Below are 144,179 nucleotides of genomic sequence, written 5' to 3' on the forward strand. Positions count from 1 at the left end.
ATATTAAAGGGGCTATACCTTAGATTTGAAAATGCTAATAGCAAAGTGATATTCCAATGTCATAATACTTAATGTGACAATTTAAAGACCTCACTTTAGGTTTGAAAGTGATATGCTAATAGCAAGGTGATGTTCCAAGGTCATAATACTTAATATTAATGTGACAATATAAAGACCTCAATTTATGTTCCAAGGTCATAATATTTAACCTTAATGTGAAAATTTAAAGGCCTCACTTTAGGTTTGAAAGTGATGCTAACGGCAAGGTAACTCTCCAACATAATAAGCTTCAAATAATTTCTAGAAAGATCATACCTTAGATTGGCATGCTTATAATAAGCCTATACTCTTAGACCACAAGATCTTGAACTTAAAGGCCACCTACATAGACATTAGATTTAGCTTAGTGGCTAGTTTCAACTACATATTTACAGACAGAAAAGTACTAGTCAAGTAGTCATGTATCGTTAGGTTGATGGAGTCACACTAAAATCACGATTTTAGATGCTTGTTTTGACTTAAAAGATACTTTTTACTCGATGCTTGTTTTCCATAACATACATAGCATGCTTTATATGAGAAGGAAACTCTTTCACTAAAGAAGTCATTCCCAAACTTAGAATTATAGCCCTTTATATGGTAGTGATGTGTTGACGTAGGCTAATAATGGGATGGGATACTTTTTTCCTCTTTAGAAGTTTTTTTCCCTTGAGCGTATGTACACACTCTTATGAGTATGTATAAGTGATCTTATCATATCACTTCACTTGTACTTCACTCATTCTCATCAATCAACTTTGAGTGTTGTGCTTATCTCCATCTCTACTTGCTTGCTACACCTTTGTGTGTGTTACTACCTTGGTATCCACTCTAACAATTGGTATTAGAGCAGGTTCTCTTAGTCCTCACCCCCTTGTCATCTTCTCCTTGAGCTGCTCTTTTGATTGTCTCAAATTGAGCTATCCTCTTAGATGGAGCAGATATATCCTATAGTGTGATGTTAACTATGTTAACATCACACTATAGAAGAAGATATATCCTATAGTGTGATGTTAACTATGTTAACTATGTTAACATTTTTTTGCGCATTTTGGGGCATTTCAAGGTTCATTCATATGCTCTAAGATTTTTCCAAACATCTCGCGGGAGTGTTAGTTTGAACTATCTTTGTTCGATATTAGATTTTTTGCAATGCACTAGCATACATTTAGTATACAAATAAAATCGTTGTGTTATCATCAATATCTTATCTTTGAGCTTATCATTAACAATTTTGACAACATTATCATCATTATCATTGATTTTTGCATTTCTCCTAATAATATTTCTACACTCACTCTATCTATTTTCATGCACTTTGCACGTTTCTTCGTTATATTAGTGATCTACTGACAGAGCTATCTCAATTGTATCAATGGGCATTAATAGTAGTATCTTAGGACATTTGCATTTTGTGTTAAAGATACTTTATTTGGAGATTAAAATGACAAGCAATGATGTATTTCGGATATGACTGTGGCATTTGCCTCCATACCTCCAACAATAGAACATGTTAGGTGGGATGTTAGGGATGCACATGCACATGCATTGGTGATACTTTCCATGAAAGGAGTATTATTTGCTCATGTGAAATTGCCAAGCAGGCTTGGGATATGCTTGCTACGCTTACCAAGTGTGTAACGAGACATGAGTGATCTACTTGCACAAGCAGTTAGAGTCCGAGCATATGAATAAGAGAGACTTAATGGATGAGTTTCTCACAAGGATCAAAGATCATAGAAAGTAGCTTGCATGTATTGAATAAGGCCTATTCAGACAGTTCATTGGTGTCTACTATCCTCACATCTTTACCCAATTCATACCAGGGTTTTGCACCCACACTTCAGCTCATAATTAAGAGTAACAACCCCAATGCCCTTACATGTGAGTTGGTTGCAATGCTCGTGCGGTGCAAGAAGAGCAATCTTGGCAAAACCGAACTAGTATGCTTATTGAAGATCAGGCATTTGATGCCAGTCGAAAAGGTAAAGCCTTCTTTGAGGGCGGCTATGAGTCAAAGGAAGAATCGGCTCAGTATTCTTGGCAAATATGCCAAGAAGGGGGGTGATAAGCTTAAGAAAGGTAAATGTAACTATTTTCGGGAACCAAGTCTTCTGGCAAGAATGCCAAGAAGGGAGGTGACAAGCTTAAGAAGAAAGGTAAATGTCACTATTGTTGTCGGAAGCCCTGCCATTATACCAATGAAGGTAGAAAAAGGTTGGAGAAGGAGAAGAAGAAAGAGTCAACACGGCTGATGTTGCACCGGCACACCAAGTGCTAAAAAGAAGAAGTCAATAAACTATGCACATGATATTGTGCATTCATTGTATACTACAGTCATGACCCTTTTATCCATGATGTATGCTTGTCTCATGACTGTTCTATCCATGATGTATGCATGCCAATTTAACAGATTAGCATGTGTGGTATTTTATAATGGTACTAGCAAGCATATTACTTCTCAATGTGATTTATTTTCCTCCCTTGAGTTTGCTCCTCATGGAGACACAGTCACATATGCAAATAACTTCTTATATCAAGTGAAAGGAGATGGTAAGGTTATGCTCACTACTGCAAATAACTTCTCATATCAAGTGAAAGGAGATGGTAAGGTTGTGCCATGGTGGGACAATCACTCTTTTAGAAATTTTATTTGTTCCAAGCTTTAAAAGGACTTGCTATCAACCTCTGCCATTGCTAGGGTAGGCCCTCGGTTGGCCTAGTGTCAAATATGTTGATGGACAAGTGTAGAGTTTAGACCTGAGTAATGGAGACATCACTATGGTATATCCAATACTCTAAGCAATGAGCTTTATAGATTGGATATGTATAAGAGATTGACACATACTACTTATTTAGTTACCATCACATGTGCTATGAGTGACGTGGAGCTATGGCATTCCCGCTTTGGTTATTTGAATTTCTATAGTTTGTTATGCCTTAAAAGGTAAGAGATGGTGTCAGAGTTATCAAAGCTTAAGGTTCCTGCCAAACATATATATTAGGTATGCATTTTAAGCATGCTACAATGGGTATCATGTTAAGATGTCAAGCTCAATATGAGCTGACACTCACGAGAGGTGCCTGCGTGACCGTTTGACATTTACATCACTGGCAGATTTGGTAGCTAGCACCAACATATCTTTGCTAGAGATTCTACAGCTGGCCTAAACTAATTAGTCCATACCTACCCACTCCACTTTAGCATATTCACATTATGGACCGCCTTGTATATACTCTAGTATGTGTGTTAGTTACTTTATCTCCTTTGTAGACCTCTTTTGTTGAAGAAGAAGAAGAAGAACAATTTTCAGCCTCTCACCTTGTGTGTTTTCTAAGGTTTGTGAGAGTGTGTGTGGCAAGAGCTCAAGCTCCCTTCTCTCCTACATCTTTTCATGGTATCAGATCCTGGTTTATGCTAAGAGCTAAGCGGCAAGAGCAAGAGAAGCACAGGAAGCGGTACAAGAGTAAGAGCTTCATCTACTCTTCCCCCTTTGTGTTAGCTACTACACCCTTGTTGAGAGCTCTTCAAGAGACACTGGAAAACGAACTCCAATTAAGGAGCTTTCTTCGCGGGAGCGAAGCTTAAAGGCAACTATATGTCCTTTTGGACCTTATTTTTTGCCTAAAAACGCGTTTCGGGCACGTCTGGACCTTCATTTTTCAGTTCGCAGGCATTCAAGAGGACAATGTGGGTAAGTTTTGATTCTCTGCAGAATTCTATTCTTGGTACTGCAGGAAGGGTGATTGATCTTGCAGACATTGTGTGTACTACAAAGAGGTTTTACAGTTGTCATTGGGTGTATGTATGCAAATTGAGGTCACTGGTTGTGACAGTTTGGGTGCAGTATAGTACCAGTGCAAAGAATACAACAGTTTGTGCAGGTCAAACAACAGTGCTGTTTTTGGTGAGTTTGTGTTGGAGACAAGATGTCGAATGTTAAAATAACCAGATTGTTGCAGAGACGCTTTACAAGAACAACTTCCATGCTTGGAGGTTTAGATTGATAAATTTTTTGATGGAAAAAGGCTACTGGGACTACATTAAAGGTGAATATGAGGAGGCATCATAGATACCATAGATTAATCCAACTGCTGCAGATGTAAAAGAATATAAGGATTGGAATCAAGGAGCAAGAAAAGTCATGTATTGGCTTTCTATTAGCATATAGGACACCGTGATTGGGCATATACAGGATGCTAAGTCACCCAAGGAGGCATGGGACACCTTGATGAAGTTGTATGAAACTAACACCAAGGCACGAAAGAGTCAGTTGTGACGAATGAGCTTCATACTATGGAGAAGAAAAACATGTCTGTGAATGATTATGCCTTGAAGATCAAGGTATTTAGAATTATGGTCAGCCAGCAACAGTCCCATGAATCACAACAACAACACATAGGTGGAAAAGGCCAGTTTAGAGGCATGGGAAGTCAAAGTGGTTGTGGTAATTGGCAAAGGCAGCATAATGATACACGAGGTTGTTTTTATTGTGGTAAGCCTAGACATGTGCATGCAGATTGCTATAAGAAGCAGAATGACATGTGAAATGGAAAAGTGTAGCAAAATAACTATGCGTCCTCTAGTAGAAATAATGAGAATAATGAGAGATTGTTTGTTATACAACATGTAGTTAATGTTGTGTCTAGAAATGATTTAGGATCATGTAAGGATGATGTATGGTATGTTGATTCAGGTGCTTCGAACCACATGACAAGTCATGGTGAGTGATTCAAGGAAATGAAGAGTCTTGAAAGAATAAGTTTTGTTGAAACAGGAGATAACACTGCTCGCCCATGTTGGAGATGTGCCATTGTATGTAGGATGGTAAGGTGAAGTATCTTGTAGATGTACTTCATGTTCCAAACATTATAAAGAATATAGTTTCTATTGGCCAGATGATTGAGTAGGGTTTGCAGGTGCGATTTAACCCTGATGGTTGTTACGTAGAAGACTTTAAAGATAAGTGTAGGGTTTGCAGGTGCGGTTTAACCCTAATGGTTGTTACGTAGAAGACTTTAAAGATAAGTGTAGGTTAGTTGCAACAAAAGGGAACAGAGTGGGCAGAATGTAAATATGCTTGAAGTGAGTGCTGCAATGTTTGCAAATGGTTCAGGATTTGTTACAGATACATACATTTGGCATAAGAGAATTGGGCATGTAAATGTGCAAAGAATGAAGTCTATGCAGACTAAAGAAATTGTGACAGGGCTGCCTAAGTTTAAGGTTGAAGTATGCACAAAATATGTAAAGCATGTTAATTTGGAAAGCAAACAAAGCATGTATTTCGACATGATAGAAATGTAAGCAGGAATGTACTAGATATTGTGCATTCAGATATATGGGGTCCTACAAAGACTATGTCTATGGGTGACTGCAGGTACTATATAACATTCATTGATGTGACCACACAAGGAAAGTGTGGGTGTATTTCATGAAGGAGAAGAGTGAAGTTTTCAATCATTTTCAAAGCAGATAGGAAAGCATGTGAAGTGCCTAAGGTCAGATGGAGGGGGAGAATACTTCTCCAATGGGTTCTCTCATTTCTTGTGGAAGAATGGCATTCAGAGATAGTTTACATATAGATACACTCTGCAAAGCAAAATGGAGTTGCTGGCAAAAAAACAGGCACATTGCAAAGATAGCACGAGAATTGATGTGGCAGAGAAGAATATGCCACATAGCTATTGGGTTGAGGCTGTGTCTACAACAGTTTATATCATAAACATGACTTCTACAGCCATACATGATCTAACACCAGAGGAGAAGTTTACTCGCAAAACCTGATTTGTCTCACTTGAAAGTTTTTGGATGCATATGTACATGTGCCAGATGAGTTTTGTACTAAGGTGGATCTAAAGGCAGAAAAATGTGTGTTTATTGGATATTCCCTTGCACAAAAAGGGATATAGATGTTATAATCCTGCTTCACGTGAATTGAGGGTAAGTAGGGATGTTGTATTTGATGAGATGAGTAGTTGGTATGCTACTGAAAAAGATGTTGTTGGGGATGATGTAAGTGAAAATGTGGTTGCATAGTTAGCAATCACAGTCATTGAGTGGACCAGGAGAGTCCTCTTGCAACGGTTCTGTTGATAGACCATGGAGTGGTAGCAGGCTGCGTCATAACATCAATCCTGAAAATGTAGTTGGTACATTACATAAAGGCAAAGAGAAAGTGGTTGAGCCCCTTTGGTATACATGATATTTCTACATGGCATTCTCTTGTTGATGGAGAGTCTCGTGGCTCGGAGATGAGCCTTGATGAGGAGCTTGGGATTCGAGCAATGAGGACACCTAGTGTAAAGAAGGATTTGGAAGCCATGAATACAAAGTTACAAAGATCTGGAAGAGTCAAAAACCATGTGTAGAGATTGACTTATGATGGTTATGTGGCACATCACTATGCTTACATGGTAAAAGTTGTACAGGTTGTAGAGCCCACATGTTTTGATGAGGCTATTGGATTTGTGTATTAGGAGAAAGCTATGGATGAGGAGATGGATCCATTGTATGGAAATGAGACTTGGGATTTAGTGCCATTTCTTGAAGGCAAGAAAACTATTGGATATAAGTGGGTGTATAAGGTGAAACATAACAGTGATGGTAGCATAAGCAGGTACAAGGCTAGATTGCTAGCCAAAGGATATGCACAGACACATGGGATTGATTATGAGGAGACGTTTGCCCTAGTTGCAAAGATGGCACCTATGAGAGCTGTGATTGTGGTGGCTACAGCAGCTAAAGGCTGGTTTTTACATCATTAGATGGATGTAAAAAATGCGTTCTTGCAAGAAGAAATGTATATGGATCAACCACCTAGTTTTGAGGATACAGGTCACCCAGAGTATGTATGTAAGGTTCGTAAGGCCTTGTATGGGCTAAAGCAAGCTCCATGAGCATGGCATGACAAGATTACTGAGTATCTTGTCACTATTGGTTTTTATATGGCAAATGCAGATCACTCTCTGTATGTGCGCAAGAGTGATAAGGGTATTGTGATCATCACTCGATCATCACCATCTATGTAGATGATCTTATTGTTGGGGGTGACAACTTGGAAGAGATTGAGGATGTGAAAAGTCTTCTCAAAAGGAAGTTTGACATGAAGGATTTGGGAGATCTGCACTACTTTTTGGTCATTGAGGTCATTCACACACCTAATGGTAATTGGCTATCCAGAGACAGTATGTATTGGACAAGTTGTCCAAGTATGGGATGACCGGTTGTAAGCCAATCTGAGTGCCATTAGAGATCAAAATGGCAAGCTCAGTGGTGCGGATGTAAGTTATGTGTTGGAGGACCCCACTATGTACAGGAAGCCTTTATAGGGAGTTCGATCTATGTCACGATCAGTAAGCCAAATTTGAGTTACATTGTTGGCTTAGAGAGCTAGTTTATGCAGGTTCTGCATAAACCACATCTTGATAGTGTGTGACACACACTATCAAGATGTACAGGACCCCACTATGTACAGGAAGCCTTTATGGGGAGTTCGATCTATGTCACGATCAGTAAGCCAAATTTGAGTTACATTGTTGGCTTAGAGAGCTAGTTTATGCAGGTTCTGCATAAACCACATCTTGATAGTGTGTGACACACACTTCGGTATTCGAGGGGGCCACTGTTGATTATGCATTGTGTTATGTAGTAGGTGTACAATGGGAGCTATATGGGTGCACAGATGTAGATTGGCAGGTAGCATCTCAAATTGGAGATCTACCAGTGGATTTATGTTTTCATTGGGGAGTGCTGTTGTGACATGGAGCAACAAGAAGCAGCCCACACTTGCCTTGTCGAGGTACAGAGACAGAGTACAAAGGAGCTACGATGGCAGCGTGTGAGGTAGGTTGGTTACACAAGCTACTGATTTGGGGTTGCATGTGGAAAGAAAGGTTGTCATATATTGTGATAATCTTAGTAGTATACAGCTAGCCAAGAACCCAATTTTCCATGTGCGGACGAAACACATCGAGGTACCACTTCATCGAAGAGAGTCTTAGCAAGCGACATCGACTTGGCCTATGTCAGCACACAGGATCAGGTCGCTGATATCTTCACGAAGGCCCTGGGAGCTGAGAAGCTCTGTAGATTTCGAGATATGCTTAGAGTTCACGAGCTAGAATTGAGCTTGAGGGGGAGTGTTGAAATGTCAAGCTCAACATGAGCTGACACTCACAAGGTGCTTGCATGACTGTTCGACATTTACATCACTAGCGGGTTTGGTAGCTGGCACCGACATATCTTCGCCAATATTCTACAGCTAGACTACACTGACTAGTCCATACCTACCCATCCATACCTACCCACTCCACTTTAGTGTGCTCACATTATGGACCGCTTGTATATACTCTAGTATGTGTGTTAGTCACTTTATCTCCTTTGACCTCTTTTGTTGAAGAAGAAGAAGAACAATTTTCAGCCTCTCACCTTGTGTGTTCTCTTCTAGGGTTTGTGAGAGTGTGTGTGTGCTTGCCAGAGCTCAAACTCCCTTCTCCCTTGCATCTTTTCATATCATTCTTGAATAATGGATTAAGAAGAAATTATAGCTTATACATAGTGATGTATGATGTGGTCCTATTGGAACACCATATCGACTAGGGGTCATTTCGGAATGATAAATCAAGAAGAAATTATAGTTTATATATCATGATGTATGTAGTCCTATGAGAACACCATATTGATCAGGGGTTACCTCTACTTTTTGTGACTTTTATTGATAACTGCTCTAGGCACACCTAGGTGTTTCCATTAAAAGCAAAGTTAGAGGTTTTTATATGCTTCAGACACTTTGTTTCTATGGCGAAAAATGCATGTAAAATTGGAACCCTTCATATAGATTAAGGGGGGAGTATATGTCCAAGGAATTTCATGTATATATGGCTAAAAGAGGCATAAACATCAATACACAGTACACCTCTCAACAAAATGGTGTGGCTATGAGGAAGAGAAGATCTCTCATGAAATGGCATGTTGCATGGGTAAAGGCCAAGATTTGCCTCATGTTTTTTGGTTGGAGGGTGTTATGTGTGCCACTTATGTGCTAAACTAATAACCCACAAAGGGGCCTTGCAAACAATTACCCCTTGTGAAGCCTGGAATGGCAGGAAGTCCTCTATGGCTCATTTGTGTGTTTTTGGTTGTCCTACTTATACTCTTGTGCCTAAGCAACAACACAATAAGCTGGATGATAAGGTAGGAAAATGTATTTTTTTGTAGGATATAATGCAGAAAAAAAAGGATACATACTTTACCATCTAGCTATAAGGAGGATTTTGGTGAGTAGAGATGTTGTCTTTGTTGAGAACTCAATTTAGCCCATGCTTTTATGCAAAAAAACATCAAAATGTATGCTCACAGGACATCTTTAATACACTCCTATTTTTGTACAATGCTGGGCAACCATATGTGAAGCAAATGAATGTTGAACAAGGTGAAGCAAATGAATGTTGAACAAGGTGCTACAAATCAACCCAACTGGCTAAAAAATTAGCTCGAAGTTTAACCCACAGATCAGTCTATTGATAAGGTAATTATGAATGTCATTAGTGGATGAGGAAAGGGCAACCATACATCATGTCACTTCACTTGTACTTCACTCATTCTCTCCACCCATCACTACTTGCTTACTTACCTTATCAGTCTATTGATAAGGCAATTATGAATGTCGTTAGTGGATGAGGAAAGGGCAACCATACAAACATCATGTCACTTCACTTGTACTTCACTTATTCTCTCCACCCATCACTACTTGCTTACTATGTCTGTGTGTGTGATAGGCAACCAACATTTCCTGAATATGGATGGCAAGAGTTGTTATCAATCATCATTCCAGAGGTGCACTTTTGTTGGGTCAAGTGGTGTGGGACTATTTGTTGGTTTCTCGGTGGAAAGGTGTGCCTCAACTTCAGTGCCCCACCCCATGAGGATTCATGCCCATGTGATGGGCAAAGGAGGAAGGTTCCCCTTTGTAAAAAGCCTGAGTAAACACATCATCTTAGATTCAGAGATGGCAAGCCTATAATAAGATGGGCCATATAAGACTTTAACCAAGAATCGGACATTGACATTGTAAGGGGCCTTGCATGTGTGAGTTCAAATCTCTCTTTTAAAATTAAAACAAAAAAACAAAAAAACAAGGTTAGAAATGTCATTTGCAAGACCTCATCTGGCATGGCATGCTCATTTTGAAGCCATGCTCATTTTAAAGAGGACCTCATTTTTTAAAGACCTCATCTACGAGTCATAATGAGAGTTTTAATTTAATTAAGCGTGCGAGTGCATGCACATGCAGCAAACTTACCTTATCCAAGCCCTGTTTATGTACTGGTAGCCGTCTTTGAGGATATCATTAATCAAAGATCTGAGCTAATTAAGCCGTAATTACTTGAAAGCAGGAGCTCCATTGGGCACTGGAGTGTACCCAAAATGGAGCAGGCGGGCATGGGAAGGCAGGCTGATATTATTGATGGTGGCCACCATTATTTTCATGGTGATGAGGAGATGCAAGATGCTGGAGAGGCTCAAAACAAAGGTGGGTTATTGCATCATGCAATGGGATTAGCCGCTAATGGTAATCATGGTAAGATGATTAATAAAAGGATTAATGCAGCCCACGGGAAAACAACATGGAGCATGGAGGAGACTGACTCCTTGCTGAGAGCAATACAGAGATGCTACCTCACAGACAAGACCTGGTGCAACAGCAGGTGCAAGTGGGCCAGGGTTCTCCAGCACATGAAGGAGGATGGGTTTGCAGACAAGAGTGTCTTCACAGTGCAGAAGAAATACTACAACCTCACCTGGGGCTTCAGAAACCTCAAAGCCTGGAGGCTCAGAAACAAGCTCCCCCTCTTTGAAAGCCTCACCTCCGCGCAGCGCGCCGCCCGCCTCCTCCCTCACGCCTTCAGCCCCCAGCTCTACACCAGAATGGAGGCCTTCTTTGCCTCCACTGGCTTTGATGACTGTGTCCACATGGTCAAGGATCGGCATCATGATCCCATCCAACATGTCAAAAAGAATCATCATCATCATCATGACCCCAGATATCAGGTCAAGTCGCGGGTTCTGCGTGCTGCCAAATCAACAGGTAGGGGAAGACATGTAAAAAGTGGTACCAGGTTTGAGAAGAGTTTGCAAGAAGTCTCATTGCAGGCAGGTAGAGTCTGCCCTGGATCAAATAAGGGCAAAATGATGGCAACAAACCTTATGCATGTGAATGTGCAGGAGAGGAAAACCTGGAAACAGTGTGGTGGCATGAGAGGTTGCTTAATCAAGGAGGGTATGGCCATGGCGAGCCCACAAGCACCTGTGGCTGCATTAGACGAGGAGGAGCTGGAAGATGGTGATGATGGTGGTGAGAGGGGTAAGATAAATGAAGAGAATGTAGAAGGCAAGAGTGATAAGGATGATCAATGCCAAAATTTGGTAGGAGAGAAGTCCAACACAAAGGCAGTTATCGATGGCAATGGTGATGATGATGATGATGATGATGATGATGATGATGCAGGTGGTAGTGAAGATAATGCATTTGAGAGAGGACACAAAAGGCAGCCATGTGATGGCAATTGCAGTGTTAATGCAACTCAGAGAGGGCTCAAAAGGCAAAAATTAAAGCATGTTGAGTATGGTGATGATGATAATACCATGAAAAGAGGGCCTAGAGCTCTTGATAGAGTAAACAAAGGCCTTGCAAGGGCAGATATTGATGAGAAAATTAAGAAGAAAAGTGAGAGAAGAGGATTATTTGCTCATAAGAAATGGGGTAAAGATAGAGGTGAAATGGGCAGCAAGACTTCTGGTAAGATGGACGAAAAGAATCATGTCATCCTACAGCATATCGCCTCGACCGACACGCAATTGTCGGATTTCATCCAAGCTGTGAAGATGAACATACAGACCATCAATGTGTTGTTGAAGAGGATTTAAAGGTAGCATTACTTTTTCCTTATGCTAAAAAAATGCTCCTATACTTATACTTCAAGAAGTCCCATTACCCTTTGGATCAAGAGTACTTTACTTTTTTTGGGGGTGTAAATGTGAGCTCAAGCTCACACCATTACTTCTAATTTATATTTTGGCTCAAAAGGTAATTATACTATGTTGTATTTAAGTTGATGCCCTTCAATTTAGTACAAACTTTTCAAAAGTTAATATAGTACATGGTTTTGCAACAACCTACTTTGTGTCACATAGAACTCAACCGTACATAAAAGTTAATATAGTACATAGTTTTGCAACAACCTACTTTGTGTCACATAGAACTCAACCTTACATAAAAGATTACATGAATGTGTCTCATAGAACACAAGCTTTAAGGCTCCTTAATTTATGTCACATAGGACTCAATCTTAAATAACATGTCAAATGAAATTGTGGCATAGAACACGAACTTTTAAATGCAATCAAAAGGTAATGGTGTTTTCTTTTCTGGTGCTTGCTAGGTTGGGTGGTATGGAAATTTGTTCAAAGGTCAAAAGCCTTGAGGAAATTGAAAGCTCTCCTTATGTCCTTTTCATTTTTTTCTGTCTAAGGATTTTTCTCACCGGTCAATTAGCAATAGCCATGTGTACACAATGTGAGGGCAGAAGGACGAAAGGACCAAATGTATGAGAGATCAAAGCAAATCAACACAACATGAAATGAGTGAGTGTATATATGATGAAATCTAGTACAAGAGCTTAGTGTGAGGCTCTGAACGCGCAGAGAGGGCTCCTATCCCATGATAATGCAGAGGATGGAGATGTCCACAATCCAAGGTAGATGGTAGGCTGCAATATCGAAGAAATGAGCAGACAAGGCTGTGCATCGGCTCAGCCAAACTCAAATGTGTGTTGTTGAAGTGAATAATGTTTGAGTTTCTTTTATATGCTGAAGGACTGTTGGTCGGTCAGGGTAAGCTATCGGTCTTGCAACAAAGACAAATAAAATGCCAAAAATGCCCTTTTGGACTGGATAAAATGGCAGGTAAAAGCATGTTTTCACACACCCCCTCTCAGGCCAAAAGGGGACCATGAGAGAAGATGAAAAAAGGGGTTGAAGAGGATCATGAAGAGGAATGTGGCTTTGGTTTGTCGATGGTGTAGAACCGATCGAGTTTGGGCGCGGTAATGGATCAATGCCACAATGCAAGAGGTTTTCACAGGCATGAATGCCCATTTTTGGGTTTTCATTCACACATGTGCCCCAAACACAAAAAACAAAATGCTATGCACAAGGAAAACAAGATGGAAAAATGCAATGTAGTGGGTTTTCACATGAGTCGTGCCCTCATGGGGTTTTCACTTACTCATGTGCCCGGTACAACAAAGATAAAAAAATTTGAACAGAGAGGAAGATCCGCCTCTCAATATGCGAAGGGTGATGGTGGAGGACCGATGCCGATCTGTTCGCAAAGACGCTCGAGGATGGGCCGGTTGATGGACTTTGTAAGGATGTCTGCATGGTTGTCCGCTCTATAAGAATGTACTGGAGTCTGATGGTACCAAGCTCAACCTGTTCCCTGGTAAAATGAAAATGGAAACCCACATGCTTGGTACGATTACAAAAAATAGGATTGCCAGCAAGGGCAATCGCACTCTAATTGTCAACGAAGATGGTAGAAGCGGTGTCAATGGGAGCACGCATCTCTATAAGAAGTTGACGAAGATACATAGCCTCAGTGGTGGTGTCATAGAGGGCCCGGTATTCGGCCTCAGTGGAAGAGCCTGTAACGGTATCCTGCTTCTTGCTAGACCAAGAGAAAGGGGCAGATCCGATGAGTACACCATGAGAATGCCGGGAATTGAAATCACCAGCCCAGTCGGAGTCCGTGTAATCACGCAGGGTGATCCCACGATTGTAGTGAAGTCCAAACATATAGGTACCTGCTAGATAGCAAACAACCCTCATTGTTGAACTCCAATTTGGCCCCTTAGGAGCATTGAAATACTAACTTAAAATGGATGTGCAATAGGAAATGTAAGGTCGAGAATTTGTGAGCCATATGAGTTTCCCAACCACTTGGCGGTAAGCTCGCTCTTTATGTGGAGGTGAGTCCTCTTTCTTTGATAGTTTGATGGTTGGATCCAATGGGGTAGCCACATGGACAGCACCATCAAGAAAGTAGGAAGTAATGAGTGGAAGACAATACTTTTGTTATGATACAAAAATACCATCAGGATGTTGGACCACCTCCATGCCAAGGAAATATGAGAGAAGACCGAGATCAGCCATCTCAAAAGTTCATCTTAGCTGTTTCATGATATCACCCACTTTGGCTTAATGTGAACTAGAAATGATGAGGAGGTCATCGACATACAGCACTAGGTAGCAAACCATCCCTTGATCTATGTGGATATAGATATTGGGATCACAATGAGATGGTTGAAAACCTTGGTTGCGAAAAAATTTGTCGATGCGATGATACCATGCTGGGGGGCTTGCTTAATTCCATAAAGAGCTTTATGCAAGCGGAAGACTTTGTCCTCATACCCATGGAGCAGGAAACCCGGAGGTTGGTCAACATATACCTCTTCCTCGAGAATGCCATTGAGGAAGACACTATTGACATCCATCTGATAGACTTGCCATGTGTTGTGTGCGGCCAGATTGAGTTAGAGACGGATTGTCGTCATTCGAGCAGTCGGTGTGAAGGTCTCGTTGAAGTCAATGCCTTCTTTTTGGTGAAAACCTTCAACCAGAAGCCGGGTTTTGTACCTGTCCAAGGTACCATCGGCTTTAAATTTGGTGCAAAAAATCCATTTGGTTCCATTGACCTTCTTATGACGTGGGCAATCCACACAGGACCACGTGCCATTACGGTCAATGCTTTTGAGTTCTTGTTCCATAGCTTGTTTCCAGGTTGGCTATTGGATAGCATCTCTCCACATCATGCACCACATAGTTTGTGGAGAAAACAGAGGCAAATGAGGCACAAGGAGTGAGCTTAGTGGACCGACTAGGACTGTCCAAAGGGGTATCATGGGGAAGCATGCCAAAATCACGCATGGTCTGTTGGTACCAACAGGGTAAAGGGTCTTAGGGTGGCTGTTGGGAGGAGGAAGGCTCCTCAAGAGGTGGAGTAATAGTTGACTGATTGGGTTCATGTGGCACAGTCGGAGGTTCTTGTTTGGATGGTGGGCAAAGTAAATCCCCTCTCATCAAAGATAATGTCTTGATGAATGAAGCCTTTGTTCGATCTTGGATCAAAAACTTTGTAAGCCTTTGATTCAGAAGAGTAGCCCACAAAAATGAGCAACTCACTCCTTGGCTCAAGCTTGCCCCTCGTGTCATTTGGAGTGTGAGTGTACGCACGACACCCCAATACACAAAAATAAGAAACCATTGGTTTTTTGTCATAAAATGCCTCAAGTGGGGTCGTGTGATGAGGAACAACGACTGTGGGCAATGGTTCAAAAGGTGCATCACAGTGTTGACCAATTTTGACCAAAGGCATTCAGGCAGCTCAGTTGCAAAAAGCATGGATTGTGCCATATCCATCACAGTTCGGTTCTTACGCTCGACCACTCCATTTTGTGAGGGGGAGTTGGTGGAGGTGAGTTGGCGGGCGTTGAATGGCATGTTCTTGCAAGAACGTAGTAAATTGATGGGAGATAAACTCACCACCATTTTCACTACAAGCAATCCCAATTGAGATGCCCATTTGATTAGTGACTAACCCTCAACTAACCAAACCTACGTGGAAAAGTATTGGGAGGCATTTGATTTATGCTTCAGGAAATACACCCACATGTACCTCGAATAATCATCAACAATTAGCACATGTAGTAGAGAGACCCATTCAAGGAGGGGGTTGGAGATCGCCCACTCAAGTTGAAGTGAATCAACTTGAGGATACCCTGAGCACGATGAGTAGCATAATGTGGGAATGGTGAACAATGCTGCTTACACATTTGACATGGCTAGTAGACATCCTTTGTAAGTTTGAGGCTAGGTATGCCTTCAACCAACTGGTCTTGAGACAACTCATAGAGTGTGTCATGGGACAGGCGACCATAGAGAAAGTGCCATAGTTGTTCAGTGTCCGAAGGAGCTCTGGTCACATACGCACGAGCCCGATAAAACTCAAAACCCTCGAAAGATGTCTTAGATAAAAAAGTAGGCATCCAGTAGTATAAGCCATCCTATTGTGCCTGGCCACGAGAAACAACAAGACCGGTAGTCTCATCAATTACCTCTACAACTCACTTGTTAAAGTAAACTCCACAATCGAGTTGGGTCAGCTAGGATACAGAAAGTAAATTGAGGCCCAATTTAGGAACAAGATAGACACTGTCCAATGTTGCCTAATTGGGGCATGTGTTGGTGTTAAATAAAACGGTGCCAATAGATTTAATGGGCATCAGTGTGTTGTTGCCACATCAAACTTCACCCCCCTTAGCAGGTCGCTGAGGGATGAAAATGTCAGCATTGTGTGCCAAATGGTATGTAGCTCCACTGTCAACTACCCAAGTGATCGGATGGCCATAGGGAAGTGTTGGGTGGGCTTTGATGATAGGCACAGAACGGTTGATACATACCATGGGATAGTGTACGTGACTTTATATGTCATGGCAATCGAAGATTGCATAAATACCATGGGATAGAGTACCAAAATTCATTGGGAGACTCATTGAGATCTCTTATCTAAATACAATGTACTATAAATTGAGTATATACCATGGGATCAAAGATTGCGTATATACCATGGGATAGAGTATGTGACTTTATATAGTGAGAATCGAAGACCTGATGCACATTGTACTTTTATGGCCATTGTGTGTGACTTTATATAGTGAGAATCGAAGACCTGATGCACATTGTACTTTTATGGCCATTGTGTGTGCAAACATAAATTGGTTCAACCCTTATAAGAATATTGGAACAAATTTCACGTGGGAAAAAAACTAAAGTGGGAGAAATGAGCCTACAATATTTTGATAATTTCACTATATAGAGTATGTGACTTTATATAGTGAGAATCGAAGACCTGATGCACATTGTACTTTTATGGCCATTGTGTGTGCAAACATAAATTGGTTCAGCCCTTATAAGAATATTGGAACAAATTTCACGTGGGAAAAAAACTAAAGTGGGAGAAATGAGCCTACAATATTTTGATAATTTCACTATATATGTCCATAGTTTTGTCAAGCATGGTGTTTGTGTGGAACTCATTAACCATCATTAGCTTAACTTAATGCTTGCATAGGCTTCCCCTCATTTTCCAATCATTCCACCTCATTTTCCAACCCCACTCACAACAATCACCTTAACTTGATGCTTGCATAGGTTTCCCCTCATTTCTCAAACCCTCTCATTAACAAGCCCATTCATAGTCAACAATTTTCAATTTGTACTCATTTTGTGTAATACTTTTTTTAATGATGCTTTTAACTTTGCATTTTTGTTTGCATCATCTAGAAACTTAATACGATGGTCCAAAATGGCTTTAGCACATGTGCTAAAAAGTTCATAGCAACATTCAGAATATTAAAATTTCTCTTAAAACTTGCCTCCTTAAGCATGTCTTGGTACCCAAAGTAGGAGTGGCAAGCACAGAAATCAAAATGATACATAAGTAAAGGAAGCTAATATATAGACTAAAACCAAAAGAATGTGCAACAAGCGATATAAGATACCAATTCAAGGAAACTACTTTTCCTAGGGGTACTTCACGAATTCCTTTTGGTCTTGGCATGTTTGCAAAAAGATTCTAACAAATGCAAGGCTTCTTATTCTTTATAATTGGGGATCTTACATAGCTTGCCATGCATGTATGACATTCCCTAGAGTTCTAATCATCTTAGCATAGATGGTAGGATCAAGGACTCTCTTGGTCAAATTTTTGAGCCAACATCTTTGCACATACCAAAGGCATAAAAACAATTGTCACACCAAAGATAGTACAATGCTATTGGCAGTTATAAGAAAAGGCATGAATTGAAGTACATTACATACAAAGCTAACTTACTAAAGGGCTAGAATTATTTATTGAATCTTACTAAACGAAATTTATTGAAAGGATTAAATATTAGATTATGTAGCATCAATCATAAAAACATTGGGTTCCCAAGGCTTCCTAGTGTGATCTTCAATCATATCTTAGTATCACTACTAAAGTAGGAAGATGTGGTGGTGATTCATGCTACCAAAACACCATTGCAAAAAATCATCAAAAACTAGGATTGTGTAAAGATAAAATTGTTAAAAAGTAGAATATGTAAATGCACAATAAATAAGAGTAGAATATGTATGTACATAATAAATAAAGAGTAGAATATGTAAATGCATAAAAAATAAATAGTAGAATATGTATATACACAATAAATAAAGAGTAGAATATGTAAATGCACAATAAATAAAGAGTAGAATATGTATATACATAATAAATAAAGATTAAGGAAAAAAGGGAAGGATGAAAAACATCAAACATTGTACTTCTTTAGTTTTAAAAGTGGATTCCATGGCAAGAAAAACTATTGTTGTGCCATATACATTCATTATGTCTAGTTGCCAGTTAGTCTCGACACTACCCAACATGAAATCTTTTCCATTGGACTCATCAACTAATTGATAAAAGAATTTATGTCCATTGTAGCTGTCCTCATAGACTCTGTGGACCTGGATCCCTCTTCTAAGTCCAATTAACCCTAAAGTCTTTTTACTTCAACATGCACAAAGAATGGCCCTTCAAATGCTCACTTTTGTCCAACAACTAAAGGCATCCATATTCAATATGGTTTCACATCTTATGCACCATTACGACCAATAGGGTAACTTTTAGAACTTGCTTAAGTGTGCAAAGCCATTTATCAAAAGGGGGCATATAAATATTGTTACCTTCCACCCCAACCTAGGCTAGAATAGAAATGAAATTTTTGTTGGAAATTGTTGAGTTGTGCTGAGTTCGGCAATGTGGTTGGAAATTTCCAAGATGAGCTAGAATAGAAATGTAATTGTTGTTGGAAATTTCAAAGCTAAGGTCTAAAGCACCACTTCAATTTTGTCACTCCTTTCCTCTACTTTGCTTCGTTGGTGTGTCACCCATTGTGGTTGATTTGCATCATTAGATGGTCACTCTCCCACTCCCACTCTCACTCTCAAGCACATTAGCATAATATGTCACCCATTATGGTTACTTTGCATCAATATATGGTTACTCTATCACTCTCAAGCAACAACAACCACACCCATTATGGTTACTTTACATCAATAGATGGTTACTCTCTCACTCTCAAGCAACAACAACCACAATAGATGGTCATTCTCACTCTCAAGTAAGAGCCATAATATATAACCTACTCTCTCTCTCTCTCTCTCTCTCTCTCTCTCTCTCTCTCTCTCTCTCTCTCTCTCTCTCTCTCTCTCTCTCTCTCTCTCTCTCTCTCGTAATAGAAGATATATTACCAAAAATTACTTTACAAATGGCCACATGGCTGCCAGGTGATGTACTAGTTTTTCCTCACTAATTAATCCAAACCATAGGTGTAGCTCAGAGTACCCTCATCCAATATACAGTCCTCTTGTTGAAAATACAAGTGAATAGGGTGTGTGCAGGAACAAGCCCTTGGTTAGAGGCTATAAAAGAGGATGTGTAAATGTGAAAGAACCTGTGAAAAGGTGAGAAGAATCTACTGGGAGAGAATAAAGGGTAGCATGAGAAGATTTAGGAAGTGTGGAGATATTCTGGGAAGTGTGGAGATATTCTGGGGATATTCTGGGAAAAGTGAAGAGGTGGAGAGAATCGGGGAAAAGAGGTGGAGTGAATCATGGAGAAATCAATGGGATATGATGCTTTGATGTAAACTCTATAAATTGAGGCATTGCCCTAATGAGAATTTGCTGGTTTTTGAGTATCCATGCCTACATTAATCTATTTGTTAATTACCCACTAATTACGACTTAATTATTTACTAATCACTTTGTTAATGATGTTGATTCTAGTGTTTGATCCACCATAGCTCATCACAATGCCCTAATTTCAGCATGGTATCAGAGCCATGCTAATTTGTGAGCCCATTATCTTGCTAATTATTTTGCTAATTAGGTTTAGTAGAAAATTATAATTTTCCCTCTTTTTTCAACTCACCTCTGTACCCCCAGCCAGTGGAGGAGCTCCCTCTCCTTGCACACATAAAATTAGGCCAAACCCTTCTAGCACATGATAGCTATCTCATAGCTGAGCTGATTTGGTTATTTCTACTTCCACAAATCAAATGTCTCTAATTTCTCCTAGCCCAAGGTGTTTTCAAGCATGCTCTACAAGCTGGTGAAGACAGAATTCAATTTGATTAGGTGTACTAGGAGTATTCACTTGAGGGGATGTGTTGAAAATACAAGTGAATAGGGTGTGTGCGGGAACAAGCCCTTGGTTAGAGGCTGTAAAAGAGGATGAGCAAATGTGAAAGAACCTGTGAAAAGGTGAGAAGAATCTACTGGGAGAGAATAAAGGGTAGCATGAGAAGATTTAGGAAGTGTGGAGATATTCTGGGAAGTGTGGAGATATTCTGGGAGATATTCTTGGAAAAGTGAAGAGGTGGAGAGAATCAGGGAAAAGAGGTGGAGTGAATCATGGAGAAATCAGTGGGATTTGATGCTTTGATGTAAACTCTATAAATTGAGGCATTGCCCTAATCAGAATTTGCTGGTTTTTGAGTATCCATGCCTACATTAATCTATTTGTTAATTACCCACTAATTACATCGTAATTATTTGCTAATCACTTTGTTAATGATGTTGATTCTAGTGTTTGATCCACCATAGCTCATCACAATGCCCTAATTTCAACCTCTCTCTCTCTCTCTCTCTCTCTCTCTCTCTCTCTCTCACACACACACACACACCCTCTCCAATGATTATTTCCAAATGGGGTTTGGTCTTTATTGCCCACTCCACAAAGTGTCTCATGCATATCAATATAAAAACCTCTATTTGGTCCATTTGATGCTACCAAAATTCATTAGAAGACTCATCAAGATCTCTTATCTAAATACAATGTATTGTAAATTGAGTATAAATCATGGGATAGAGTATGTGACTTTATATGTCAAGATATCTTATCTAAATACAATGTACTATAAATTGAGTATAAATCATGGGATAGAGTATGTGATTTATATGTCATGAGAATCATAGATTGTGTATATACCATGGGATAGAGTATGTGACTTTATACGTCATGAGAATCAAAGATTGTGTATTTACCATGGGATAAACTATATAACTTTATACTCAATGAGAATTCCCTTATGTACATTGTACTTTTATGGCCATTGTATGTGCAAACATAAATTGGTTCAGCCCTTATTGGATCAAATTTCATGTGGAATAAAAAAACTATAGTGGGAGAAATGAACTTGTGGTATTATGATAGTTTTCACTATATATGTCCATAGTTTTTAAGTAAGGTGTCTATGTGAAACTCACTAACCATCATCAACTTAACTTGATGCTTCAATAGGCTTCCCCTCATTTTCAAATCATTTTGCCTCATTTCCCAATCCCACTCATAACAAGACTCATTTTGCCTCATTTTCTTTGGAGTACTTGACAAAAACCTTTTAGGCTTGGTATGTTTAGAAAAAGATCTTGACAAATGTAAGGCTTTTTGTTGTTTATTCTGGATCTCTCGCATGGCTTGCCATGCATATATAACATGTCCTAGAGCTCTAAACATTTCATCGTAGATGGTAGGATCAAGGACTCTCCTAATCAAAAAATTTAGCCAACATCTTTACACATACCAAAAGGCTTAAAGACAATTGGCACACCAAAGACTTCCCTAGATAGTACAATGCCACTAGAAGTTGTAAGAAAGATATCTTGAATATATGAAGGTATGAAATGAAGTACATTACATATAAAGATATCTTGACTATCTTTACATCTTTACACGTACCAAAGGCTTAAAGACAATTGGCACACCAAAAACTTCCCTAGATAGTACAATGCCGTTGATAATTGTAAGAAAGATATCTTGAATATATAAAGGCATGAATTGAAGTACATTACATACAAAGATATCTTGAATCTATAAAGGCATTTGTAAGAAAGATATGTTGAATACATTAGGGCATGAATTGAAGTACATTACATACAAAGAGAACTTACTAAAGGGCTTGAATCTTGGATTTAATCTTAGTGAAGGAAATTTATTGAAAGGCTTTAATCTTAGATTAGGCATCAATCATAAAAACATTGGGTTCCCAAGGCTTCCTAAGTGTGATCAACCATGTCTTGGTGGTAAGTATCACTACTAGTGTAGGAAGACATGGTGGTGATTCATGCCACCAGCACACCATTGCAAAAAAAACATCAAAACTAGGATTGTATAAAGATAAAATTGTTAAAAAGTAGAATATGTAAATGCACAATAAATAAAGAGTAAAAATGTAAATGCAAAATAAATAGAGAGTAAAGAAAAAATAAAAGGATAAAAAACATCAAACTTTGTACTTTTTAGTGCTAAAAGAGTCATCCATATGGTAGGAAAAACTATTGTTGCTATATATATATTCGTCATGTCTAGTTGTTAGTTAGTCTCAATACTATCTAATATGAAGTCTTGTCCATTGGGATCATCAACCTATTGATAGAAGAATACAGATGTCCCCATAGAGTCGATGGACATGGATCTCTTTTCGTAGTCCACACAATCCTATAGTCTTTTTATTGGCACATGCACAAAGGACCTTCAAATGCTCACTTTTATCCAGCAAAACTAAAGGCATCCATATCCAATATGGTTTCATATCTTATGCACCATTACAACCAATAACATGTGCTTTAGAACTCGCATAAGTGTGCAAAGCCATTTATCAACAAAGGGGTATACAAAAGTTATTACCTCCTTCCTAACCTAGGCTAGAATATAGAAATGCAATTGGTCAAGCCAAGCTCCAAAGCACCACTTCCGTTTGGTTGCTCCTCTCCTCTACTTTGCTCCATTGGTGTTCCACCCATTCTGGTTGCTTTGCATCAATAGATGGTCATTCTCTCACTCTCACTCTCAAGCAATAGCCACAATATGTCTCCCACTATGGTTGCTTTGCATCAATATATGGTCACTCTCTCACTCTCACTCTAGGAGCAAGAGCCACAATAGATGGTCATTTTCACTCTCAAGCAAGACTCACAATATATAACTTATCTCTCTCTCTCTCTCTCTCTCTCTCTCTCTCTCTCTCTCTCTCTCTCTCTCTCTCTCTCACACACACACACACACACACATACACATACGAGTTAATGCAATAGCAATAGTTTTTACAATTATGCATACCAGTGGTGTCTCATAGGGTGGTGAGAGAGCACTTATATACTTCATAATGCAATAGCAATAGTTTTTACAATTATGCATACCAGTGGTGTCTCATAGGGTGGTGAGAGAGCACTTATATACTTCATAATGTAGCCTCCCAAAACATTCCCTAATGGACTAATGGCCTTATAGTTAATTAGTTTTACTAATTTCTTCAAGGGGGCTAACCAATAATATTTTAATCAATATTTAGTTAACATGCCCCCTTTTATGATGCAGATCACGTCCTCAAGATTGAATTGAAAATGTTGTCCCAAAGAAATTGAGGATTTTCATGTGGAGAATGTAGTGGTGTTTGATTCTTCCATTGTTCCTTTGGAAGAGATGGGATAGGGGTGACATCATGATGAAAAGAAGTTAGTGGAGTACTAGTGATAAAATGTCTAGTTAGTCTACACAATGAGTAGGCTTCAAGATTAATGATTCTTGATATTTAGCCCTTTCTATACAATGGTCAGGCTTCAAGATTGGTCCATCATTCTTGATATTTAGCCCTTTCTATACTCATTAGTTGATTATTATTTTTTGTTATATTGATTTTTTTTATCCTCATTTCCTTTGGTGGATTTTTCTCCTCTTTGGAGGAAATTTTTAGTATTATCGTATACTAAAATGAAACACCTCATCACTAGTATCCAATTAAATAGAACAATGAAATGGATTTTTTTCTCCTCTTTGGAGGAATTTTTTAGTATTGTCGTATACTAGAATGAAACACCTCATCACCAATATCCAATTAATTAGAATGTTGAAATGGTGAAAATGTGTAGTTAACAAGTGTTTGTAAGCTCTTAAGAGGCAGGGGGAATCCGGAGAAACAATTACACAACCATGTAATTGTATCATCACATGCTACTCTTCTTGGTTGTTGATGTTGCATTGCTCATCACCACTCAAGGTAATGCTTGATGCAAACAACCATCGGGTGTGTTAATCACTGAAACAGAAATTCAAAAAGAACTTTCCATTGTGCATTTGGAATTAATTGAAAATAAGTATAAAGGACCTTAGCCTAAGGGTCTAAATTTTTAGAAATTTTTGGATTATGGTCCAATTAAGGTTCCTATGGGCCAATAGGATCAATCCAAGTGTGGGGAGGATATAAATCCAATTTATAAAAGAAAAACCCCCAAAAATGAGTAAATGCTCATATAAGATGAAGAGTTGACTAAGTACAAGGTTTGTTAGTAAAAAAACTATGAATATTACTTTTAAAAAATGAGATATTTTGGGTATAATGATTCAATTTTGACACCTTGGTAAGGAGAAGGGGGCTCTTCAAGGAGGCGCCTATTTCACATGTGTGGTGGAGTTTTAAACTCAAAAATATTGTGATATTTTTATCTCTCCTCTCTCTTGGATCAAACCAAATCAAAAGGGAGCCAAACTAGGTCCAAATCTTGTCCAAATTCAGCCAAACTGAACCTGGAAAATTCTAGAAACTAGTTGGACTTGGTTAGAGGTCTCCCTCACCTATAAGTAGATCCTTAGTCCTTTGTAAAAAAATATGAGAACTATACCATACCAGTATTATACTGAAATAATGATATTTTCTATTATCCTCTACAAATTGAAGAGATTGGAGCTTCTCTCTTTCTTCAATCTTCCTTGGATGAGGTGTGAAATGAATGAGATGAGATGTGATGTAAATTAAGATAGATGTGAAATGAATGAGGTGTGATGGGATGTGAATATGGGTTGATGCGAGTGGATGAGATGTGATGGGAATAAATGAGGAAAGATGTGATGAGATGAAAAATGATGTGATTGGATGAGAATAGGAATACATATGAATTGGATATGGACTAAGTAATGTGGAACAATGTGAAAGACGAGAGTTCATTATAGAAACTGTATTTATGACATGTTTTTAAATGAGTGTTTTATGTCAATAATGCTAGGGAAGCATTTTGACCATCTCGAGAATAAGGTCATGGATTCCTAAAAAATAAAGTTGCAATAGCTGACGGAGAGTCAATGGAGGACGTCTCGCGTAGCAAGGTCGGCCGAGGTCTTGGATCAATGACACTATGGTTTCATTAAATGATTGATTTAAAGATAGCTGAATCTATGAAAAAGGCAATTTCATAATGGGTGTGTAAGTGGTGTGACTGGCATTAACTTTGCATGAATATCCAGCTAGGGGGCCTTGAAACTCTTTTCCCTGGTACCCGGGACAAAACCTAACCAAATTCCTGATTGGATCCCATCACTATAGTGGTTGGGGGCGGTTAGCTAACCCATGGGATTGGATGGGGTTAGGCTGGACTGATGGATCCGTAAAATAAGACTCAATTCTGTTATAATACGATAGATGAAGTAAATCCCGGACAGTAATTGTTCTATGGAAAAAGAATCAACAGCTAAACCTCTCGATGGGGAAAAAAGCATTAGTTTCTATGATCCAAGTGCAAGTTTCTTCCATGATCTGACCAAGTGACTCACAGGTTCGGTCGGATCAATTTCGTCTCAGTAATGACCCTGAATATGTTATAGTGAAAGTATCCTGGTGGACTCACCCGTGCTTTCCGATAGGGGAAAGTTTTTTCGAGTTCGATTTTTGAAGAAACAAGGGATTTGTCTCTTGTCTAGATATCCGTTGGGGGGCGAGGCCCCGAGTGAGGGATCCTGCCCTGTAAGAAGTGCTACTTCCGCTGCTAGCACCCCCGAATCCGTTGCGCGGAGGGGACAGGGATCTTTCAGCTGGTATCAGAGCGAATTCGCTAAAGTGGATCAACCGAGAAGCCACAAATGTCAAAAAATTTATGAAGTACCAGTAAAAGGTTGTAATTGTGTGATAAAATTCATACAAATTGATATTCAGAATGAAGATTCATAAAATTGAAAGTGGGTCTCCAGATGCAGTACCGCAATTGTATGGAAATCCCTGACTTGCTTAAGGCCTAGACATGATGGTATTTACCTTATAATTCCAACGACCATGACTACCCGTATATACCGAGGGTATAACTGTAGCTCTTTACTGGTAGTATATACGAGTAAATCTAAGACCTTGAAATTATAAGTAAAAATGCTATCCTGATGATGAATTCGAATGTGGTTGATATGATTTTAAAATTCTTGTTGAGAATTGATGAGTTGATTTGGATTCTAATTGAAAAAAAAAGATGATTCCTGAATTTTGGCAGAAAAGCGATCAGTTGAACAAGGCCACAATGAGGATGAATGGGACGAGTCCCTGTGATGATGTTCGTAACTGGAATGACGATAATGACTTCAGCAAATCACTACGAGATTAGTGGATTATGCTGAGACATATTACTACTGTATACTTGACCTAATGGATCCAGTTAAGGGATGACAAATTAAAAACCTGCATAACTAAAACTTACGTGGAGGAATGTTCAGATGGAGGAATGTTCAGATGGAATTTTCGGTCTGATGGACCATTATTGTGTTAAGAATATGAATGATATGTTCTGAATGAATTGTTATCTACTGATAATGAGTTCTATATAAGGAGTCTTTATCCCAAGATTCTGTGGAGAGCTAACCAATCTGGATCTAAAGTCGGATTTGAATTGTAAATAAAAGGACTTAACAAGAATTTTCGTTGATAGGATCATGGATCGAGGTCATCGTGGTAGGAACGATAACCCCCAACTCGATGAGGAAGAGCTCGACTTGGATGTTCGTAAAACTCTTCATAGATCGCAGCCTAAACCTTTCAAGGGTGAAGGGGAAAACTTGGGCGAGACTATGGAGAAGTGGATCGAAGCAATGGAAGAGTACTTTGATGTCACCGGGTACAATGAGGAGCAAAATGGCTCTTGCAAGGTTGAAGATAGTAGAAACAGCCAGAGTAGCATAGAGAAACCACTGCGAGACAAATCGTGTGGATCGAAACACTCAGACATGGAATGATCTCAAAATTTACCTAAGGAAGAGATTCTGTCCTCCCGGTTTTTTGGAAACAAAGATGAACGAACTCTTAGAGTTAACCCAAGGGAGCAGAACTATTGTAGTATATCACCAAGCGTTCGCTCTCCTCGTCAAATACTCGCCACCGCTGGATGAAGAACAGCTGATGGCCAAGTTCATTCGGGGGCTAAACGAACCTTTGAATATCCTAGTGAAGAATGCCAAGCCAGTTTCCATGGCCGAAGCAGTGCGGATGGCGAAGGATTTCGCCAAGGCCTTTGATGTCAAGGTCACGCCGAAGCCAGCACCATCGCCTTTCAAAAGGTTTTTAGCTCCAGAAGGTGATTCCAACCTTCCAACGTCTAAGATATATAGGGGTTAAACCCATGATATGAGAAGTTCCAGAATCGAAGAAATGTCCTTTTCCCGGAACTCAATCCCTGGGAATTCAACTTCAGAAGTTCCACCCTTGAACAAGGGAGTGAAATGCTATAACTGTCAAGGATTTGGACATCGCAGTATGGATTGCCCAACTCCTTTTGGAACAAGGTTTTCAGGGCAGGAAAATCAAGGATCAAGATTCCAGACTCCAGCTCCTTCCTTCCAGAGTAATCAGGTTTCTTTCGCCAAAATCGGAGAAATTCCAGAGGTAGACCCTCTAACCAACCCCGCAGTTTCAATCCAAAGTAATGCAAGACCTCCGCCTCAGAATAGGGGAAGTCAAAGAGAGATGTTCCCAAATCGGCAGTCCACTTCCAAGGCAGTAACGCTGGAAGTGATTGAAGAAGAAGAAGATGATGAAAGAGATCATACTCCACCTACGAGAGGAGGACATCTCGCATTTTCTAAGTGGGGTAGAATGTAAGATTCCTCCCTCCAGCTTTTGAGGTGTACAGGTGTAAGAACCTCCCCTTCTGATCTTGTAATTATTTCCCTCTTTGAAATTAAAAAAAGATTCTATTTTACCCTATTTTGACCTAGAGAGAAAAAATGTCTAGAGAGAGGTAATCCAAAATTGAGATATTTTTGGATATAAAAATCCTCCTAGTCTCTAAAATGGTTTCCCCTGAAACAAAAATTCAAAAAGAACTTTCCAATGTGCATTTGGAATTAATTGAAAATGAGTATGAAGGACCTTAGCCCAAGGGTCTAGATTTTCAGAAATTTTTGGATTATGATCTAATTAAGATTCTTATGGGCCAATTAAGATTCTTATGGGCCAATAGGATCAATCCAAGTGTGGGGAGAAGATAAATCCAATTTATATAAGAAAAACTCCCAAAAATGAGTAAATGCTCATATAAGATGAAGAGTTGACTAAGTACAAGGTTTATTAGTAAAAAACTATGAATATTACTAAAAAAATGAGATATTTTGGGTATAATGATTCAACTTTAACACCTTGGTAAGGAGAAGGGGGCTCTTCAAGGAGGTGCCTATTTCACATGTGTGGTGGAGTTTTAAGTCAAAAATATTGTGATATTTTTTATCTCTCCTCTCTCTTGGATCAAACCAAATCACAAGGGAGCCAAACTAGGTCCAAATCTTATCCAAATTCAGCCAAACTGAACCTGGAAAATTCTAGAAACTAGTTGGACTTAGTTAGAGGCCTCCCTCACCTATAAATAGATCCTTAGCTCTTTGTAAAAAAATATGCGAACTATACCATGCTAGTATTATACTGAAATAATGATATTTTCTATTATCCTCTAAAAATCCTCTACAAATTGAAGAGATTGGAGCTTCTCTCTGAGCTCTTCAATCTTCCTTGGAGTCTTCATCAACATACCAAACCAATTGATTGGTTGGGGCCTCTACTTTGATTAAAGAATCAAGCAATCTAGGAGGTAAAGTGTGGTTTATGGTCTTTTTTTTTAAATCTCCGAATGTTTCTCTCTTCTCAACCCCTCTCAAGCTTGAGAAGCATTCAATTGAATGGCTTTTTAATACAATTGCAGTTCTTTAGTGAATAGTAGTGATAAAACACATAAATTTTTATTCATGCTTAAATTAAATATTTTTTTTAAGCATGTCTCTCTCTCCCCCAAAAAGAATGGTCATTCCTAAGACCTATTCTATATTCAAATGATGCTTCTCATGAAGCAATTCTCTAATCTAAAAGTAATTTCTATGCTTGATAAATTAGAGGCCAAAGAAGTGTCTTTTTAATGCTTTTATGCTATTTAGTTTATGAAAAAATTAGGAATCAATTCCATAATTGGATAGTGATCGAATTAATGGTTATTCTATCATATGATATTACTAAACTTTATGCTTTCAAAATTATGGAGAATTATCAGTAATAGTAGCGGAGCTATGGTAAAATTTTTGAAAAAAATTAACACATAAATCATTTTCATTCATAATATGGAAAGAGGACTTCCTATCATATTCTAGGATTAATCATCCTAGGTTAATTGATTAATTCTCATCATAACCATGGATAAATTGATTTTAATGTTTATACATAAATAGTTGTTAGCAAAAAGAGAAATTTCTAGTAATATATTTAAATGTTAAAAGAGGAATTCCTATAACATTTGGAATTCCATCATTGAGATAGGAAAAGAGAAATTCCTAGTATATTAGAATTAATGAGTATTTTAATTAAATTCAAAGATGAAATTTAGATAGATTTATTTTATCTATGAGAAATATTTAAATGTTAAAAGAGGAATTCTTATGACATTTGGAATTCCATCACTGAGATGGGAAAAGAGAAATTCTTAGTATATTGGAATTAATGAGTATTTTAATTAAATTCAAAGATAAAATTTAGATAAATTTATATTATCTATGAGAAATATTTAAATGTTAAAAGAGGAATTTCTATGACATTTGGAATTCCATCATTGAGATGGAAAAAGAGAAATTCCTAGTATATTGGAATTAATGAGTATTTTAATTAAATTCAAAGATAAAATTTAGATAAATTTATTTTATCTATGAGAAATATTTAAATGTTAAAAGAGGAATTCCTATGACATTTGGAATTCCATCATTTAGATGGGAAAACAGGAATTCCTAGCATATTGAATTAATGGGTATTTTATTTTAGATGAAATTACTTTATGAGAAATATTTGATGATAAAAGAGGAATACCCATGACATTGGAATGCAATTAATTAAATGCAAAAAGAGGAATTTCCATGGTATTTGAGATCCAAGAAATTAAATGAGAAGAAGAGGAATTTTTAGTATAATTCAATTTATGATTATTTATTAAAAGTGAAAATATGGGTAGAATTGATTTCTGTAAATCCCATGAATTGTTTTATTCAAAAGAGGAATATTGAATATAATTCATTTGAGAAATTGAGAATGAATATGGAAATAGTCGTCGAGAAAAAGAACCTTTAATTCGGCCAAGCAATTGGTAAAAATTTAGAAAAAGTCCCATTATCGGGATCAACCTAGAAAAAGCTATTAAATGGGAATAGCATATGAATGGATGAGATAAGGTGAAAATAGGATGTGATAAGATGTGTATGGGATGTGATAGGATGTGATAAGATGTAAACGGGATGTGATAGGATGAGAATGGATGTGATAAGATGTAAACGGGATGCGATAGGATGAGAATGGATGTGATAAGATGTGTATGGGATGTGATAAGATGTAAATCGGATGCGATAGGATGAGAATGGATGTGATAAGATGTGTATGGGATGTGATAGAATGTGAATGGGATGTAATAAGATGTGTATGGGATGTGATAGGATGTGATAAGATGAAAATTGTATGTGATAAGATGTGATGTAATGAGAATGAATGTGGATATGTATGTGAAAGGCTGTGATGTTGATGTGAGTGAATGAATGAGATGTGATGTGATGTGAATCGGGATGTGAATGAATGAGATGTGATGTCATGCGAATCGGATGTAAATGTATGTTATGGGATGTGAATGGATGAGATGCGATGTGAATTGAATCGGGATAAGAATGAATGAGATGAGATGTGAAATGAATGAGATGAGATGTGATGTAAATTGAGATAGATGTGAAATGAATGAGATGTGATGGAATGTGAATATGGGTTGATGCAAGTGGACGAGATGTGATGGGAATAAACGAGGAAAGATGTGATGAGATGAAAAATGATGTGATTGGATGAGAATAGGAATACATATGAATTGGATATGGATTAAGTAATGTGGACATATATGGAACAATGTGAAAGACGAGAGTTCATTATAGAAACTGTATTTAATGACCTGTTTTTAAATGACTGTTTTATGTCAATAATGCTGGTGGGGAAGCATTTTGACCGTCTTGAGAATGAGGTCGTGGAGAGCTAACTGATAAAGTTGCAACAGCTGACGGCCGAGAGTCAACGGAGGACGTCTCGCGTAGCAAGGTCAGCCGAGGTCTTAACCAGCCTCGGTTCGATTTAAATGGTGAGCTTCCGGTACGGTGGATGAGGGACCAAGGAAGCGGCCTATGAGTGAAGTGCTAGGTGACCTACGAAGGATCCTAGAGGGTGCTGACCATACAGTGCTCGGGCTCTGGGTCACCGAAGATACCCACACGTGCGTCGTGGAAGATATTGAAACAAGGAGTAAGAGTTGTTTTCTGAAATCGGGCATGGATCTGGTTGATTGACCTTGCTGGTCCTCAAAACGGATGAGTCCATGGCTCTTTTATATGGATATGTTGGTTGATCTTGCTGATCTTCAATGGAGATTCCATCTTGATTTTTATAAGTGAATATATTGTCGGGTACTATGAGCTAGGAACTATCGAAAAGGCCCCTGAGGGACAGGTGGTGAGCGTTCTGGTTTTGCCAATGATGTCATAGGTACACCGATGAAGGAATGATTGGAAATTAGGATTCAACCAGATATTTTGGAGGATTATGATCAGTGACACTATGGTTTCATTAAATGATTGTTTTAAAAATAGTTGAATCTATGAAAAAGGCAATTTCATATTCGGTGTGTAAGTGGTGTGACTGGCGTTAAATTTGTACGAATATCCGGCTAGGGGGCCTGGGAACTCTTTTCCCTGGTACCCGAGACAAAACCTAACCAAATTCCTGATTCGATCCCATCACTACAGTGGTTGGATGGTTGGCTAACCCACTGGACTGATGTATACCAAGTGACTCACAGGTTCGGGGTCGGATCAGTTTGGTCAGTAAATGATCCTGAAACTACATTAGAGTACAAATATCCTGGTGGACTCGCCTATGCTTTCTGGTAGGAAAAACTTTTTTTGGGTTCGATTTTTGAAGAAACAAGGGATTAGTCTCTTGTCCGGATATCCGTGGGTGAGGCCCCGAGTGAGGGATCCTGCCTCGTACAAGAAGTGCTACTTCCGCTGCTAGCACCCCCGAATCCGTTGCCCGGAGGGGGCAGGGATCTTTCAGCTGGTATTAGAGCAAATTCGCTAAAGTGGATCAACCGAGAAGCCAGAAATGTCAAAAAATTTATGAAGTACCAGTAAAAGGTTGTAATTGTGTGATAAAATTCATACAAATTGATATTCAGAATGAAGATTCATAAAATTGAAAGTGGGTCTCCAGATGAAGTACCGCAATTGTATGGAAATCCCTGACTTGCTTGAGGCCTAGACATGATGGCATTTACCTTATAATTCCAAGGACCATGACTACCCGTATATACCGAGGGTATAACTGTAGCTCTTTACTGGCAGTATATACGAGTAAATCTAAGACCTTGAAATTATAAGTAAAAATGATATCCTGATGATGAATTCGAATGTGGTTGATATGATTTTAAAATTCTGGTTGAAAATTGATGAGTTGATTTGGATTCTGATTTTTTTTTTAAAGATGATTCCTGAATTTTGGCAGAAAAGCGATCAGTTGAACAAGGCCACAATGAGGATGAATGGGACGAGTCCCTATGATGATGTTCGTAACTTGAATGACGATAATGACTTTAGCAAATCACTACGAGATTAGTGGATTGTGCTGAGACATATTACTACTGTTAATACTTGACCTAGTGGATCCAGTTAAGGGATGACAAATTAAAAACCTGCATAACTGAAACTTACATGGAGGAATGTTCAGATGGAATTTTTGGTCTGGTGGACCATTATTGTGTTAACAATATGAATGATATGTTCTGAATGAATTGTTATCTGATAATGAGTTATATATAAGGGATCTTTATCCCAAGATTCTGTGGAGAGCTGACCAATCCAAAGAACCCCATAATCAGTTGGATCTAAAGTCGGATTTAAATTGTAAATAAAAGGACTTAACAAGAATTTTCGTATTGATAGGATCATGGATCGAGGTCGTCGTGGTAGGAACGATAACCCCCAACTCGATGAGGAAGAGCTCGACTTGGATGTTCGTAAAACTCTTCATAGATCGCAGCCTAAACCTTTCAAGGGTGAAGGGGAAAACTTGGGCGAGACTGTGGAGAAGTGGATCGAAGCAATGGAAGAGTACTTTGATGTCACCGGGTACAATGAGAAGAGCAAATTGGCTCTTGCAAGGCTGAAGATAGTAGAAACAGCCAGAGTAGAATGGAGAAACCACTACGAGACAAACCGTGTGGATCGAAACACTCAGACATGGAATGATCTCAAAATTTACCTAAGGAAGAGATTCTGTCCTCCCGACTTTTTGGAAACAAAGATGAACGAATTCTTAGAGTTAATCCAGGGGAGCAGAATTAATGAAATATATCACCAAGCGTTCGCTCTCCTCCTCAAATACTCACCACCGCTGGATGAAGAACAGCTGATGGCCAGGTTCATTCGGGGACTAAACGAACCTTTGAATATCCTAGTGAAGAATGCCAAGCTAGTTTCCATGGCCGAAGCAGTGCGGATGGCGAAGGATTTCGCCAAGGCCTTTGATGTCAAGGTCACGCCGAAGCGAGCACCATCACCTTTCAAAAGGTTTTTAGCTCCAGAAGATGATTCCAATTTTCCAACATCTAAGAGATATAGGGGTCAAGCCCAGGATATGAGAAGTTCCAAAATGGAAGAAATGTCCTTTTCCCGAAACTCAATACCTTGGAATTCAACTTCAGAAGTTCCACCCTTGAACAAGGGAGTGAAATGCTATAACTGTCAAGGATTTGGACATCGCAGTTTGGATTGCCCAACTCCTTTTGGAACAAGGTTTTCAGGGCAGGAAAATCAAGTTTTCCAGAGTAATCAGGTTTCTTTTCACCAAAATCAGAGAAATCCTAGAGGTAAACCCTCTAACCAACCCGCAGTTTCAATCCAAAGTAATGCAAGACCTCCACCTCAGAATAGGGAAAGTCAAAGAGAGATGTTCCCAAATTTGCAGTCCACTTCCAAGGCAGTAACACTGGAAGTGATTGAAGAAGAAGAAGATGATGAAAGAGATCATACTCCACCTACGAGATGAGGACATCTCGCGTTTTTTAAGTGGGGTAGAATGTAAGATTCCTCCCTCTAGCTTTTGAGGTGTACAGGTGTAAGAACCTCCCCTTCTGATCTTGTAATTATTCCCCTCTTTGAAATAAAAGAAAGATTTTGTTTTACCCTATTTTGACCTAGACAGAGAAAATATCTAGAGAGAGATAATCCAAAATTGAGATATTTTTATATATATAAATCCTCCTAGTGTCTAAAATGGTTTCCCCTGAAACAAAAATTCAAAAAGAACTTTCCAACATGCATTTGGAATTAATTGAAAATAAGCATAAAGGACCTTAGCCCAAGGGTCTAGATTTTCAGAAATTTTTGGATTATGGTCCAATTAAGGTTCCTATGGGCCAATAGGATCAATCCAAGTATGGGGAGGAGATAAATCCAATTTATAAAAGAAAAACCCCCAAAAAAGAGTAAATGCTCACATAAGATGAAGAGTTGACTAAGTACAAGGTTTATTAGTAAAAAACTATGAATATTACTAAAAAAATGAGATCTTTTGGGTATAATGATTCAATTTTGACACCTTGGTAAGGAGAAGGGGGCTCTTCAAGGAGGCACCTATTTCACATGTGTAGTGGAGTTTTAAACTCAAAAATATTGTGATATTTTTTATCTCTCCTCTCTCTTGGATCAAACCAAATCTAAAGGGAGCCAAACTAGGTCCAAATCTTGTCCAAATTCAACCAAACTGAACCTGAAAAATTCTAGAAACTAGTTGGACTTGGTTAGAGGCCTCCCTCACCTATAAATAGATCCTTAGCTCTTTGTAAAAAAATATGAAAACTATACCATGCTAGTATTATACTAAAATAATGATATTTTCTATTATTCTCTAAAAATCCTCTACAAATCGAAGAGATTGGAGCTTCTCTCTCTCTTCAATCTTCCTTGGAGTCTTCATCAACATACCCAACCAATTGATTGGTTGGGGGCATCTACTTTGATTAAAGAATCAAGCAATCTAGGAGATAAAGTGTGGTTTATGGTCTTTTTTTTTTAATCTCCAAATGTTTCTCTCTTCTCAATCCCTCTCAAGCTTGAGAAGCATTCAATTGAATGGATTTTTAATACAATTGAAGTTCTTTAGTGAATAGTAGTTGTCACGTAGGCTGTAACACCTATGTGACCGACGGTAGACCGGTCGGATGGCCAGACGGGGCTTTAGCGTCAACGCCTCGACCGGAGCGCCGAGGACGTGGCCATCCGGGGTTCAGTGGGAGAGGACGCCCATGCGGAGTCATGGGCGGCCAGGCTAGTGTGGACGGCAGGCCATATAGCCTGGGGGATGAGGGGCAATCCTCATTCTTCCTCTGTGGCTAGGTGGTGAGAGCGAGAGGCCATCCCCTCCTGTGGTAGCACCCGTAGTGGCGCTACGGTGATCTAACATTGGTATCAGAGCTTGGCGTCGGCATCGCGAGTGGTGTGCAAAGTGGGCCTAGCCGTTTAATGATTGACTCTCAATCAAATTTGGGGGGATAACCTTATCCCAAAGGTCCTACAGCAAGAAGTCGTGGAGAAGAAGAGGTTGGCCATAGCTGGAAGGAAGGTTTTCTCTATTTTCTCTCCCTCTCTCTCCCTTGCACACACTCAAGCTCTCCATTGGTTGCAGGTAAGCAATTTCTGTGTTTTTTTTCTTCTTTGGAGCTTGTCAATTTGTGTTTAATTCTCTATAAGAGAAGAAGTCGACTGTGTAAGGGCGGCTGTCTGGTGCTGTTGACTGTGTGTGGGAATCTGGTCGACTGTGTAATAGCCCACTGTGTGTCGGGGGGAAGACGGCCAGCCAGAGGGATTTGGGCTGGGAATCTGGACGCTTGGCGCCGCGGTGCACACACTGTGGCGCGCCCGTCTCCAAGCCCGGAGTGGAGGTCACGGCACCTTATCGGAGGGAGTGAGGTGTGTGCCTTGTCGTCTCCAAGCCTGGAGTGAGACGACCAGCACAGCCCAGGCGGCCAGTCAAGCTAGCGCCGACGGCTAGCCAGGCCAGCGCCGACAGCCAGCCAGGCCATAAAACGAATTTTTATTTTCTTTTGTTTTTTTTTTTAAATCAAATGAACACCTCTCTCCCGACAGTGGAGGAATAATCCCCGCAGTGGAGAGATAATCCAGGGTGGTTCAGGCACAGGTTCCCGCGAGGAATAATTTTTTTATGAGTTGTAGGCACCTTTCTCTCGGATCGGAGCATCTTGGAGTAGCGACGCTTGTAGAGGCTCACAGCGCAACACAAATCGACAATCGACGACAGTTTGCAGGAGACCGTTAGGGGGGTGACTATTCTCTCTCCACTGCTCATTTTATTAGCGTTTTCTTTTTTGTAATTTCTGAGTTCTCACATTTTTATTTGTGCAAGAATTAAAATATGTCTACTAGGCGTAGTGTGTCCCCATCGCCTTCTACTTCTCTAGGGTTTTCAGGTCTCTTGTCCTCGGTCGTGGGTTTGACCCCCCGACCGAATTGTCAGGCCGTATACGCCCGATTGTTGTCCAGTCCAGAGTGCGCTCGTCGATCACACGTGATCCGCCAGCGCCCTCCTCGTCTGTTGACCCCGCCTTAGGACCCAGCGAGCTCGTAGCGGCTGCAGTAGGCAGATGACCCCTTTCTGGCCGATGAGCCAGATGACATGAACACCGACGTCGCCGAGGAAACTGAGGAGGACCTCTTGGAATATGACGACGACGATTATGACCTATTGGACCCCTTCCGACATCCTGGGATAGAGACAGAGCTCTCTAGTGGACCTTTTAAATATCTCAATGCAAAACTGAACAATATGGGTAAAGTCTAGGCTGACTTAGTCACGATGCTACAGAGCATCTCCACACGGTTAGACACACTAACAGCTACCTCGGCTAGTACTCCGACTCCTTGTGACAGACGAGCTCCTGCGGCACGGGTGAGCATAGCCTTGCCAGTGGTTGCAGGAATACAGGCCGACGCGCCTGCGGGGCCGTCCGTAGAGACAGCTTCGTCGTTATTGAAAGACTTGAAGCCGCCTAGTTTTCGTGGCGAGGAGAGGGAGAGAAACAAGGACTCGGTCAACATGTTTCAGTGGTCAGACTTGCACGCGTTGCGACAGCAGCCTAGCCAGGTGCACCCCGTATAGAGGCTAGCCTCTCATTAATCGGCAAAGCGTACAAGTGGTGGATGAGTTTGACAACCCGTCTTGCCACTTGGACGGAGTTTGAAACGATGTTTCGAAAAGAGTTTTTACCTGTTAATGAGGCGGAGAGAAGCTGGGAGTTATGGGACAAGTGCTCGATGGAGAACAAATCCCTGACTCAGTACATCTCAAACTATAGGGAGATAGTACTCAAGCTAAAGGGGATCGATGAATTCCAAACATTGCAAGGCTTTAAAAGAGGCCTCAAAGATGATTACCTTAAGTACGTAGAGCCCTTACAGCATAAAGACTTAGCAGAGGCAATTAAGTATGCACAGATATTCGATGACATCAAGTGCCGTAGTGCGCGTGGTGGTTCGAGCAGGGCCGAGGGTAGTGAGAAGAGGAGGTCAGGCCTATAAAGAAAAGGGTTCTGCAGTGATAAGCAACGGGGATAGGATGGACCAGGGAGGACAGGGTGGTCATTGGTCAGACAGCGAAGTCCAAAAAAAAGAGGAGTATATTAAAGCGCGAAAGGAAAATCGCTGCTTTAATTGCAACGATACAAGGCACACGAAGGCTGAGTGTCCAAAGCTTAAAGCCAGCACGAGCGACAATGAGCCCAAAAGAGATGGTAAATACTCTAGGCAGTTGCATACAGTGCAGAGACTCCCTCTCAGTTCTGCAGAGTTCAGAGAGGTGACAGTGTGTCATTGTGATGAGCATCACGCTTGTTCAGTGACACCAGCGATGTGGCAGCCTACTATAGGTCCGCATGACATGGTGCGCATGTATGGCACCATAGGTGGCCGTAGAGTCAGTTTTTATTGATGATGGAGCTAGCCACAACTTCTTAAACTACTCGTTAGTCAAGAAGTTGGGGTTGACTGAGACCCAGAGCGATCATGAGTATACTGTTGGTCAGCCAACGGGTATGACAAAACGATATGGAATACCGTAGTATTGGGGGTCCCATTATCTATGCAAGACTACGAGGCTCCGCTTGACTTTCAGGTTATGCACTTAGCCAGAGCAGACGTATATCTAGGCAGGGAGTGGCTGTATGGCTTGGGCCCTAGTCTAGCTCGGAGTTACCTACATAATACGCTACGTTTTGAGCATGGAGGTAGAGTCATTACCCTGCAGGGCGACCGTACTGTCCCCGCCACACCACTTATTTCCTCCATTGAGCTATGCATAGCGGTCCGTAGAGGCCAGATAGCAGAGGTATATGCTTGTTACCCTCTTTTAAATTCTGTTTCCGTAGATGAAACTATAGATGATGTTTACGTAGATAAACAAGGAAAACAAAATAGCCTTGGACGAGACCCACTGTTTGAAAATCCTGTTTGGCATGCATGCGATTCAAACAAGAAAAAATCCAAGGCGAAAGAGATTAAAGAAAAAGTACATAGATACTTTAATGAATTTATTAGAGGAATTTCAAGATGTTTTTCTTGATGATTTGCCAAATGGCTTACCACCATCTAGAGAAGTAAACCATGGCATCGACGAAGTTATGCCAGGATCAAAACCTATAAGCAAACCTACTTATAGATTAAGCCACTCCGAGGCACAAGAGGTGGAAAAACAATTGACGGAATATTTGAACAAAGGCTTCATTCGGCCTAGTTCAAGTCCGTGGGTATCGCCTATTCTTCTGGTAAAGAAGAAAGACGGATCTATGCGGATGTGCATAGACTATAGGACTCTTAAACAGATAACGATTAAGAACAAGTATCCGATGCCACGCATGGATGAGTTGTTTGATCAACTCTATGGATCGAGATACTTTACAAAAGTAGACCTGAGATCAGGGTATCATCAGGTTAGAATTAAAGCAGAAGATGTTGCGAAGACAGCATTTAGGACCCGTTTCGGGCATTTTGAGTTTTTGGTTATGCCATTTGGGCTAACCAATGCTCTAGCGACGTTTATGACGCTGATGGACAGCATTTTACGTCCATATCTGGAAAAATTCGTAATAGTTTTCCTAGATGATATTCTTGTGTACAGTAAGACACAGAAAGAACACATAGAGCATTTGCGTCTAGTGTTCGAGTTGTTTTGCGAGAGCACAAACTATTTGCAAAGAAGAGCAAATGTGAATTTTTTGAAACAAAAATTCACTACCTTGGCCATATTATAGATGGTACGTGGATGGAGCTGGAAAAAGTAGAGGCTATTCTTAAATGGCCAGCGCCGAAGAATCTCGAGGAACTGTAGATTTTTCTTGGCATGTCGGGGTTCTATCAACAGTATGTGAAGGACTACGCGAAGATTGCAATCCCGTTAACTGACCAGTTACGATCAAAAAACTAAAAACATTAGTTGGGGGGAAGCCCAACAGAAGAGCTTTGATAAGCTCAAGGTAGGTGACCGCAGCTGCACCTGTTTTGACTATTGTCGATCCAAATGAGCCGTTTGTCTTGGAAATAGACGCTAGTAATGAGGCCATTGGGGTCGTACTTATGCAAAGGGGATGCCCAATTTCATTTGAGAGTAAAAAGTTAGATCGTGCTCGTCGTAACTACTCGACTTACGACGAGCAAGAGTTACTAGCGATAGTTCATGCACTGAAAAAGTGGAGACACTATTTATATGGTGCTTCTTTTGAGGTCCGGACGGACCATGAAAGTCTGAAATGGCTTTCAAGTCAAAGTGAACTGAAGGGTAGAAAAGCTCGGTGGGCGGAGATTCTACCAGAGTTTGACCTTCAGATACGTTACCAGAAAGGTAAGTATAACATGTGGGCAGATGCACTTAGTCGCATGCCATAGATTAATGAACTTAGTTTCACAGTCTTCAAGAATGATTTCTTGGAGTCACTACGTGGTTTATGTGAGCACGATCCATCTTTTATAGAGGTCTGGCGCGCTGTACGCGTATGCACTTCTTCACAGACGCGACCACCGCCCTCGTTGGCACGGATTGCTGGTCCGGAGAGACTGGCCGAAGGTGCAACGGGAAGGGAAGCGAGAGTTAGTCCGGAGAGACTAGCCATGTCTTCTGGGTATAGTTTGGAGCCGGAGAGCTCTGACGTAGGCCCTTCATCACCTTTGATTGCCACGGCTTCAAAAGGGGGTGATAAACTTTGTCGGGGGAAGAAATATGATAATTACTCCATTGACGACGGGTACTTACTCTACAAGGGTAGAGTATGTGTACCAACTATTGGTGACTTTCGGGCCCAAATTCTTAAAGAAAGTCATGATAGTCCAAGTGCGGGTCATCCCAGGATTCAGAAGACCTATGCACTAGTAAAAAGACAGTTTTATTGGCCTAGTTTGTTTAAGGACGTCCAGACTTATGTGCTGAAATGCAATAAGTGCCAGGTCAATAAACATGAACATCTTAAGGTTGGAGGACTACTTCATCCGCTGGAGATTCCTCAGGGAAAATGGGAAAGCATTTCCATGGATTTCATTACCGGTTTACCCAAGACGAGTCGAGGGAATGACTCGGTGTGGGTGGTAGTGGACAGGTTAATTAAAATAGCAAAGTTTATCGCCCATGAAGAAAACTGTTAAAATGCCAGAGTTGGCAAAACTCTTTATTGAACATCTCTACAAGGTATATGGCCTGCCCGCAGATAGTGTCGAATAGAGATAGAAAGTTCAATAACCGTTTTTGGAGGGAAGTCTTCAAGAAGTTGGATACAACTCTGAGTATGAGTATGGCAGATCATCCGGAGTTTGATGGTCAAACTGAAAGAGTTAACCAAATTCTAGAGGATATGTTGCGTTCTTATGTTAGTAAAAAGCAATCTAATTGGGAAGAGTACTTGCCCTTATTGGAGTTTGCCTATAACAGCTCCAAACACTCAGCGAGACGACGACTGGATTTACACCATTCATGTTAATGTATGGATTCAAGCCGAGATCTCCGATGGCTGTACGCCTAGAAAAGGAGAAGATTCAATCTGTCAAGGATTTCCTTGAAGATATGAATGATATGCTCAGAGCCGCATGTGAGAGCATTCGTAGCGCTCAGGATCGCGCTAAAACTTATGCGGATAAAGGACGTAGAAAGGTGACCTTTGCAGAAGGTGACTTTGTGTTCCTCAAGGTTCTTGCGAGGTCAGAAACCATGAAAATGGGAAAGTGTGATAAACTTTCTCCGAGATATTGTGGTCCTTTTAAAATCCTTAAGAAGATTGGGGACGTAGCATATAAACTTGAGTTACTGGAGAGTTCTCAAGTCCATCCTGTCTTCCATGTCAGTAAACTGAAGAAATCAGTCACACGGGTTAGAGAACGCAGTTTCTCCAGAGATTTTGGTGGACTTGAAAGAGCCACCAAAGATACCACATGAACCTAAAAAGATTCTAGGGTATCGCGACAAACAAACCCGACATAAAGTGTACCAGGAGGTACTTGTTAAATGGACAGATAGGGATGAGGAGACAGCTACTTGGGAACGCTGTAATGCAATTTCCAAGAGGTTTCCCCAGTTTGTTTTCGAGGACGAAAACTCTTCTTAAGGGGGGAGTAATGTCACGTAGGCTGTAACGCCTGTGGTGACCGACGAACCGGATGGCCAGACGGGGCTTTAGCGTCAACGCCTTAGCCAAAGCGTCGAGGACGTGGCCATCCGGGGTTCAGTGGGAGAGGACGCCCATGCGGAGTCATGGGCGGCTAGGCTAGTGTGGACGGCAGGCCATATAGCCTGGGGGATGAGGGGCAATCCTCATTCTTCCTCTGTGGGACTGGGTGGTGAGCCAAAGGCCGTCCCCTCCTGTGGGGTAGCACCCATAGTGGCGCTACGGTGATCTAACAGTAGTGATAAAACACATAAATTTCCATTTATGCTTAAATTAAATGTTTTTTTTAAGCATGTCTCTCTCTCCCCCAAAGAATGGTCATTCCTATGACCTATTCTATATTCAAATGATGCTTCTCATGAAGCAATTCTCTAATCTAAAAGTAATTTCTATGCTTGATAAATTAGAGGCCAAAGAAGTGGCTTTTTAATGCTTTTATGCTATTTAATTTATGGAAAAATTAGAAATCAATTCCATAATTAGATAGTGATCCAATTAATGGTTATTCTATCATATGATATTACTAAACTTTATGCTTTCAAAATTATTGAGAATTAGCAGTAATAGTAGCGGAGCTATGGTAAAATTTTTGAAAAAAATTAACACATAAATCATTTTCATTCATAATATGGAAAGAGGACTTCCTATCGTATTCTAGGATTAATCATCCTAGGTTAATTGATTAATTCTCATCATAACCATGGATAAATTGATTTTAATGTTTATGCACAAATAGTTGTTAGCAAAAAGAGGAATTTCTAGTAATATATTTAAATGTTAAAAGAGGAATTCCTATGACATTTGGAATTCCATCGTTGAGATGGGAAAAGAGAAGTTCCTAGTATATTAGAATTAATGAGTATTTTAATTAAATTCAAAGATGAAATTTAGATAAATTTATTTTATCTATGAGAAATATTTTAATGTTAAAAGAGAAATTCCTATGACATTTGGAATTCCATCATTAAGATGGGAAAAGAGAAACTCCTAGTATATTGGAATTAATGAGTATTTTAATTAAATTCAAAGACGAAATTTAGATAAATTTATTTTATCTATGAGAAATATTTAAATGTTAAAAGAGGAATTCCTATGACATTTGGAATTCCATCATTGAGATGGGAAATGAGAAATTCCTAGTATATTGGAATTAATGAGTATTTTAATTAAATTGAAAGATGAAATTTAGATAAATTTATTTTACATATAAGAAATATTTAAATGTTAAAAGAGGAATTCCTATGACATTTGGAATTCCATCATTTAGATGGGAAAACAGGAATTCCTAGCATATTGAATTATTGGGTTTGTTATTTTAGATGAAATTAGTTTATGAGAAATATTTGATGATAAAAGAGGAATACCCACATGACATTGGAATGCAATTAATTAAATGCAAAAAGAGGAATTCCCATGGTATTTGAGATCCAAGAAATTAAATGAGAAGAAGAGGAATTTTTAGTATAATTCAATTTATGATTATTTATCAAAAGTGAAAATATGGGTAGAATTGATTTATGTAAATCCCATGAATTCTTTTATTCAAAAGAGGAATATTGAATATAATTCATTTGAGAAATTGAGAATAAATATAGAAATAGTCGTCGAGAAAAAGAACCTTTATTTAGGCCAAGCAATTGGCAGAAATTTAGAAAAAGTTCCATTATCGGGATCAACCTAGAAAAAGCTATTAAATGGGAATAGCATATGAATGGATGAGATAAGGTGAAAATAGAATGCGATAAGATGTGTATGGGATGTGATAGGATGTGATAAGATGTAAATAAAATGTGATAGGATGTGATAAGATGTAAACAAAATGCGATAGGATGAGAATGGATATGATAAGATGTGTATGGGATGTGATAGAATGTGAATGATTGTGATAAGATGAAAATAGGATGTGATAAGATGTGATGTAATGAGAATGAATGTGGATGTGTATGTGAAATGATGTGATATTGATGTGAGTGAATGAATGAGATGTGATGTGATGTGAATCGGGAGGTGAATGAATGAGATGTGATGTCATGCGAATCGGATGTAAATGTATGTTATGGGATGTGAATGGATGAGACGTGATGTGATGTGAATCAGAATAAGAATGAATGAGATGAGTTGTGAAATGAATGAGATGAGTTGTGAAATGAATGAGATGAGATGTGATGTAAATTAAGATAGATATGAAATGAATGAGGTGTGATGGGATGTGAATATAGGTTGATGCGAGTGGATGAGATGTGATGGGAATAAATGAGGAAAGATGCGAGTGGATGAGGTGTGATGGGATGTGAATATGGGTTGATGCGAATGGATGAGATGTGGTGGGAATAAATAAGGAAAGATGTGATGAGATGAAAAATGATGTGATTGGATGAGAATAGGAATACGTATGAATTGGATATGGATTAAGTAATGTGAATAGATGTGGAACAATGTGAAAGATGAGAGTTCATTATAAAAACTGTATTTATGACCTGGTTTTAAATGACTGTTTTATGTCAATAATGCTGGGGAAGCATTTTGAACGTCTTGAGAATGAGGAGACCTAACTGATAAAGTTGCAACAGCTGACGGAGAGTCAACGGAGGACGTCTTGCGTAGCAAGGTCAGCCGAGGTCTTGACTAGCCTCGGTTCGATTTAAATGGTGAGCTTCCGGTACGATGGATGAGGGACCAAGGAAGCGGCCTATGAGTGAAGCGCTAAGGTCACCTGCGAAGAATCCTAGAGGGTGCTAACCATACGGTGCTCGGGCTCTGGATCGCCAAAGATACCCACACATGCGTCGTGGAAGATATTGGAACAAGGAGTAAGAGTTGTTTTCTGAAATTGGGCATGGATCTGGTTGATTGACCTTGCTAGTCCTCAACGGATGAGTCCATGGATCTTTTATATGGATCTGTTGGTTGATCTTGCTAATCTTCAACGGAGATTCCATCTTGATGTTTATAAGTGAATATATTGTCGGGTACTATGAGCTAGGAACTATCGAAAAGGCCCCTGAGGGACATGTGGTGAGCGTTCTGGTTGCCAATGATGCCATAGGTACACCGATGAAGGAATGATTGGAAATTAGGATTACACCGGATATTTTGGAGGATTATGATCAGTGACACTATGGTTTCATTAAATGATTGTTTTAAAGATAGCTGAATCTAGGAAAAAGGCAATTTCATATTGGGTGTGTAAGTGGTGTGACTGGCGTTAAATTTGCATGAATATCCGGTTAGGGGACCTGGGAACTCTTTTGCCTTGGTACCCGGGACAAAACCTAACCAAATTCCTAATTGGATCCCATCACTACAGTGGTTGGGCGGTTGGCTAACCCATGGGATTGTAGGCTGGACTGATGGATCCGTAAAATAAGACAATTCTATTATAGTACGATAAATGAAGTAAATCCCGGATAGTAATTGTTCTATGGGGGAAAAATAATCAACGACTGTGCCTCTCGATAGGGAAAAAAGCGTTGGTTTCTATGATCCAAGTGCAAGTTTCTTCCTTGATCTGACCAAGTGACTCACAGGTTCAGTCGGAACAGTCTAGTCAGTAATGACCCTGACTACATTAGAGTGAGTACAAATATCCCGGTGGACTCGCCCGTGCTTTCTGGTAGGGGAAAGTTTTTCCGGGTTCGGTTTTTGAAGAACCAAGGGATTAGTCTCTTGTCCGGATATCCGTGGCCCCGAGTGAGGGATCCTGCCCCGCGCAAGAAGTGCTACTTTCATTGTTAGCACCCCCGAATCCGTTGCGCGGAGGGGGCAGGGATCTTCAAGGACCCTTCAAAGTGATGGTGGAGGTAATGCTTAACAAACTTCAAGTCTCTATACTCCAACACTAGCAAAGAAACAAGACATGTTACCCCCTTCAAACTCAGAGGCTAGTAAGCATGGCTCAAAGGCTAGTGAGCATGTCTCAAAAGGCTTATAGGCTTAACAAGCATAGTCTTTACGAAACACTTAAAGGTCATATGCCTGTGCCTTGGTAGACAAAGACAATCACATCAATTCATCACGACCTCCCCCCCCTTCTACTTTAAGTAGGGGTAAAAAGATAATGACGACAGAGGGAGCAACATAAAAAATGCAACCATGGTGATGATGATGTGGATGGCAACTGCAATAGGATAAAAAAGGAAGCCATGATGATGATGATGATAGCGATAGAGCATGATAAAAAATAAAGCCATAGGTAGCATGATAAAAAACGAAGCCATAGGTAGTAGGATAAAAAACATAACCATGGATATTAACGCACAAATTGTAGTTGTCTGTACTAGTGAGACCTCAAGCAGGTAGTAGCATACAGATGGGTGGTAGAAGATGGTTGATGATTGATTAGTGCAAACCCTAAAATGCAAACATAAACCCTGAAACGTAGAAATAAAAAAAAGGCATGAAGCATATGAATATGCTTTAATACCATGTTGGTATCCACACTGAATCAAAGGGCTTAAATACATTCTCATAACATTGTAAACGTCTTTTTTCAAATTTATGACAATATCACACGCTAGAAGTTTGGGCGTAAAGCAAGCTCCTAGTGGTCCATGACCTTTTTCTAAAGCCCTCTTAGCATCGAGTCAAACAACAACTCCACCAAGCATGAGGGTTATAGTGGAGTCAAAACACTATGAGCCAAATGATATCAACACGTTGACGAACTTACATTCACCTCACTAGTCTCCCAACCCATCCTCCGGGGATGGGAGAGGTTTGGATACCATAGAGTAGGCTTTAAATTTGAAGAACATTTGGCACTCATGGAGGACTTTGAAGAAAGCATCAAAATTGGTATACTTGTATATCAAGGCACTATGCTTTGCATATACATCCACAAAGGGAGATTATGTGTATACATACATGAGGAGACAAAAGAATATAGAGATGCATATACATACACGTATACATGCATACTTTAGGAATTGTCACACACATAAACATATATAATATATATACATATACACATATATCTACAATGTCTATCCATATATACACACACATATACGTCTACATACATATACATATATTTATGTTTTTGTAAATATATATATTCACATACATATATACATTATATATATGCATTCATGTGTGTGTGTGTATACACACACATAACAAAATACATGTACATCCACATGTACCCATGCATAGAAGCAATCAAGTATACATACATGTATATGCTATGTAAATACGTATATAAGTGGGTAAAGAGTCTATATTTGCACATATATGTGAACATGGTACTCACATAGACTACCTATACATATGAACAACATCTAGCTATCAATCTATCTATCTCTAGACATACATAAGTACAAACATAGCTATCAATCGATCTATCTCTAGACATACATAAGTACAAACATAGCATACATGTACCTATACACACACTTAGTCCCTTCTCCTTCGAACCCTAACCTTGCTACTAAATGCTCTCTTTGCATGATCTATAGCACCAAGGCTGAAAGCATCTCACAATTTTTGTGTTTTTTTTAACTTAGTGTTTTTCTTTTGAAACATAGTGTTTTTTTAGTGTTTTTCTTTTTAAACATAGTGCGATGATTACGTATCTAACGAAAAAACACTTTTAGGTCAGCCGGAGTCCAGACTCGTCCTCTATTAGAATCTAATATCTTTTGGAAAAAATGTTATACTATGTTATAGAATAATCAGACCAAAAGCACACAGGTACCGTACCCTTGATCGATAAATTAAAACAATATACTCCACTCATTTTCTAAATAACACAATTAGCAATCTTTTGTTAATTGTCATTCCTCACGGTTCAAAAGTGCTAATGGTTTCTCTGAACTTTTTTACTCTTGCTTTGATGCGGACGTCGATGTTGGCATTCAAAAAAGCACTACTTATGGGGTTTCTAATACAGCCTCTCTCTCTCTCTCTCTCTCTCTCTCTCTCTCTCTCTCTCTCTCTCAACCTCTGTAAGTTTTGTCATGAAGCGATGATGGTAATTTTCTCCAACATGAGTTGCCGCGTGTTTTAAATTTTCTCCACACCATGAGCTGCAAGGTAAAAAATACAAACATAAGGGAAATTAGGGGCCACTGCCCACCAACATCATGGTCCTCTAATAATGCGGGGAGGCCTACAGAGAACTAAGTGAGCACTATCCATATCTCGCTTAAAAATGCAAAAAAAAAAAAGAACCTTTCTGACTTGCAGCCTACGCCAAACAAAATATTCAATACCAATAAATAATAGTCGTTTTTCAAATTTTGCACTATAGAGCTATGCGTAAATTCGAATGTATACCTTTTTCCCACAGTAATATATATATATATATATATATATATATATATATATATATATATAACTTTCCCTCGCTAAAAAAAAAGTTGCCATAAGTCAAGAACTCTGTGAAGAGTAGCTAGGGCCGCATTGAGCTACATGAGGTTGGACTTTTTGACGATGGCTCCATTGACATTGATCTTTGAGCAGGTGTGCTGCGTGATGTTGCTTTGACGGAAGGATGGTAAGCTCTGGTTGCTTTCTTCTATGTAGTTTGTGTGTCCAACTCTTGTTGTAGCCACTTCGACATGGTGCAATCAACCTTGGAGAAGGTATGCATCTACAAAGGCAGAACCATGCCCGTGCTTTACTAGAGGGGCCTGTGCCTCAAGATGGGCGGCATCCACTTCACCATGAACAGCCACTCCTACTTCAACTTGGTGCTGGTTACCAACGTGGGCACATGAACAGCCACTCCTACTTCACCTTGGTGCTGGTCTCGAACCTTTGTAAGTTTTGTCATGAAGCGATGATGGTAATTTTCTCCAACATGAGTTGCCGCATGTTTTAAATTTTCTCCACACCATGAGCTGCAAGGTAAAAAATACAAACATAAGGGAAATCAAGGGCCACTGCCCACCAACATCATGGTCCTCTAATAATGCGGGGAGGCCTATGGAGAGCTTAGTGAGCACTATCCATATCTCGCTTAAAAATGCAAAAAAAAAGAACCTTTCTGACTTGCAGCCTACGCCAAACAAAATATTCAATACCAATAAATAATAGTCGTTTTTCAAATTTTGCACTATAGAGCTATGCGTAAATTCGAATGTATACCTTTTTCCCACAGTAAAAAAATAAAAAATATATATATAACTTTCCCTCGCTAAAAAGAAAGTTGCCACAAGTTAAGAACTCTGTGAAGAGTAGCTAGGGCCGCATTGAGCTACATGAGGTGGGACTTTTTTACGATGGCTCCATTGGCATTGATCTTTGCGTAGGTGTGCTGCGCGCGATGTTGCTTTGACGGAAGGATGGTAAGCTCTGGTTGCTTTCTTCTATGTAGTTTGTGTGTCCAACTCTCGTTTTGTAGCCACTTCGACATGGCGCAATCAACCTTGGAGAAGGTATGCATCTACAAAGGCAGAACCGTGCCCGTGCTTTACTAGAGGGGCCTGTGCCTCAAGATGGGCGGCATCCACTTCACCATGAACGGCCACTCCTACTTCAACTTGGTGCTGGTCACAAACGTGGGCAGAGTTGGGGACGTCCATGCACTCATTAGTGCTAATTATTTTGATTAGCAATTCACCCTTTCTTACCTTTCTCATCCTAGTAGCCCAAGAATTTGACTATGTAGCGGTGATGCATGCGTGAAAGCAGCTTTGTTTCTGCTTGGAATTTGAAGATGTCGACGGCGGCGTTCTACCTTTTCACGACAATTCTTTGGCTAGATTCCAGCAACTAGCCAAGGTAGACTCTCCCAAACCCTCCCTCTCCAATGAGTACGTCGCATAGCTCTTGCACGAAGGTTTCACCCCTAGTGAAGCTTTGCCATCGCCTGAGCTTGGTTTCTGTATTTTATCTGCTTTAAATTGTACTCAATCTAGATGGAACAACATCAACTTTGGTGAGTATGGAAAAGAGATTGCTCTGCCATAATTATATCCTTGCACATTAGAAAGATAGGTCATACCCACTAGTGCAGTAGTTCTTTGCATAGTTCAAGTTAGGTCAAGGTGTTAATACATCTCTTCTTTCACAGAGTGGCTAGAGGAAGAGGGAGGGAACATAACCTTCTGAGTGGCAAGAGAGTTGTAGGAGGGAGAAGTTGGACCTCGACGCATTGCTCCTCACTATCGTCTGTCGATAGTGAGGAGCAATGGATGGCTGGATCCTCAACAACATCAACCAAAGCAAAATAGACAAGTTTGATTAATTCATGTAATCTTTTTCCATAATCAAAGAGTGTACGATTTTGTTTGTCCAATTGCCTACTTGTAGAGTCTAGAGACTCTGAGTCTGGTGGAAGAGAAGCTAGCTGCCGAAATCTTGTCATCGTTTTTGACCCAGTCGTTGGGTGCGGCTCTCTTGGCACTCTTGGGTTTAGAAGCCATCAAAATTTATTTTTTTCTTTGTTGCAATGAATATAGATGCTTCAAGCATCTTCTGTTACATCTCACTACTCATTTTGGCCTTCCACGTTGATAAACTCTCCCTCTCTCTATTTCGGCCATCCAACTCCTTCCCATTCATAGAGCCGATAGCATCCAACATAGGCTACTCATCAGCAAAAGTCACAAACCCAAACCCTCGAGAACGGTCGTTGTTGATAATCTTGGACTCACTAACTTTGCCGTAATGTTGGAAAGCATCTCGGAGGCTCCGGTCGTCAGTAGCCCAAGCGAGGCTGCCCACAAAGCATCAGAACTCCACATCTGCAGAAGCTGACGGACACAGAGACACACACATAGAAACACCCCCACACATGAACACACCAGAAAGAGGGGGCCTCTCTCTCTCTCTCTCTCTCTCTCTCTATAGCAGCTTCAATTGAAGCATTGCAAACAGGTTCAAAGTCTACAGGCATGTATGGCAATGACTGTAATCAACATGACGAGAAAGATCAAGCACGACCTCCTTTTGTGCACAAAATCTACGGCTTCTTGTGTCTGTGAGGAAACTTCACCTGTGATGCTCAATGGAGGAGGAAAACCTGCACTAAGATTGTTCTAGGCTTTGACGAAAGACGAAATGCCATCGCTGTGATGGTCTACCTGGTCTTAATTTCCTCATCTTCCTCGTCTGTGTGAGACTACCATTCTTAAAGAGAGTGCAAACATACACTCAAATCTCTGTGGAGGTGTGCTCCACCTCTAGCTCTCAGCCTCCTGCCACCTCCTTCATGCCCTCACGCTCTCCAACACCTCCACCTCCCTATACACCTGTAATCTTTCTTTCTCTCTTACACCTAGACTCCCCTCCCAATGACCTATACACCTACTAGCTCTTAGCACGTAGTGGATGGAGACGATGGCATCTACCGGGTGGGAGGTAGAGAAGGAGAAAGGGTTGTTGGGTAACGGCACTCTCTCTCTCTCCGCATTCAATATTAGCCTGCCAACCTGCCAACGCCAGTATTTTTTCAAATTTCAAATGAACGCGTCTCTCACCGTCTTTGACCACCCCCATTCTTTTGTAACACGTATCATGAGAGAGTAAGCACGATAAGATATATATAGATATGAGCCAAACGATACACGTCGACGAACTTGCATTCACCTCAAATCAATTTCACATTGCACAAGCTTTGGAGTCAAAACACAATTTCACATTGCACAAGCCGAAATTTCGGCTGGAACCGATGACCCAAAGTCCGGCGGACATCACCGTCACAACCTTGGTGGCTGCTGCGCAAGCGACAGTCCGGATCAATTAAATCTCGTGGCCTGTAAAACTATGTGATACAGGATACGTCGACCAGGAGAACTCTGCTTCCGGCGAGGGGCTTTTAATCGCCTTTCTGCATCGCGCCCAGTCTCCTTATGGCGTCCGCGAAGCACTTCTGTTTTCGATCCTGATTTTCGCAAGGGTTCGCTCTCAAGTGTGTGCGCGTGTCTCTCTCTCTTCTCGTAAAGAAGCAACAAATAATGGCCATGGAGTCTCCCGCGCGCAGCGTTGCAGAGTTCGTGGTTGGATGCCGCTTCGCCATCAGGACCACTCTGGGGGAGCACTTGGAGGGTCAGGTCCTCACCTTCGACAAGCCCTCCAACCTGCTCATCCTTCATATCCTTTTCTAGGGGTTCCTAGGTACATTCTCTCTGAACCCATGTCTTTTTTGATGCTCTGTTGTTTAATCTGACATGCACAATACCCTCACTCAGCTGCACTGTATAGTTCACCAAGGTTTCGAGGATCAATTCTAGCTGCACTTTACAGCCTTGTAGTGCTCAATTTCTGAGTTCTAGAGATTAGGGTTCTCAAGACCCAAATACATAAAGTTAGGTTTTCAGCCGTAAAGAGCGAATTTTCAGCTCTGGGTCGCTCAAAGAGGAAGGATGGTTACAGAACTGCCTGTATGGGCATGACAGCTCGTCCAAATTGGCAGGAATGTTCTGCAATCAGTGTAAGAAAAGATTAGATTTCTTGTACTGGGTACATACTGCCTCCATGCTTAAAAGTACACAAGGCCATACTGTATGGTCAAGATCAGAGTCCACATGGCCTGTTCATGGTAGTAGGAGTATTTTTTTGTGTGTTTTTATACTCTAGCAACTTGATCATACATAAAGCAAGACAAGTCTTGTGACTTTGATTATATGTGGAGACTAGTCTTGCAACCTGAGCATACATGGAATCCAGATGATGTGTGGGCATCATCTATGTGGTGAAACAGTCTGTTAAACGGTGTGCTCCAAGAATATTCCTTAACCATTCTAGCACAAGAGATTGGCCAAACAGGACCGCGACGAAATCTACGGTTTTTAAAGGCAAATTTCATCAAGGATTCGACTTTTTTGGGGCATGGTGAAGACCCACTCGATTTAAGGGACCTATTTGTAGATGTGGAGAGCTTGAAGGCGCGAGAAGAGGCTGCAATAAGGTGCCTGTTTTTGTTCTTTGTGAAAGAGCACTGGGTATTTGCTGGAGGTTTTTTGGGGTGTTATTTGCTTGATAGTGTGGAGTTTTGCTAACAGGCAAGCAGAAGACGAGGCAGAACGAATTGGTGTTGGGGTTACGAGGGAGGCCCAGGACATTTTTGATGCATTGTCCAAAACGTAAGCTATCACATTCTTAATTTTCACTCTTGTTGTGAAGTGTTTGTTGCTCCCTTAAGAAGTACTTGAAGAAAGTTTTTTAAGGAGCCACTTGCTTTCATATCAGGCTTCCTGTTCGTTGGGACAATACAATCATTGTGGTGATGAATGAGGTGCGCGTGAGTAGTCCTTATTTTCCCGACAATGTTGCAGGAGGACCACCGGCTGCCAATGAGCGAGTAAAGAAAGTGGTAAATTTGGAGGGAAAATACTGACTGAATTGTTCACACACACACACACACACATGCCCATGGAGAGAGAGAGAGAGAGAGAGAGAGAGAGAGAGAGAGAGAGAGTGTAATATTACCGTTTATGAAAGATCTCAAGGGTCCATGAGACCAAATGTGATACAATGATACCATGGATATATAGTCAGCCATGGAAAACTAAAAGAAAAGGTAAAATCAAAACATCTACCACTAGTATATGTACATGTAATGAGCAGATGATTTGTGTAAAGTGAGATATGACGTGATTAGCTAATGACGATACGCACCTCGGCTAGAATTGATCTGATGGCGGAGGCAATGCCAGGCCTTTGCGATGTGAGCATATCATATCGGTGGAAAGTTTTCTAGATCTTTCTCTACTGGATGGTTGGTTGCAGTGCCTTGGATTGAGGGCGTGTGGCCTTCTGGAAGAGTGATTGGGCTCACTCACTAAGAAGCCTTTGGGGCGCAAAGCCGAAGTGCGGCTATGGGTGGTGGGCTTTGATGATCCTCATCCTCTACCTCTCCTGTGGTACATATTGTGCATATCCTCTCCTCTCGTGAGATATCCTCACGTCGGCCGGTCTCTTACATTTCTTACCAATCTTGATCCCGGGTGGAGAACCCTTTGATTCATAAAAGCAGAGAAACTGAAAAACCCAATCATAATCTTCCTATCTAAAAGAAATATTGTCCAACACGGTAGCTGCATGTTCCACTGTTGCGGAAGCCTCTGATTCCTCTTCTTATTCTCCTGCCCCTAAGTGTGCATGCACCTTTTCTTGCTCCTTAGCCATCTTCTTGAAGCATCGATCTTTTGTGTGTCTGAGCTTCTTACATAAGTTACATTTGACAGCCCTTTTTCTTTTTCCTTTTATAAACAAGGTCAAATTCTCTGTCTTGTTGTTCTTTGCGATGACAATCTTCATCTATCAAAGCTGCAATCATGTCGTTCAAAGAAGCTTGTCTATTCACCCTAAGATTGTTAGAATTTATGCATCTCAGTGTTTTGGGGCTGTACCTATTATTGGGTATTTAATGTAATTTTCTCCTATTTATTGTCTTGTACCAGTCGGCCAGCCCTAGAGGTGGTCGGCTAGCTCACACATGGACTATATAAGGAGTTCCCCCATTATTCATTGTTTCATCCACTTCCCTTGCACAAGCTCAACATCTCTTTAATATAAAAGGTGATCTTGTCCACAAGCTCTCTCTACTCTCTCTCGTCTTGTTTATGCTTCCGCTTGCGCATTCTCCAACATGGTATCATTCGCTTAGGTTCAGGCTGCACCATCTGCAAATCTGCCTGCCTTCTTATTTGTACCTTGCGTTTTCTGCCCTAGCTCCTCCTGGCTGCAGATCAGTCCCGAACAGTGGCTGCGTTTTCATACACTGCTGTGTTTTCTGGTCCAGCCAGCCCTTCACTTGCTGCTGGCCAGTTTGGTGGCTGCATTTTCTCCTACAGAGGCAAGCCGGCCAGGTACTTGGCTGTGTTTTCTTCTACAGAGGCAAGCGTTGGAGTTTTGGCTGCAAATTCTGCATCGGCATCAGTTATTGGTGAGTTCTCTTGCATGTGGAGTTGCTAGACAAGTGGCTGTACATTTCCTTCTTCCTCCATGAGTCCTTGCCCTTCCGGTAGGAGGTTCCCGGTGGTTTCTTGGACTGTTTTGCTGCTGTCCAGCCCAAGGTTGCTGCCGTACGTACGTACGGATCCGTACGGTACGGTACAGCCATACGGTACGGTACAGTACCGTACTGTACGGATCCGTACGGAATCATTTAAAAAAAAAATAAAAAATGTGTGGTGTGTGGCAAACATGCGATTGTAGATAAGCGACCAAAATTTGGGCATTTTGTGTGTACTTGCAAAATCGTGTCCCTTGTGTGTACCTGCAAAACTTTGCAGAGCAAATTTCTTCGCTCTCTCTCCCGCCCAGACTTCATCATGCCGCGCAAGACTAACCCGAACTGGGCAATCCACACCAATGTCCTGAGGGTTGTTAACACCCCTTCTAAGCAAGGGTCAGGTACTCGGCTATGGGCATGCAAGTATTGCGGGGAGCAGTACACTAGCACCATAACTCGCGTCATCAAGCACATAACAGGTATCGGGTGCACCAATCAATGTGGTCCATGTGATAAAATACCACAAGGTGTGAGGGACCAATTGATTGCGGAGAATTGTAATATGCGGAAGCTTCGGAGAAGGATCGGTACTTCAAAACTCAGAAATCAGCACTCTTTTCGCGACGGAATTAACGCACAAACTGAAAGACGATGTGCAGAAAATAGAGAGAGAAGGGGGAGATGGAGAGGACACAGTATTGGGTCCCAATTACCCTCTGTAGGGCCCCCACCACGGATGGTGTATTTGCTTTATTAGAATGATGTAAATCTGAAAACAAATACAAAGTACTTGACCTTTTCTTGGCTGGAAAACCTGCCCTAGACCTTCAGTCCTTCACCCCTTTGCTTTAGCAAGTTCTTGGCTGTCCTGGCCCTTGTTTGCTTGGAGCACTTGGTGAATTATGAGATGAGATCATGGATTATGGGCTGGGGTATTTATACTCTTCATAGCATCCAGTCGGCTGGCTTCAGGACAGCCTCACGACTAGATTCTTCTTTTTTTAATAAAGTGTTTTCACACTATGATAAACACTGTCCAGCCTGCGCATATATTCTGGGACAGCATCCTGGTTGCTGGGCACCATGCGCATGGGTGTGGGACTGCCCCCCACACCTGGCCGACTGGATGGGTAGGGCTTCTGACCCTGTCGGCTGCCTGTCCAGCAGTACAGCTGGCCGACAGCCCCTCCAGCCCATGCCTTGGCTGGTGGGCACAATGTGGGCCCTCCTGGCCCCTTGGGGGTGGTTCTATACCTCCCCCATGCCCACACTAAGAATGCAAATGCAAATCCTCGCACTGGGGTAGCCCTATGGGCTGGCCCCATCTCTACATGCAAACCTACATGCCTAAAGAGGCCCGGCATCCAGTTGCAAACCAGATACACAGCACATCTGACATCATTCCAGAGGGAGACTCGTTTGCAACAACTGGCGGGCGGGGAGTCGTCAAGGGACTCACAGCGCGGACTGGCACTGCTTCATGTGCAGGACAATGCACACCTGACCTTGGACTCATGTGCAGGACAATGCACACCTGACCTCGGACGACTGAGATGGATCCCTGGCTGACTCGTCCCGGACTGGGCTCACATGGGACCAGTTCACCATCCCAGGTCCTGCACCTTCTGTACAGAAATGTCTACGTGGCATCCAAGTGCGGGATGCACGTGACATCCCCTTCTGCTTAACTTGACGGAAGCTGCATAGCCTCCAAATAATCCATCAATAATGCCGGATAGTCTTCGAAAAATTCTTTGTCGAGCCATACCGCTTCATGAGTTCCTCGGTCCTGAAACTTTGTGAGAAACTGTCGTAGTCTTCGGCCTGAGCCATGCTTGAAACGGTGCAGAAGGATCTGTTTTGGAACCATTACTTCTGCTTCATCAATAATGTCTGGTTCCGCTTCGTCTTTGACCTCTGAAGGGGGTGGACCTGCATATGGCTTCAACCAACTGACATGAAATACATCGTGCATAGTCCAACTCGGAGGTAGCTTTAACTGCATAGACACCTCATTAATCTTTTTTCCGGATGGGAAATGGTCCGAAACTCCTGAAAGACAACTTTGGGCATCGCTTGCCCACCTGCTTCAATCTTTGCTTCATAATCCGAAGATACACCCAATCCCCTTTTGAAAACTTCATGTCCCTTCGGTCTTTATTGGCCTGTCGAGTGTAGGCCTCTTGCGCTTTAGCCAATCTGTCTTTAACGGACTCTAGGATCTCCTGGTAAGACTCCGTCACTCTGTTCGCCTCCGGTACTGAAGACGAAGTCCTGGTTAACAATGACTGGAAAGGCCTTCCAAACGCTGCCTCATATGGAGTCCTGCCAATAGCTGAAGAAAAAGAGTCATTCAAAATAGCTTGAACTAAAGGCAAAAACGATTCCCACTTACCTTGCTGATCGTGGACGTAACACTTCAGCACATCAAAGGCCAACTGGTTGTATATCTTTGTCTGGCCATCTGTCTGTGGGTGGAATGCACTGGAAAAATTCAACTTTGTGTTTACATATGTACAACGCTGTGACATTTGTCAAAAGGTGAAAGCTCCTCGTGGAAAGAAGATAGGGTTGTTACAGCCTTTGCCAATTCCTGAGGGTCCTTTCCAGGACATTTCGATGGACTTTGTCACAAATCTGCCTCCCAGTCCGAGTAGCGATTCCCACTTACCTTGCTGATCGTGGACGTAACACTTCAGCACATCAAAGGCCAACTGGTTGTATATCTTTGTCTGGCCATCTGTCTGTGGGTGGAATGCACTGGAAAAATTCAACTTTGTGTTTACATATGTACAACGCTGTGACATTTGTCAAAAGGTGAAAGCTCCTCGTGGAAAGAAGATAGGGTTGTTACAGCCTTTGCCAATTCCTGAGGGTCCTTTCCAGGACATTTCGATGGACTTTGTCACAAATCTGCCTCCCAGTCCGAGTAAGCGTAATACACAGTGTTTAACTATCGTTGATAGGTTCAGCAAATTTGTTATGCTTATTCCTTGCAGGGCCAATGTGATCGCCGAGGATGTTGCCCAGCTATTCATTCGGCATTGGTACCCGATTGGCGGGATTCCTAGGACCATAGTGTCAGACCGAGATGCCAAGTTTACCAGTCATTTTCGGAGGGCATTGTTTGATAATATCACGCCTCATCTTTGGCCAATAGTATTGCCGTTCTAATTTCTCCAGAGTTGAATTCATGCCCCTATGACCACCTGTAATGGCGTCATGGGCATCATGGAGAAGAGCTGCCCGGAATGACTTCATGACACATAGTCGGCCTTTGTAGAAAAGCCAACCATCGCGTATCAGAAAATGGCATGGTCCTGTGGCATCCAATGCCTGTTCCCACTGTGTACCGAATTCCTCGGAATTCGCGTACGTGTGCTTCATGTCTTCTAGTCCTGTACCAACAAGGTCAAGTCTAGTGGTCTGAATCGCAGATACTTGTCCCTTCCTGCTCAAAGCATCGGCCACTGGATTGGCCTTTCCTGATAGGTACTCAATCATACCACCGAACTGCTGGAATATCTGACTCCAGCGGTGTTGTCGATCACTCCACTGTGCACTTGCCATCGTTTGAATCCAGCGCAATGCCGGACATAGTTGCAAGCATTCTTTGCATTCGTGCATTCGCATTCGAGAATGCCGAGTTTGCAAAAGAATGCATTGAGGGTGGATGCATTCGCATTCGTGGCAGGTTAAAAAAATAATTTTTTTGGGCATAAATAGAATGTTCAAAGTCAATGCTTGAAAACACAATGAAAAACTTGAAAGCTTGAAACTTAAAAGATGTTAGAATTTAGAACTTAAGACTCAAGACTCAAGAGTGCTGGAAATGTACTCAATACTCATATTATCGCATAAAGAGTGAAGTACATAAGTCAGAGTACTAGACTGTAGTCCCAAGGCAAAGAGCCCAACACACTAAAAGTGAAGTGTGCTCACACGGGGAAAAAACCCTTGTCCAGCCAAGGTAAAAAGTGCCCGTGTGTGAGAGGTCATGTACATGGTGAATCGTGATCATTCATCATCTTCCTCTTCAGAGGAAGAAGATGAAGTAGCATCCTCATCTGTCTCAACAATATCACCTTCAGCCTGCTTAGTACCAACTGCATGCATGTCCTCTTCTTCCTCATCCTCCATAGACTCACGAGCCTCTTGTGAAGAAAGAAGTCTCTCATCATCTTTCTCCTTGTTGATCATTTCCAAAGTTACCTCCACTTTCTCATACCCTCTTGCCTTGATTTTGGAAACAAGTCGAAGGTTGGTATGTATGTATACCAATTTCTCAGTGTTTGAAGGTTTCAACTTGTTCCTCTTTTTGGTATGAATGAGTGAGAAAGTGCTCCAATTTCTCTCACATGGGGAAGATGTAGTTCCTTGAGAAAGCACTCGAATGGCAAGTTGTTGCAATTTAGGGGTGCTTGCACCAAAAGACTCCCACCACTTTACCCCTTCATGCATTCTGCTTTCATCTAGAGCAAGTGGGCGAGAAAAAGTACCTTTCAATGACCTGTAATTATCCAACTCATCCATCAATGCACCTTGCTCAACAACATCTCCATGCGTATAACGCTCAATAAATGTCATCCATCCATTTTGCACCTCTTCATCTGCTTCTTGTCCCTTGCCTCTCCAAATTGGATACAATACATAGCCTGTGGCATGAAGAGGAGAGTGCATCATGTCCCAACGGTCAACACATAAAGCCTTTACTTGGTTCAATTTGCATTCATCAACACCTGTCATTTTTTGTATGCTTTCCACCATCCTATCTGTGAGCTCATAAACTAATCCCATGGTGGCTCCCTCCCTATCAGCCATGCGAAGAATCTTCAAAATAGGTGCCATTATTTTCACAATCTGTCTTGCATCCTGCCAAAATCTTGTCTCTAACACTTTGCTTGTAATCTCCAAGCCAATAACTTTGTTCTTCACCTGTTTTGCATTTGTCCATTCATCGCTTACAACCATCTTCCTCAAGCCAGTGTAGACTCTCTCATCTAGCAAGTTTGACAATACAATAAATGTGTAAGCAAAACGTGTCTCTGCTGGCTTTAAAAGCTCCTTCTTGCTGTACCTTCGAAACATGTCCAAAAGAGTTGGCTTCCTTGTTATAAACTTCACAATCTTCTTTGCCCACTCAAGAACGGGGGAAACCCATGTCAAGCTGCCAATGTCTTCAAATAGCAAATCCAAACAATGGCATGTGCAACGCGTAAAAAAGATATGAGGCCATTGAGCCTCGACAAGCTCTCCCGCAACCACACAATTTGATGCATTGTCCATGCATACCTGCACAACATTGGTAGGACCAACATGAAGAATAGCATCTTTAAGGATACCAAAGATGAACTCTCCCGATTTCAATTGACCGCTTGTGTCAACAGCTTTTAAGAACACACTGCCATAAATACATGATGCCAGCACATTAATGATTGGCCTTTTCTTGGTGTCGGACCAGCCATCACATACAATTGTACATCCATATTTCTTCCATTTATCTCTTATGCCAAGCAAATCTCTATCTATGCATTTGACTTCATCTCTCAACTCCTTAACACGCAATGCCTCATATGAAGGTGGCTTGTATGAGGCTCCGGCTTCGCCAATGGCTTTGACCATATCCAAAAAATACGGACTTTTCACTTTGCAATGAGCAATGTCCTCTGCATAGAAGAAACGCCGCACTGCAATTGTTGCATTTTTTCTTGCTTGCAATTGCCATGCTGCTCCCAATTTTCCTTGAGAATGGCTACCCTTAGAGACTCTTTGTCTTTTGTTTGCAGAAACTGCCTCGTTACATGTACTAGAAGAACCACATACATTTGACATTGAAGCTGCCACATTTGATACATCCTGAGCAGCATCCCCCAAATCCCCCACCGCATCATCAATTGCCTTTTTATCATACATAGGGTCAGCTTTGACATGCAATCGCCTGCATATATCTTTCACATCCTCTAGGGCATGCTCACATTTGTCCACACCGTGCCCTGAAATGGCTAGGATGTGAGCACGAATTCGCAAAGGCCCACCTATCCACTCATGAGGACAAAATTTACACCTGCACTGATACATCCCTCTTCCTTTCTTTTCCAAGCGGGTTACATATTCCCACTCCGGTCCCGAGGATTTTCCCATTCTCAAATCTCCAAGGCTTGAAGGCAGGAAGTCCTTCACTCGGTAGTAGAGACTCGAGAGAAGCTCGGGAGTCGGAAGCTCGCGGGTCGGAAGCCCCTTGGGCGGCTGGGCCTGGCTGTGGCCTGTAGGCTGTGGCCCGTGGGTGAGTAGAGACACGCAAGGGAGCCCGGAGCAGAGAGCGTAGGGCCTAGGCGTGCAGCTGCTCGCTTCTGCTGGAGCCTGGAGCCTGGTCGACAGTGGACACTGGATAGCGCGGAGAGGGAAGAGCGTAGGGGTGTGCGCCCGCCGCCGTGTACTGCTGGTCGACAGCGCGCAGGGGGCGGAAGCGCTTCCGCGTAGGCGTGTACTGCTGGTCGACAACGCGCAAGGGGCGGAAGGTGTCCGCGTAATGTTAGAAATGCCCAAAAAGTGGCCCAATTCGTAAGTGTAAAAAAAATTGCAGGTAAAGTTTGCAAAGGGGTGCAAACTGCAAACGTTTGCAAACGTTTGCAACACCTTGCATTCGCGAATGTTTGCAACTATGATGCCGGATGGTTAGTGCGAACCTCAAAGTCACGGCCATACAGGAAATGTTTCCAATGTTTCAAGGCTTGTATAACTGCTAGGAGTTCACGATCGTAGACTGAGTAGTTCTTTTCGGCGGGCAGTAACTTACGAGACATGTAAGCTACCGGATGACCATTCTGTTGTAATACACCGCCAATTGCGATGTTACTCGCATCGGTGATCACTTGAAATGGTTCGTCCCACGAAGCAAGGGCTAAACAAGGCGCTTCTGACAAAGCCACCTTGAGGTTCTGGAATGCCTCCAACGCTCGTGGAGTCATTCGAATCTTTTGCCGTCTGGTTTTCACTCCCTTTAGCAGATCGGTGAGATCTGCCGAGAGATCAGAAAACTTGTCAATGTGGGTGGAATATGCCTGGCATATACCCACAAATGATCTAATGTCATAAGCGGTCTGAGGTACTTCCCAGTTAACAATCTCGGCCACTTTAGCCGGATCAAGTCGAATGCCTTCAGCACTAATTATATATCCCAAGTAATGTACCTGGAACAGATAAAATTCTGACTTCTTTTCATTGACATAGAGCTCGTTGCTTTCCAGCAACTTAAGGACTTTCTCCACATCAATGTCATGCTGCTCAACTGTAGCTGAAAATATGAGTATGTCGTCCAGAAATATGAACACACACTCTCCAATCAACTCCCGGAAAATACGCATCATCATGCGGTTAAATGTAGCTGGGGCGTTCGTCAATCCAAATGGCATAACCACAAATTCATAGTGGGCCCGTTCTGTACGGAAGGCTGTCTTGGGGATGTCCCCCTCTACAATCCGTACCTGGTGGTACCCACTCTTTAAATCCAGTTTGGAGAACACCTTAGCTCCATTTAGCCTCTCGAGAATATAGTCAATTCGAGGCATCGGGAATCTGCTCTTGATAGTCATTTTGTTGAGTGCACGATAATCGACACACAACCGAGAAGACCCATCTTTCTTCTTGACAAACAAGATCGGTGCTGCAAATGGCGACACGCTGGGGCGGATGAAGCCAGCTTGCAACAATTCTTGGAGTTGGCGGTCCAACTCCGATTCCATTGCCTTAGAAAGGCGATACGGAAACTTGCTCGAGGGTTCCGAGCCTGGGAGGAGGTCAATCTTGTGATCCTCCGGTCTGGACGGGGGAAGCTGGGGAGGAAGACTGTCCCGAAGAAAAATCTTCTGGAACTTTTCATGGAGAACCCAGTACTTCTCGGAAGCACTGGCCACCGTCTGGGCTGTCTGGATGTAAATCATCGCACACTGTGCGCCTTTCCTGACTGCTCGCTTAGAATGCAAGTGGCTTATGAGCGGAAAGTTTGGAATACCTGGCTCACACTTAATGGTCACCGGGGTGTTTGACACATTCCGATCGATCTGGAACGTGTGCTTGTCCCACTTGACATCAGGAAGAAACTTGTGAAACCACTGGATACCCAAAATTATGTCTGCTCCTACAAGAGGGGCAACCATAAAGTCACGCACAAACTCTATGCCCTGAATCACTAACTTAGCACCGAGAGCTTCATACTTGACGCTCGTTGTCATACCTGTGCTAAAACCCTCAACTTGTTTGTCCACCGGAGTAAGCTCGAAACGGGCACGCCTAGCGGCCTCTTCCGTGATCACATCCTCCGTGCTGCCGCCGCTGTCAAACAAGACAACGACTCTCTGGCCACCTATGTAGCCAAAGGACTTGAGCAATTCGTTGCGCTTATACTCCTGGTCATGGGCGCCCTTCTGCTTATCTTCGAGCTCCCGGCTAATAATTGCTCCAACTGAAGCACCGGGGGTTGAAGAACTAGGGGTAGCCGCTGGGGTCTGTGTGGGAGCTGTGCTCACCACGGAAGCTGTGGAGGCGGCGGCGGCCTTTGGAGGCTTCTTCGGACAATCCCGAGAAGTATGTCCTTTTGTGTGACAAAAGTAACATCTACCCTCCTTCCTGTACTGAGAAAGCTCCTCAGCACTCAACTTGCCACCTGTCTTGCCTGCCTCCGCTTTCTGGTCTGGAGTAAGCTTAGACGCATTGTTCGAGTTCTTGGAGCCAGAGGCTCCCGGGCTCTGTCCTGGGGAAGACCCCGTCTGGTTCTGGCTTTTGCTCCCCGAGGCGTTAGCCTTGGGAGAAGCCGGCTGGGAAGTCTTGGGCTTGCCACCATTGTGTTTCATTTCTGCACTCTGCGCAAGCGAGAGTGCGTCCTCAAAGGTGGCTGGCCTAAACATACGCACCTCCCATTGGATTTGCGTGTCCAGGCCATACAAAAACTGCCCTTTCTTGTCCGTATCAGATAAGCCTAATTGCAGACACAAGGTCGAAATTTTATTGGCAAACTGAAGGACTGGTTGCGCGTTCTGACGCGCTCCCCTGAACTCGTCTTCGAGTCGCTCAAGGTAGTGGGGCGGTAGAAACCGCTGCTTAAGGTCGCGGACGAACTCGTCCCACACATAAGCTGCCATACCTGCTCTGGTGTGGGCATGAGCCCACTGAGTCCACCAAGGAATGGCCTCACCTTCCAAGCTAAGATCACTTTGTCAATATCTGTTTTCCTAACTGCGGCAAAGTAAGCTTCAAATTGATGTAACCATGAATAAAGAGTAGTGGGATCGAGCTTACCATTATACTTACTGAAATTCATTTTCTCGGGAAAATGATTCGAGGGCGCCACCGGTGTCAATCTGGCGTCCAAAGCTCTGAAGTAACGCTCGTGTTCCACTCGTCACATGGCGTCGTCTTCTCGTTGTCGAATCTCCAATGCATGCATCTGCATCTCAAGCAAGGAGCTTGGCTGCGGCTGTAACCCCGCGAGAGGGTCCCTGTGACGAGGATCTGGTATCTGGGATACGGAAGGAGAGGGAGGAGGAGATGGAAAACGCGACGCTGGAGAGCGAGAACGCTCCTCCAGAGCCAAAATCCGCGCCTTCTGCTCATCCAACTTGGTTGTCTGGTCTGTGATTGCTCGCATCATGTGCTGGAAGTAGCCTGGAACATGTCTGTGACACTCAAGCCGGATGCCCTAGCTGGGCTGCCTGGTGCACTCTGGTCCCATGGTTCTGGTTCTCTCTCGTCGCCAAAGCTCGCCATAGCGGGAAAATGCAATGCCTTTCCGGAACGCAATCTGACCATCCACTATCTGTGTGGGAGACTTCCGGAGGCTAAAAACCAACCGTCCTTCGAGGGACAGGAGTCACTCCGAAAGGGGTAGTCCACCGGCGTCTAAAAACCAACCACACGAGCGAAAAAATTTTCTGGTTTTCTTTGCTGAATCTTTGTCCTTGAAGTGAGCTCGATACCACTGTAATATGCGGAAGCTTCGGAGAAGGATCGGTACTTCAAAACTCAGAAATCAGCACTCTTTTCGCGACGGAATTAACGCACAAACTGAAAGACGATGTGCAGAAAATAGAGAGAGAAGGGGGAGATGGAGAGGACACAGTATTGGGTCCCAATTACCCTCTGTAGGGCCCCCACCACGGATGGTGTATTTGCTTTATTAGAATGATGTAAATCTGAAAACAAATACAAAGTACTTGACCTTTTCTTGGCTGGAAAACCTGCCCTTGACCTTCAGTCCTTCACCCCTTTGCTTTAGCAAGTTCTTGGCTGTCCTGGCCCTTGTTTGCTTGGAGCACTTGGTGAATTATGAGATGAGATCATGGATTATGGGCTGGGGTATTTATACTCTTCATAGCATCCAGTCGGCTGGCTTCAGGACAGCCTCACGACTAGATTCTTCTTTTTTTAATAAAGTGTTTTCACACTATGATAAACACTGTCCAGCCTGCGCATATATTCTGGGACAGCATCCTGGCTGCTGGGCACCATGCGCATGGGTGTGGGACTGCCCCCCACACCTGGCCGACTGGCTGGGTAGGGCTTCTGACCCTGTCGGCTGCCTGTCCAGCAGCAGTACAGCTGGCCGACAGCCCCTCCAGCCCATGCCTTGGCTGGTGGGCACAATGTGGGCCCTCCTGGCCCCTTGGGGGTGGTTCTATACCTCCCCCATGCCCACACTAAGAATGCAAATGCAAATCCTCGCAATGGGGTAGCCCTATGGGCTGGCCCCATCTCTACATGCAAACCTACATGCCTAAAGAGGCCTGGCATCCAGTTGCAAACCAGATACACAGCACATCTGACATCATTCCAGAGGGAGACTCACAGCGCGGACTGGCACTGCTTCATGTGCAGGACAATGCACACCTGACCTTGGACTCATGTGCAGGACAATGCACACCTGACCTCGGACGACTGAGATGGATCCCTGGCTGACTCGTCCCGGACTGGGCTCACATGGGACCAGTTCACCATCCCAGGTCCTGCACCTTCTGTACAGAAATGTCTACGTGGCATCCAAGTGCGGGATGCACGTGACAAGAATTGTCCTGCAATGGGTGGTGCAAGCAGTGTTAGAGGTGGTGAAAGTACGCAAGATGCTCTCCATGATGCTTTTATTGGAGATGTTACAGGTTCAGGTACACTAGATGAGGGTGAAAGTCTTTTGGCTTCAGCCCAATCCACCACAGGCAGGAAGAGGGCACGTATTGGCGATGATGAGGACCTCCTGCCACAAGATGCGAGAGGTACAGGGGAGGCATCAAAGCAATCCACTCTGCGTTCTTGTATCTCATCACAAGCTTGGGTAAAGGAGCGGCAAAGGGTGGCAGAAATGGAGATTTGTCGTACTCTTATTGAGTGTAATATATCCTTCAATGTGTTAAGGACAGACCAATGGAAAAGAATGGTGAAAGCAATTGCGCAGGTAGGGCCTACTGAGACGTGGACAGGTCTTGAGTATACGAAGATGTGTACATCCATGTTGGATGAGCAGAAGGCCTTGATAGACAAGGCGCTCACTCCTGTGAAAGCAGGTTGGCAGGAGTTTGGATGCACTATTATTTCAGATGGGTGGGCAGACATTCGCAAGAGGCACATAATCAATATCCTTGTGTCATCTTGCTTGGGCACCTATTTCTTGCGTGCCGTGGATGCAGGGAGAGCAGGAGACAGGATCACAGGGGAGTTCATTTATGGCCACATTCGACAGGCTATCCTTGAGGTTGGGGAGGACAATGTTGTGCAGGTGGTGACCGACAACGCCTCTAACTGCAAGGCAATGGGTCAAATGGTTGAGGCAGAGTTTCCACATATAGTGTGGACTCCATGTGCTGCCCATTGTCTTGATTTACTTATGGAAGACATTGGGAAGCTTGTTTGGGTGCAGCCCATTGTTGCAGATGCTGTAAAGATCACCACCTTCTTCCGCAAGAAGCATCAGGCTCTTGCCATCTTTCGGAGCCAAAGCCCTTTGGATATGGTGAGACCCTCCAAGACCAGGTTTGCCTACATATTCTTGGTCTTGGATAGGCTCTACAAGATAAGAGATTCACTATCATCAACAGTTGTGGATCCAAGGTGGCGACAGATGCATCATTGAGAGGATGAGCGTACAAAATACTTGTAGAGGCGGATCCTGGATGATGATTTTTTGCAGCAAGTTCATAGCCTTTCAGTTGCACTTAAGCCCGTGTATGTCCTTCTTCGACTTACAGACATGGAGGGCTCAACTTTGGGGCTGGTCTTTCATTTGTTTATGCAAATGAAAAACCATGTTGCTCAGTGCTCCATGATGACTGCTCAACGGTAAGCAATAGTTCTAATTTCTTCCTCTTTCTTTGATTTTTATGACTTCTCGGTTCTCGATTCTCATGACATGTCAGGACTGACATGTGTACACTTAGCACTATAACCTAAGACATGTATTTTCAATCTCTCATTTTCAGCCGAGGTGAGATCTTGGACATTGTAGACAAACGGTGGACATTCATGAGCCGTCCCATCCATGCGATGGCTGCCATGCTCCATCCTCTCTACAGGTCGCCAGAGCTATGGAATAATACTGCCTTGAGCATGAAGCAGTCAGAGTATGTTGGAAGGATGTTCTCAGAGGAGGAGCAACTTCAGATCGATAGAGAGTTCACCACTTACATGAGTGGTATTGGTGCTTCATTTGCGAGACCTGTGTCATTGAGGAAGGAAGCCATGAAATTCCCTTTGACATGGTGGCACTCTTATGGAAGGGTTGGTCTTCCAAACCTTTCACGCTTTGCTCTTCGTGTTCTATCTCAGGTAACTTGTAATTAATCTCTAAAGTATAGTCTTCGGAAGTGAAGCTTGCTGTTTTAGCATTAAAAGATTTACAAATTTGTCGCATTGCACTCATTTTTGCACAGGATTGCTCAGCTGGAGCATGTGAGCGGAACTGGAGCTCATACTCTCTTATACACACCAAGATTCGGAATTGCCTTAGTACTTCTCAATTAGAGAAGTTGGTGTACTGCAGAGCTAACATGAGGCTCGTGCGAAGCTACCATGCTTTGGGGTCACCGAAGCAGGTATAAATTGGAATTTGGACTCAAGAAGAACTTAGAAGTAGAAATTTTTTTCTAGTTCAATGAATATCCAATATGCAATTTGTGGCATGTTTAAACAGGTTGATCCAACACTACTCAAATTGGTAGATGAACCCAGCCCGGAGCTTGTGGATCGGCAGATTAGAGATGAGCAAGATGAGATTTTGAGAGCTTTACATAGAGAGCTTGAGAGCGTGGATCGTTGTGTGACCCGCTCACGTGCACGATCTCTCAGCATTCCTCTACGCCAGGCAGCTCCAGATCCAGGCTCTGCGAGACGCGAGAGCATTCGCAGGGGAAAGCTTCCAGTTCGTCGCACCCAGCAGAGGCGTGCAAATGAGGGTGTCGAACTCATTCACACTCAGATTCCCGAGGCACATGACGAGGATGCACTGATGTTGTTGCTGTTGAGCCAGAGTTCGATGAAGAGGGCAATTGGTAGATGAACCCAGCCCGGAGCTTGTGGATCGGCAGATTAGAGATGAGATTTTGAGAGCTTTACATAGAGAGCTTGAGAGCGTGGATCGTTGTGTGACCCGCTCAAGTGCACGATCTCTCAGCATTCCTCTACGCTAGGCAGCTCCAGATCCAGGCTCTGCGAGACGAGAGAGCATTCGCAGGGGAAAGCTTCCAGTTCGTCGCACCCAGCAGAGGCGTGCAAATGAGGGTGTCGAACTCATTCACACTCAGATTCCCGAGGCACATGACGAGGATGCACTGGTGCTTGTTGCTGCTGAGCCAGAGTTCGATGAAGAGGGCAATGGTATCAATGATGGAGGCATGCTCTCTTCAGAAGACTCATCATCTTCATCTGATGATGAGATTTGAGACTCTTGCGTCTAGACTCTAGAGTCTAGACAACTGTAGTGTTTCATTGTTTTGCTTTTTGCACTTGTGGACCAGGACATGTGCTGTAGACATGATATTTGTACTCTCTTTTATCATCTATGACTTTCATGGTTCTTGCTTATATCACTATGACTGTTGACATGAGGTATTGTGTAATGGGCTTGGTAACTGATAATTGATTTAAACTTTAAGTAATGAGGTTCAGTCTTTATTTTAAGTATTTTGGTTGCTATGTCTACAAAATATTCAGGTTTCTAGGACTGTTTACAAATGGTACGTACTGTTTACGTACCTTAAAATTTGTTCCGTACAGAAGTACGTTCCGTACGTACTGATAGCGTGCCGTACACTACATACCTTTCCACCTTGGTCCAGCCTCTTTCTCTCTCAGGTTTGAGAGGAGGTTGATTGGTTCTGGATCCTTGCTTCATTGGAAAGCACTTGAGAGAAGTGTTTGAGAGCTGAGATCTGTGTTTCTTGTTGCTGTGGATATGGCTCCCCCCTGTACGAACAAGGATGACAAGTTGAAAGGATCCAACTATGATCATTGGAAGCTTCAGATGTGGATCTGGTTATCCACAAGGGTTTGTGGGATTTTGTTCAGGACACTGAGAGTAAGCCCGAGCATCCTCAAAACTCTAGGAGGTGGACTTAGGATTGGGAGGATGAATTTGTCGTCGAATTACAAGACTGGGAGAATCGGGACTCGAAGGCGCATTCTGTGCTTGTGCGGACCATCACATAGGAGGTCTCACCGGTAGTGCAAACTCTGACTAGTGCTCATCAAGTATGGTCTAATCTTTGCTCGAGATTCGTCGATGAGGACAGTTACCTTGCAAGGGTAGCTGTACGGTTTGTTATTCCTTGAAGGCAGTTCCATGTAGTCGTTCCTCATGAAGACCAAGGTTATCCATGACCAGTTACTGGCTATGGGTACTGCTTTGTCCTCTTCTCAGTTGGTTGCACTTATCCTCACCAAGCTTCCCCCGGACTGACTATGATGTGATTTCTCGATCTTTGCGGTGCCATGTCACATCCACTCAGTTGAATTTTGATGATCTTAGCTCCCTACTTTTGGAGGAGTCGTCCGTTCTTGTTTCACAGGGTAAGTTGAAGGTGTCAGTCAACAGTTCTTACCAAGCACTTTCCTTAGTTTAGAAGAAAGGTTGGAGTCGCTGTTTCTCTTGTGGGAAGAGAGGACATCTGTCCAAGGATTGTTTGTCCAAGAAGAAGGACAAGATTAAGGATAAGGCTTCATCTCAGAGAAAAGACAAAGACACGACATAGAATAGTGATATAGATTCTAGTACCACTTCTAGGGTTCCCAGGGCGTTTCCGGCTCAAGAGAACCGAGATGGTGTACTTCTCTAATACACATGCAGTTTTCCCTCATAACCTTCCAGCTAGAGGAGGCTTGTGGGTGGGAGAGGGGGCTGATTACAGCTCTACTTACTGGTGCATGGGAACCGTGATTCGGAGTTCCAAGCATTAGACATCTGGCAGGACATGGTTATCTTTTGTATAGCAGAGATTATGGACTGGATCTGTTCCGAGTTCATTGTTTGAGGCTTTTGGGACGTGATGTGTTCTATCCACTCTCGGGGATTATGGGTGTGGTGTGTCGAGGAGCTCATCATCTATTCTTGGAGTTCACTGCACACGTGTGTAGGAATTCGTGGCCAAGCAAAGTTTCTTGCTGTTCATGGTGGCATTTTGTTTCGAGGAAACAGATTGGTGGATGCTCTCTCCGAGGTGATTCCAGTATTTCTGATGCTGGAGGGTCCATTGTTGCATCTTCATCGATTTATCTTCTTCAAACTCTTGCACACTATGAGTTGCAGAGGGGGTGTTAGAATTTATGCATCTCGGTGTTTTGGGGCTGTACCTATTATTGGGTATTTTATGTAATTTTCTCCTATTTATTTGTCTTGTTCTAGTCGGCCAGCCCTAGAGGCAGTCGACCAGCTCACACATGGACTATATAAGGAGTTCCCTCATTATTCACTATTTCATCCACTTTCCTTGCACAGGTTCAACATCTCTTGCTGGCCTATTGCCAAGGCCTCCGAAGCTCAGTCTCTTCCTAGAGTTCTCAACACACCAACCCTCAGTCACGGGCCGATGTATTCTCTTCGAAGATAGCTTCACAGTTCGCCTACAGCTTATGCACAGTTTTGTTGAGCATTTGATCAATTTGTCCTTATAATTCAAAAGTGTTCTTGAAACAAAAATACTATAAATTAAAAATGAAGAAGCATGAAAACGACAAGAAGGCTGACCTCTTCTCTAGTCCGAGGGCAGAGATAGGTTCAACAAGGAAGTCCTCTCTACACTTACGAGTGTCTAGAGAAATGACTTATGACAGCATGATAGTAGTCCTTTTGTAACATGCAGAACTTGGAAGCTTGGTAGATAGAATTGGTAACTTCAATGGTCAAAATTCAACAATCTTTCGTAAGCACAAGATAGAGAGACAAGTGGGGGGAGAGAGAGAGAGAGAGAGAGAGAGAGAGAGAGAGAGAGTCGGACACAGGATTGGGGCGGTTTTACCTTCACCAAGTGGCTGGAGTAAAACGATGAATGGATGAGTGCTGAAAACTGTATGGATGCAGAAAACGCAAGGTGGACTGAAGACTGAATGCTGAACTGATGCGTTTTGCTGATGCAAGATGGCTGAATGCTCATGCGTTGAGGCGCCTACGCTGTAGGAGGAAAACGCTGAGAGGAGGCGGCTGAAACTGCATGCTCCTAGTGCTGAGGATGACAAGCGCTTGAAGGCTCCTTTGCTGAATATATTTGAATGATTGAATGATTATGCAAGGACTCTGTTTATATGGACACAAGGAGCCAGTCGGCTGGCTACTGAGCTGGCCGACTACTTATGTCCAACATAAATGCATAAATGATGTGAAAAATGTTGAAGATGATGGGAAAAATATTAGAAAAATCTTAGTAAATATCTTGATAAATACTGGATGATATCTGGGGTTCCTGCAACGGTCTAGATGCTATGCATGAATGATGTGCAATATGCAGGATGCTTTTTGATGCAAACCCTAAGGTTTCTACTGACTGTATATGCATGAATGATGTGCAATATGCAGGATGCTTTCTGATGCAAACGCTAAGGTTTCTACTGACTGTATATGCATGAATGCGTCTCTCTAAGTGGGTTAAGGGACTTAGATTGACTGACTGACTTGCTATGGCTAAGGATGACCTACGTAGCTCGTGCCTGACTTATCCTGGACTGAGGATTACAATGGGGTCACGACGTACGACAAATATCATCCTGAATGGAACTAATATTGTACAATGTTGCACTGATGATGATGAGCCAGTTTGTCACCATGCACTACAGTGTAGAGTGCATGTGACATTCCCTCCTGCTTAGCTTGGCGGTAGGTTCACGGCTTCCAAGTAGTCCGCCAACAACTGGGGGTACTCTTGAAAGAACTCCTTGTGTCATGACCCCGTGAAAATGGAACAGCACAAGTGTGGGCATGGGTTGCTGAGCAAAATAAATATTAAATGATTTATATTTGGGGTGCCCGGACAAATAGAAATATGATGGACATCTTCAAGTGTGAAGGGGGACCAAGAACATTAAAATTTTTAATGTTCTAACCATGGGTGGCCCCTAGGCATAAGTGACCCTTACAAGTTTAATAAACTTGAGAAAGGGGCCTAGGATATTTTTGGAGAGAGGGGCAACTCCACTTTTGGTACACGCCTCTCTCTCTCTCTCTCTCTCTCTCTCTCTCTCTCTCTCTCTCTCTCTCTCTCTCTCGCTTTTGGGGAAGCGTGCAAGCTACGTGCGTGGAAGAGAGGAGAAAGACTGTCGACTGCATAGTTGTGGGCTGCTGGAATTGCTGTGAGCAGACCAGGCCGTACAGAAGTGGCCGTACAGTCCACGTGGCTGTTGGCCGTACAGAGCAGGCGGCGGCTGTGGTTGCAGGCGGCGCTGGTGACCAAGGTACAGTCGGCTGCATTTGCTGCAGGTTCAGGCGGCGCTGGCAGGTACGGACAGTAAGTACTGTCCGTACTGTTGGTTGCTGTACGACTACAGGTATAGGTTGTTGCGCAGAGGCTAGTTCAGGCGACGCTGGCAGAGTACAGACAGCAGTAGGTACAGGCGGTGGAATCTGCACGTACAGAACTGTACGGACAGGTACATTAGGGTGTTGCTGACTTGTACGGACAGGTACAGTGGGGTGTTGCTGACTTGTACGGACAAGTACGGGCAGGTACTGACCTGTTCAGTCCTGAACAGTAACAGGCGGCGCATCTCTAGCCTGCAGGCGGTGCTTTATCAGAGCATAGTTGGTGCATCAGTCAGGTGGTTGCAGGGAGGAAAGTATAGACAGTCTTTGTCAAGTACAGACTGGTACGATCAGTCCTACGGGTGCAGAACTACGCATTGAATTGGTAAGCTCTGAACTTGTCCATCTTTCTTTCTTTCCACTGGCTTATGTCTGCTGCAGAGTTGTGTCACCTGGCCCCTTGTGAGAGGAGGGGTATGGCAGTTTGAAAGGGTGGAAACAGAGACTGGACAGTGGATGTATATTTGAACTGAGTTGTGGAACCATGTTCATGGAATATGCCAGATGTGTGCTCAAGATTGCCCTGTTGAATTGTCTTGGTTGATCAGAGGGAAGCACAGTGTGTTGCTTTTGTGGGACACAGATCTGTGTGTGAATCCTCTGTGCTAAGAGGTCTTGAGGGCTGCCAGATTGGACATACAGGTTTATTCTCCTGGCTGGCTTTGTTGTACTCAGTTTTACATCTCATTGAATTTGAATAAAGAAATACCGAAAGGGGCGCCAAGCTTTGGGGCCAAGAGGTGTCGATTTCATTTCAGATTTGGGGCATTCTAGGTCCAGTTAATTTCGTTCTTTATTTGGACTACAAGTGGAAGGGTGACTGCTAGTCTACCGCACTTTGGTTTCTACCAGAGGCCGGTTTCAAGGTTCCGTTGCCGGGACCCATCATCAACTTTCTTAAGGGGGTGAGCTCGTGGTTGACTTGAGGAAAGTCATTGCTGAAAAATTCAGCAGCATGTCAGACACAGAAGATGAATATTTTTATAATGAAGAGGAAGAGCAAGAGACCTCTCTTGAGAGAAATGAATCTGAGGACATTCTTGCAGGAGAACAGGCTGCAGATGATGAACAATATGAGGATGTAACACAGCCAGAAGATATGCCTAGTAAAGAGGAAGATGATGCTCAGTTTAAAAATCGTTTGGCAGGTGTAATGGATGTGTTTATGCAGCTCACACAAAGTGAGAAGTTTGCTGAATTTATGAGATCTCGTTCTGAGCCTGAAAAGAAGAAGAAGAAAGTGCGTTCTAAGAACCCACCTCAGGGCAATAGTGGTGCCTTCCCACAGGATCCATCTTTTGGACAGTTTTCGAACATGCAACATGCTTTTGGTGCTAACTCACAGAGTTCCTTCTTCGGACAGCCATCTATTCCTCAGCAGTCTATGCATCCAGGTTATTTTGGTGGTGGCTCTGTGTTCCAATCCATGACTGGGGGTTATCCTCAGGGAGGCATGGGTATTCCAGGGAATTTTGGAGCTAGTTTTCAGCCTGGTATGCAAGGGAATATGTATGGTGGTATGGAGTTCGGAATGCAAGGAAACATGTTTGGGGGCATGCAACCTGGAATGCAAGGAAATATGTATGGAGGCATGCAGCCTGGTATGCATAATGGTATGTTTGGAAACATGGCTGGAATGTATGGCATGCCAGGTGTGGGAATTGGTAATGTTGACCCTATGATGGGCATGAATGCTGGGGGTAGCAATTTTGTGAAGCCACTTCCTTACGATAATCTAACGCCTATGGGTAAGGCGAAGGATTATAAGGAAGGGGGAGCTGCTGTGAAATTTGACACATTCAGTGGGGCCAAAGATAAGCTAAAGGCACTTACCTTTTTACAGCAGTTTGTTGCTGCTTTTTCTGGTGGTAATTACACAGAGTCCTCTAAGGTGAGAAAAGCTGCGACTTTTCTCAAAGGCAATGCATTGCAGTGGTTGTCTACTCTTCTTTTGCAGGGCATAGCACCATCTACTTGGGTACAGTTTAAGTAGGTGTTCTCTTCCGTATGGCTCACATCTACTTTTGAGGTGGATGTAATGACAGCATGGCACAAGTTGGATGCATCAAAGTGTGAAAATCTTGAGGATTATAATAAGAAGTTTTGGGAAGCTTTACTCCCAGTTACTTATTATCGTGCAGTGCCTTTGTCTGAGCAGGTGGAGAAGTATTGTTGTGGGCTGCCCAAGGAAGTGCGTGACTATTGTATAAAGACTCGAGTAACAAATATGTCACAGATGATAGAGAATGCTATGACAGCAAATGCGTTACTCGTTGGAGTCTCATCTGGATTTAAAGGCAGTAAGAACTCAAGCAAGAAATCTGAAAAGTCAGGGCATGCTTCGCGTGATGCAAAAGGGTCTACAGAGAAGCGGTATAAGAAGTTGTCAATGCCCAAGAGAACTCCTGAGGAGAGACAGGCTTTGATGGATGCTCGAAAATGTTTTTACTGTACAGAGGAGGGACATATGTCTTTTAATTGTCCCAAAAGGACTCTGATACCAAAGGAGAGCCGAAGTCAAAGAAACCAAAACCTTCTGCAGGGTTAGTTCCTGATCTTGTTGGGGAACAGCGAGGTGGTGAAGAGACTGAGTTGTGCAGGGCATGGGGCAAAGTGAGAGATCAAAATGCCTTGATATTCTTTGACACAGGTGCTAGAGCCAACTTTGTTTCACCGGATTTGGCTGGCCGATTAAGGATCCGTGCAGAGGAGATGGGGCCTTTATATGAGGCTAACATGGCTTGTCCTGGGTATGCAGAACCCGTCACTCCTATTATTGGGAAGCTCCGGCTTCATTTGTAGGGTTATGTGGACAGCGAAGAGTTTTTCATCATGCCTCTTGATGGATGTGATGTTTTGTTGGGAATGCCATGGTGCCACAGAGTACATGCGGTGGTGGATACATACAATAGGAAGATTACTTTGACTCATAGAGGGAAAGAACATGTTTTGGATGTAAAGCAAAAAGGGGAATCTGTTCCTATTGTATCAGCTTCGGCAATTTCATCAGTAATGAAAAAGCATCTTTCCGCGTACTTGATTTATGTAAAGGATGCAAAAGATGATGAGTCTAAGTCTAATTTGTCTACGTTAGATAAGGACAGGACTGATTTCTTATGTGGGTTCCAAGATTGTTTTTCCGAGTCATTGCCAAGAGAACTTCCTCCAGAAAGGCCAGAAGATCATGCCATTGATCTAATTCCGGGTAGTACTCCACCAAATAGACCGCCGTCCCGTGTTAGTGTAGCCCAACAAGAAGAAATTATGAGTCAGGTACAGGAGCTGTTGAATAAAGGGTTGATACAGCCTAGCTCATCACCCTTTTGCTCACCTGTACTCTTAGTGCAAAAGAAAGATGGTTCTTGGCGCATGTGTATTGATTACAGGGCGCTGAACAAGAATACCATCAAGAATTGATTCCCCATTTCGAGGATCGATGACATTTTGGACCGCTTACAGGGCTCCATAGTCTTTAGTCGGATTGACTTGAAAAGCGGGTATCATCAGATACGTATTAGATTCGAGGATGTGCATAAGACAGCATTTTGAACCACTTTTGGGTTATATGAGTTCTTGGTTATGCCCTTTGGTTTGACAAATGCACTTGCCACATTTAACAGAATGATGGACAGGATTTTCCGGCCTCATAGAGCGTTTGTGGGCACATTCTTTGATGATATGATTGTGCATTCACACACTGAGGAGGAGCATAGAAGGCATTTGGCCATTGTGTTTGATGAACTCCGGAAGCATAGGCTGGTCATTAATGGCAAGAAGAGTGAGTTCTTCTTGCAAGAGATACACTTCTTGGGACATATTGTGTCTAAGCATGGAGTCCGTATGGATCCATCGAAGGTGGAAGCAATTCTTAATTGGCCAGATTTGAGGACCGTGCATAAGGTACGCAGCTTTTTGGGATTGTGTTCCTATTACAGGCGGTATATACGGTATTTTGCTGAAATTGCTTCACCCCTTCATGCCTTAACAAAGAAGGCAACTCCGTTTAGATGGGCTGATCAGGAAATTACAACCTTTACAAAGCTTAAAGAAAAGCTTACTTCGGATCCAGTATTGATATTACCGGACCTCCGAAAGGCTTTTGTTGTCCAATGTGATGCATGTGGAAACAGCATTGGGGCAGTTCTCATGCAGGAAGGACATGTGATAGCCTATGAGAGTCGAATATTGTAGAATGCCGAGAAGCATTTACAGGTTTATGAGAAAGAGATGTTGGCTGTAATTCATGCTCTTTCTACATGGAAACACTATTTGCTTGGGGCTGATTTCACTGTGCAGACAGATCATCAAACCTTGCGTTATTTCCTCACGCAAACTAAGCTTTCTGAGAAGCATATGCGATGGGCAAACTTTTTGTCTATGTTCCACTTCCAGATTGTCCATGTGGAAGGCAAAAAGAATGTTGTGGTAGATGCTTTGTCACGCAAGCCACTGGTCTTAGCAGTTTCACTTGCTTATCATCATGAGCTTGATGAGATGAAAGAGTAGTATGCCCATGGTGAGGACTTTGAAAGGTTGTATGATCAGATGTCTGAGGGTCAGCGGCATGATCATTATACTCTCAGAGATGGGTTTTTGTTGATGCATGGTAAATTGTGTGTTACCAGGCAATTGCGACTCAAGGTTATGATTGAAAGTCATGCCCCACCGTATGCAGGTCATAGAGGTATTGACGCCACGGTCAAAGCAGTGGAGACTTTCTTTTATTGGTCAACCTTGAGAAGAGATGTTGATGCTTTTGTTAGGCAATGCATCGTATGTCAGAAGGTAAAGTTTGACCGTCAAAAGACACCAGGGTTACTATAGCCTTTACCTATTCCAGATAGACCATGGGAGAGCATTGCCATGGATTTTATATTTGATCTTCCACGTACACAAACGGGGAATGATGGCATTTGGACTATCATATGCAGGTTCAGTAAGCAGGCTCATTTCATTCCCGTGCGTAAGACGATCAAAGTTGATCATATGGTGAAGTTGTTCATGGCGAACATCTTCAAGTATCATGGCTTGCCTACGTCTATCATTAGTAACCGTGATCCACGGATGACGAGTTTATTCTGGAGAGGGTTGTTTGACAACATGGGTACAACTCTCAAGTTTTCATCTTCATTTCATCCACAAACAGATGGTCAATCGGAAGAGGCTAACTCTACAGTGTTAGATCTTCTTAAGTGTTATGTGTCAGAGCACAAGCAACAATGGGAAAAGTATCTTCCTTTGGTGGAGTTTGCATATAACAACACTGTCCATACCTCGACGGGCAAGGCGCCTTTTGAGATTGTGGAAGGGGGGAAGAAGGTACCACCCATTTTGCACACAAAGGATAAGATCTTTGAGGCTGATCAGTATGTGGAGAATATGGATGAAGCTTATCGGAGAGTTAAAATGGCACTCTAGAAAACTCAGCAAAAGCAAAAGAAAGCAGCAGACCGTCACAGACGTGCTTTAGAGTTTGCATTGGGTGATTGGGTTCTTTTGCGATTTGAAAAAGCTAGGCTCTAGAAGATGAAGGGTAAAGAGCGCTTATTCCCTAAGTTGAGCATGCGCTATTATGGACCTTTTCAGGTATTGGAAAAGATTGGTGAGGTGGCCTATCGCCTGAAGCTACCAGATCACTAGAGGATTCACAATGCATTTCATGTGAGTCTCCTTAGACCTTTCCGTGGGGATGTGCCTGAGGATGTATGAGATGAGGCTCAGCCGGAAGTTGAGAAACTGGATGAGGTTCTTATTCCAGAGCAGATACTGGCACATAAGGAAAGAAAGGTACGAGGTAAAGTTTCCCGTCGCTATCTTGTGAAGTTCAAGAACTATTCACCGATGGATGCGAAGTGGATGGGGGAAGGTGACTTAACAGATTCACCTCAGGTTTTGCAGCTTTATCTCGATGCCTTTGAGTTGGAGCCGACTCTTGTTACGGCTCATTCAGGTTCAGCAGAGCATGGGTCTGGAGCATTGCCTGATGCTCAAGAGGGGGGTAGCACCTTCCCTCCCTTGATACAGGCAGGCTCAGATGACATCTAGAGGTCGCTTGGTGCAGTTTTTGTCTCACCCGAAGGTACTGATGGCTGACAGTACATCTGTTTATGGGACTTCTATGATATATGTGTACTAGTCACATTGGATGTTGTGGTTGTGTATGGTTCACAGTGGTATACAACTTGGACTACTACTACACCATTGGTTTGCAGTGAATGTTGTTACATATGCATGGCTTAGAGAGATTGGAACACTGATCTTGCCATATTGTATATTTTACTTTGGATATCTTGCTGTATCACCAGATTGCAATCGAGGACGCTTGCCATTTTTCAAGAGGGGGGTATGTCATGACCCTGTGAAAATGGAACAGCACAAGTGTGGGCATGGTGGTTGCTGAGCAAAATAAATATTAAATGATTTATATTTGGGGTGCCCGGACAAATAGAAATATGATGGACATCTTCAAGTGTGAAGGGGGACCAAGAACATTAAAATTTTTAATGTTCTAACCATGGGTGGCCCCTAGGCATAAGTGACCCTTAGAAGTTTAATAAACTTGAGAAAGGGGCCTAGGATATTTTTGGAGAGAGGGGCAACTCCATTTTTGGTACACGCCTCTCTCATCTCTCTCTCTCTCTCTCTCTCTCTTGCTTTTGGGGAAGTGTGCAAGCTACATGCGTGGAAGAGAGGAGAAAGAATGTCCGACTGCATAGTTGTGAGTTGCTGGAATTGCTGTGAGCAGACCAAGCCGTACAGAAGTGGCCGTATAGTCCACGTGGCTGCAAGCCGTATAGAGCAGGTGGCGGTTGTGGTTGCAGGCGGCGCTGGCGACCAAGGTACAGTCGGCTGGATTTGCTGCAGGTTCAAGCGGCGCTGGCAGGCATGGATAGCAAGTACAGTCCATACTGTTGGCTGCTAAACGACTACAGGTACAGGTTGCTGCGCACAGGCTGGTTCAGGCGACGTTGGCAGAGTACAGACAACAGCAGGTACAGGCGGTGGAATCTGCACGTACAGAACTGCATGGACAGGTATAGTAGGGTGTTGCTGACCTGTACGGACAGGTACAATGCGGTGTTGCTAACCTGTACGGACAAGTACAGGTAGGTATTGACCTGTTCAGTCCTGAACAGTAACAGGCGGCGCATCTCCAATTGTTGCACGCGGTGCTTTATCAGAGCATAGTTGGTGCATCAGTCAGGTGGTTGCAGGGAGGAAAGTATAGACAGTCTTTGTCAAGTACAGACTGGTACGATCAGTCCTACGGGTGCAGAACTACGCATTGAATTGGTAAGCTCTGAACTTGTCCATCTTTCTTTCTTTCCACTGGCTTATGTCTGCTGCAGAGTTGTGTCACCTGGCCCCTTGTGAGAGGAGGGGTATGGCAGTTTGAAAGGGTGGAAACAGAGACTGGACAGTGGATGTATATTTGAACTGAGTTGTGGAACCATGTTCATGGAATATGCCAGATGTGTGCTCAAGATTGCCCTGTTGAATTGTCTTGGTTGATCAGAGGGAAGCACAGTGTGTTGCTTTTGTGGGACACAAATCTGTGTGTGAATCCTCTGTGCTAAGAGGTCTTGAGGGCTGCCAGATTGGACATACAGGTTTATTCTCCTGGCTGGCTTTGTTGTACTCAGTTTTACATCTCATTGAATTTGAATAAAGAAATACCGAAAGGGGCGCCAAGCTTTGGGGCCAAGAGGTGTCGATTTCATTTCAGATTTGGGGCATTCTAGGTCCAGTTAATTTCGTTCTTTATTTGGACTACAAGTGGAAGGGTGACTGCTAGTCTACCGCACTTTGGTTTCTACCAGAGGCCGGTTTCACCTTGTCTAGCCATACGGCTTCGTGGATGCCTTGATCTCGGAATTTCATATAGAACTGACGTATCCGGCGATCGGAACCTTGCTTTCAACGATGAAGAAAGATCTACTCAGGCTCGATGACTTTTGCTTTGTCTACCATGTCTGGCTGCTATTCATCTGAAACATCAAACACTTCTGGTCCAACATATGGTTTTAGCCAAGAAACATGGAAAACATCATGCATTGTCCAACTGGTAGGTAGTTTTAACTTCATGGAGACATCACTTAACTTCTTAACTATTGGAAAAGGTCCAAAACTACGGAATGAAAGCTTGGGACAACGTTTGTCCTCTTGTTTTAACCTTTGTTTCATGATGCGCAGATAGACCTAATCCCCTTCCTACATCTCGTCTAGACTTACTCGCCTCATAGTCACAGGGGACGGAGGGGACGAAAGCTTGGAACGCCGGGACGGCGAATCGGGACGGCGCAGGGACGGGGACGGACGGGGACGGACGGACGTCCTCCACGGGACGTTTCTCACAGGGGACGGCGCAGGGACGGGGACGGCGCTGTGCGGGGACGGCAGAGAGCCGTTGCGCCTGCCATTGCTCCTGCCGTTTTTGGCCGTTGCGCTTGCCTGCCCGTTTCTAGCCGTTTATGGCTGTTGGGCCTTGGCTCTTCTAGAATCTAGCCGTTTATGGCTGTTGGAGATAGCAGTAAGAGAGACAGTCTATGCAATGTCCAGTGTCTAACTTAGGATAAAAAAATTTGTCCAGTGCCTAACTTAGGGTTTTTAGTAGTCGGCTACTTCTTATGAAGCAATTACTTAAGGCTTTTAGTAGTCGGCACAGAAGCATTTTCCCTGAAACACACACGCAGAGAAGCGATCATGAAGCATCATACGTCTCCCCAACAAAGAAACGCTGATCTCATGCGCAGGGCCCTCTCCCCACTCCAATCTTTCTCCCCAACAAAGAGATGCAGAAAGGTATCATCCATGAATTTGTGCTATTTTGCCTGAATGAATAATAGGATGTTTTGCTGCCGCCACACTCCACACACAGTATGAGATGTGCGGCGTTACTTCTTGTTGCTATTTTTCTTGAATGAATTTGTGCGCTCAGCGCACAAAATAATAGGATGTTTTGTTGCCGACCATTGAAAAAATCATCACGATTTTGAGTTCGTTTCAAGCTTCGGGGGCGTCCCCTTGGATCCCCCCGGCAGCAGAAATTTAGAGAGAGTAGTGTAAGAACATGCTATCTATATGGTGCTGTCTCAAACACATTGCATAGACTGTCTCTCTAGCCTCTAGTCTTCAGCACTTTTTTGTCATTGACTCATTTGAGTCCGTCCATGTATTTTGCCTCCTTAAGGCTTAGTCCTGACTCCCGAGTCCTGACTCTTGAGTCATGACTCATTTTGTATCTACTTAATTATTAATATGACTCAAAAGCTTACCATTTTAGTGTAAATTTGTGCTCATTTTGATGTACTTCCAAAGTAGAATAAGGGTAGAGTAGAAAAATTAAAAAAAAGGGTATTTTTTGAGTGCCGTTCTCTCCCCCGTCCCCGTTCCCTACTTATGGCCGTCCCTCGTCCTGTCCCCGTCCCCGTCCCCCGTCCCTTGTGACTATGACTCGCCTGTCTGCTATATGCTTCTTGTGCTTTGGTCAAGCGGTTCTTGACTGACTCAATGATCTCGGAAAATGCTTCTGTGGTTTTATTAACCTCTAGAGATGGAGACACCAATCTCGTCAAAAGAGAAGAGAAACGGTGACCAAAGGCTACTTCATATGGAGTCCGTCTGACACTGGATGAATGAGTGTTGTTCAAGATAGCTTGGACCAATGGAAGATAATGTTTCCATTTGGACTGTTGGTCATGACAATATGACTTGAGAACATCAAAGGCCAACTGGTTATAAATTTATGTTTGGCTGTCTGTCTCGGATGGAATGCACTAGACAACTGCAACTTAGTTCCGAAGTTTTCAAATAATGCTCTCCAGAAATGCGAGGTAAACTTGGAATCTCTATTTGATGTGATGATGCTAGGCAAACCACAAACTGAGTACCAATGCTTGAGAAACATACGGGCTACGTCCTCGGCTGTGGCAGTATGCTTGCATGGGATGAGCATGCAGAATTTACTAAAGCGATCCACAATGGTGAAACACTGAGTGTTACGAGATCCAGTGGATGCTAGTAGAGGCCTTACAAAGTCCATAGATATGTCGATGAAAGGTCCGTTGGAGATAGGCAAAGGTTGAAGTAAACCAGCCTTCTTTGTATCTGGAACCTTTACTTTTTGACAAATCTTACAGGCTTGAACATGTGAATAGACATCACGCCTCATCTTTTGCTAATAAAAGGACCGTTCTAATTTCTCGAGGGTGCTGTTGATACCCCTATGTCCTCCAACTAAGGAGTCATGGGCATCATGGAGAAGAGCAGAACGCTTTTCTTGAATGACATAGAGGCAGGCGGTTCTTGAAGAACAACCAACCGTTCTGTATTGAATAATGGCCTGGCTCAGAATAAGGGCCAAAGTGTATTGAGTATCAAACTCAAGGGAGTCGACATATTGGTCTTTCATACTATCTAAGTCTTCCCCGTGATTTCGAGAATGGTAGATTCTTGGACTGCCTGGATGTTGGCTTTTTGACTAAGAGCATGTGCTACTGGGTTATGCTTACGAGGGATGTATTCAATCATTCCTCCAAATTGTTGGAAGAGTTTACTCCACCTGGCCTGTCGATCACTCCATTGGGCACTGGGCATAGTTTGAAGCCACTTAAGTGCTTGGTGGTCTTTTTTTATTGTGAAAACCTGTCCATAAAGAAAAGGCTTCCAATGTTTTAGCGCTGTGATCACACCCAAAAGCTCTTTGTCATATACTGAATAATTCTTTTCGGCGACATCCAACTTTCTACTGTAGTATGTTATGGGTCTATTGTCTTGCTGGAGAACTGCACCTATGGCTACATTGCTTGCATCGGTAATGACCTCGAAAGGTTCATCCCAAGATGCTAACTTTAATACAGGCGCTTCTGAGGCGGCTTTCTGGAGTGCACGGAATGCATAAGTGCCTTGCCTGTAACTGAGACTTTTTGCTTGCGAGTCTTCACCCCCTTGAGTAAGTCGGTAAGAGGTGCTGCAAGGTTGGAAAATTGATGGACATGGGTATTGTACGCCTGACAAAGACCTACGAATGAGCGGATTTCTTGGGCGGTCTTAGGAATGTCCTAATCTAAGATTTCGTGAACCTTTGATGGATCCAGCCTAATCCCATCAGAACTGATGATATAGCCCAAATATTGAACTTCCTTAATAGCAAAGATAGACTTTTTGGTGTGTATGTAGAGCTCATTATCTCGCAAAAGTTGCAAGACTTTCTCCACATCTTTCTCATGCTGCTCCGAAGTGGCTGAGAAGACTAGTATGTCATCAAGGAATATGAAAACACACTTCCCAATGTGGACTGCGAAAATCTTGGACATCATTTTATTGAAGGTTGTGGGTGCATTTTTAATCCCAAAAGGCATGACTACGAACTCGTAGTGACCACGCTCTGTCCAGAAAGCTGTTTTCGGAATGTCAGCTCCAAAATTGCGGACCTAATGGTAACCACTCTTGAGGTCGATCTTAGTGAAAAACCTAGCACCGTCTAAATGCTCCAAAATGTACTCAATCCTTGGCATAGGAAACTTATTCTTAATGGTGAGTTTGTTTAATGGACAAATAGGATGGGTGCAGCAAATGGTGAGGAAGAAGGCCGAAATCCGGCTCGGAGGAGCTCAGATAACTGTTTTTCTAACTCGCCCTCTAAAGTCTTGGAAAGACGATAGGGAAACCTGCTAGGAGGATCTGATCCAGAGACCAAATCAATAGGATGGTCCTCGGGGCGAGAGGGTGGGAGACTGGGCGGGAGATTGTCCCTGAGCATAATGTCCCGATGTCTGGACAGGAGGTCTGCTAATTGAGGGACTGAGGATGAGACGGATGCTACCGATGAGGTAGAGGCTGTTTGAGCACGAACATAAAGTAGTGCTCCTTCTGCTCCCTTGTGGATAGCTCGTCGGGTTTGGAGATGTGAAATCAATGGGATACCAAGAATGCTTCTATCCCCACGAATCATGTCAGGCTCAGGAAAACCTTAACAGATAGTAAAAGTGTCATGCTCCCAATCGGGAATAGGCTCATACTGACGGAACCACTGAATTCCTAAGATCATGTCACACCCCAATAGAGGCGAGACAATGAAATCTCGTTGGAATGAGGCCTTCTGAACATCAAAGGCAAATTGCTATGCCTTCTGAGAAATGTGGGTGCGGAGATCAGGTGTAAACCCGTCCACATCCAGATGATATGGGACTAATGTACAGCTCATTTTGTTAGCCAATTGGGGAGAGATGGCGTCCTCAGAACTGCCCATATCAAAAAGGACTACAAACTGTTGGCCTTGGGCAGAGCCATAAGCTCGGATGAGGCTTTTCTATGCAGCATCGCTCTCACCCTCTTGCTTAGCATCAAATACCATGGATGGCATAGGATGCATAGAAGGTAAAAGTTGAACCGCATTGGTGGTAGTAGGCGGGGCTAGAGGAGCTGGGGATGCTGTGGCAACTGTGGCAGAAGGGGCTTTAGTCGCTTGTTCCGAATGCCATTTGTGGCAATCCTTCTTACCATGCCCTATGATGTGATAGAAAAAACATCTGTTTTTTGGCTGATACTTCTTTTGCTCCTCCGGAGGAAGATAACCTCCAGTGATGTGTAACTCGCGGCGATACCCGGGGGACTAGGGCCTTTGACACACTTGTTGATGCCATCAATGCATATTAAAACATTTAAACATAGCCACAACTTTAACACATATCCATCATCACTTTGCATAAAACATAAAGCTGGACAAAACATCCACAAATGCTGAAAATGGAGCTTGCACGAGTGACACCGCATAGAGGCCGGAATGGGCCGACCCCCCCCCCCCCCCCCCCCCTTGGAGTATTTTATTACCCAAGGAGAATAATATCATGTACAAGCTTTGAGAGCCTTACTCTCCCCACGGGAGATGCCGGATTATCCATATACAAATGCCATAACACAACCCAACACAAGGCAACTGAGCCGGAACATAGGCTGTAGAAATGCCGAGCCAACAATATAATCCATATACCTCCGTGTGGGTACTGATTCTTCCCCAAAAACCACGGGTCTTCATGCAATAGAGCTGGTACAGTAAGTACAACTCTCCATTCAGCCGGTACAGCAAGTACATCAGGTATAATGGTTGGTATAGCAGGTACAGTGGTACAGCAAGTACAAATGCTGGCACAGCATGTATAGTGGCTGGTACAGCAGGTACAGTGGCTGGTACAGCCGGTACGGTGGTTGGTACAGCAAGTACAGCAAGTACAGCAAGTACAAATGCTGGTACAACATATACAAAGGCTGGTACAACAAGTACAATGGCTAGAAATCATAAGAAATGATTAAATACCCTTGCTTTCAGTATTTCTTCGCGATGGAAGCCTCCAAAACAGTCCCCAACAGTCGGTATTCTTCATGGGTAGCCTTCAAGTGAGAGAGAAAGAGAGTAGCCATCATTAGGGCAGCCTGTAACGGTGGTAGAGGCTAGTGTGCAGCAAGAGAGCCTCTATTAATGAAGAGAGAGGGCTCCAATTTATAGATTTGGGCCTCCCATGAGCTAAAATGGCAAGAGAAGGTTACGATGACAAGTGGAGAGCCACACAATAGCTGAAGTGACAAGTGTGAGGCCACTTGTCTCACTTTGATCCCTTTTTCTAACAAATGTCAGGCCACTTGTCTCACTTTGGTCCACTTTCTTGCCACGTGTCCCAATCTAATCTTTACCTCTAAAAATATCCCAACTGGTAGACATTCTGTCATAGGCACTTTGCCAACTCTTGGTATTTGCTCAATTCCAGATCTAATGACGCGAACAGAATTTCCATCGGAGTCGGGCCAAAAATAGCAACTCTCCTAAATTTTAGGAGTGTGGTCCTTTGTATTCTAGGATAACCCCTCATTCCCAAAGCTTGTACTTTCCAAATATTTAAACATCCTGGAGTCCACCAGATCCCTTTCAGACTGGGAAATGTCCAGGCTGGTAACATCCTCCCCAGCTTCTTAAAAGTTGTCCGCAACTTTAAGCTTCAAGCTATATATTCAAGATATAATCATGTCCCATCGATTCGGCGAGATGAGACAGTCTCAAAAATCCAATATAACTGAAGAATCCATGTCCCAAAGAAATGGGCGAGACTAAATAAGTCTCCATAATACCAATATCAAAATCATGTCCCAAGATAAATGGGCGAGACAAAAACAGTCCCATAAGTCCAGATATCATAATCATGTCCCAAGATAAATGGGCGAGAGAAATCAATCCAATAAGTCCAGTTATCATAATCCATGTCCCAAGTAAATGGGCGAGACAAAACAGTCCCATAAGTCCAGATATCATAATCCATGTCCCAAGTAAATGGGCGAGACAAAATAAGTCTCCTGCCAACAAGACATCGGTCCACATGACCCTTGGCATAGACATAAGTCACATCATGTCCACTTTACCACTTGCACTCTGTGTTGGTACTTTGACAACACACCTTGGATGAGAGGTGGGCTCAAGTAACAAGATAAAACAATCACTCGCAGGCATAGATAACTTGGTGTTCCATAAGCATTTCTGCTACACATAGTTTATAGGCATTTCGGCCACCAATAGTTTGTAGGCATTTCGGCCACCAACTCACACTACCCTCTCAAGTGCCCATGTTCCCTTCCATCTGCTCTCTATTGTTCCACCCATACATGGTAGAAACAATCTTCAAGAGAGCACGTAGGACAAGAGAACACTACACAGGGTATGTTGTGCTTGTCACTACCCTTTGAAGTGCCCATGTTCCCTTCCATGTTCCCTTCCATGTTCCCTTCCATCTGCTCTCTATTGTTCCACCCTTACATGGTAGAAACAATCTTCAAGAGAGCACGTAGGACAAGAGAACACTACACAGGGTATGTGAATCATGAGTTTCATAAGTCCAATGCATCCCAAATAAAGGGAGCCAAAAGAAATAATCCATCCCTGTAAAAGGGAGTCATAAACATAATCCATAAACCTGAGGATGGATCCAAATCCCTAGAAAAGAAGTCCAAGAATCCATTGACCTGTATACCATAATATGGAGCAATTCATTCGTGGATTGGATCCTAACATTCGGTTCACAGTTCGTAACTTTGAACCAGTACAAATGACCGGGCTTTGACTCTTGCTCAAAATGAAGAAATAAAGATGAACGCAGGCAAGCCCAAGCAATCATCCCAGTCCAGTACCAAACCCCAGCAGCGCAATCCGCTGCACAGCCAAGGAAAGGTAATGCATCTTCTAAAGATGCTAAGAAGGACGGCAATAATAGCGTTCAAGGAGTAAGAAAGATAAAGGATCTAAGCCTAAGAAAACCCCAATGAAAAGGCTAGAGCAGGCATTTGTCACCAACCTGGACATTTCCCAGTCTGAAAGGGGTCTGGTGGACTCCAGGATGTTTAAATATTTGGAAAGTACAAGCTTTGGGAATGAGGGATTATCCTAGAATATAAAGGACCACACTCCTAAAATTTAGGAGAGTTGCTATTTTTGACCCAGCTCCGATGGAAATTCTGTTCGCGTCATTACATCTGGAATTGAGCAGATACCAAGAGTTGGCAAAGTGCCTATGACAGAATGTCTACCAGTTGGGATATTTTTAGAGGTAAAGATTATGGAAGGACCCATCTCTTAGATTGGGACATGTGGCAAGAAAGTGGACCAAAGTGAGACAAGTGGCCTGACACTTGTTAGAAAAAGGGATCAAAGTGAGACAAGTGGCCTCACACTTGTCACTTCAGCTATTGTGTGGCTCTCCACTTGTCATCGTAACCTTCTCTTGCCATTTTAGCTCATGGGAGGCCCAAATCTATAAATTGGAGCCCTCTCTCTTCATTAATAGAGGCTCTCTTGCTGCACACTAGCCTCTACCACCGTTACAGGCTGCCCTAATGATGGCTACTCTCTTTCTCTCTCACTTGAAGGCTGCCCATGAAGAATACCGGCTGTTGGTGACTGTTTTGGAGGCTTCCATCGCGAAGAAATACTGAAGGCAAGGGTATTTAATCATTTCTTATGATTTCTAGCCATTGTACTTGTTGTACCAGCCTTTGTACATGTTGTACCAGCATTTGTACTTGCTGCACCTGCTGTACCAGCCACCGTACCGGCTGTACCAACCACTGTACCTGCTGTACCAGCCACTATACATGCTGTACCAGCATTTGTACTTGTTGTACCTGCTGTACTAGCCATCGTACCGGCTGTACCAGCCACTGTACCTACTATACCAACCACTGTACCTGCTGTACTTACTGTACCGGCTGAATGGAGAGTTGTACGTGCTGTACCAGCTCTATTGCATGAAGACCCGTGGTTTTTGGGGAAGAATCAGTACCCAACGGAGGTATATGGATTATATTGTTGGTTCGGCATTTCTACAGCCTATGTTCCGGCTCAGTTGCCTTGTGTTGGGCTGTGTTATGGCATTTGTATATGGATAATCCGGCATCTCCCGTGGGGAGAGTAAGGCCCTCAAAGCTTGTACATGATATTATTCTCCTTGGGTAATAAAATACTCCAAGGGGGGGGGGGGGGGGGGTCGGCCCATTCCAGCCTCTATGCGGTGTCACTCGTGCAAGCTCCATTTTCAGCATTTGTGGATGTTTTGTCCAGCTTTATGTTTTATGCAAAGTGATGATGGATATGTGTTAAAGTTGTGGCTATGTTTAAATGTTTTAATATGCATTGATGGTATCAACAAGTGTGTCAAAGGCCCTAGTCCCCCGGGCATCGCCGCGAGTTACATTGGTATCAGAGCATAGGCTTTCTTGGAAGTGGAGGCTTCCTTTTATCAATAAGGAAGAGAAAAGATCTCAAGTGGGGACCACACTTACCATCATTGCTATTAAGCATGGCCAGCCACTTCAGAGCCTATGAAGCAAGAGCATGAGCAATAGACAGCTTGGTCTAAGGATTTATGAATTCACAAAATTTATCTTGGAAGTGTGGAGTTGGCTTTATGTGGACACGTTTAGCACTCTTTCCATATGGATATTGTGGATTATATTATCAAGCTTACAGGCAAGCTATATGGAGATACTCAGGATATCTTAAGGATATGGTGACGAGATATTTCTTTTGGCTTCATGATCAACCTGGCAAAGAAAAGCTAAGTATACTTCGAATTTGCAAAGTTGGTGCTTTTGCTATTTACTATGAAGTGTTTTTGATGTTCACTAACCCTTGTATAGCCATGCAAGGAGAAAGGTGGTGTTGTTTGCCTTGAGATGGTTTCAGGGAAACATTGTTTATGGCTCCCTTTAATGGGATGAATTCTTTTCATGTCTCCCTTTATTGGGATGGATTATATCCATGGAGATTTCTTTCTTGGACGAGATTTATATAGATATTGGGCTTCACAAGCGATTTCTATGGACAAATCTGTCCGAGTTTATAGTGAAGAAATCTTTGGATATCTCATGGATATGATGCTTTTATGGATAAAGTCCACCTCTACTCCAAGGTGTGTGGTTAGCACAGAGTATGTGGTAAGAGTTATGGGCATGCGCAGATAGCCCTAACTGTTGCGCTAAAGTAATAACCTTGCCGGAAAACTGAAGCATTGGGGATCCGTTCTGTCTGAGTCCATAGAACTCATCTTCCAGACCGGTCATGTACTAGGGCAGGAGGAATCTGTTCTTCAGGTCATGGACAAATGTATCCGTGCTAAAAGCTGCGACACCTGTGGTCTGGTCTGTATAAAGATTAGACCAATGCTGCCACCAAGTGACTACCTCACCAGGGAGATGGGGAGCCGCTACGTGGACTCTATCTTGAGGATCTGTGATCCTAGCTAATGGAAAATGAGCAGTTAATTGATGAATAAACTGATTTATTGCTAAATGATCACACTTACCATCATACTTATTGAAATTTGGTTGATTGCGAATGACGGTAGTTGATGCTGGGGATTGCTGGCTGGTGGCACTTGAGGTGAGGGATGCTGAAGAGAGGTGCTGGTATCTAAGATGAATGGCCTTCTTTTCCCTTTGGTGCTCGAGTAACATACGTTCTCAATCGAGCTCTTGTTGGTGCTCCCGAGCGGCGAGTTCAGCCTGACGTCGGTTTTCGTCGATCTTGCGTTGGGCTTCCTCATAGTCTCGTCTTTCTGCTTTTTCTTGTTGCTTTCTAGCTTTTGCTTCTGCTTTTTCTTCTCTCCTTTGGGCCTCGTCTTCTCTCCTTTGTTGTTCCATCTGAACGAAGAGGGAGATGTAGTCGGGGGCTGCTAGAGGCGGAGGAGGACGTGCTGCTGCTGCCTCCAAGATTTGGAGACGCTCCATGAGCAACTGGTTCTGAGATCTAAGAAGAGCCATGGTGTCTGCGGTAGTCGGAAGAGCAAGGTCTCCTTCAGGGGAGACGTCTTCCGGCTGATGAGTACTCTTTTCTGTAGACATGATGCTAAAGTTGGTGGTCGTGTCGGAACGCAATCTGACCAGCCAAGGATGCCCTCACGCTAGGATACGGTGTGTGTGGACAAGCTGAATCTGATACCAATGTAACATGCAACGGAAGTCTTCGTATTGGAGGATCTTGTCACACAAATGCTCACACCATCTTCTGTATTCTGAGTTTCGCGAGTTTAGCAATCCACTTTAATTCTTCAAACTTTAGAGAGATATGAGAGAGAGAGTTGAGAACTGTACACCGTATGGGGTCCCGAATTACCCAATGAAGGGCTGTCATGTGCATCATAGATGCCATGGACATTCTCAGGGCTAGATCCAGAAGAGGCAGCCAGATAAAGAGCAGAACCAGACAGAGCCAGGGATTGGAGCACAAGTGGCCAGTTTGGATGTGGAGAAGAACCAGGGTGCAGTCGGCTGAGAGGAGCTGTCGGCTGTACCAGAAAGCATGTCGGCTGACGTCAGCAAGGCCAGGAAGGTGTGGCAGCAGCAGGCGCATCAAGGACTACAAGCACATCCAGTTGGGCTGCATTAAAAGGGTTTTTTTGGACATGTAACTGGCCGACCAGCAGTCGGCCAGTTCACCATTTATTCCAAGGCCTATATAAAGGCACCCTTGCTCCTTGTCTAATTCATTCCACCCACTAGGGGTGAGAGTCATTAGGATCCTAGTCTAGGGCAAGTTTTAGGTGTGTTATCACCTTTTCAAGAGGGCTGCAAAGACATGTACCTTTTTGTACCATAGTATATACTGAATTTCCAGCACTTCTCACTCTCACTCTCTACTCTCTCTCTACCTGCGTTTTTGCATCAGATGGTGCGTTTTTGCATCAGAAGGTTTCCAAGAGTGTTTAGGGCTGAAAGAAGACTACCCAGAGCTTCCGCGCGTTACATTGGTATCAGAGCATCAGGCTCAGCAAAGCTAAACACTGATTCAGTCCCAGATGATAGTGTACAGGTCCAAGGTACAGGAAAGTACACGGAGTCGAAGCCCAAGGCGAGAGCACAGAAGCGGGAAGAACTCCTAGGAGGTTTGTTGGTGGTGTTCCACAGTGCCAGATGGGGATGGCAGTTCCGTGAGCCAGATGGGTTCTAAGGGAGCGGTCCCAAGGGAGGTTGATCCTCCAAGGGTGATGTGAGAGTGCCAGACTCAGTTCCAGGAACGAAGACCAAGACGGTGTTCAGAGTCAGGGCAGGAATGGATTGTGGACTAGAGGAAGACCAGATGCATAGATCTTCATCAGAGACAGAGTGGTTTGGAGAACAGAACGGATTTTCAGAGAAAAAGGTTTGCCAGGGATGGAAGATGACAGAGGGACTTCGGGACAGGATTGGGATGATGACAGTCATCCAAGAGCTGGTTGGATTCCCGTCATCAAGTTTAGCAGAGGGGGATGTCATGTGCATCATAGATGCCATGGACATTCTCAGGGCTAGATCCAGAAGAGGCAGCCAGATAAAGAGCAGAACCAGACAGAGCCAGGGATTGGAGCACAAGTGGCCAGTTTGGATGTGGAGAAGAACCAGGGTGCAGTCGGCTGAGAGGAGCTGTCGGCTGTACCAGAAAGCATGTCGGCTGACGTCAGCAAGGCCAGGAAGGTGTGGCAGCAGCAGGCGCATCAAGGACTACAAGCACATCCAGTTGGGCTGCATTAAAAGGGTTTTTTTGGACATGTAACTGGCCGACCAGCAGTCGGCCAGTTCACCATTTATTCCAAGGCCTATATAAAGGCACCCTTGCTCCTTGTCTAATTCATTCCACCCACTAGGGGTGAGAGTCATTAGGATCCTAGTCTAGGGCAAGTTTTAGGTGTGTTATCACCTTTTCAAGAGGGCAGCCAAGGGCTGCAAAGACATGTACCTTTTTGTACCATAGTATATACTGAATTTCCAGCACTTCTCACTCTCTCTCTCTACTCTCTCTCTACCTGCGTTTTTGCATCAGATGGTGCGTTTTTGCATCAGAAGGTTTCCAAGAGTGTTTAGGGCTGAAAGAAGACTACCCAGAGCTTCCGCGCGTTACAAGGGCCCCCTATCCTGTTACCGAGATAGTATTTGCTTTATTATCTTTAAAGAGACTGACGGTGTGATTGACGATAAGCCAAACGTAAGACCTCTGAAGACCAAGTGTTGGGCTGAACTGTACATTGCTGTAGAAGCACCAAAGATGTCCAATCTCGAGCCTATGCACTCTTCCCAATGGAATGAGGGAGGGATGCAAAGCTAGGGCTGAGAGAGGGGCTGTTTGGGACTGTTCTAGACTGAGTATGAATGCTGCATTTTACCTTCACCAAGTGGCTGGAGCAAAACGATGAATGGATGAATGCTGAAAACTGTATGGATGCAGAAAACGCAAGGTGGATTGAAGACTGAATGCTGAACTGATGCGTTTTGCTGATGCAAGATGGCTGAATGCTCATGCGTTGAGGCACCTACTGCTGTAGGAGGAAAACGCTAAGAGGAGGCCCATCCGAACGTTTTCATTATGGACAAACTGCCAATCGCTTATGCTCCTAGTGTTGAGGATGACAAGCGCTTACACAAGGAGCCAGTCGGCTGGCTACTGAGCTGGCCGACTACTCATGTCCAACATAAATGCATAAGTGATGTGAAAAATGCTGAAAATGATGGGAAAAATACCAGAAAAATCCTAGTAAATATCATGATAAATACTGGATGATATCTGGGGTTCCTGCAATGGTCTAGATGCTATGCATGAATGATGTGCAATATGCAGGATGCTTTCTGATGCAAACCCTAAGTTTCTTTTGATTGTATATGCATGAATGCGTCTCTTTAAGTGGGTTAAGGGACTTAGACTGATTGACTGACTGACTTGCTATGGCTAAGAATGACCTACGTAGCTCGTGCCTGACTTATCTTGGACTGAGGATTACAATGGGGTCACGGTGTACGACAAATATCATCTTGAATGGAACTAATACTGTACAATGTTGCAGTGATGATGATGAGCCAGTTTGTCAGCATGCTTTATAGTGCAGAGTACATGTGACACATATAAGCAAATCTGGTCTTGGAAAGTCGTACGATATCTTTTGCACTATGGAAGCGAAAAATAGCCAATGCCTGGTGCTTCTTTCTAAAGAAAGAAGCTGTGCGTGTCGCATCTTCGATGACGGGCTTCTCCCAACTCAAGCTCTGAATAGCCTCCGTAAGAAGATCCAAGGAGTGTGCAGTACAAGGAGTCCACACAATGCTTGGAAATCTTCCTCAATCAGCTCATCCATCCTCTTGCAATTAGTGTCACATGCGGAAGCTTTGGGAGTCTTCTTTCAGTCCTAAACACCATCTTGGAACAACCTACTAATGCAAAACGCAAGCAAGAGAGATGGAGAGACCAGAGAGAGATAGCTGAGTTTCAGTATATTCATATAGTATAAAAAGGTGTACATCATGGCAAGCCTTAGGCTGCCCCTCAAAAGGTGAAAAACACCTAGTCTAATGACCCTACTCCCTAAAGGAGTGAGTGCTCTAAACAATGAGCCCAATGTGCCTTATATAGGCTTTGGTAAACCTCATGGGTTGGCCGACTTGCTGTCGGCCAAGTTCTTGGACAATAAATCCTCCTTAGCTGCAATCGACAACCACCTGAGTCCTCCCCATACTTGCACCAGCTCCTGCATCTGGTTCAAAATTGGTTCTTTATCTATTGCTCTTAAAGGATCAGACTTGGGAATGAGCATGCACATGACATCCCCCTCTACTAAACTTGTTGTGGGATTCCATCTTCTGTTCTTGGATGACTGTCATCATCCCTTTGTCTTTTTTCTCGAGACTCCCAAACCCGTTATCTTTCCCTTCTTGGCAACCTTTTTACTAAAAACCCTACCCGGTCTCCAAATCCACCTCCAAAATTGATGAAGATCTATGCATCTGTCTCCTAGCCCTTCATTCCCTGTCCCTAAACTCTTTCTGTGGTCTTCTGTTCCTGAGCATTGAGTCTGGCACTCTCATTCCACTCCTTGGAGGATGATCCTCCACTCCTTGGAGGATCATCCTCCCTTGGAACTGTTCCCTGAAAGCCTTTCTTGGTATGCCCCAAGTGGCCCCGGACTCACAGGACTGCCATTCCCCTTGGGTCTTGTGGAACACTACCAATCAACCTCCTGGGAACTTCTTTCATGTCCGCTCGATCGAGCTAGAATGCTGCAAGGGACAATAACGGCACTTCCAATGATGGGTGCTTCAATCTGCTGATTATGTGGTGTTAAGGAGGATGGTGTGTGCAGCCCATTAAGGATTTGTTGCCTTGGCATCTTGGGCAAGCTGAAATTTACAAAAATCAATATTAGAAGACACATTATGGGTTGAATTTCTGAAAATAGAGGGAATGAAAATTGGTAAAATACATGAAATTAGAGGGATTGAGAGTCCGTGAAAGTTTCTTGAGATTGGGGAAATTTTGGGCATTGAGGGGGGGGGGGGGGGGAGGAGGAGAGGAATATTGAATTTCAAGAATTAGGGAATTGAATCTTGATGAATCATGAAATTTAAAAAAATTGGGGATTAAATTAGGGGGATTTAAATAGGAGGTAACTATATTAAAACTAATTTAATTAAGGGCTGAGAGAGAGAGAGAGAGAGAGAGAGAGAGAGAGAGAGAGATGCCTTGGAGCAGGTACAATATCAGCAAGTATGGCACCAGCAGATACGACAGTGCATGGACGGTGGAGGTATGGGATGCACGGGTGATGAGAGCACAGAAAACAAGAAGCGAAAAAAATGTAGAAAACCCTATCACTTTAGGAAAGCGACCATTTTGGGAGTAAAGAAAAAAATCAGCTGCATCAGCTATTCCGTACGACGTATGGAATGTACTGTATGTACTGTATGGACTGACCAGTACGGAATGCAACTATGGAACCAACCTTCGACTAATTTAGAATCTTGGAAAGATGATAGATCAAAACAGGAAAAAGTGACAAGTTACGATGATATACACTTCATACTAAGTGTAAAGTGATTAGTCACGAATAACTACTAGTGAATATATACTCCATAGGTTGATGTTGAGCAGCTCGAGCATCATAGACAGCAGCATGTCGAGAAGAGTGACATAGTACGTGATGAGCAGGAGGAGATATACAGACAACTTCACAGAGAGCTCGAGGGCATTGATAGACGAGTCACTCGAGCTTGGTCTCGAGCTCTCACGACCACTTACCTCACTTCTTTAGCTTAACAGAGTCATCCTTTCACCTCTAGAGGTACCAGGGTGTATACTTGTGGTGCACATTCAAGAGGGAGAGCAGCTGAAATGACCAATAGAGGCGATCTAGAGCACCAAATGTAGACTCTTCTAGAGGAGAGACCTAGGACCTCTACGATTGTTGAGGAGATACTGTTAGCACATTCATCCCCAGTTTCTGCCCATTTCTGGTGTCCTTTTGGTCCCTTTTGTATGGCCCTTGATTGTGGGCTAGCCACCCCTTTTTTCCATATTTTTATGGGATTTTTCCCAGCCCTTTTGGTATTTTACCAGTCTGCCAGCTCCTTTGCTCGAGTCGGCCAGCATTTGCAGCTCGAGTCGGCCAGCTCTCCTCACCTATAAATAGGTGGGGCTGGCCTCTTCCTTTTCATTCAGTCTTGTACATATTTTGCTCCCTCACTTATGAGACTTCTAGTGTCTCTTGCTTGGGACTGTTTTGCTTCAAGCATAGATTGCTCCATCTCTCTCTCTCTCTCTCTCTCTCTCTCTTGCACTCTCTATTCAGCACACTCTAGTGCCCTTTTGCTTCCGCTCTGTGCACTCTTTCATGGTATTATCGCTCTTGGTTCAGCGACTCCTCTGCTGCCCCAGATTCAGCCCTATTTTCAGCACCCTATCCTCTGCTTTTTTCTCAGATTTGCAGCCTCTTTGTTGCTGCGTTTTCTGGACAGCACCTGCTGGTCACTTTCTCTCCAGATTGGCTTCATCGCCTGTAGCCGTGAGGTAATTTTCTGATCAACGTTTTTCTCCACGTGGAGTTTGGACATTGGCGGCCTGTTTTTTTTCAGGACAGCAGCCCTTCTTTTGTTGCGTTTTCCTCTCCGGTGGTCATTCCCTTTTGCAGAGGGGGTTTGTGGTGGTTTGGGCTTTGGTGGCACACTTGGTACATGTGGAGGACACTTCTTCTTTAGAGATTGTGCGTTTTTTTTTTGAGGAGAGTCCAAGCTACTGTCCTTGTTGTTGCCTTTTCCTCTTGCACCCTCTTATACTGCCTTTCCTTTCTATATCAAATTTGCATTTTTTGCTTCTATCTTCTAATGACCTCAAGGTTGGAGGTACAGTTGACAGAAGCTTCTGCGTTCTTTGCTACAAGAGGATTTTCGGGTGCTGGCCAGCCTCTTAGGGCTGCAGTTTGGTGGGAGGAAGGACCCTATATCAGCGTTTTCTGATTTGGATAGTTTTATTTTATGAGGGTTGGTCCTGATGATTGGATCAATGATGACAGCTTCAGATTTGGCTCCTGTACCACTCTCTTGTTATTTCCTAGATGAGGCAAACAAGTTGGATGGTGGTAACTTTCAGTCATGGAAGTTGCAGGTTACTTCGATTCTCAGGGAGTATGGTTTGATGGAGTTTCTCTCGTACAAGAATCGGTGCTTGCCGGACCTTGCCTCTGCGGAGGATGTGTGTCGGTGGAGGAAGACTGACGGACAGATCTATGGCTTTCTCCTCTTGAATTCTCAAGATTCGGTTCTTCGACACTTCATCTATGCTCCTGATGATACTTCTACTTTCTCTGTGTGGTAGTTGGTTTGTGACCTGTATGGTGATGCTAGTGATCGACAGATGGTTTCTACTTCTGGGTGCTATGCAGCCAGTTATCTTATGGATACTTCTTTTGGAGATGTTCCTGCAGCGAAGGATAGCGGGTCAGTTTTGCTCACTGCATTTGAGGAGTTTGTTTCTTCTGTTGCCTTGCCTTCAGTTTTTGTGCATACTTCTCCTTGCCAGGATGATATATCTGGTAATGTTTTTGTGGAAGACAGTGGGCAGCAGTCGGATTAATCTCCGGTATCTTCGGTGTCTCTTCATGCTCACCTTCTATGTAGTGACTCCCCACCTTGGCCCATATGTGGGTGCCCACTTTTAAATGAATGTGAACTTACCACCTTTTAAAATGAAAGGTTAGAAATAAAGCTATTAAACCAACAAGTGCAATACACTTACCACCTGTTCACATGCAACCAAAATCGTCAGAAGACAGAGCAAACTTCACGACTCACTGGCAGGCGTCCCCGCTTAGTAAGTGACACGTCAAGCAAGCAAAAACAAGAATACAAGTCATGCGAAAACAGTTTCAAACATGTAAAACATGAGTGCATGTGCAAATAGTATCATGGACATATCTCCCGTTCATGGAACAAGTACAAAACATAAATCTTGGTCTTCCTATGGAGTGACAGTCCCATAGGTAAAACACAGTTCCAGGCACGAGCCTCCCTATGGAGTGACAGTCCCATAGGCAAGACACGACACAAATACTGGCTCTTCCATGGCGTGACGATTCCATGGATAGAACATAGTCCAGGTCATACACGGGTGGCACTAGTCTCGCTCCCGTCCATGTTAAGCAAAAAAAATACTGGCCTCTTCACATGAGACACCGGCCTGGCCTCAAGTGAACGAGACACAAAACTGGAGATGGACCAAATGGTTGGCCAATTGGTGACATCCCCCTGGGCTTCTAAAGAGTTGTCCTCAACTGAAAAGCCTCAAGATATGCTTGCAACAATTGTGGGTAGTCAACAAAATAATCCTCATTTCCCCACTTTGCATCAATAGGCAAATAATTTTTGAACTTCACAAGGTATCTCCTGGAATGCTTTTTTGCAGGTAGCTTTCGCTCCTTGTGAAAGACAATCTGTTCTGGCTGGAGGATCTCCTCAAGCTCATCAATCTCTGGCGGATCTTTTGTGACAGGCTCGTCAGGATCTGGCCCCACATATTTCCGAAAAAGACTCACATGAAATGCGTTGTGAATCTTCCAATGACTAGGTCAAGCAAGTCTGTATGACACTTCATTGATCTTTTGAATCACCTTAAAGGGTCCATAATAGCGAGGAGAAAGCTTAGGATATGATCCTTCTCGTCCTGGCCTCTTCCGAAGCTTGGCCTTCTCAAATTTTAGCAAAACCCAATCACCTTCTTTGACTTGCATGTCCCTTCTATGCTTGTCAGCAGCCATTTTATGCTTATCTTGTGATCTTGCAATGGCTGTCCGCACCTGAGCAAAGGCTACATCTAAGTCACGAACATATTCATCAGCTGTAAAAATCTCATCCTTTGTACAAAGGATGGGTGGCAATACCACTGTGCCATAAATAATCTCAAACGGGGCCTTTCCCGTGGAGGCATGGATCGTATTGTTGTAGGCAAACTCAACAAGTGGAAGATACTTCTCCCATGCAGTCTTTTGATCTGCCACATAACACTTCAACAAATCCAACACGGCTGAATTTGCAGCTTCACTTTGGCCATCCGTTTGGGGATGATAAGCTAATGAAAACTCAAGTTTAGTACCCATGTTATCAAATAATGCCCTCCAAAAGAGGCTGGTAGTCTTGGGATCTCTATCCCCAACAATGGATTTAGGCATACCATGATGTTTGAAAATGTTAGCAAGAAAAAGCTTTACCATATGATCAACTTTAATGGTTTTCTTGACGGGCAAGAAATGAGCTTGTTTGCTAAACCTGTCCACAATGGTCCAAATAGCATCATTCCCATGCTGGGATCGAGGCAAGTCCATAATAAAATCCATAGTAATACTTTCCCAAGGTTGCGAGGGAATAGGCAATGGCTGAAGCAAACCTGGAGGTTTTTGCCTGTCAAATTTCATCTTTTGGCAAGTAATACATGCACGTACATAAGCCTTAATGTCTTTACGCATGCTTGGCCAAAAGAAATATCTTTCAATCATGCGTGTAGTGGGCATGATACCTCTATGACCAACATAAGGTGGAGCGTGACATTCCTCCATAACCTTTGGACGCAAATCCTTCACCACACATAGGTAATTATCCTTCATAAGATAACCCTCGTTGATAACATAAGAGGCATGTGAGTGACCAGCCATCAAATCAGTCCATGCTAATAATCAAAGGCTAATCCTTGATTTGTAGGAGATAAACATTAGAATAGGGCTCAGATTTATGCATACGACCTCCACATTGGCAAGGACATCAGTTGGCTAGGTGGACAAGACCCTCCAAATGGAGTCAGCAGCATATATAAATATTGTTGTCCATCAAGCTAGTCAACAGCAGGTCAGCCATTTGATTAAGCGTTACAAGAGCCTATAAAAGGCATAGCATTGGTCATTGTAGGGTATCTCTCTCCCACTTGGAGTTAGGTCATAGATAGGCTTTTGTTTATCCTTTTGGAAGGCCAAAGGCCACAGAGCATTGTACCTTTTTGTATAATATGAATATACTGAATACACAACCATCTCTCTCTCTCTCTCTCTCTCTCTCTCTCTCTATATATATATATATATATATATATATATATATATATATATATATATCTATTTATCTATCTATCTATCTATGTTTATTGTTCTTGCATCAAGAGTTCCTATGCAGTGCTTAGGGGTGAAAGATGACTATCAGAGCTTCCGCATGTGACATTGGTATTTGAGCATCAGGCTCATCTATGTTAAGTGCTATTGGTGTCCCAGAAGAACTGCACAGGTCTAAGGAGAGTAATTTGGTATGTGCCAAGACCCCCACAAGCTGGTGGGTGTCAAGAAAAATCCAATGGGAGGGTTTCATGAGAGTTGGTAGCTAGTTGGGGTTGCCCAGGAAAGCTTTTATGGAGCAGCTCCAAGGGATGACGATCATCCAAGGGGATGGAGCCAAGGGTGCTTGGATTAGTTTCAAGAAGAAGGATTCATGTTTGTGTTCAGGGCAAGGGGACAAAGTGGAATAGATCCATAGATCTCTACATCAGATCTGGAGTGGATTCAGAGACATAAGGCAAAGGAGACCATATGTGGAGATAAGAGGATGATGACAAACTTGTCCAAGGTCAAAGGTTGGTATCCCATCATCAAGTTTAGAAGAAGGGGATGTCATGTGCATGCACATGGATATGCTAATCCAAGGCTAATCCCTAGTAGATAAACATTAGATTAGCACTCAGATTTATGCATATACGACCTTCACGTTGGTGAGGACATTGGTCGGCCAGGTGGACAAGAGTTTGTGGATGGAGTTGGCAATATATATAAATATGTTGTCCATGGAGTTGAGGGAATGCTAGTATATTCAAGAGTTCTCAAATGTTTGGAAGGTTATGAAATTATCTCCTAGGTACTATGGACCGTACTGTCACTATTTGGCCACCCAATTGGTCCACCCGTGCTTTCTCATCATGTATGTACATTGGACTGATGTCCATGGCAGTTATATATGCTGGGGATTGATACCACTCATGTGATACTGTGGAATTGGCTTTCCGTTGGAACTTGTGCCTCTGTGTACATGTCCGGAAATGCCTGGTGGATTGGTGTTCCATTGGGTTTGGTACCTCGTGTACTTGCCTGGAGCACGTCTATTTTGGTATAGTCTCATGAACGGGGATTGTCCATACCAATGTTGCATAGCATCTTTATGTGCTTGCTTGCAATTGAAATTGCATGTTGTTTTCTTGCTTGCTTGACCAATGTGTAGTTCCGATTAAAGGGGACGCTGCCCATGAACCGTGCGTGTGAAACTGTCTGTTGACATGGTTATGTGGCATGTGACGGCTGATAAGTATTGGTCATAAACCTAGCCTTAGGAATTAGCACTAATTTATAAGTGAATGTGTACACACTTCATTAAGTTTCGGCGACCAAAACTCACTTATAATTTATGACCAAGCCTGTGTTCACACACACTGATGTCCCGAGGTGGACAAGACCCAATGGCCACCGCCCAAACCTTATCCCCTTTGTACAAAGGGAGTAACTTGCCATGTGTCCATTCTAGCTTGCACCACAAAGCACCTACTTGACACTTAGAGTGGACAACTCACCACCTCACTCTTCTCTCTCTCACTCTAGAAGTAGGTGCCTCCTTCATGGGGCCTCTTTGGTTGCATTTGTTGCACTTTTCTCCTTCCCAACTCCATATCCAAGCTTGCTAGGGTGTTTTCCAAGCTTCCAAGAGTGTTTCCAAGTGCTGTACATTCTCCTATAACTCACAACAATGACTGAAATTCAGCAAAATAGCTCTCATTATTATTGTAATTTTTGGTCTTTTTGCTAAAAATCCGAATTTCAGTCTTCCTTTCTCAAGTTGAACCATAGGGGAAGCTTTTCGAGGGTTCCCTTTATCCTCTTGAAGACTTTTGTCGCGAAGGATTGCGACAAAACGAAGATTTCAACACTCCAAGCACTTCCATTGCGAAGACTTTTGCTATCATTGACTCTACTTGTTGCAATCGGTAAGCTTTTATGCTTAAATATGGAAGCAGGGAGGAACCAGACTCCAAGATCACATACCTTGTGTAGTGTTCTCTTGTCCTATGTGCTCTCTTGCAGAATGTTGCTACCATGTGTTGGTGGAACAATAGAGTGCAGATGGTAGGGAACATGGGCACTTGAGAGGGTAGTGTGAGTTGCAAGTGTACACCAACAGCCACATTTTTTGCAATACTATATTCATATACATTGGTATGGAAATATGGTCAGAAATGCCCATGACACTATGTACTTGATTCTCCCAAGATCAATATACTTTATTTGAGAGAGGGGCCGGCCATTCCGGCTCATTGTGCGTCTCTTGTCAATGAGGGAGGGGTTGGCTGTTCCGGCTCATTTTATTTTATTTTATATTTTTTAAATTTTGTTTGTGATTCTCTTGTTTCTTTTAAAATTATTCGTAAATTCAGATTCATCTGGGCTTATGACGGTATATATATATCTCTTATCAATTCAACAAATTACTTCTTGTATTGAGCATGTTGTCTATCAAATCTTGGTGTATTTAAGCGTATTGATTATGGTATCAGAGCATATGGTTCTCTTTCACTTCTATCGTGAAAGACGATCACCGTGAACACTAGCTATCTCTACACTTAGAACACTATGGACAGCCATACAGTGAATGTTGGAGATCCTAACACAAGAGGCGGAGACAATGAAATACATGCCTCCATTGCTTTACAAGATGAGCAAACTCATGTGGTGCACATTAGGGAACATGAACATGTGGGACAGTTGTCCTGTGGCAAAGAGAAAATGCAGGAAGAAGAGTCCATAGTCTTAAGGGCTGAACTTACTTGTATGCAGGCTCTTCTCTATGCACAACAACAAGAATTGAAGCTCTACCGCCTACGAGGATCCATTGATACATGATCGTTTGAAAGCCAAGAAAGCTGAATCTTATATGGATCATGCAATGGCAATGATTGCTCAAGAGTTGCACATGCAACTGAGGGATGTAGCACGTGCATACTTGGCTCGTACCGAGGATGCCTATGCAGAAAAGGAAACCATCCCATATGTCTTGGAATCCCTACAAGTGCCCGAACAAGAACTTATGTCCAAGAGGATGAATCTCCATGCTATGGGAGAGGAACCATCGACGACTTCACGCCATGCAGGAGTACCTTATGGAGCCCGTGAAGGATGCAATGTTTATGGTAGTGGTCAAAATGTATGTCAAATGCCATTGCTGGTTGAAAATGTGCATGCATAACACATGTAACATGGGCTGCAATTTTCAGTTGGTGTAGGTATTCCGTGTCTCTCTCATGCCACTCATGCCTTCGAGTGTGCTCGTGAGGGAGAAGCTATGGGTGAAAATGCATCAATGCATGTTGAGGGGCCAGCCATGCCTCATGCTTACAGGGCACATGTATCTATGTCTAATGCATCACCTTTTGCTCCTAAAATGCCTTCGAGTGTGCTCGTGAGGGAGAAGCTATGGGTGAAAATGCACCAATGCATGTTGAGGGGCCAGCATGCTTAGTAATGATAGGTTGAAATTCTTGCAAGAGTATAATGATTGTTTTGCTGATGAGTTACCAAATGAGTTGCCACCTATACGACCGAAAGATCATCACATTGATCTTGTGCCAAGTAGCTCACCACCTAATAGGCCAGCCTATCGTGTAAGTGCATCACAAAAAGAGATCATGAAGTAGGTAAATGAGCTTCTTGAGAAGGGTTTGGTTCAGCTAAGCTCTTTCCTATATTGTTCGCCCATTCTCTTGGTTCAAAAGAAGGATGGATGCTTTCGTATGTGTGGATTACAGAGCTTTGAATAAGCTCACCATCAAAAATCCGTTTTCGATTCCACGCATAGACGACATCCACGACAAGTTGGATGGATCGGCATGCTTTAGCCGAATTGATCTCAAGAGTGGGTATCATCAAGTGCGTGTAGTGTCTGAGGATGTACACAAAACTGCTTTTAGGACAATTGAAACTCGCGGCGGGTGTGGTGTCCAGGGGACTAGGGCCTTTGACACACTTGTTGATACCATCAATGCATATTAAAACACTTAAACATGGCCACAGTCTTAACACATATCCGTCATCATTTTGCATAAAACATAAAAGCTGGACAAAACATCCACAAATGCTGAAAATGGAGCTTGCATATGTGACACCGCATAGAGGCCGGAATGGGCCGACACCCCCCCCCCCCCCTTGGAGTATTTTATTACCCAAGGAGAATAATATCATGTACAAGCTTTGAGGGCCTTACTCTCCCCACGGGAGATGCCGGATTATCCATATACAAATGCCATAACACAGCCCAACACGAGGCAATCAAGCCGGAACATAGGCTGTAGAAATGCCGAGCCAACAATATAATCCATATACCTCCGTGTGGGTACTGATTCTTCCCCAAAAACCACGGGTCTTCATGCAATAGAAAGGGTACAGCAAGTACAACTCTCCATTCAGCCGGTACAGTAGGTATAATGGTTGGTACAGTCGGTACAGTGGTTGGTGTAGAAGGTACAGTAAGTACAGAAGCTAGTACAGCCAGTACAAGGGTTGGTACAGCAAGTACAAATGCTGGTACAATAAGTACAATGACTAGAAATCATAATAAATGATTAAATACCCTTGCCTTCAGTATTTCTTCGCGATGGAAGCCTCCAAAACAGTCCCCAACAGCCGGTATTCTTCATGGGCAGCCTTCAAGAGAGAGAGAAAGAGAGTAGCCATCATTAGGGCAGCCCCTAACGGTGTTAGAGGCTAGTGTGCAGCAAGAGAGCCTCCATTAATGAAGAGAGAGGGCTCCTATTTATAGATTTGGACCTCCCATGAGCTAAAATGGCAAGAGAAGGCTACAATGACAAGTGGAGAGCCACACAATAGCTGAAGTGACAAGTGTGAGGCCATGTGTCTCACTTTGATCCACTTTCTAACAAGTGTCAGGCCACTTGTCTCACTTTGGTCCACTTTCTTGCCACATGTCCCAATCTAAGAGATGGGTCCTTCCATAAACTTTATCTCTAAAAATATCCCAATTGGTAGACATTCTGTCATAGGCACTTTGCCAACTTTTGGTATCTCCTCAATTCCAGATGTAATGACGCGAACAGAATTTCCATCGGAGTCGGGCCAAAAATAGCAACTCTCCTAAATTTTAGGAGTGTGGTCCTTTGTATTCTAGGATAATCCCCCATTCCCAAAGCTTGTACTTTCCAAATATTTAAACATCCTGGAGTCCACCAGACCCCTTTCAGACCTGGAAATGTCCAGGCTGGTGACAACAACATTTGGGCTTTATGAGTATCTTGTTATGCCTTTTGGTCTTATGAATGCTCCGGCTACATTCAATAGAATGATGGATCACATATTTTGTGGGTACAAGAAATTTACAGGTGTCTTCTCTGATGACATCCTAGTCTTTTCGAAGACTGAAGAGGAGCATAGAGCTCATTTGGTGATTGTTTTTGAAGAACACTGTAAGCATAAACTCTTCATAAATGCAAAGAAGAGTGAGTTCTTCTTGTTAGAGATACATTATCCTGGGCATATTGTGTCCAAAGATGGAGTGTGGATGGATCCTCCAAAGATTGATGCAATTCAGAATTGGCCCGAATTGAGTTCGGTGCATGAGATCTGTAGTTTTCTTGGATTATGCTCTTATTACTGCATGTTAATTCAGCAATTTGTATGGATTGCTTCTCCTTTGCATGATTTGACAAAGAAGAAGGCCACATTCAAATGGACTAATGTAGAGAGGGATGCATTACTCAAATTGAAAGATGCAACTACTCATGGTTCAATGTTGATCATTCCGAATTTCCAAAAGTCTTTTAGTGTGGAATGTGATGTATCTGGAAATTGCATTGGAGCTGTCCTAAATCAAGAGGGACATGCCGTGGCTAATGAGAGCCGTAGATTGCATGATGTAGAGCTCTCTCTTGGCATTTATGAGAAAGAGCTCTTGGCTGTAATTCATTAAGTTACCATATGGAAACATTACCTTCTTGGGGTTGATTTCACTGTGAAGACAGATCACCAGAGTTTGAGGTATTTTCTTACCCAAACTAAATTGTTAGAGAAGCATATGAGGATGGCCAATTTCCTCTCTATGTTTCATTTTCAGATCGTACACACCCCAGGAAAGAAGAATGTAGTGGCAGATGCATTGTCACGAAAACCATATGTAGCAGCTATCTCAGTTGCCTCTCATGGAGACTTATCTGTCATGCGTGATTTGTATCATACGGATGCTTATTTTGTCACTATTTGGGCTGATTTGATGGCTGGTCATGCACATGCCTCTTATGTGATCAAAGAGGATTATCTTATGAAAGATAATTGCCTATGTGTGGTGTCTGACATGAGGCAAAAGGATTTGGACGAGTGCCATGCTCCTCCATATGCTGGTTATAGAGGCATAATGCCTATTGCGCACATGATTGAGCGGTATTTCTTTTAGCCAAGTATGCGGAAGGACATAGAGGCATATGTACGTGCATGTATTACCTGTCAAAAGGTGAAATTTGATAGGCAAAAGACACCAGGTTTACTTCAGCCATTGCATGTTCCCATGCAGCCATGGGAAAGTATTACAATGGATTTCATTATGGACTTGCCACGGATCCAACATGGTAATGATGCTATTTGGACAATTGTGGATAGGTTTAGCAAGCAAGCTCACTTCTTGCCGTTCAAAAAGACCATCAAAGCTGAGCATATGGTTAAAATAGATCTTGCACAAGTGTTCAAGCATTATGGAATGCCGAAGTCCATTGTGGGGGTAACTTGCGGACTGCATAATTTTATATTTATAAAATCTACATGTTCGAAAAAAAGTAGAAGTGGAGAAACTTTATGTAAAAATTGAGAGACCCCAGGACTACAAGGCTCTTTTGGCGGGCCTTATTTGATAACATGGGCACCAAATTGGACTTCTCATCAGCTTATCACTCTCAAACGGATGGGCAAAGTGAGGCTGCAAATTCAACCGTGTTGGATCTTTTGAAATGTTATATGGCGGATCAGAAGTCTTCTTGGGAGAAGTACTTACCACTTGTGGAATTGCATACAATAACACTGTGCATGCGTCTACGGGAAAGGTTCTGTTTGAGATTTCTTAGGGTAAGGTGGTTTTGCTACCCATCCTTTGCAAAAAGGATGAGATATTTGCAGCTGATGAGTATGTAAGAGACTTGGATATTGCTTTTGCTCAAGTGCGGACAGCCATTGCAAGGTCACAAGACAAGCATAAAAGGTTGTTGACAAGCATAGAAGGCAATTGGATGTTAAAGAGAATGATTGGGTGTCGTTGAAATTTGAGAAAGCATTACTTGCAAAGAGGCCTGACAAAGAGAGTGCATATCCTAAGCTTGCAACCAGGTACTACGGGCCTTTTCGAGTGATCGAGAAGATCAATGAAGTGGCTTTCAGATTGGCATTGCCTAGTCCTTGGCACATACACAATGCTTTACATGTGAGTCTCCTTCGCAAGTATGTAGGGCCGGAGCCCAGTGAAATGGTCATTGAGGATCCACCAGAAGTGGATGAGCTTGAGGAGATCTTGCAGCCAGAGCAAATTGTGTATCACAAGGAACGCAAGCTTGCTGTAGGCAAAGTTGTTAGGCGTTACCTTGTGAAGTTTAAGAACTATCCTCCCATTGATGCTAAATGGGTACATGAAGAGTTCTTTAGAGATTGCTCGCATTTGCTTCAGACATATTTGAATGCTTTTCGGTTGCGGACAACTATTTAGAAGCCGCTCCACCCGTGTTTTCTCATCATGTATGTACATTGGCCTGGTGTCCATGGGAGTTGTATATGCTGGGGATTGATGCCACTCATGTGATACTGTGGAATTGGCTTTCCGTTGGGACTTGCGCCTCTGTGTACATGCCTTGAAATGCTTGGTGGATTGGTGTGCCATTGGGTTTGGTACCTCGTATACTTGCCTGGAGCACGTCTATTTTGGTATAGTCTCATGAACGGGGACTGTCCATACCAATGTTGCATTGCATAGCATCTTTATGTGCTTGCAATTGAAATTGCATGCTTTATGTGCTTGCATGCTGTTTTCATGCTTGCTTGACCAATGTGTAGTTCCGGGTAAGGAGACGCCCGCCTGTGAACTGTGCGTGTGAAACTGAATGCTGACATGGTTATGTGGCATGTGACAGGTGGTAAGTAATGGTCATAAACCTAGCCTTGGGAATTAACACTAATTTATAACTGAGTGTGTATACACTTCATTAAGTTTTGGGCGACCAAAACTCACTTATAAATTATGACCAAGCATGTGTTCACACACTGATGTCCCGGATTTTTATAAAACCCAATGCCCACCGCCCAGACCTTATTCCCTTTGTACAAAGGGAGTAACTAGTCATGTGTCCGTTCTAGCTTGCACCACAAAGCACCTACCTGACACCTAGAGTGGACAACTCACCACCTCACTCTTCCCTCTCTCTCTAGAAGTAGGCGCCTCCTTCATGGAGCCTCTTTGGCTGTATTTTTTGCGCTTTTCTCCTTCCCAACTCCATATCCAAGCTTGCTAGGGTGTTTTCCAAGCTTCCAAGAGTGTTTCCAAGTGCTGTACATTCTCCTACACACTCCCAATGAGTGAAATTCAGCAAAACAACTTTTATGATTGTTGTAATTTTTGGTATTTTTACTGAAATTCCTAATTTTAGTTTTCCTTTCTCAAGTTGAACCATAGGGGAAGCTTTCCCAGGGTTCCCTTCATCCTCTTGAAGACTTTTGTCTTGAAGGATTGCGACAAAATGAAGATTTCAACACTCCAAGCACTTCCATTGTTGCGAAATTGTTGCTACCATGTGTTGGTGGAACAATAGAGAGTAGATGGTAGGGAACATGGGCACTTGAGAGGGTAGTGTGAGTTGTAAGTCTACATCGACAACACATTGTTTGCAATACTGTATTCATATGCATTGGTATGGAAATCTGGTGAGAAATGCCCATGACACTATGTACTTGATTCTCTCAAGATCAAGATACTTTAGTTGAGGGAGGAAAGAGCATAATAGATACAAAGCTTTGTTGATAGAAAAATCAGCTCTTCATTTTGATTTTTGTTGGTTGAAAAACAAAAACCAAGACATAGCCAAGAATAAAAAAAGATACACTAAGATTGTAGACCAAGATGATATTATGTCTTGGTTAGATTTTCTCATAGATAACCTTAGGTGATTTCTTATTTAAACAAACCGTTGGTATTCCTATGGATACTAATTGTGCCATTTTTCTTGCCAACTTTTGTCTTTTTACATATGAATTTGAATTTATGGAACGCCTAGTTTCCGTTGATACGTATCTTGGCTTTCTCCACAATTTTTGTCAAGTTAGACATTTTGTTGATAATCTCTTTATTCCCAATATTCCTGATTTCCAAGACTTTATGTATTTAAACCCTACCTCTCTAGGTGGAGGAATTTATCCCAAAGAGTTTTGAGAACTTAACTATACTGCAAATAGTAACCATTGTTTTTTTTTGGGCCTTAAGAATTCTCAATCTTGTGTTGGTTTAGATGTAGATATACATGATAAACTTTTACAACCTGAGTATTCCAACTTAAATATCATAAGAATGCCTCATATCTTTGAGATTTCAGTTTTTGGAATGTTTAAGATTATAAGTAATAAGTTTAACAAAAATAGGCAACGTAAAAGCCCATTTTTTGTTTAGATCATTTTAGCTCTTAGTTATAATTTATCATTGCTTCTAGTCTTACTTAATCATTGCTTTAATAGGGAAGTGATTTGTTTTTGCTAGTCTAGTTGTAAGTGCTAGCCTTCATCATGGGTGAGTTTGCCCTTCACCTCCGGAGAAGTGATAGAAACTCAGCTCGTTGGTCTCTGTATAAAAATTGTGTCCTCATGGTTGGGACAAATTTTTATATATGCAAACTGTATTTACTTTGGGATGCTGATGACGTGAGTAGGGATGTCGTAGCACCTAGTCCATGCTCTGAGCATGGTCAGCATAAACATATTTTGTTCCTGCTCTGCACAAAACTTAAAGAATTTTTTGAATTTAATTTAACAAATTTTAGATTTACACAAATTAGAAACATGAGGGCACCTAGTACACTCTGGTACAACAGGTACACTGTGGTACAGTTGGTACAATTCAGGTACTATAGGTACAATTCAGGTACAAGGCAAGTACAACATGTATAATTCAGCAGGTACAGTTGGTATAACAGGTACTATTCAGCAGATATAGGGTAGAGCAAGTACTATTCAGCAGGTACAATCAGATTCAGCACACGTGTGAATTCAGCAACAGATATAGTCCAGTAGATTCAGCACACGTGTGAAGGGGTAGTGCAGGTACAGTCAGATTCACACGTATGAATTCAGCAGCAACCAATTCAGGGCCAGGCGATGGAGAAAAATGCAGAAATCAGTCCATGGAGAAGCAGATGATGGAGAGAATGCAAAAATCCGCCCATGGAGAAGCAGGCGATGAGAGAATGCAACCAATCTCCTCCCACGTGGGAAAATTACTAAGTTATCTCATGCAAAAGTTATCCAAAGGTTTTTAAGGGTTACACAATCATATTAAAGGTTATTTAAAGAGTTACAATATATTAAAGGTTATAAATGTGTGTGAACACATTGGCTTATAAATAATAAAGTTGGCCATAACTTATAAATTTTACATTTTAAAAAGGAGAAAATGATAATATTTACCACCTGTTCATACGCCACACTAACGAGTCAGCAAACAACACTCCACGGTACACTGGGGGTGTCCCCGTCCAATATACCGGCACGGCATAACAGGCAAACACACGCAAATAAGTCATGCAAAAACAAGTTTATGCATGCAGTCATAAATGCATGTGCACATGTAATAGACGAAATCTCCCTTTCATGAAACTCGTACAAAAAGTTCTTGTTGGGCACAAAACTGTCGCGACAAAAATATAAAAAAATGTCGTGGTCTTCCTATGGAGTGACAATCCCATAGGTAAGACGCCATCTTGGCCATACACGGGTGGTACCAACAGGCTCCCGTCCATACAGCACGAAGTAAGTCACACACGGGTGGCACAAATTGGTTCTCGTCCATGTGATGCAGTATTGGTTATACATGGGTGACACTAATCTGGCTCCCGTCCATGTGACACCAAAAGACTGGCCCTTTCACATGGGACACTCGCGTGGCTCCATGTGAACATGGCACAAATCTGGCCACTCTATGGAGTGACAGTTCCATAGAAGTGGCTCCAGAAATGGAGATGGACCAAATGGTGACAACAATCTTATTCCGAAATAGATTTTTCATTTTTATCCATACCTCATTGGCTGATTTCTTGTCAACAAGATTGAGGCTAATAAGAGCAGTTGCACGATTATTGCGATCTTTCCAGCGACGAACTTTTTCTAGACTCTCCTCGGCTTCAGGCTTTTTGTCAACTCCTTTTACAATGTTCCATAGTCCATTCTTCATAAGGATGAGCTGCATCTTTGTCTGCCATGTTGGGAAGCTGACAATAACGACGAGATAGTGTCGGAGAACAAGCCTTATCCAAGTACAAAAGCATAAAGGCATGTGTATACACTCTTGTAAAAGAGAGTGGATAAAATCCAGAAAGCCACAAGGCAAAAGCCAAAGGGGCATCTACCTCTACTAGAATGAAGGAGATGACGTAGGGAAAAAGGTGGAGGGAATCATGGAGCCACCTACTCACACCTAATCACAAATGTTATGCGATAACAGCATGTATAGAGCCTATTTAAAGGCACTCTTCTCAATGATAATTATGAAAGCATTTGAATCATTTTGTCACTCTCTCTCTCTCTCTCTCTCTCTCTCTCTCTCTCTCTCTCTGCCATAGCCATATTTCACTACGATCCACCATAGCCTATACGTCATTGTTTTTTATAGATAGGCGATTGATGAAGTGGCCCAATCCATCTTGAAGGACCGTGCAATAGAGGTTGTGCAGGTTAGTCGGGCAGCCCATAGGTGGCTCCGGCCAGTGAGGAGGCTAGGCACGTTGTTGTTGGCTATTGAGGTTGCACATCCCTGCTAGTGGGCAATAGACAGTTGCTCAAAGGACGGATTAGGGCAGCACTGGCAGTGGTGGTGAGTTGCTTTGTAGCATTGTTGACGATCGGGCAGAGTAGGAGAGGCCAAGACTAGCAATGGCAGCGAGCCTAGAGATGGGGCACCACGGCGCGTTCATAGTAGGTTGCAGCAATGGGCAACCTTAGGTTAGTGAGGCGCAGGTGGAAAGGCGACGACTGTTGGCGGACATAGGTGAACAGGCGGAGTGTTACAAGCCCACGGATCTCCTAAACACGAAACACAAGTAATTACTACAAACCCCCTAAAAGGGGTGTGAGCTAGCTCACCTCCCAACTGTGGGTTCTATGCTTTGAACCACCTCCGAGCTGGGGGGCTAAAGTGTGACTCCCATAGATCCATGCCAATCTACCCCATAGAGGGCTTCGGCATGCCGATCTATGCTGTGCCACATGTGTGGCCAAAGCTGCAATGCAAGTAGGGGAGAATGTGACACACCTACGAGTATGCAGGGCACAACTAGACATAAGATAGCAATCGACAGGCAGAGTCGAACAAGTGGCATTGCCACGTGGCAGCGATGACATGGTGGTCAGGTACAAGTGGCCGATAGCAGTACCATTGGCCAACTAGGAGCATTGGTGCATATATATACATGGGTAGCCAAATCATCATATTCATCTGCTCTGTCGGCGAAGTGCTAGCTGGGAGTGAATAGTAGGTCACAAGGCTATGATTTGACGTCTTCATTTTGAGCCACATCTCGTACTTGAACTTAAGTTGTATTCCTTTCTCTTGTACATAATACAAAGCAGTAGTTTAGGACTCTCTTGTGTGTGTTGTATGTCTGATTCTGCTGCACTCTTCTTTCTATCTCTAGAAAACCCTAGCATATAGGCGCAAATGTTCTATAGATGTCCTCAGCATGAATTCGGGGAAGCGACTCTTAAGACTACGCACTGACTCCCATGTGGTCTCGACCTCAGCCCGTCCTTTCCATTTGATAAATTACTCTGAATAGATGGTATGCCAAGACTGTCTAGTATGTTGGTCTAGAACCAACGCGGGTTCCATTGGAATATACCTAGTCATGTCCTCAAGATAGGGATCTCCTCACTGGCTCAATCTCATCACCTTCACCTAGATGTTCTTTCAAATGGATGATGTGAAACACAGGGTTAAGAATCTTGATTCCTGGGTAAGCCACATCACTAATCTTCTTTGTGTTCTAGTAAGGACCACAACATGAAGAAGATAACTTGTAATGCTTGCCAGTCCTCATCGTCTTAGAGGCCTTTGGGACTTTAAGATACACCCACATGCCTTCATGTAAAATTCTTGGAGTCCATAGCCGGTTCGCGTAATACTGAGAATGATCCTGAGTACTCTTTACGCTTTCCCTTGTAACTTTCAACATATCTTGCATATCTTGTGAGAAATCCACTCCTCCTGATTGCAACTTGATTCCCTGTAGTCCTACAACAATGGGTGACTTTGGTTAATAATTTTACATAAGCATAAATGGACTAAAACTAGTAGCCGCACGCTTACTACTGTTATAAGCAAACTCAATATGTGGAAGGTACCTTTCCCACTCAGACTCGCTCTTGGAGACATACGCACTTAGCATACACCCTCAACATATCCTCCATAGTCTAGTTCGTTCTCTCCCTCTGACCATCCGACTCGGGATGATCCGAAGATGGCATGCTCAAGCATGTTTCCAATTTGGAAAACACTGATTGCCAGAATTGTGCTGTGAATTTGGGATCGTAGTCACTACAATCTTCTCGGGCATTCCATAGACCTGATACAATTTCTCCACAAAGAGCTGAGCCAACTTGTGATCCCTCTCTGACAAAGGATTTCATGCATGGTCGATGGAAATGCTGGCCAACCAAGGCCAAGGTTCTACGTATGCCTGAGTGCCCCACACTAGGTGTGTCATGGCACTCATGTAATATCAAAGCTTGGAGCCGAGTGTTAGACATCATCTCCTACTTGCTGACTTCCTATTTGGTGTCCTATTTTAGCCTCTAGGGCTGACCATGTTAGTCAGAGGGGCTGGTCACCCCTCACTCATATTTTACCCATATTTATTCCCCATTTTATGGTCTTGGGATTTTCCCCAGTCGTGGAGGTATTTATCACTAGTCGGCTGCCTTCATGTAGAGGTATATATAGCCGGCATGCCTCCCTCATATTTTACTGCTTGCATTGCTTGACTAGCTTGTCTAGTTGCAGTCCCTCACTTACAAGGTTCTTCCCTCTTGCTCGGGATATTCCTTTTGGATACAGCCGACTGAGGAGCTGGGCACGAAGATGGCTTTCTACAGAGAGCATTTTCTTCAGCTCACAGCAGATGGTTTTGTGATCAGACCCAGTTACATGGATGTACACTTGTCTCATGCAGTACGATGTGCTATTGGTCAGATTCGCACATCCTCACACCAGCTTGAGATTGAGATTGGCTGATATAGAGGTATACCAGCCGAGGCCAGGATATGCCGAGTATGCCATAGGGAGCCAGAGACAGAGCTGCATTATATATGCCATTGTATTGCATACTATGAGATACGTGGTCGTTTCCACTGTTTATTCAGAGAGGGTTTTGGACCACTTTCCAGAGTCATGGGGTACCAGGACCAGAGGTGTTTGGGATTGTTCTTGCTTGAGCTGCGGAGACATAGAGATAGCCTGCTTAGGCGCACAGAGAGCCAGACTCAGAGGCACATTACAGACTTCTTTAGTCCAGCCATCACTGCGCCAGATGGACCACAGCAGCAGCAGGACATGGATACCGCCCACACCAGGGGTACACTGATTGATCGTGCGATTGAGCTTGGGTGGTCCAGACGCCCACGACTACGGAGGAGGGCATCCCAGCATAGACGGAGGTTGCAGCGGCAGATTCAGATTATTCTTGCGAGGCATGCGGGACACCCAGTCAGGGTGCTGACCACAGAGGATATTGAGGAGTTCCGCCAGTGTCCGATGCGGCACATATTATGAGATGGAGGTACCTCCATAGTGTACCTTCCAGTTCCAGTTTCATTTTCTAGGTGCCAGTAGTATCATCTTTATTTTTCATTTTCTGGGTTTTTTTATCCAGACATTGTATCAGATCCACCATGATGTAACTTTTGGTCTCATAGGTCATTGCTGGTCACCTGTTTTGTACAGGCCAGCAGGAGCATGTTTACTGTTTTTTTCTTCTACAGGTTTCTGATGCTGATTTGCTGATCTGAGGCTTGGGTGTACCTATTTCTTCAGCGTTTCCATATTCAGCCCCTTGTACCTCTGCGTTTTCAGATTTGCAGCTTTGGTTGCTGCGTTTTTTCTGAACCGATCTTGTTGGTAGCTCTACCTTTAACTGGGCTTCATCTATTGGACCCGAAGGTACCTTCTCTTCAGCGGTTTTCCTCATAGGAGGTGTGGACACTGGTTGGCTTGAATTTTCAGGTTTGTAGCCCTTGTTTGGCTGCGTTTTCTTCTCCAGTGACTCACTTGCATAGGGGGTTTCTTGATTGGATTGTGGCTTTGGAGGCAGTTTGGTACTTGAGGAGGATTCTGAATTTCTGATTTCAGTCAGCGTTTTGCTGATTTTGAAGCATCTATACGTGTGTTTTGTTCTTGGCCTACACAGTTTCCCGGTTTCTACATGTTCCTTGCCTTCTGTTGGCGGTGGAGTGCTATTTTTGCTGGATAGCAGTGTTTTGGCTGCGTTTTGCTTCCCACAAGAGTTTTCTACACTCAGAGGGGGCCCTTCTCTAGCTACTTCACTTGAGGATCAGTTTCGGGAGCTGTGTTGTATCTATGGAGACATTCTTCTTTGACAGGAGTTTACAGTTATTTGGAGGAGAGCAGTGATCTTTTCAGAGATCTTGAGCAGAGTTTATTTTGTCTGAGCTTGTGTTCTTTGCAGTATTTGCAGAACAAGGAGGGTGTTTTGCCTTTTTGCGGTGTGATCCTTTCACATGGATCTTTTATCTGTTGCTGATTCTTGGGATCTGGTTCTACTTCTGGAACAGTCTTCTGCTATCTGTGATGCTTTTGAGGACTTTGTTGCCACTGCAGGTTATATTCCTGCTTCCCTTCCTCATTGTGAGGAGTCTATCTCTGCCTCTCTTTGTGATGCTTCTGAGGATGCCCCTCCCCTTGCCAGTTCTGATGGCTTCTTGTTTTGGAGGATGGTTTTTTGGACCCGGTGGGATGCTTTGGATCTGTGGTTGCTAACCGTGCCTGGGGCACAGTGGTACTTCCAGAGTTTTTTGGATTTTGATCAGAATCAGGTTGGGCTTGTACCAGTCCGACGATATCATTTTTCAGAGGGGAATGTGGAGTCCTTTCATCTTGCGATGCCCACCTAAGTGGCATGTACTTACGTACAGCATTGGGGGCAACTCATGTTATGGAGTTTGAGCAGATGGACCCCATATTTTCTACAGAGTCTTTACATCTTGCGATGCCGACCGTTTCAGAGGATGCTTTTATACAGCATTTGGCTACTCTTGGTTCAGAGTTGGAGCAGATTGACTCTATTTCTTTTGAGGGTTCCAGCGAGGAGCAATTTGCTTCTCCCAGGATTGATTATCTACAGGATCTGATCATGGTTGGTTATGAGATTTTTCATACCTTCTCCAAGCTAGATACACGACATTCGACTTCGGGGAGTGTTCTTACACTTGGGTTTGGAACCATTATTTGGAGCAGCACGTCGCAGCCTATATGGTTGTTTTCTTCCAGAGGAACGGTGTACCTGGCAGCTTGTTCTGTTGCTTTTGTAGCTGAGTTGCTGAGGAGATTGCTTGTGGAGCTTTCTTGGTACCTGTTTCTGCAGTCTTTCATCTTTGATCGAGGACGGCGTCTCTGGCTTCTTGGAGTTTGCTCAGCATCCGGTGCTGAGAGGGGGTGTCAGACATCATCTCCTACTTGCTGGCTTCCTATTTGGTGTCCTATTTTAGCCTCTAGGACTGACCATGTTAGTCAGAGGGGATGGTCACCCCTCACTCATATTTTACCCATATTTATTCCCCATTTTATGGTCTTGGGATTTTCCCCAGTCGTGGAGGTATTTATCACTAGTCGGCTGCCTTCATGTAGAGGTATATAACCAGCATGCCTCCCTCATATTTTACTGCTTGCATTGCTTGACTAGCTTGTCTAGCTGCAGTCCCTCACTTACGAGGTTCTCCCCTCTTGCTCGGGACATGTATTCCTTTTGATGATGATATTGAGAGCAGGTTCTCACCTGTGTTTCCTCTCCATCTTTCTCTCTCTCTCTCTCCCTCTTGTGTTTCCACTTTCCCTTCTTCCGCTGCACATTCTATCACCCAGATCACTGGGCACATAAACCTTGCCATCCTTGAATAGTAATCCACCTCTAATGGAATACTTTTCCAATATATCTCTCTTAGGAGCACTCATTGGAGTGTCCAGAACACTCAGATCTCATGGGCTGCAACTGACCTCAACCAATTGTTAATGCTGCCTTTAATGTCTTTGTTTAGGTCTTGCCTTGGTGTTGCATGGGGGTGACCATGTCATCAAAAGGTGGCCACGCATCCGTGGAGATGCCGTGCGTTGTCATCAACTGGCATGCTACTGAATCATGGAAAGGAAAAAACTATACAAACCTAGCTGCAGAAGTGAAAGTATCCATGTGATGCTACATGATGACAATGTGTGGTCATTCAGTCACACCATCCTCCTCCAGAATAGAATGGAAAGCAGCCATAGATCTCGGCATCTCATTGATGATTGAAGAATATCCACTAGAGGCCAAAAATATGACCCATGGGACAAATGCAGGCAACACACATCAGTTAGGGACTGAGGGTCCAGAAGCCGATACATCAGTTAGTGTCTATTGGCCTAGAAAGTGAACAAGCAAAGAAATAAGAAAAATGAAAGTGTACAGTTCAGCTAGAGGAGTCCCATGGACTGGAGGCTTCCCAGTCGAAGGCCGGGAATCTGTCAGCTTCGGGGTATGAAACTCTTGTATGAGGGCATGACTTTCATGGAGGACTGCCTGCCTTTTTGTTGCGTGCTGCCATCACCTTCTCTAATTCTGCCTCTTTTTGCTTAAGCTGTGCGGGTGTGAGTTCCTATGTTATCCAGATCCTTGTACCTTTCAACATTCTAGTTTGTTGAACTTTTCTCTACTCTTGAAAGCAATCACTACATGTTTGTTATGAGTTTTGGATTATATTGAATATATGTCGCTTGCATCCCTTTCTTGTTGACGTGGCATGCACACTTTTTCCAATATTTTGGGTAGGTGCCCTGGTTCCACTCCTCGGGAAGCTCCCTTCTGATGCAGTTTGAAGAGAACAATCCTTTCTTTGCCTGTGTTCCTTGAGTTCCAACTTTTGATGTCACTTGGGTTTTGACCTTGTCGGTGACTGTACTAACAACCTCCTTTGAGAGTGTGGCAACTCTGTTATTCAGAAAGTCACAACAGTTTCTTGGATGGTGCCCTTCCCTTCTTGACGTTTGCCTTTGTCATGGTTTTCACATGTTGAGAGAGAGAGAGAGAGAGAGAGAGAGAGAGAGAGAGGTTTTCACTAGTTTTGAAGTTTTGCTTGATTACTCAGCTGGAGCTCGAAAGGAAAAGGTTGCAAGCACGAGGGGTTGGACAATGATCTTTATTTACTAATACTGGGCGACATAAAGGTATGTAAATCAACTGCTTGTTATTTCGAGCCTGAATTTCTGAGACTTCCAAATATGGGCAGCGAAGTACACGATAGAATTTATGTAGAGATGGATAATTCTAGTTGAGAAAGGGCTGATGTGTAACTCATATGCTCCCTTCTGGACATCTCTTCAAAAGAATCGTATTGGAAATCAAACAGGCAGTTCAATAAGGGTTGGATCTCTGTCCAACTTGTGGCAATGTTTTCTTACTTGAAGATGACGGTGTTAGTAGCTTAGCTAAAGGACATTTGTGTCTGCTTAGCGAAAGGGCATTTATGTTTGAAAACTGTTCGATACCTATGCTCCTTGCCTGCCTGCCTGCCTGCCTGCCCTTGAATAAAAAGGAACTTGTTTTCTTTTGGAGTGCTTAGTTTGAGGTTGATTCGTGTACAAGTTTTCAATATGCTGTAGCGAGAGAATCGATTTGGAATGAATTGAAATTCCACATCCAAATTGGTTGATTTTTTTTTTGTTTTTTTTGTTTTTTTTTGGGTTTTTTGTATTAATGACTAATGTAGCACTTTACTGAATTGTATGACACAACTGTCTAGCTGCACTTAGGTTCACTAATGCAGTATATAATGTTAATTGTATGACACAATGGTCTACTAGTTCTTGTATTGAAGCTGCATATACCCTTGATACAGCCAGCATACAAGCTTTTTGTATATGAAAGAGCTCAATATTTACTGAACTGTATTACTCAATCGTGTACTATTGTAACTGTTCCAATGCTTTAAATCTCCCCTCGTGCAGTTGGAAATGACGATGATCAACTGTAAAATACGTTTTTTCAATACGTCATTTCTAGCTTCTTACCTGATGTTATTAAGCGTTTACTTCCATTCTTTGCATGTGACACTCTGGCCTTCGCACTCAATCCTCTACTAGCATTTTGACTCCCTGTTTATTTGAGAGTACTAAAAAATAGTGTTTAAAATCAATGTGGATAGTATACCCTCTCTCTCTCTTTCTTTTTCACAGCGCCTTACGGTTGAATTTGGCAGAGCTGAGGGCATTCCATGATATGCATGCACATGCACCACTAGTGAGGTGGAGGATGAGGAGTACTATCTGTTTCGATGCCACCCTACTAGGATATATCATTCTCTGCCGATTTTGTCCACTCTCACGGGTCATGCAGTCTGAGAATCAGAGATGTTCAGGCTGGAGTATGTCATCAAAGAGCTCATGCTTATGCAGCTCTTCGAGAGAATGTTAGCGAGGCACCTCCCTAACCCATATCATAAATTTCTTTGGGTCACAGACTCCGACTAGTGTGGCATGGCAAAAGCCATAATTGTGATGGCCCACACAGGTGATCCTCTGGCCCTACGTACACGGAGTGCCACTAGTGAGTGAGGCACCCCAAATCTTAGAGGCTGCCTTCCTCTACCTGGTAGTCGTATATCCGAGGTCTCCTTCAATGGTATGGCGAGCCCCCCATCACAGAGGGAAGATGCTATACCATGTTGCATCAGGCTTGGAGCTTGTTTCTTACAATTGTGTTTCTTTTCCATGGTTCAGATTCATCATGGATACATTGCAATACAATTTTCGTTGCATACACCCTCTGGCCCTCTGGGTCTTTGAAGACATTTATATATTTTCTCTCTCTCTCTCTAGGCGACAAAGACATTGATTGCTCAATAACTCACCACAATGCAGTTCTAGTAGCAGAATACAAATCTAGCCAAGGCAGGTGGGCAGTTTAGAGAGGTAAGAGTGCTCATTTTGGATTTTCGAAAATCCAAACAAAAACGTGAGTCAAAGCCAAAAATAATACAATACTAGATGATATTTAGTAAAGGAGATTGTACTTACTGCTTGACAATTGGCTAAGGCATACATTTTTCAATCCTAGGTGTAAGATTTTGGCCATTTGAGGAGTAAGTTTGACAAGAATCATCATTAAGAACTGCTTGAACCAAAGAATTGAATATGGCTGTTTTATCCATCCAAAATATGCCTAATATCTCACTCTTCCAAGCTCCATATAACTCTTCTAAGCTTGAGCCCCCAATTTGGTTTTAGTTTCAATCTCTTCCAACATAAACGAGAAACCTTGTGAATGTTTATCTCTTCTACCCCCATGCTCAGCGCTTCTCGTATACACACAGTTTCTTGCTTATCCCGGCATTCCTACACTAGCTCCTAAGACTTCTTCTTGATGATCTCTTGGTAGTCATTCCCTCGTACATTGGATAGTCTTTAAAATCAAATGCTACGACGCATATAAAGGTTACTATATTAGCTTTTGTTTCATATTAAGACAATTTTAAATTTGGTGGTGTTTTAGTTTTTGCACAGGTACACACCGACTTAAATGCACACTCAAGCATATAACTCCTTGACTCTCTACCCTCTCCCCCCCCAACCACAACATGCATACTTGCTTAATTTATATTGATAAGTTTTAGTTAATTGTTCTACTAAATTGTACTAAAAAATGCATATTTAGTAGATATTAATATTTACAATGTACTCTCTCTTTCTCTCAAATTTTCTCTACTTGTTTTATGTATAGGTTTTTAAAATAGTCACGATCTTAAATACTCCATTGCTTTAAAAAAAAATAAAATTTATACTTAGTTATTATTTACATTTGCACTTTCCTAAATTGTTCTTACTTCAAGTTTCAATTTCTTATATTTTTCATTTAAACTTAAAAAAAAGTTTCCTTGTATTTGTTGAAGTTATTATGCTACAAAAAAATTTCACGTGTACATATGTGCATAAATCTAGAATATTTCAAAATTGCTATTATCCATTCCTTGAATTATTCTCCATTAATTAACCATACAAAACACATGCTCTCTTAGCAGCTCTTCCTTATTGGTGTTTTGCATTTCCTTTCATGACCATGATAACTATTGGAGGATTGTAGGCATGGTAACTATTTACTTTTATGATCATGATAACTATTGGAGGATTACAAATGTAACTTGTAATTCTCACTCATTATTTGTGTGTTCTTACGTTCGTCTTGTGGTGGATGGGTGCATGTTAGTGGTTTTATCTCAAAATCAAGCTCTACATCAATTCCATGGAGCTTTGGACTTGTATCCTAAATTGATTTTTATTAACAATTTTGCTATCTTTTCTCAATTTAAATTTACAAAGTTTATCTCTAATCCCTACTATAGTTCTAATTGGAGCTATCTACGGTGTATTTGTAAATTTTTTTGAATACACACCATTTCCCATTACTATTCACGAGTGAGTGCAAATCTAGAGGTAGTTTTCACACCACTGGCTTCTTTAAAGTGTCCTTTACATTAAATCCAAGTAACTCATACCCAATATCATAATACACCCTACCTTGTATCACAATATACTTAGTAGCCTCGTATTAAGAAATTGTGGATTCATTACATGGTATGTGAATCCTCCTTCCTATGGATTGTGCTTATCAGGGTGTCGATCTCTCTCTCTCTCTCTCTCTCTCTCTCTCTCTCTCTCTTAACACACACACACACACACACACACACACACACACACATTCATTTTCTTATGTAGTATACACATACATCCCATTTTCACATTTTCACACTGAGTCCAAACAATTCCTATTTAATAAACTTACTAGTAAAAATTTGGACCTCTCTCTCTCTCTCTCTCTCTCTCTCTCTCCACTTGACCTTGCCACACTTATTGCTCGCGTGGATTGTACCACTATTTAAGAGTATGTATTGTACTTTTATAGTTAAACGTTGGTGTAGCATATAGGGCTTTCTTTTACAATTTTGACAATGATAGCTCAATTTTAGTTTAGTTCTTGTTTCATTTTCAGTTTGTTATTACATGATTCATTTACTCACATATTCATTGTAACTTTTGGCTCATATACCTTGTGGTCTTTTGTAGACGATAATCTCTCTCTATCTCTCTCTCTCTCTCTCTCTCATAAGAACTTAAAAAATTAACTATTACACTTTTAAATCCTCACTTTTCGTCAACTCTAATAAACTCAATTTTCATTATTGATCCTCTCTCTCTCTCTCTCTCTCTCTCTCTCTCTCTCTCTCTCTCAATAGAGCCTTGAAGATGGAATCACTTTGCGAGGGTTGCATCTATGACCTATTATTAGCTCTTTATGGCCCTTGTGTGCAAAGGGGGATCCTTGTGTACAAAAAATCTCTCAAGAATACGGAGCTATTTTATGGAGAGACGCCTTGGAACATGAGACTGTGGACATTTCTTGCACTACAACTAGTGTGCTTTGATTAGGGTGACTCTTCCTTGTGGTGTGGCTAAGGTGCTACATGTGTATAAGGACCACCATCAGACGACTTCCATCCAAGAACAGGATTGAGAGCTCTCTTCTTTCTCCACCCTACCATAGCCATCTACACGACTTGGACCTACTCTTTTACTATTCTAGGCTTTTGGCCACACTTAGCCAACACCTCTTTAAATGTGGGTGAACACTTCTCTAGTGCGGACCACCGCGTGTCCTCTAGCTTGGCCATGTTGGCTCCCAGTGAACCCCACCCGTACCTTGTTTGGACGGTTGAGTTCTCTAGGCTCCCAAAACTACCGTTGTCGTCATGACATTACTCCCCCCTTAAGAGGAGATTTCGTCCTCGAAAACAAAATTCGAGAACCTTTGTCTGAGTGTGCTTACCTTTTCCCAAGTAGAACCTTCTTTTGGTCTATCCTTTCACTTGACTAAACGCTCCTATCGTATAGAGTATTGAGTCCTTTTCTCTTGGAAATCCAAGACTTTTTTTGGTTCGTGTGGTAAGGATAGGGGTTCAATAAGTTCTACTAAGATCTTGACTGACGAGATTATCGTTATCACCCAATTTCTTTTTGAGTCTACTGACGTGAAAAATTGGATGAACTTTAGAGCTTTCTAGTAAAGCTAACTTATAAGCAACACTACTTACTTTTTTAAGTATTGTGAATGGACCACAATACCTTGGAGATAGCTTCGGACTTCTTCTTGTTTTCAAAGATTCGGAGTGTTTAGGAACCTCTAAAAACACATTGTCACCTTCTTCAAAGATGATTTGTCTACGATCTGTCTGCATAATGTTTAGCATGGTCCTGTGCTCTCTTAACATTAACTTTCCTGATTTTCGTCATCTCTTGGAAATCTTGAAGAAAATCTTTAACCTTTTGTATCTTTTCTTTCTTGAGTCCAACGGCCACTGGAGCTCGCAGTTGAAAACCATACATCAACATAAATGGACTAAATCCCGTTGTTAAATGTGTGGCACTATTATAAGCAAATTTCAATATGGGTAAATATTCTTCCCAATTGGTTTGCTTTTTGCTCGTAGCATGTCTTCTAAGACTTGGTTGACTCTCTCAGTTTGACTATCGCTTTGAGGATGATTAGCTGTACTCATACTTAGCATGGTATCCAATCTCTTGAACACAGCACGCCATAAATGACTATTAAACTTTGTATCTCTATCACTAACTATATCGGCAGGTAAGCCATATATTCGATAGATATTCTCAATGAACAGCTGTGCTAACTTAGGCGTAGTTACTATCATTTTTGTCGGAATAGATCGACACATTTTTGTCAAGCTATCCATGACCATCCAAACCGAATTGTCGCCTCTGTTCGTTTTAGGTAATCCAACTATAAAATCCATTGAGATACTCTCCCACTTGCCATTTGGGATCTCTAGTGGACTTAGTAAACCATCTACCTTTAGGTGTTCTGCTTTATTGACCTGGCACTTTTGGCATTTTAAGACACAGTCCTGGATGTCCTTAGACCAATAAAATTGTCTCTTAAACTAGTACATATGTCTTCCGTATTCCAGGTGACCAGCACTCAAACTCATGACATTCCTATAAAATACGGCACCTAATGTCTGCATCCGAAGGTATACATACTCTATACCCTTGTAAAGTAGGTAATCGTTATCGATGAAAAATTATTCCAACGATTTCTTTCATCACTTGTAAGTAACATGTCTCCTTGAGACATTTCTCGAGACTTACTGGTTGTGGAAGTTTTTGTCTCGTTAAACGGGGCTATCTTTATTTATAGTCAAGGGATTCCTCTTCTCTATGATGGCACTCCACACGTGGGCATAATGTAGATCATCAACACACTTTTCCTTAAGTGATTCCAAAAAATCACTCTTAATTTGAGTAAAACTCAACTCGTTAACCATTGGCATGCGACTTATTGAATCAGCTACCACATTGTAACGTTCTTTCCTATATCTCAGTTGAAAGTCAAACTCCTACTTTGCCCATTGAGCTTTACGTCCTTTCAACTCTCTTTGACTAGATAGCCATTTGATACTCTCATGATCAAAGACTATCTCAAATTTGGCACTATATAAATAATACCTCCACTTCTTTAAGGCATGAATTATAGCATATAACTCCCTTTCATAAGTTGAATAATTTTGTTGAGCTCTGTTCAACTTTTTACTTTTAAATGCAATAGGTTTTCCTCCCTTGTAAGAGGATTGTGCATGCTGCATCATTACAAGCATCCATCTCTACCACAAAGGGTTGATTTGGATTGACAACTTGGAGAACGGGAGCTATAGCTATAGCTACCTTAAGTTTTTCAAAACTTCTTTTGCTGAGAATCTCCCCAAACACAGTTCTTTCCCATTCCTTTAAGCTGATCCGTCATTGGAACAACTATCTTAGCATAATCTCGAACACACTTTCTATAGAATTCAGACAAACCAATAAAAATTTGTAATTCTTCTAAGTTTGTGGGATGTGGCCATTTTAATATGGCTTCAACTTTTGCTAGATACATATGAATGCCATCTTTCAAGATTATATGGCCTAAGTACTGGATTTCTTTCACGAAGAATTCACATTTTCTCTCTTTGGCATAAAGTGAATGCTTCCTAAGTAACTCAAATACTTGCCGTAAGTGTTGGAGATGTTCTTTCTTAGTGCGACTTTCTTAGTGCGACTATAGATCAGGACATTGTCTAGAAAAACCACGATAAACTTTCCTTAATATAGGGTGTCAAGACACTATCCATGAGTGTCATGAAAGTGGCCGGAGCATTAGTCAAACCAAAGGGCATGACTAAAAACTCATGATGACCAAACTTAGTTTGAAAGCAGACTTTTGGACATCCGCTCCCGAATTCTCACTTGATGATACTTACCCAGATCGTAAATCGATTTTCATAAAGTACTTTGCTCCTTGGAGAATTGATCAAACAACTCATCTATTCGTGGCAAATGATACTTATTCTTAATCGTGATTGTATTCAGACCATGGTAGTTTACGCATAGTCGCATAGACCCATCTTTTTTCTTCACCAATAGAATTGGTGAAGTCCAAGGCGAAGTGCTTGGTCTAATGAATCCATCTTTAAGGTATTCCGTTAACTGTCGTTCTACTTCTTGTGCTTCCTTAAAACTAAGTCAATAAGGGGGCTTACTTTTTGGCTTGGAGCTAGGTATTACTTCGATTGGATACTCAACATCATGAACATGAGGTAGTCCTTCTCCGGTATTTCATTTGGAAACACATCTTTAAATTGTTGTAACAATTGCTTTAAGGATTCATTAACCTTTTTATTGTTAACATGATTTGGTTGAAAAGAAGTCATGTAAACACTGTGCTCACTTAAACCACTTATGTTTTCACATGCGGAAAAAGAAATGACCATCAAGAATCATGTAACACAAAAAGATGTTTTGTACTCCATTAGCGTACAAGGCGATTGAGTTCCATAGAGCATATAAGAGGTGAGGAGGGTACACCATGTTCACCTTGAAAACCAACTTTCTTACCATCTACTTCAGACTCAAAAGAATTATGCAATTAACTTCTAGACAAAGATGGACCAATGTTATATAATCACTCATGACCTAGAATAACATCTGCTCGAGTGATATGCATAACTTGAAAATCCAAATGCATCTCATGACCTTGAATGACTAAGGGGACATCAGGAACAACTGTATCCCATACATCTTTATCATAGCCGTTAATTAAAGAAACCATATACTTATGGTCACTTGAACTTTCTGGCAACTTTAATTTCTTGACTAAAGTATAGTTTAAGAAATTGTGCGTGGCACTATCATCAATCATAACTCGTATCTTGTGACCCTTAACGTGACCATACATTCGAACTAACTCATGTGGTCTAAATGTTCGATGACGTGACACAACACTTATGAGTAGAATCAGCATGGTAAACTTGAACCTCTTTAAACTTATGAGAAGTCTCTAGAGGGAGCACTTGAATAGTGAGCACTTGCTTTTCTTTACTTTGATCACCCTGATTCTTCTCATTTTCTTTTAAGTTTAGGACACTGTAGTTTACTATGACCCTTTCCCATCATGCAATGAAAACATAAATTTTCTTTTTTAACTCTTTCAAAATCCTCATGCTTCAAAAATTTTTGTGGTCCTTTAGACTTCTTAAATTGGTCATTCTTTTAGGTCCCTTTCTCTTATTTTGACCTTGATGCTTAGAACCCTCGGACGACACAATAGTGATGTCAAGCTCAATATGAGCTGACACTCATGAGGCACCTACATAGTCATTCGACATTCATATCACTGGTGGGTTTGGTAGAGCTGGCACCGACATATCTTCACCAAAGATTCTACAGCTAGAGTACATTGACTAGTCCACACCTACCCACTCCTCTTAGCATTATGGACTACTTTTATATACTCTATTATGTGTGTTAGTCACTTTATCTTCTTTTTAGATCTCTTTTGTTGTGTGAAGAAGAAGAAGAAAATTCAGCCTCTCACCTTGTGTGTTCTCTTCTAGGGTTTGTGTAAGTGTGTGTGTTTACAAGAGCTCAAGCTCTCTTCTCCCCTGCATCTTTTCATGGTATCAGAGCTTGGTTCATGCTAAGAATTGAGCAACAAGCAAGAGAAATAATGGAAGCGGTACGAGGGTAAGAATTTCATCTACTCTTCCCCCTCTGTGTTGGCTACTACACCCTTGTCGGAAGCTCTTCGAGAGGAGGCACCGACAAGCGAACTCCAATTGAGGAGCTTTCTTCGTGAGAGAGCAGAGCTATAGGAAAAATATACTATCCTTTGGATGGAATTTTCACGTCGAAAACGTGTTTCGGGTGCATTTGGACCTTTATTTTTTAGTTCGTAGGCGTTCACGACATTGTGGGTAAGTTTCGATTCTCTGCAGAACTCTATTTTTTGGGAACTTCAGAAAGGGCAATTGGTTGTGCTGTAGACACTGTGTGTACTGCAAAGAGGTCTTAAATTTTCCATTGGATGTATGTAAATTGAGGTCACTCACTGGTTGTGACAGTTTGGGTGCAGTATAGTGCCGCTGTAGAGAATATAATAACTTGTGTAGGTCAAACAAGAGTGCTGTTTTTGGTAACTTTGTGTTGTAGAGACAAGATGATGAATGATGGAATAAACCAGATTATTGCAGAGAAGCTTGACAAGAAAAACTTCCATGCTTTGAGGTTTAGATTGACAAATTTTCTGATAGTAGGAAAAGGTTATTGTTGGGACTACATTGAAGGTGAACATGAGAAGGCACCAGAGATACCGGAGATTAATCCAGCTGTCTGCTGGTGCAGATGTAAAAAAATTCAAGGATTGGAAACAAAGAGCAAGGAAAGTCATGTATTGGCTTTCTATCAACATATATGACACTATGATTGGGCATATACAGGATGCCAAGTCACCTAAGGAGGCATGGGACACCTTGGTGAAGCTGTATGAAACTAACACCAAGGCACGAAAGATTCAGTTGAAGAATGAGCTTCATACTATGAAGAAGAAAAATATGTCTGTGAATGATTATGCCTTGAAACAAGGGCATTGTGGAATCCCTTACATCTATTGGTGTTTCTGTTGAGATGAGATGATGATAAGGTGGAAGTGTGTCTACGTGGTCTTGGGCCATAATAACAAAGCATTTAAGATGTCTATTTAAACTCGGGAGAACATTCCCAACTTCATAGATTTGGTGTCAATACTGATCATTGAAGAGAAGAACTTGGGTGAAGATTAATAGTCCTCTCACAAAACAAAACAGTTCAGAGCAGCATGCCTTCTACACAAGTGCAGGTAAATGATGAGGTAGAGGTCCTGGACGTGGCCAAGGTGGTGGTCGAATAGGTAATTAGAATTATAGTCAGCAGCAATAACAGTCCCAGGATTCACAACAACAACACACAGGTGGTGGAAGAGGCTAGTTTAGAGGAAGGGGTGTCAAAGAGGTGGTGGTAATTTGGCAAAGGAAGAATAATGATACACGAGGTTGTTTTTACCATGGTAAGCATGGACATGTGTAGACTAATTGCTATAAGAAGCAGAGTGATATGCGAAATGGAAAAGTGCAGCAAAATAACTATGCGTCCTCTAGCAAAAATAATGAGGATAATGAGAGGTTGTTTGTTTTGCAACATGTGATTAATGCTATGTCTAAAAATGATGTAGCAGCACGTAAGGATGATGTATGGTATGTTGATTCGGGTGCTTTGAACCACATGACAAGTCATGGTGAGTGGTTCAAGAAAATGAAGAATCTTGAAAGACTAGGTTTTGTTAAAACAGGGGATGACACTGCTCATCCGATTGCCCATGTTGAAGATGTGCCATTGTCTATGTGTAGGATGGTAAGGTGAAGTACCTTGTAGATGTATTTCATGTTTCGAACATTATAAAGAATCTGGTTTTTGTTAGCTAGATGATTCAGCAGGGTTTGCAGGTCTGGTTTAACCTTGATAGCTGTTATGTAGAAGACTTTAAAGATAAGTGCAGATTGGTTGCAAAAGACAACAGACTGGGCATAATGTTTACAATAAATGTAAATATGCCTGAAGTGAGTGCTGCAATGTTTGCAAATGGTTTAGGAGTTGTTGCAGATACAGACATTTGGCATAAGAGAATTGGGCATGTAAATGTGCAAAGAATGAAGTCTATGCAGACTAAAGAAATTGCGGCAGGGTTGCCTAAGTTTAAAGTTGAAGGTATGCATGTATGGGATCCTATGAAGACTATGTCTATGGGTGGCTGTAACTACTACGTAACATTCATTCATGAGACCACACGAGGAAAGTGTGGGTGTATTTCATGAAGAAGGAGAAGAGTGAAGTGTTCACTCATTTTTAGAATTTCAGAGTGATGAAAAACAGATAGGAAAGCATGTGAAGTGCTTAAGGTCAGATGGAGGGGGAGAATACTTCTCCAATGAGTCTCTGAATTCCTTGCGAAAGAATGGCATTCAGAGACAATTTACATGTAGATACACTCCTTATCAAAATGGAGTTGTTGAGCTGAAAAACAGGCACATTGCAAAGATAGCACAAGCATTGATTGGCAGAGAAGAATATGCCGCATAGCTATTGGGTTGAGGCTGTGTCTAGAGTAGTTTATATCATGAACAAGACTCTTATTGTTGCAACCATACATGATGTAATGCCAGAGGAGAAGTTTATTGGCAAGAAGCTTGATTTGTCTCACTTGAAAGTTTTTGGATGTATTGCATATGTGCATGTGCCAGACGAGTTACGTACTAAGCTGGATCCAAATGCAAAAAATGTGTGTTTATTGGGTATTCCCTTGAGCCAAAGGGATATATATGCTATAATCCTGCTACATGTGAATTGAGAGTAAGCATGGATGTTGTATTTGATGAGATGAGTAGTTGGTACGCTACTGAAAAAGATGCTGTTGGGCTGGCTGATGTAATTATAAATGTGGTTGCATAGAATGCAAGTTAGCAATCACAGTCATTGAGTGGACCAGGAGAGTCCTCATTCAGTGGTTATGTTGATAAACCATGGAGTGGCAGGCTGCGTCATAATACTAGTCCTGGAAATATAGTTGGTACATCACATAAAGGCAAAGAGAAAGTGGTTGAGCCCCTTGGTATGCCTGATATTGATGCAAGGCATTCTCTTATTGATAGAGAATCTAGTGGCTCGGAGATGAGTCTTGATGAGGAGCTTGGGATTCTAGCAATGAGGACACCTGGTGTGAAGAAGGCTATCAAAACCATGAATGCAAAGTTACAAAGATCTGGAAGAGTCAAAAAACTTGTGCAGAGGTTGACTTATGATGGTTATGTGGCACATCACTATGTTTATATGGCAAAAGTTGTGTAGGTTGTAGAACCTACATGTTTTGATGAGGCTACTGAAAATTTGTGTTGGGAGAAAGCTATGGGGATGAGGAGATGGATGCATTGCATGAAAATGAGACTTGGGATTTGGTGCCATTACCTAAAGGCAAGAAAACTACTGGCTGTAAGTGGATGTATAAGGTGAAACTTAACAGTGATGGTAGCATAAGAAGGTACAAGGCTAGATTGGTAGCCAAAGGATATGCACAGAGACATGGGATTGATTATGAGGAGACATTTACCCCGGTTGCAAGATGGCAACTATGAGAGTTATGATTGCGGTGGCTGCAGAGCTAAAGGCTGGTTTTTACATCAGATGGATGTAAAAAATGCATTCTTACATGGTGACTTGCAAGAAGAAGTGTATATGGATTAGTCGCCTGGTTTTGAGGATACAGGTCACCCGGAGTATGTATGTAAGCTTCATAAGACTTTGTATGGGCTAAAGCAAGCTCCACGAGCATGGCATGACAAGATTGCTCAGTATCTTGTCACTATTGGTTTTCATATGGTAGATGCAGATCACTCTTTGTATGTGCACAAGAGTGATAAGGGTATTGTGATCATCACCATACATGTAGATGATCTTATTGTTGGGGGTGACACCTTGGATGAGATTGAGCATGTGAAAAGTCTTCTCTCATCAAAAGGAAGTTTGAGATGAAGGATTTGGGAGATCTGTGCTACTATTTGGGAATTGAGGTAATTCGCACACCTGCTGAGGGTATTTGGTTGTCATAGAGACAGTATGTGTTGGACATGTTGTGCAAGTATGGGATGGCTGATTGTAAGTCAACCTCGGTGCCATTAGATCAAAATGGCAAGCTTAGTGCAGATGCAGGTTATGTGTTGGAGGATCCCACTATGTACAAGAAGATTGTGGGGATTTTAATCTATGTCACGATCAACAAGCCAGATTTGAGTTACACTATTGGCTTAGAGAGCCAGTTTATGTAGGTTCCGCGCAAACCACATCTTGATAGTGTGCGACGACACACACTTCGATATTTGCGGGTGACTGTTGATTATGTAGCAGGTATACCATTGGAGATATATGGGTACATAGATGCAGAGTGGGCAGGTAGCATATCAGACATGAGATCTACCAGTGGATTTATGTTGTCATTAGGGAGTGCTGCTGTGACATGGAGTAGCAACAAGAAGCAGCCCACAGTTGCCTTGTCGAGTACAGAGGAGCTGTGGTGGTAGCATGTGAGGTAGCTATGTTATGCAAGCTACTTGTTGATTTGGGGTTGCATGTGGAGAGAAAGGTTGTTATATATTGTGAAAATCTTAGCAGTATATAGTTGGCCAAGAACCGAGTTTTCCATGCACGGACAAAACACATTGAGGTAAATTACCACTTCATAAGAAGGGAGAGAGTCTTGGTAGGCGACAACGACTTGGCCTACGTCAGCACACAGGATCAGGTCGCTGACATCTTCACGAATACCTTGGGAGCTGAGAAGCTCCGCAGATTTTGAGATAAGTTGAGCTTGAGGGGCAGTTTTGAGATGTCAAGCTCAACATGAGCTGACACTCACATGGCGTCTACATGATCGTTTGACACTACATCACTGGCGGGTTTGCTAGCTAGCACTGACATGTCTTCACAAGAGATTCTACAGTTGGACTACACCGACTAGTCCACATCTACTCTATTATGTGTGTTAGTCACTTTATCTTCTTTGTAGACCTCTTTTGTTGTGTGAAGAAGAAGAAGAATTTTCAGCCTCACCTTGTGTGTTCTCTTCTAGGGTTTGTGTAAGTGTGTGTGTGTGCTTGCAAGAGCTCAAGCTCTCTTCTCCCCTGCATCTTTTCATAGGTGTCCATTATGTATTCTACGCACACTTTTTCTTTCCGACAGTGTCGTCAAAACTCTGAGCAAGCTTAATTGCTTCTTCTAAAGTTTTCGGCTCATTTTGCTTAACTTGATTCTTATAGTCCGAGTCTAATCCGCGAATAAATCCACAAATATTTTGAAAGTTGTCCATTCCTTTCAACTTGAGAATGATTTCTCTATAATTGGAGATATACTGAGTCAATGTGAGATTTCTCATCTCACAATTGTCCCATGCTTCCCAATTACGATCCATCTCATTCTCAGGAAGAAATTCTTTCATGAATGCACTTTCAAATTCAGCCCACGTACTAGGCCGAGTTTTGGACTCCAAGCTCATCCACCACTTGTATGCTTTACCTCCTAGAGTTAAGCTCGCTTTAAGCGCACATATCTCCTTTGGAGTTTGGTGCAATCGATGCAAATCCTGTCACTTTTGTAAAAAAGTGTTGAATTGATCCTTATTGCGTTCTTGCTCCTTCCCATTAAAAGTCGGAGGTTTCAGATAACATCTCTAGAATGAGATGTACTGACATTCGTGTTGCCTCCTTGGGGGGGGGAGCAACTGGCATACCTCCCATTGAAGCATGTACGGTGGTAGAAGCTTGCATATTATTCTTTAACTCCTAGAGAGAGAGAGAGAGAAGTATCTTATTGTACTTGGCCTCAATGTCTAAAGTACGGGACTCTAGAGCCTTAAACCGTTTAGTACTGACCAAATGATCATCAAGAAGGTCATCGTCTATCATCGTGACATCAAGATCGGCCACTGCCTTTTCTGTGTCCGACAAAGGACTGGGACCTCCACATCCAGACTCATTAGGGTTATTAAACTCCATATGGACCCTATAAATACAATGCAAGGGTGAACACAAGAACCAACCTCAAGTCCAAGCTCTTGGAAATCAATTGGATTATTAGCTCGAAGTGAAGTTGTCGGTGAAAGGAGAACGAGAGGGAGAGAGAGAGTGGTTGCCTCTCCTTACACGTGGACCACCGTGTGTGCGAATTGTTGCTCTCTGAAGTGCTGCCGTTTGAACTCCTTTGAGTCAGCTTGGCAGCTTGCTTAAGTGTGGGTGTGCTGGCCGACTACTCCACAGATTGCAGTGCTTAGATGATGAAGACTCTGTAGCGCTGCTAGATGTTAAGCTCTGATACCAATATAAGGACCACCATTAGCAGATGACTTTCATCCAAGAATGGGACTGAGAGCTCTCTTCTTTCTCCACCCTACCATAGCCATCTACACGACGACTCCAGCTATCCTAGGACCTAATTTTTTTTACTGTACTAGGCCTTTGGCCACACTTAGCCAACACCTCTTTAAATGTGTGTGAACACTTCTCTAGTGCGCACCACCGTGTGTCCTCTAGCTTGACCATGCTAGCTCCCACTGAACCCCACCCGTACCTTGTCCAAACGGTTGAGCTCTCTAGGCTCCCAAAACTACCGTTGTCATGACAATGTGTATCCTATATGAGAGAGAGAGATGTGTGTCACACACACACACACAATCTCTCTTCCCCCATACATTTATATGTGTGGGCATGCGTTTTACATACACATCGACACATTTTTCACACACACACACACACACACACACACACACACACACACACACACACACACACACACACACACAAATGTAGATACCTAAGCCAACCTCCATTGCGAACCCTCCACATCTATCACATTCTTATCCTTATTCATAGCATTTTTCACAATCTATTCAAATCTAGCAGGCATATGAGTTGGTTGCCTTACTCTTGCTCTTATTTGCATACATGTGTTAGCAACATGCGTTGTATTTGTTGTTTTTAGCTATAGTAAACTTTGCTTACCCTATTGACGTTTACACAATCAGAGTTGGAGTAATAGAATCAGCAAGAGACCTCAATGTAAGAGTGGAACAATCAGAGACCATCATCAACCTCCACTACAATGGATGGTGGGGTGGGTTTATCTGTATCCCATAAAATACAAAATCTATTTTGTTACCCAATATACATGGGGTAACACATGACATGCCCATCACCCAAGCCAATACTAGCAATGCATTAGAGAAATCTACTAGAAAATTTACCACCTCAACCCATACCGAGAATTGATGCTTTAATAGCCCCTCACAGTTTTCTATGTGGGTGTAAATGGAAGCACATGCACTGATGGCTATCGATTGATGGTTGTAGAATAATTGTAATTTTCTAATAATTGTTGTTTGTATATTGGTTATGAGAGCACCACTTTTCAAGAGCCACATGCAAGAAGATAAACGCCATCGACATAGTGTCCACCAACAAGTAAGTTCTTAACCCACTAAGCAACATGATTTGCACTAGGGATTTTCCCATAAAAAAACAAAATGACTGAACATTTTGAGAATTTCTTAACTTTCGGCAATATAGCCTACCTTGAAAATTTGTATTTCAAAGTGGATTTAGGTTTATCCCATGCAGTCTGACTTTCCTCAAAGTCCTTATGTAATATATCAAACATGTATTGCGCATCAAGGTTATCATGGTTCACAGTTGTTGTTTCTTTAAGTCCCTTAGGATGCATTCTTTCCGGACCTTATCTTCATCAGAGGGGGGTTTTTTTGGTGAGCATTTTTAAGCGAGTGCTTTTGGGAATTGGGCGAGCAGATTCCAAAAAGATATCCCCCCTTCGTGAAGAGAGAGAGGGGCAAAGCAAGTTGGAGAGAGCAACATGACATAATTATTTGAGAGGGAGAGGGCAACAGTGAGCCAGAGGGAGTGAACACAGAAAAACATGTCAACATCACATCCTCTACATTGAGGTTATTGGTTCAAATTGAAAAGATAACCAAGTTCATTTACGTACAACTTTCAAATACAGAAATACAAAAACCATCATCTTTACTAAAATGGGCCTCGCTTGTCCTCCTCCGGGGTCTAGGCACAAAGTAAGTGACAATGTTTGTACCCTTCTGCACTTCCTCTAGCAAGACAGGCTCAGACTTTTCATTCAATAAAACCATGGGCTCACCATATCGCAATTAAGCCCACCACTTTGTCCTTAAATTTAGAATTAGCATCATCATTTTAAGGAAGTGGAAAGAATGTGAGACCTTTCCATGCTTGTGCACCATATATGGCTTCTGCTTGCCTCTACATTGGTGGCCTTCCTCTGGATATGCGTAGCAACAACTTTAATGCTTACATTTGATGAGGCCATCACAAACAAAACGAAGGAGGGTTTAGGGTGGTGTACTCTACTAAGAAGGCTTGGTGGCAATGGTGTATAACAAAGTGCTTTGGAGCTTACCTCTATATATATAGCGGTGAGAGAGGTGCACCCTTCTTTTTCAACAATCAAAATAAAAAAATATTTATCTTTTTTAATGTTAATAATAAAGGCATCTTTCCTTGAATTTCTACACCACAATAATAAAGGCATCTTTTGAACTTGTTTAGGAAAGAGCGAGTATGTATTGGAGCACCTTCACCCTCTCTGTTCTCTCCTCTTGCTGCAGAATTTCAAACCCATGAACGCTCGTAACATGAATACCATTCATCTACACACCCAATATGAAATTGCCTTTTTCTCAGCATCAGCTAACTTTAAAACAATCCTTTAATGAAACCATTATGTCACTGATCACTATCCTCAAAATCTGCCATATTTTCAATCATTCATTCATCGGTGTACTTATGGCATCATTGGTAACCAAAACGCTTACCACCTATTCACTCAGGGGCCTTTTCGATAGTTCCTAGCTCATAGTAACCGGCAATATATTCACATAACAGAATGGAATCTCTGTAGAAGATCAGCAAGATCAACCAACAGATCCATATAAAAAAGGTATGGACTCATCCGTTGAGGACCAGCAAAGTCAATCAACCAGATCCATGCCCGGTTTCAGAAAACAACTCTTACTCCTTATTCCAATATCTTCCACGACGCACGTGTGGGTATCTTTGGCGACCCAGAGCCCGAGCACCGTATGGTCAGCACCCTCTAGGATCCTTCGCAGGTCACCTAGCGCTTCACTCATAGGCCGCTTCCTTGGTCCCTCATCCACCGTACCGGAAGCTCACCATTTAAATCGAACCGAGGCTGGTCAAGACCTCGGCCGACCTTGCTACGCGAGACGTCCTCCATTGACTCTCCGTCAGCTGTTGCAACTTTATCAGGTAAGTCTCTACGACCACATACTCAAGACAGTCAAAATGCTTCCCCAACATCTTTGACATAAAACAGTCATTTGCAAACAGTTTAAATACAGTTTCTATATTGAACTCTCGTCATTCCACATTATTCCATATCAATCTATATTACTTAATCCAATTCCAAATCATATGTGTATCCATTCTTGACCAGATACATCATTTTCCATCCCATCACATCGGATTCATTCACTTCACATAACATCCATTCCTATCTTTCTTAATTTACATTACGTCTCATCACATCCATTTCTCATTATATCTCATTCGTTCAAATCTTATATTATTCATTCACATTCTGATTCACATGACATCTCATCTCATCCATTCGCTCATATATCGACTTCATATCCATTCACATACATTTTTGCATTCATTATTCCACATACACATCCACATTCGTACATCCACATTCACATTCACATTCATCCACATCCATATCTATATTTATACATCCACATTCACATTCACATCCATACATATTTATACATCCACATCCACATCTATATTTATACATCCACATCCACATTCACATTCACATCCACATCTATATTTATATATCCACATTCACATTCACATCCATACATCCATATCATACATTCACATCCGCGTTCTCATTCATACATTCACATCCATACATCCATATCCATATCCTCATTCACACATCTAGATTCACATTCACCTACATCCACATTCTTACATCCATATCCACATTTACACACCCACATTCACATACATACATCCACATCATACATTCACATCCGCATTCTCATTCATACATCCATTTTCACATACATCTTTCCTTTCACATACATCATCTACATCATTTCTTTCACATACCTATAACTACATCCATTCTTTCACATATATCTCCATCTATTCCTCGTTCATTTTCATCTATCTGATTCGTTTCACATCTTCATATCTATTTATAGAATACAAAAGAATTCTTATTTTTGATATAAGATTTCTTTACGCTTCTGTTTATGCATAAATTCCATTTTAAGGAGAATAACACTTCGAAATAAAAATCAATCTTTCATGCATCTTACTATGCATAAATTCATTATTGACGAAAATAATTCTTTTGAACTAAAAATAGATTTCTTTATGCATCTTTCTATGCATAAAATTAAAATTGATGAGAATAACACTTTTGGGTTAAAATAATTTCTTTATGCATCTTTCCATTCATAAATCCAATTTAGTAGGAATTACACTTTTAGAATAAAAGAATTTCTCTTATGCATCTAATTTATGCATAAAATCATTTATGATGAAAATCACGCTTTTAGTATTAAAAAAATATATCTTTTTTTTTTTGCACCCATTTATGCATAAAAATCAAATATGGTAAAAGTAACACTTTTATAATAAAATAATAATCTTTTATGCATACCTCTATGCATGAAAATTAAATATGATAAAAGTAACACTTTTATTAATAAAAAAATAATCTTTTATGCATACCTTTATGCATGAAAATCAAATACGATAAAAGTAACACTTTTATAATTAAAAATTAATCTTTTATGCATACTTCTATGCATGAAAATCAATTATGATAAAAGTAACACTTTTATAATAAAAAATAATCTTTTATGCATACCTTTATGCATGAAAATCAAATATGATAAAAGTAACACTTTTATAATAAAAAAAATAATCTTTTATGCATACCTTTATACATGAAAATCAAATATGATAAAAGTAACACTTTTATAATTAAAAAAAAAATCTTTTATGCATACAATCTATTTTGATGAAAGTAACACTTTCATAATAAAAGAAAATTATTCCTTTATGCATAAAAATCTATTTTGATGAAAGTAACACTTTCATAATAAAAGAAAATTATTCCTTTATGCATAAAAATTTATTTTGATGAAAGTAACACTTTCATAATAAAAGAAAATTATTTCTTTATGCATAAAATAATAATAATCAATATGCATCTTCTATGCATGAAAATGACACTTTTAGAGTATAGAATTGATAGGAATTACTCTTTTAGCATAATAAAAGATAATCCTTATTTTCAAAAATTTTACCATAACCTCCTTTGTATGGCTGACCATTTTTTAATTTTTTCTACTTAATTTTGTCTTAAAATTTAACTCTAATTGATTTAAAGTAATCTATACTAATCGAAATTTATTTATAAAAGAGAAAACATTATAAAAAGTTTAATTTTAATAATTATCACTTAACTAGGATAAAGAAGGGTTGATTTTAAGAAGAGAGAGGGGAAAAGCCTTTTGATCAAGGCATAGCATCCATTTATCACTTCAAACAATCATAAACATTAGAAAACATAAAATCAATAAAGAAAATTACAAGAATCTCTACTTACATAATTTCTTAGAGCTTTCCTTTGGCTTGATGGTTTGAGGGTTCAACTCTTATTTGTAACAAGAGTGGCCACCAATCTTTGGAAGAGGGAAATGTCAAAAACTAGTGAATTATTAATAAATTCACTGTTCTTGGCTTGGGAGGAGTAGAGTAACAGTGCATAAAACACTATTATTTTTCAAAAAAGGAGAAGCCTTCTATTTATAGGAAAAAGTGAGCTCCTAACCAAGCAAACTGATTCTAGAATTTTCTGGGTCAGTTTGGTCAATTTTTGACCATTTTTAGGTCAGTTGAGCTAACTTTTTGGAACTAGACTTGAATTAGGAGAGAGGAGAGATAAAATATCTCAATTTTTGAAGATTTAAAACTCAATTGCACATGTGAAGTAGGCACCTCATTCATGAGGGGAAAATCCCCATGCAGAGGTGTCAAAAATGCATCATTACTTCTAAATATCTCCCCCTTTTTAAACTATTAGCCTTGTCCTTAGTCAACTCTTCATCTTATGTGAGTATTTACTCATTTTTGGGGGGATTTTCTTTATTTCTTCCATTTATCTCCTCCACACATTTGGATGAATCTTATTGGTCCATAGAAACCTTAATTTAAAATTTCAAAAAAATCTTCACCCCCCTAGGATAATGCCTCTTGGACCGATTATATTTAATTTCTAATGCACCTTCTGAAAAACTTTTTGAACTTCTGTTTCAGGGAACTTATTTTAATAATATGAGAAATTTTTCTATCTAAAAATATTCAAAATCTGAATATTCTCTCTCTATGTCAAAACAGGCAGAGACAAGATCTTTTATATTTCTGAAGAGGGGATTGATTACAGGGGGAAGATGTTAGATATCTTGAGAGGCTGGGGAGGAATCTTACAGCTGCTTCCTCTAATATCGATGTGTGGTACTTGACTCTTATGCCATTTTGCATGCTTGAGCCCCACCATCCTCTATGTTAGTGTGGATCCATATGCCAGATCTTTTGAAGTTGCAGTTGTAAAGAACCTTGAAGCCCCACTGCTACATGATGGGGTGGGCACGCATAACACCTTTTGCATTCTTGATCTCCACTTGATATCCACCTTCCCATAATGAATATACCTCCTGGTCTACTCTGTGAGGTTGGTTCCTATACTGGCCATATGTTGGGTGTTGGATTGGGTTTTGGGTCTATGTTGGTGTCCACAATATAGCAATGAAACATGTGGTCAGGGCATAACCACATATATTTTCTAATGAGACCATTAGGGTGCTTGTTTTGCGATAGCCTTCAAAGGAAGGTGCAGACACACCCTTAGCAGATCTGGATATGTGTTGTCCACACCTCTTCCCCCACGAGGCGTTCCGCTCTGCATGTGACCTTGCTGCCAATGCATGTCCTTTGGACCTCTCCCTATGTGCTGGCCTTGAGAGTAAGAGACTTCCTTTGTACTTTAAACAATTACATTTTCCATATCGATAGTACATGCATCATAAAGAGAAATCTTGCGTCTATACCCTTCCCCTACCAGCTAACTTCCATGCTTGCTTTCTATTAGGTTTGTTCTTGGGGTATTTAGACCATCATTACTTCTCTCTATCGTTGTCATGACTGAACCCCAATGTGCTATGCGCACCTCCCACCAGCTCAACCAAGAGTCCATTGTTGCTGATAAATTCATATCCATCCATGACCATTACACCATTGATGTATCAATCGAGCCTCCATTGATGTAGCTTAATTGGAAGGAGCCATGCGCGACTTCTCACGCATTGCTTTGTGCTCTCCTTGAGACGTAACACACACATACTTTGTTGTGTACGGCCATCACTTCATTAATGCATTCCTAGGAACAAACATTGGGCCTCCATATCCTCCTCTTTCATTTCACGTTGCAATCGTTTAGAAGATCTGTTGAAATATACAAGTGAATAGGGTGTGTGCGAGAACAAGCCCTTAGCAAGAGGCTGTAAAAGAGAATCTATAAATGTGAGAGAACCTGTGAAAAGGTGACAAGTATCTACTGGGAGAGAATAAAGGGTAGCATGAGGAGATTTAGGAGGTGTGGAGATATTCTGGGAGAGGTGGAGAGAATCAAGCAAAAGAGGTGGAGTGAATTAAGGAGAAATCAGTGGGATTAGATGCTTGGATGTAAACCCTATAAATTGAGGCATTGGCCTAATGAGAATTTGTTGGTTTTTGATTATCCATGCCTACATTAAGCTATCAATTAATTGCATACTAATCACATGTTAATTATCATCTAATCTCTTTGTTAATGATGTTGATTCTAGCATTTGATCCACCATAGCTCATCACATTGCTGCAATTTTAACATGGTATCAGAGCCTAGCCTAGAATCCATAAATTTGTGAGCCCATTATCTTGCTAATCACTTGGCTAATTAGGATTAGTAGCTAATTAATATTTTTACCTCTTTTTTCAACTAACCTCTACACCCCCAGCAAGTGGAGGGGCTTGATCTCCCTCCAGGAGCAAAATTAGGTCAAGCCCTTCTAGGCATACATAGCTAACATCCTTGTGCTCCAGCCCATCCAAACAGAATCACAAACCGCCAAGCATAGCTGCCAATTTTTGCTAAATCGCTGGTGCCTTTTTTTTGAAGAAGATTTGATATCTCTGCTGCTCCAGATCAAATTGCTCTAATTCCTCTTGGCCCTAGGGGTTTTCAAGGGTGCTCTACAAGCTGGTCAAGACAGAATTTGATTTGATCAAGTCTATAGTGAGATCCAAGCTCTTCATCATCAAATCTACACGTGAATTTGGTAAAACAGAGATTAAGCATTCAATGTTTGGTCAAATCTTATGTTTCTTGGCTTAATCCTCTACTAGACTAATAGCTATTGATGGCCTTGAAAGGATTTGAGCTCATTTGAACTCTAAGGCCTCAGATCTGGGCTCCCCTCTCATACTCTGTTTTCTGCACACAAAACAGAGGATTAATTTGCTAATCAATGAAAGAGAATCTGTAAATGTGAGAGAACCTGTGAAAAGGTGAGAAGTATCTACTGGGAGAGAATAAGGGTAGCATGAGGAGATTTAGGAGGTGTGGAGATATTCTGGGAGAGGTGGAGAGAATCAAGCAAAAGAGGTGGAGTGAATCAAGGAGAAATCAGTGGGATTAGATGCTTGGATGTAAACCCTATAAATTGAGGCATTGGCCTAATGAGAATTTGTTGGTTTTTGATTATCCATGCTTACATTAAGCTATCAGTTAATTGCTCACTAATCACGTGTTAATTATCATCTAATCTCTTTGTTACTGATGTTAATTCTAGCATTTGATCCACCATAGCTCATCACATTGCTGTAATTTTTAACAAGATCTTGCTTGCTGCATGAAAACTCTAGTCATTTAAGAGGTTACACAATTAGCTAGCTCTAACTACTTAAATACTCTACATTGGTAATATGCTACCTTGGATCATACACATGGCAAGCCATGGTCACCCAATCTGATGTTCATCAAGTGTGGTCAAACTGTATCCATGCATGTCGCCAAAGCCGTCCGTCGCATTTGATTCACCAAATCCAATCCTGAAGCGCGTCCAATGGTGGACATCTTGAAAACATAGCACTTCTCACCTAAGGACCCTTGACCTGAGAACTTGCTTCTATGGAAGAAGTTGTAACTGCACTCTCGCTTCAGGTTCAGAAGTGCATCCAATACAAAGCTCTCCTTTGAAGGCCCTTGCCGAGCTGTGGTGTGACTGACCTCTGAAACCTAAAAATCAAATTGTTCAAATATCACAATTTACGGTTTAATAACTTTTTTACACAAACCTAATTGCCGAACCAGATTAGCCTACCAATTGTCTTTCACTAGTGGTCCCATCTCCTCTCTGCAATGTTGATGAACTCTTGTTCCCCAATGAAATGTGAGGAACCACCTTCTTGCACTAGTGCTGCCATTACGATTTCTTT

The 144,179-nt window shown here is 42.2% G+C and overlaps 3 protein-coding genes across 4 annotated transcripts; all 3 read left to right on the plus strand.

Annotated features, from left to right (window-relative positions):
- The first annotated feature begins 51,912 nt into the window (after positions 1 to 51,912).
- Positions 51,913 to 120,136, plus strand: LOC147633824 (uncharacterized). Of its 2 annotated transcripts, none has more exons than XM_086804879.1 (5): positions 51,913 to 52,284; positions 52,942 to 53,102; positions 53,197 to 53,277; positions 53,384 to 53,507; positions 73,393 to 73,530. In XM_086804879.1, exons 1-5 carry the CDS (start codon positions 52,150 to 52,152, stop codon positions 73,513 to 73,515), a joined length of 624 nt encoding a protein of 207 aa, XP_086661005.1. In that variant the 5' UTR covers positions 51,913 to 52,149; the 3' UTR covers positions 73,516 to 73,530. The 2 variants fall into 2 exon arrangements, with proteins under 2 accessions (XP_086661005.1, XP_086661006.1); XM_086804880.1 differs by lacking the exon at positions 73,393 to 73,530 and adding an exon at positions 119,679 to 120,136 and having other exon boundaries at positions 51,921 to 52,284.
- On the plus strand, positions 66,212 to 67,266 carry LOC147633825 (uncharacterized). The gene has a single exon (XM_086804590.1). The coding sequence runs from the start codon at positions 66,220 to 66,222 to the stop codon at positions 67,264 to 67,266; it is 1,047 nt and encodes a 348-aa protein (XP_086660716.1). The 5' UTR covers positions 66,212 to 66,219.
- On the plus strand, positions 67,532 to 71,297 carry LOC147633826 (uncharacterized). Its single transcript, XM_086804591.1, has 5 exons — positions 67,532 to 67,958; positions 68,063 to 68,224; positions 68,323 to 68,680; positions 68,823 to 69,020; positions 71,122 to 71,297. Exons 1-5 carry the CDS (start codon positions 67,587 to 67,589, stop codon positions 71,295 to 71,297), a joined length of 1,266 nt encoding a protein of 421 aa, XP_086660717.1. The 5' UTR covers positions 67,532 to 67,586.
- Positions 120,137 to 144,179: the final 24,043 nt, after the last annotated feature.

This window comes from Cibotium barometz, chromosome 11, assembly GCF_041138505.1.
Source record: "Cibotium barometz isolate CiBa-2024 chromosome 11, ASM4113850v1, whole genome shotgun sequence".
In the NCBI taxonomy this organism is placed as follows: Eukaryota; Viridiplantae; Streptophyta; class Polypodiopsida; order Cyatheales; family Cibotiaceae; genus Cibotium; species Cibotium barometz.

Coding starts and splice junctions, on each gene's coding strand:
- LOC147633824 (XM_086804879.1), top strand. CDS start 52,150: ATGGCCATGGAGTCTCCCGCGCGCAGCGTTGCAGAGTTCGTGGTTGGA. Junction 52,285..52,941: donor CCTCCAACCTGCTCATCCTT/CATATCCTTTTC, acceptor ACCATTCTAGCA/CAAGAGATTGGCCAAACAGG. Junction 53,103..53,196: donor CGAGAAGAGGCTGCAATAAG/GTGCCTGTTTTT, acceptor TTTTGCTAACAG/GCAAGCAGAAGACGAGGCAG.
- LOC147633826 (XM_086804591.1), top strand. CDS start 67,587: ATGTATTTTCAATCTCTCATTTTCAGCCGAGGTGAGATCTTGGACATT. Junction 67,959..68,062: donor CTCTTCGTGTTCTATCTCAG/GTAACTTGTAAT, acceptor ATTTTTGCACAG/GATTGCTCAGCTGGAGCATG. Junction 68,225..68,322: donor CTTTGGGGTCACCGAAGCAG/GTATAAATTGGA, acceptor ATGTTTAAACAG/GTTGATCCAACACTACTCAA.
- LOC147633825 (XM_086804590.1), top strand. CDS start 66,220: ATGGGTGGTGCAAGCAGTGTTAGAGGTGGTGAAAGTACGCAAGATGCT.